Here is a 131,138-nt window from a genome sequence, read left to right as displayed (position 1 = left end):
AGCTGAGCCTCTGTGAGTCTGTTACGTCTTCCTCTGACGCTAAGCTACGGCAGCCCCGCTGCATGTACTAATGGTCTTCACTGTAGGGGAGTTACCAACGCATCGTTGGGCTTATAACCACTTGTAACTTGGCTGCGTTTGCGTGCGTCTGTAACTCACACCGCACAACGAAGGAGGAAGAGAAGGTGAACGCACTGCGGGGGAGTAAAGCGACTTGCTGCTCCTGTTGTATTTTTCGTGTTTTTTGTGGTTTCCCCCTCTTTACTTTTCTCTCTCCTTTCCCAGCTCCTGAGCCTTTTGTGTATCTGCACTTCAACTTACTGTACAGCAAAAGCTACACTGCAACACTAGCAACAGGTGAGGACCAGTAATTCAGAACAGTCGTAAGCGATTGTAATAGCTAAGTGACAACAATGATACTCAATTCAAAACCAAAAAAAAACAAAAAGATGCTGCTGCCATGGCCCAGTGTCGACGTATTCTGGCATCGGGATGCCACCAAAGAGGAAGAACCCTCTCTTGTCAGGACGCACAGCCGAAGCATGACACATGTAGCTCTTGATCCCAGCTGTGGAAACCTGAACTTCGCGGATATGACCACGGAGAGGCTCCAGAATGACCATCGACGATGAACTCAGCGCTGGGTCGTACTCAGATAACCCCCCAAAGATCAGGATGCCCTCCTGAGGGTCACAAGGCTTCACGTCGGCGTCGCCGTCTTTGATTCGGCGAATGATTCCTGTCTCCTCGTCAATAGGGAGCTGCAACGCTAGAGCGGTGGCGCAGCATCGGGCTGTAAGAACTCGCAATCTCGGAGAGTTATCCGGACTACCGCCTTCCGTCGTTATTGATGCCCACGTGTTGGATGCTAGATCCAGGACGTGGATGCCCGTATTCATTGCTGCGCTGAGAGGGTCGGAGGTCTGTCTGCCTCCTAAACTGCGACCTTGTCACCTTCTCCAATCGCTACAGCATTGTGAAACGCCAAAGGCAGCGGACTGTTACCGGTGGGCTGCAGTAACATAACGACAAACAGCAGGGTAGTGAACGCATGGAGAGAAATATATTCACTAACCGAAAGCTGTATCCATCGAGGCTTCTGTCCTGCAGTATTCACAGTGAGTAGCCAGATATCCGACAAGACTGCACCTTGATAGTTCTTCCCTCCGAGAACGAGTACGCATTGAGTATGCGGGCTTTCGGGATCACTCGGGGTCTCCCTATAGCGCACTGGGGCACTCGCATGCCATGCTCGGCCGCAAGGAGCGGGGTCTGGAGGGACATTGGGATCGGTGCCATCGCCGTTGATGGGAGAAACATCGGTGCAGTAGAGGACGTTGTTGTCGTAGCCGAGCTCGAACACATCTCCTATCAATTGTTGGTGCGATGGCTCGAAGCTGTCGATCGGCTCGTAACCATAAGCGTAGGCATTCTCGCCCAGTGTCACCACGGTGTGCCCAATACTGTGAGCAAGCTCATCGTGAACATCGTAGCTAGTCAACCATTTCGTAGTTTTCAAGTCAAATAGATCGAGGCACACACTCGTGAAGCTCTCGTTCGGCAGCTCTTTTTTGCCTCCGACTATCACCGCGCTGGTGGTAAGTACAAGGCAGGAGACGTTAGTGTCGAAGAGTTTTGCACTAAGAGAGATCGACGCACATGTGGCCATTTAGCGTCCCCGGAAAAAAAAACTTTTTTTTCATTCTCTCACCGGCTACTTTCCATTTAGTGGAGATGCATTACATTCTCGACAGCTACATTGCATTTCTGATGGATTTATTTCATTCTGTACATTCGAAATGGCTGTTACATGCCTTGTATATAGTATTTGGCGTGGCTGAACACGGAATATCTTACAGAGCCGTGGGACCTGGGGTTCTATACGGCCAGCGATGTTCCAGGAATTGTTCCGAACCAGAATCCGATTGAATCGCACCACCACAGCATCAAGGCTACTGCAGTGAATCAGCTGCGGGCTTCAACGGGGCATGTGCTTGCGTCGACTCTATCGAAAATCTGGTCGAATGCGCGATGGAAATCGGGTCGGAGCCTATCCAGCACTTTGCCGCTGGACCAGTTTCCGCAGAGGTTCTAGAAGCTGGTGTACTCCTCTGCAACGACGACAACCACTTCCCGACTCACAAACGCAAGTCGTCCAGAGCAATCCGCAACATCCAGGCGTATTACTTTAACCAGAGATACTACATCGTCCGGGACGACAATGTGCATGGATTGAAGGTGAACGCAAGTCGAACAAAGACCTATAAGAGCTCGCTCAGCGGATCCCTCAAGGATGATGAAATTGTGGAGAATGTGTAGCTTCGATACCTCTCCGCACAAGGTGACGGTGTTGGATCGACTTCCGTATGAGCACGACTGGAACTCTCCGTTGTGGTCACTGGAGGAGATCAACACCATCAGAAAAAAGTTCAAGTGTGACTGCAAAGATTTCTACCGGACGGGGTGGCTGTGTGCTCATGTACTAGCATGCCTTCACCTCATTGACAATCTTGATTTGACGGTCATGCTTCGAGGGCTCCCAGCTCGCAGGCCTCCCGGTAGACCGCGCAAGAAAAGCAAATGCCTCCAGCGAGATGGTGTGAGAACATCCCAATACTCCGTCGATGCCATGGTGAAACGACTTGTGGACAAGCCAGCAAGTGTTATCAACTGGAGCGTGCAAATCGAAAAGACAGTGGCCGAGGCGGATGGCGAGGGGTCCCAGCGGACCTATGTTGACAAGATTAGCCCCCCTTCACTCGTGGAGGAAAGCGGTTCTGGGAGATCGCGTACGAGGATCAAGATGAGGTGACTGTCCTGGAAGTTGAAGCTCTTGCAAGGACGATCAATTTCTCCTTCCAAATGGGGCACAACATTGTTTCCAGCTTATGCATATCTTCGACACAACAGCGGTAGCGTGAAGCTTCAGCAGAATAGCAAGTGGACGACATAAGGCTAGACGTAGTGAGCACTTCGGGTGCTACGAACTAGGGACCGAGTAACCCGGACATTTGTTTTACATTTTTCAATAGATGCAAGTGAATGCAATAACACCATCGAAATGAAAACTAGCCAATAATAAATGAAAAGCAGACGTTTTGCCCATAAATGGAAAGTAGCCGCTGAAAGAATGAGAACAAAAAACGCACCCAGAGTCCCCGCGACAAGCTGTAAATCTCTTGTGGCTCCAGGTTCTTCCTCTCTAGCGACCGGGACACGTGAGTTCCCCACGGGCAGTAGTCATACGACTGGCAATAAGGCAAACGTTACAACATTCGACATCAGCACTAAGCCATGTGAACCATTGCATAGCAGAACAGCCCGCACCTCAAGCCACCTCAAGTCTTGTCCGTCCAGCGCCATCCTGTGGCGACTCCTTAGATTTAGGCAGCTAAAGAGCCGCTATGAGCGAGTTCTCGGAAGGTCGGCAACTAAAGCAAGCTGTTCAACAACAACAATGCGGAGGGATCTCTTTTTAAGAGATTAATATAATCGCACGCGTAGGAAGCTGGGCAAAACTAAGGTCGGCCTAGATGCCTTATTCATGACAACGCTACAAGCTCGTTTCTCTAAGCTCAGTAAAAGACGTCGGTGCCGCTGCGCATCTGCAGCCGCAGGAGGGATACGTTATAAGGGCTATAAGGAGTTTTACAAAAACAAAAAATAGATGTGCTAAGCAGCGCGTGACCTGAGGTCTACCAAAGTTTTGTTCGAGAGGGACTGTCGGACTCGGGCCATGCTCAAGTTGGGCAGCTCAACTCGTGTTGCTTTTCTCGGAAATGTAATCGAAATGTTCGGCGACGTTCAATTTTACAAGGACGTCCCCAACAGGACAAGAACAACCCCATAATTCTCACCACCGAGGTCGCCCTTGTGGCAAGTGCTCGTCAAGACGAGACGTTGAAGCGTATACATGATGCAAATTCTCTCAGCCTAAGGGCTGAGGGTAGCTTCAGCTTGAGGATGTTTTTCGGATATTTGTGAAATCTGGACGGAAAATGTGTACATTGTTTCTAAATAAATACGTAGACTGCTACGGGAAAAGACAAACGGCAAAAGTTCTCTATTTTTTAATTGAGACATTTCGCCGTTTCTACTCGTTAAAAAAAGAGTTAGAAACGTGGTGAGCCGTACATTTTACCCGGGCAGCCTGCATCAAGAAATAGGCAAGCCGTGAAGACAGTTCGTTCACTGGGAAGTCTGTAGAGAGAAGAAAGCAGCTTTTGCATTGAGCAGCACCAAGTTGATGATCAGTTGGTGATCAGTGATCACCAACTTGATGCTGGTCAATGCGAAAGCTTCTTTTTCTTTCTACAGGCTTCCCAGTGAACGAACTGTCTTCACGGCTGATCACTGATCAGCACAAAGAGGCGATCAGTGTTGAGTATTTATCTGTGGGTCCAACAGATGTAGAGTTGCGCATGAAGTGCTGGGGTGCAATTGCTATGAAGCTAATCTAATAAGAGCAACGCAAGTATGACTTGGGCATACAGAAGGCTGAGAGACCTCGTGCGCGAAGACCCTCGAGCAGTGCTACTGTTTGCCTCTCTCCTGATCTTGAAGTTCATGTAGCCATTTCTAACGGGAGCCTCTAAATGGATAGAAACTCCCTGTCATTACACTCTGCAGACGCCCACGTGCATCAAGTTCTTCATCCCGGCAGGGCCAGAGCTAGGCCCAAAATGAGGGGGCTTCAGCCCCCTCCCTCGTCAGGGGGCTACCCCGCACAGCTCCATCGAAGTTGGTCACACTACTAAATTGACGAACGTGCTCATCCAATAAACGTCTTGCACGCGTCCTCATGGTAGTGCAATGCCTTATAGTTTCGGGGTGCTACTTAGTTGCGAGTATACTTCACTGATTTCTGAGTAATTCCACATAAATCTTACTTTTGAGTTAGGAAAGCTGCCACGTCCGTCATCGCCCCCCCAACCAAGCCAATGTCGTACAAGGTTGATCGAGCGGCTATTGTTGACGCACTCGACCACATCGGTCTACGCAGCAGGGCCAAAACACATTTAGGCAGAGGATCGGGCTCCCGAATGGCAGACCTTGGGGGGTGCCAGTGAAGCTCAGATACGGCGCCTAGGGAGGTGGAATCCTCAGGCGATGGAGAAAGGTTACCTCACCTCGCTACCGCGAGAAGCAATGCGAACGCTTGCGGGCTTGAACGAGGAAGAGGTAGTTATTTGCTGGCGCGTACTTGCGTTGATCCTCCCCAAGCTCTTCAGAAACGTATTTTTCCGTTGGTGGAGGAGTGGCAGTCGAAGATGACTTCAGGTGAATGTGAACAGTCAATCGCGGCTGGTGGTTTTCTCGAGCTGCTTCAGTATCTGCGCACCGTAATTCTGCAGGATGCTGCCATTTTGTCCGAGCAAATGCCGGGACATCCGATTTGGAACAATGAGATCTTCAAGAGCGATCATTTTGAACAATTCCAGCTGGAAATGAAGAATGTCATGAACCACGTTAGTGACCCCACCGAGCGTCAGCTTAAGAAAGCCATGCCCGCGCTGAAGTCGACGCTCGATGGTGTTCGACAGGAGATGAGAGCATCATTGAGTGGTATTCGAAATAGCTTGGACGCGGTTGGTGAAAGTGTAGCAGATGTCATGGAAGTTCTTGCCCCACTCAGGAATGGATCAGCATTTGTGGAAGTTAAGATCGTGAATGGCTTACAATCGACAACCCCCAGCGCCACCCAAGCCGCCTCCGGAGCTAGCTACACCGAGTGACCCCTCTGCGATTACCAGTTACAGACTCAGTCGAGGCATTCAATCGGTTCGTGAGTTGTGGACCGAATGGACATGCGGCCTCCCTGGTGGTTATGCAGTTGAAAAGCTGGAGTAACAGCTCGGTACCAAGTGGTGTGACCATCACGAGAGACGCTTCTTCAACCGACGACGAAAAACTATTGATCTTGTAAAGATCATCGCTAGCTGGGTTTGCAACCACGAGGCGTTCGACAAATATCAGGCAGTCGAAGAGGCGATTAAGCGTGTTGACAGCATCCGCTGTATTCGCAAAAAAAATCGCTCAATTGAGTGTCTCAAACGTCGAGTGTGGCCTAATCTGTACACGATGCTAGCAACCTCTGGACAATTCCGGAAGAAGGGCGCTGGTGGCTCTAAGCAGTAGATCTGTTTGGTGCTGTACTGGAAGCAAACCGACTTGGAGGACCTCGCACGAAAGATCCCAAAGCTGGACGAGAGCGATACTGCCAACCGGCATTTCGTGACCGGTGGAAGCCTTCGCGATTTTTTGATGGCGGTGGCTGCTTCTAGAGCTCTAATTGAAGCAGCATTGGGTGAACTCACTTCGGATGTAGCAACATTGCTGATCAGACCGCGTGGATGCAGCTCAGACCAGCAGATTGACCGCATTCGGATGATGGGGGTTGCAAACCCTACAAGCGTCGATCATTATATCCGTCCGTTGTTTTGGAGACCGTGTATAACGTCGGTGATGGCGATGAGACACCTGATAGATACGGTGAAACCCGACTATTTCCAAAAGCTTCTTGCTCTGGCGCAAGACTTGGACGACGATAAACTACATGGCGCTGTGCTCGAATACTTGTTCCGCTCGCTTTTACGCCACCATCATTCAACTCGCATATCGTAATTTAAGTACGACAATGTAAATCGGAGTAGTGTTCGGAACTTTGAGAGCATCATGATGGCGGATACAGGTACGGTAAAACTCGACCGTTCGATCGAGTCGCGCGAGCCGCCACTATTCCAGCGCTCGGGTGAGACGATTGAAGACTTCGTAGCGGTGATAGAGAGGTGGGCTGCAAACCCTGCCGAGATGGACTACTGGATCCCTGCGTCCAGCGTGTGTCCAACAATTGATGCTGTCGCGAAGTGGAAGTTTACGAGCGAACCGGTGGACTCGTCTACAATGGGGCCCACGGTGGAGCGTTTATGCTTGCTCCAGATGACGAAGGCCATTAAACACAAGTGCGACGAAACGATCCTTTGGAAATTTGCGAAGCCATTCCTAGAAAAGCGAAAGCAAGTGTGTTTCATGGTCCTTCTGTGGGACGATGATTTCGACCGGAGTGCGATAACTCAACGTTGGTCGTTCAGATTGGATCCAGTGGTGATCACGTTGGACGAGGGCAGGGCCAGCATTCCCCTGTACGTTGCGGCGGCTCAAATGGATGAAGACTCGTTTTATGGTTGAGCTTCGCATCGATCCAAACCAAGCATGATTTCTACATGTAGTCGTCGTATTACGTAGTACAATAGTAATAGTGAACCGGGTCAAGCGGCAATTTCTTAAGAACATTTTTAATGCTAAATTTTTAAGAACATTTTTAATGCTACTAATACCGGGAGGCAGGGCTCCCGAGTACGTTGTACGTCGCTCATTGCCATCGATACTTGGAAAACGGCCTCAAGCTCACTGGGACGTGCTGAACGGTGGTCTTAACCCTATTGTGGTTGGTGGTCCTAAAAACCTTGCAATATGCTTGGTTTTACAAATTTAATCCAATCAAATCACCCCTCTATTGATTTTGACCTATTATATCACTATATCACTTGCGTAAAACCAAGCATATTGCGAGGTTTTACAACAATAATTGCAATAATTATTGGTAAACCCCTGCAAAATGATATATTATGCTGCGGGGTGCGGAGCAAAACCAAGCATTTATGCATGTTTTACACTTTACTATAGGGACTTCGGTATACAAAATCCAAGTATAATATTGATCACTAAAGGGTTAAGTGGCAAAAGACTGCCTCAAATTGCTCAAAACCGGTCGCACTCCGTGAAATCGTCTGGAATAACGTCTCGAACGCGTACATATCACAGCACGGTATCCCTGGGCTTCGTATTTCGCCTGTAGCGGAGCCTTCCATGAATACCATATATAAGCCTGTGCTGGAAGCTTTGCAAGTACTCCCAAAGGACAAGAACGAACGCGAGATTTCTTGGGCTTTGTTTTCGCTATTTTCGAGCATCACTTCGACGGAGCTGAAGCAATTCAAGATCCCGGGCGAACATTTTCTCGCAAGCCCCGAGGGGGGGGGGATGCCTATGGGAAAGCTGACTTTATTATTCGCAATGGCGATAATTTTGTCAGCATAGTGGAGGCCAAGAAACCTCAAACTGTAGTCACGTTGGTGGCCCTTTCAAGCAGCCTGGAATTCCGCAGGTAGTTGTGGGGATGGAACTCCTCAATACTCAAAGCAACGGTGTCCTCGCAAATGGTATTCTGACTGATTACTGTTCTTGGACATTTATGCGGACTATGTACCCTGATGACAATGATGGCTCGCCTACGATCCTGTACGACACCGAAAATCTTGTTAAGAGCGCCAGGGATACTCCACGAAAACATAATCTTGAGCGCATTGTTGGTAAGATCGTCTCCGTTCTTTCTACGTCTCTGCTTCCTCCATCGTGAGTTGATCCGCAGACGAAGGTTGCAAACGGGTTATGGAGACAAAAGATACAATTTTTCGACTCGCGTATTTCAATCAAAAGCTGCTATCCCGATAAGTCACGAAGTCGCAAGTCTTACTCATACCAAATTCACAAGCATTTTGTTCAGTGGCGGATGAAGCTTGGTGTTCTGTTTCCCATGCTCGTCGTCGAGTTTGAAGTGCTACGAGTTTATATAAGGGTGAGTCGCTCATTCGACTGCTTAACCCCTCATTCACCAGAAACTTGCGCGAAATTAAAATCATGGCGCACGTCAGATCTTTCGTCATGTTTTTAACTTAGTGTTTGTATTAGCTCATATTAAGTGCGAATAATAGTCCCGCTTATATGCATGTATCCCAAAGTTTTGGTTCCGCACCTCCGACATATCTCCGATATGCGAAATCGAAATCGCAACAGAATCACTAGAAATTCGTCTGTACTTGTCGGAGGTGGTGACAAAATGTGTTGTGTCGCAGAGCAGATGTGCATACATAGACAATGAAAAACGCTACTAACATACCGTACAGATATGCATAGGCGACAAGGTTACGACCAGCAATGCAAAACCTGGAAGGCGAGAACAAGGCGTACGTATCTAGTTCCGCAGACGGGTTTCACTATAACTTACAGAATTATTATCAACTCGCCAGAAGTTCTGCAAAAAATGTGAGCGGGAAGCCCGCGGAAGGTGTGTACTTGGCCAGCCGGAGGAAGTCGCACCGCCAAGTGAGATGCAGCAACCGCAATCGCTATGCAACACGAACTTGCACACGTTCGACCTACTAAGAATCTATGTTGCGTACTTGCAGGTAGTTTCCGCGCTGGCCGCGAGGAGGAATCCCGCGGAGAGTGTACTCGGCCGCCGGAGGGAGTCGCACCGGCAAGTGAGATGCAGCAACCGCAATCGATGTGCATCGCGAACGTGTTCACTTCCGGCCTCCTAGCGGTCCGTTGAGTGCTCCCAGGTGGGTCTCGCAATGACCAAGAGCCGCAGGCGACTTGGTGGCGAGTAGTTGATACGGACGTGTCGGCCGGACCGCGAAGTGAGCTTGCGGCAACCGCAATCGGCATGCATCGCGAACATGGTTACCGTACTCGTTGCGAACGCGTAGGTGCGGCTGTGTCACGGGTACCGATGATTTTTACGTAAAAATGACTTTTTACTTTTTACGTATTGGCGTCGCCTATCCGTCACATCATACATAGCCCAAGAGGGTTTAATTCATCGTCCCTCCTCGCCAGGAAACCCACGGGCACCGCCCCTTCCCATTTCCAGATTTTGCTGTCGAGCGAGATGCCGGCACGATACCGTTATCCATCGTCAGACGACGACGCAGAAGAAGAAACCAAGGGAGACCTCGGGCCTGTCGCTTGCGCCCACACACGGGACGCCCTGGAGATGCAGTCACCCAGTCGGGGGTTGGCGACGACGAAGGCATCGCGACGCAGCCCGACGACCCGGCCCTGACCCAGCTCAACGCGGACGGTTAGGCACGGTGTCGAAATGACAATCAGCTACGAGCCGAAGAAGTCAGGGCATCACAGGGCCACACGACGGGTCAGTCACAACCTCCGGAGCTTACACACCAAATTGATGCCCGCCGCAAACAACTTCTGCTGCGGATAAGCACCGCCAAGGTGACACCCCGGGGCAGGACGGTTCTGCAGAAGCTTCCAAGGCGTCTGGAGCCCCTAAGACACGACCATCTACTGAGACGGACACACCTTCCTCATCTGCTGCCAGCTCCTCAGACGAGTGTAGCGAGCCAGAGAGTGATGACGTGGGCGCTGCCGATATTATTGTTGGCGGACACTTCGGCCGGGATCGAATCAGTATGTTGTGCGCTGCCAACGCAACCGTTGGCGGAGCTGACATCTTCAAGAATATCCTGGCCCACACGCGCCTCCCCTGGCTTTCAATTCTCTTACGGTTGGAGTGTCAACAGGTATAGAGCTTTTTATATCAATCATACATTATTGTGAAAACCGCTTCATTTGCCTATTTTGCTCGTAAATCGATTGATTAGCACTATGATTTAGCTCGATCGATTTGTAAATCGATCGCGCCCTGCGATGCATATGCGAGTGGATGTGCAGATTAGGCGATCGTTAGCAAGAACACTGCAAACTTTAAACGCCCGGGCCATTCGTTTTCGGTTTTGGTCTCCCACCATCCCAGTGAAGTCTTGTATCTCAGTGGGTACACGATCGTTAGGACTTCTTTGTTGACGGAAGAGGGGAGGCAAAACATGCTCCGAGGATGACTACACATTACGCGCGTTACTATTTAGGTAAACCTGTCAAAAAAGACCATGGTACGTACCTCCGTGTCGACGCACATTTCTTCAGGTTTCACAAGTAAGAGCTGGGCATGCTGCGTTGTGAGAAACTCTCCATGCGTCATGCCACGCTTGTCGAGGCTAGCATAGTAGGTGCGATGGACGACAAAAGCGTTTACTAGAGCAACATCCAACAACCCCCCAAAAAAGTCTACTCCAATGTTAGTTCCTCAGCACCAACCATAACCGAATTCGATACGTATAACTTACGATTTGTACTACTTCTTGAAAGTCATCGGCTCCTGCAGCGAAAAACGTTGCAAACGAAGTTGGTCGTGGATGTCTACTCCGCCCATGTTGATGTGGTAGCCCTTGACTAACTTGGGACAAGGAATGGTGGATGACTCATTTCCAGAGTATGAATTTCTCACTACAAGCAATACCGGATAATGTTAGTAAATGCGCTTTGTACATCGGTGGATTCGTTACGTACCAATGGACAGCTCCTGTAGGCTTGCGTCCGTAGCAAGTAAATGCACGGGTTTGGAATCCCATCAGCAGCACGCAGAAACTTCAGGAACGGTCTTGAGGCGAGCTACCTGATAGGATCCCCGAGGGAGATCAGCAGGCCTCTTTTTCCTCTTGTCCTTGAGCGCGCTGGGAAATCCAATACGCCGGGTTTATATTGTGCCAACAGTGTAAACTTTGTTTGCAAGTAGCTCCAGCGCAAGCGCTACTGAAGTATAGAACCTGTCAATAACAACAAGATAGTGGTCACGGTGGTCCTTGGGGAGGACCAGGTCCAAATTCCGAAGAACCGCGGCTGGCCCTGACTTGTCGTCTATGGTTTGAGGACCCCCCAAGTGCGCTTTTTTAGCGCAGTACACCTCCAGCCTGCGTGAAAGGTTTGCAAGTTAGAATGTATCAATTCGTTGTTTCATTGTGAACTGACTTACCGTAAGCAGTATGCCGTACGTGGACAGCAAGTGAGAAACATCTTCGTTCCCCAGTTGTGCGGCTTGTCCCGCATAAACACAGGTGTTCCATTGTACTTGGAGTGCGAAGGCAAGATGCCCTCGTCATACGAAAAACAGGAACTGGAATAAACCCACTTTTGAAGATTTCCTGAAGCGTGTCGATTACCGGCCGGATCTTCCACGCACGATCAAGCTTTGCCTGAGGATCTTCGTTGTTGGAGAAGTGCAGGTGTTGCATAAGCTCGTCAAACCTGCAACTCAATCAATACATTATAAACGCTGTGATCGGGTCATTGCAACTCAAAAATATGCGCACCTGTTCCTCGGCATCCACGCGTTGAACGTTCCAGCTGGTAATGCTCCAACCGAGGTCGTACCCCAGTGGCTGGACAAACGCCGACGGTGTGGGCACAGCATTCGAGCAACGCGTAGGCCAATGAGATGGGCATATTCATGTGGTTCGAACGGCTTCATTGCTCGGAGCCGTTCCCGAATTGCTTTCAGCGATTCGACTTCTTTTACTCGGGTGCCTCGCCACTTGCTTGCTAGTTGCTTGTCTCGGATCCTTCTAGCACGGGAAAGCAATGTTTGCTTGGCGTAGAGATTACTCTCCTTGGCTATCATGTGGAGCAACGTCTTCGGGACGAAATACCAGAAAAGCTTTATGGGCGATTCGGCTAAGTCCAATACTTCACGCGTCGGTCCCCATTCACCTTGATACAGACCAGGATATTCTCTTTGATCTTGACTGCTGTGTTCAACTGAAAACATGATAGGTCAGTAGAAGTTAGTGCCATCAACATCTTTCGTTTTCACTGTTATATAATTTCCTTCTTCCCATCCGTTGGTTTCCCACGCCTTGATCTCGTTTCGCGTCCGAGCTAACTTGAGAAGCGCGTCGTCGTCGTTGATGTCAGCACCAAGCTCGGCCATATACTCAGCAATAGCGGCATCAGTCCAATTTGCCCCAGTATCTACAAAGCGAATATTTTCCTCGTGCGACTCCTCGCCTTCATCAGAGGGCCCATCTGAATCTAAGGCATCGAAGCCATTCCGATCACCGTCACCGCAGATATTAACGTCCATTGGTGTCTCCGGCCGACGCTGTTCGTCATCTGTTCGACTCTGCGAATCCCAGTCCCGGTCTGAATCGTTCACTGCGGAAGGTAGAATGTCTTGGTCGTCGTCTGCAATCTCACTGTCACTGCTACTGGAAGTCTCAGAGCAGGGCAATGTGGGCTCCCTCTGTTCTTCCCCACTGTTCACATAGCTGTTTACCGTCGTGGGAAATCCGCCAACCGCTCTGTAGGGCTGGGTAGTTGGACCGGGAAGAGCGCTTGATGTCGTCGTTGACCTTCGGGTCTTTTTGGTTGCTCTCTTTTTGTTTTCCACAGTTGTTGCAGTTACTTTAGGCGCTGAACTGGAGGTCGCGACAACTGGCGAAACATGCCGTTTCCCCTTCATAGCTACGCGTGGATTCCGCTTCTTTTTCTTCGTACTTCGCGTTGCTGAAGCTCGCTCGTGAATACTCCGCGTAGCCTTTGGGTTTGCCGCAGGACCCGGTTCCGTGTCTGCGCTTTGCCCTCTTGAACTGTGTTGCGGCAGTGTCGTCGCATTTGCCACTGTAGTCGAGAGGATAAATAGAATCTCCACCGGTACGTCTTTGCCGTTCACCGCGGGCGCACATGCGTTCGTTTTCTTCTTGCTTGATTTCCTGGCGGTTGACGTTCGAGTAGCGACATTTGAAGTCCCTTTTTGCCCCTTCGTTGACCGTGGCCGATCGGACACCATCGGTTCGCCTTCTATGGGTAGTGATGGACGCACCACAGCTTCTGTCGCCGCGCGAACCACTTGACTTTGCGTTGCTCGCATCTCAACCGACAAGCAACACGAATCAAACCGCTTCACGCCACTCACTCGATTTTGTTCCATCTAACTGGCGCATACTGCCCCACATCCTAGCGCCGGTACTCGCTGATAAAACTTATAGTATACAAACCGCTAATGTGTCCCTTGCAGATCACCACAGACAGGAAAGTAAGCCGAAAGGGAACACGTTCGCAACGCACGACCATTGCGGTTGCCGCAAGCTCACTTCACGGCCTGGCAGGTGTGTCCGTATCAACTACTCGTCTCCAGGTCGCTTTTGGCTCCTGGCCATTACGGCCCGCACCTGCGAGCACGCAACGGACAGGTTAGTAGGCCGAAACTACGGTAACCCTGTTCGCGATGCACGACGATGGCGGTTGCCGCAAGCTCACTTCCCGGCCTGGCAGGTGTGTCCGTATCAACTACTCGTCTCCAGGTCGCTTTTGGCTCCTGGCCATTACGGCCCGCACCTGCGAGCACGCAACGGACAGGTTAGTAGGCCGAAACTACGGTAACCCTGTTCGCGATGCACGACGATGGCGGTTGCCGCAAGCTCACTTCCCGGCCTGGCAGGTGTGTCCGTATCAACTACTCGTCTCCAGGTCGCTTTTGGCTCCTGGCCATTACGGCCCGCACCTGCGAGCACGCAACGGACAGGTTAGTAGGCCGAAACTACGGTAACCCTGTTCGCGATGCACGACGATGGCGGTTGCCGCAAGCTCACTTCCCGGCCTGGCAGGTGTGTCCGTATCAACTACTCGTCTCCAGGTCGCTTTTGGCTCCTGGCCATTACGGCCCGCACCTGCGAGCACGCAACGGACAGGTTAGTAGGCCGAAACTACGGTAACCCTGTTCGCGATGCACGACGATGGCGGTTGCCGCAAGCTCACTGCACGGCCTGGCAGGCGTGTCCGTATCAACTACTCGTCTCGTCTCCAGGTCGCTTTTGGCTCCTGGCCATTACGGCCCGCACCTGCGAGCACGCAACGGACAGGTTAGTAGGCCGAAACTACGGTAACCCTGTTCGCGATGCACGACGATGGCGGTTGCCGCAAGCTCACTTCACGGCCTGGCAGGCGTGTCCGTATCAACTACTCGTCTCCAGGTCGCTTTTGGCTCCTGGCCATTACGGCCCGCACCTGCGAGCACGCAACGGACAGGTTAGTAGGCCGAAACTACGGTAACCCTGTTCGCGATGCACGACGATGGCGGTTGCCGCAAGCTCACTTCCCGGCCTGGCAGGTGTGTCCGTATCAACTACTCGTCTCGTCTCCAGGTCGCTTTTGGCTCCTGGCCATTACGGCCCGCACCTGCGAGCACGCAACGGACAGGTTAGTAGGCCGAAACTACGGTAACCCTGTTCGCGATGCACGACGATGGCGGTTGCCGCAAGCTCACTTCACGGCCTGGCAGGCGTGTCCGTATCAACTACTCGTCTCCAGGTCGCTTTTGGCTCCTGGCCATTACGGCCCGCACCTGCGAGCACGCAACGGACAGGTTAGTAGGCCGAAACTACGGTAACCCTGTTCGCGATGCACGACGATGGCGGTTGCCGCAAGCTCACTTCACGGCCTGGCAGGCGTGTCCGTATCAACTACTCGTCTCCAGGTCGCTTTTGGCTCCTGGCCATTACGGCCCGCACCTGCGAGCACGCAACGGACAGGTTAGTAGGCCGAAACTACGGTAACCCTGTTCGCGATGCACGACGATGGCGGTTGCCGCAAGCTCACTTCCCGGCCTGGCAGGTGTGTCCGTATCAACTACTCGTCTCGTCTCCAGGTCGCTTTTGGCTCCTGGCCATTACGGCCCGCACCTGCGAGCACGCAACGGACAGGTTAGTAGGCCGAAACTACGGTAACCCTGTTCGCGATGCACGACGATGGCGGTTGCCGCAAGCTCACTTCCCGGCCTGGCAGGTGTGTCCGTATCAACTACTCGTCTCCAGGTCGCTTTTGGCTCCTGGCCATTACGGCCCGCACCTGCGAGCACGCAACGGACAGGTTAGTAGGCCGAAACTACGGTAACCCTGTTCGCGATGCACGACGATGGCGGTTGCCGCAAGCTCACTTCACGGCCTGGCAGGCGTGTCCGTATCAACTACTCGTCTCCAGGTCGCTTTTGGCTCCTGGCCATTACGGCCCGCACCTGCGAGCACGCAACGGACAGGTTAGTAGGCCGAAACTACGGTAACCCTGTTCGCGATGCACGACGATGGCGGTTGCCGCAAGCTCACTTCACGGCCTGGCAGGCGTGTCCGTATCAACTACTCGTCTCCAGGTCGCTTTTGGCTCCTGGCCATTACGGCCCGCACCTGCGAGCACGCAACGGACAGGTTAGTAGGCCGAAACTACGGTAACCCTGTTCGCGATGCACGACGATGGCGGTTGCCGCAAGCTCACTTCCCGGCCTGGCAGGTGTGTCCGTATCAACTACTCGTCTCCAGGTCGCTTTTGGCTCCTGGCCATTACGGCCCGCACCTGCGAGCACGCAACGGACAGGTTAGTAGGCCGAAACTACGGTAACCCTGTTCGCGATGCACGACGATGGCGGTTGCCGCAAGCTCACTTCCCGGCCTGGCAGGTGTGTCCGTATCAACTACTCGTCTCCAGGTCGCTTTTGGCTCCTGGCCATTACGGCCCGCACCTGCGAGCACGCAACGGACAGGTTAGTAGGCCGAAACTACGGTAACCCTGTTCGCGATGCACGACGATGGCGGTTGCCGCAAGCTCACTTCACGGCCTGGCAGGCGTGTCCGTATCAACTACTCGTCTCCAGGTCGCTTTTGGCTCCTGGCCATTACGGCCCGCACCTGCGAGCACGCAACGGACAGGTTAGTAGGCCGAAACTACGGTAACCCTGTTCGCGATGCACGACGATGGCGGTTGCCGCAAGCTCACTTCCCGGCCTGGCAGGTGTGTCCGTATCAACTACTCGTCTCCAGGTCGCTTTTGGCTCCTGGCCATTACGGCCCGCACCTGCGAGCACGCAACGGACAGGTTAGTAGGCCGAAACTACGGTAACCCTGTTCGCGATGCACGACGATGGCGGTTGCCGCAAGCTCACTTCACGGCCTGGCAGGCGTGTCCGTATCAACTACTCGTCTCCAGGTCGCTTTTGGCTCCTGGCCATTACGGCCCGCACCTGCGAGCACGCAACGGACAGGTTAGTAGGCCGAAACTACGGTAACCCTGTTCGCGATGCACGACGATGGCGGTTGCCGCAAGCTCACTTCACGGCCTGGCAGGCGTGTCCGTATCAACTACTCGTCTCCAGGTCGCTTTTGGCTCCTGGCCATTACGGCCCGCACCTGCGAGCACGCAACGGACAGGTTAGTAGGCCGAAACTACGGTAACCCTGTTCGCGATGCACGACGATGGCGGTTGCCGCAAGCTCACTTCCCGGCCTGGCAGGTGTGTCCGTATCAACTACTCGTCTCCAGGTCGCTTTTGGCTCCTGGCCATTACGGCCCGCACCTGCGAGCACGCAACGGACAGGTTAGTAGGCCGAAACTACGGTAACCCTGTTCGCGATGCACGACGATGGCGGTTGCCGCAAGCTCACTTCCCGGCCTGGCAGGTGTGTCCGTATCAACTACTCGTCTCCAGGTCGCTTTTGGCTCCTGGCCATTACGGCCCGCACCTGCGAGCACGCAACGGACAGGTTAGTAGGCCGAAACTACGGTAACCCTGTTCGCGATGCACGACGATGGCGGTTGCCGCAAGCTCACTTCCCGGCCTGGCAGGTGTGTCCGTATCAACTACTCGTCTCCAGGTCGCTTTTGGCTCCTGGCCATTACGGCCCGCACCTGCGAGCACGCAACGGACAGGTTAGTAGGCCGAAACTACGGTAACCCTGTTCGCGATGCACGACGATGGCGGTTGCCGCAAGCTCACTTCCCGGCCTGGCAGGTGTGTCCGTATCAACTACTCGTCTCCAGGTCGCTTTTGGCTCCTGGCCATTACGGCCCGCACCTGCGAGCAGGTAAGTAGGCCGAAACTACGGTAACCCTGTTCGCGATGCACGACGATGGCGGTTGCCGCAAGCTCACTTCCCGGCCTGGCAGGTGTGTCCGTATCAACTACTCGTCTCCAGGTCGCTTTTGGCTCCTGGCCATTACGGCCCGCACCTGCGAGCACGCAACGGACAGGTTAGTAGGCCGAAACTACGGTAACCCTGTTCGCGATGCACGACGATGGCGGTTGCCGCAAGCTCACTTCCCGACCTGGCAGGTGTGTCCGTATCAACTACTCGTCTCCAGGTCGCTTTTGGCTCCTGGCCATTACGGCCCGCACCTGCGAGCACGCAACGGACAGGTTAGTAGGCCGAAACTACGGTAACCCTGTTCGCGATGCACGACGATGGCGGTTGCCGCAAGCTCACTTCCCGGCCTGGCAGGCGTGTCCGTATCAACTACTCGTCTCCAGGTCGCTTTTGGCTCCTGGCCATTACGGCCCGCACCTGCGAGCACGCAACGGACAGGTTAGTAGGCCGAAACTACGGTAACCCTGTTCGCGATGCACGACGATGGCGGTTGCCGCAAGCTCACTTCACGGCCTGGCAGGCGTGTCCGTATTAACTACTCGTCTCCAGGTCGCTTTTGGCTCCTGGCCATTACGGCCCGCACCTGCGAGCACGCAACGGACAGGTTAGTAGGCCGAAACTACGGTAACCCTGTTCGCGATGCACGACGATGGCGGTTGCCGCAAGCTCACTTCACGGCCTGGCAGGCGTGTCCGTATCAACTACTCGTCTCCAGGTCGCTTTTGGCTCCTGGCCATTACGGCCCGCACCTGCGATCACGCAACGGACAGGTTAGTAGGCCGAAACTACGGTAACCCTGTTCGCGATGCACGACGATGGCGGTTGCCGCAAGCTCACTTCACGGCCTGGCAGGCGTGTCCGTATTAACTACTCGTCTCCAGTTCGCTTTTGGCTCCTGGCCATTACGGCCCGCACCTGCGAGCACGCAACGGACAGGTTAGTAGGCCGAAACTACGGTAACCCTGTTCGCGATGCACGACGATGGCGGTTGCCGCAAGCTCACTTCACGGCCTGGCAGGCGTGTCCGTATCAACTACTCGTCTCCAGGTCGCTTTTGGCTCCTGGCCATTACGGCCCGCACCTGCGAGCACGCAACGGACAGGTTAGTAGGCCGAAACTACGGTAACCCTGTTCGCGATGCACGACGATGGCGGTTGCCGCAAGCTCACTTCCCGGCCTGGCAGGCGTGTCCGTATTAACTACTCGTCTCCAGGTCGCTTTTGGCTCCTGGCCATTACGGCCCGCACCTGCGAGCACGCAACGGACAGGTTAGTAGGCCGAAACTACGGTAACCCTGTTCGCGATGCACGACGATGGCGGTTGCCGCAAGCTCACTTCACGGCCTGGCAGGCGTGTCCGTATCAACTACTCGTCTCCAGGTCGCTTTTGGCTCCTGGCCATTACGGCCCGCACCTGCGATCACGCAACGGACAGGTTAGTAGGCCGAAACTACGGTAACCCTGTTCGCGATGCACGACGATGGCGGTTGCCGCAAGCTCACTTCACGGCCTGGCAGGCGTGTCCGTATTAACTACTCGTCTCCAGGTCGCTTTTGGCTCCTGGCCATTACGGCCCGCACCTGCGAGCACGCAACGGACAGGTTACTAGGCCGAAACTACGGTAACCCTGTTCGCGATGCACGACGATGGCGGTTGCCGCAAGCTCACTTCCCGGCCTGGCAGGCGTGTCCGTATCAACTACTCGTCTCCAGGTCGCTTTTGGCTCCTGGCCATTACGGCCCGCACCTGCGAGCACGCAACGGACAGGTTAGTAGGCCGAAACTACGGTAACCCTGTTCGCGATGCACGACGATGGCGGTTGCCGCAAGCTCACTTCACGGCCTGGCAGGCGTGTCCGTATTAACTACTCGTCTCCAGGTCGCTTTTGGCTCCTGGCCATTACGGCCCGCACCTGCGAGCACGCAACGGACAGGTTAGTAGGCCGAAACTACGGTAACCCTGTTCGCGATGCACGACGATGGCGGTTGCCGCAAGCTCACTTCACGGCCTGGCAGGCGTGTCCGTATCAACTACTCGTCTCCAGGTCGCTTTTGGCTCCTGGCCATTACGGCCCGCACCTGCGAGCACGCAACGGACAGGTTAGTAGGCCGAAACTACGGTAACCCTGTTCGCGATGCACGACGATGGCGGTTGCCGCAAGCTCACTTCACGGCCTGGCAGGCGTGTCCGTATCAACTACTCGTCTCCAGGTCGCTTTTGGCTCCTGGCCATTACGGCCCGCACCTGCGATCACGCAACGGACAGGTTAGTAGGCCGAAACTACGGTAACCCTGTTCGCGATGCACGACGATGGCGGTTGCCGCAAGCTCACTTCCCGGCCTGGCAGGCGTGTCCGTATCAACTACTCGTCTCCAGGTCGCTTTTGGCTCCTGGCCATTACGGCCCGCACCTGCGAGCACGCAACGGACAGGTTACTAGGCCGAAACTACGGTAACCCTGTTCGCGATGCACGACGATGGCGGTTGCCGCAAGCTCACTTCACGGCCTGGCAGGCGTGTCCGTATCAACTACTCGTCTCCAGGTCGCTTTTGGCTCCTGGCCATTACGGCCCGCACCTGCGAGCACGCAACGGACAGGTTAGTAGGCCGAAACTACGGTAACCCTGTTCGCGATGCACGACGATGGCGGTTGCCGCAAGCTCACTTCCCGGCCTGGCAGGCGTGTCCGTATCAACTACTCGTCTCCAGGTCGCTTTTGGCTCCTGGCCATTACGGCCCGCACCTGCGAGCACGCAACGGACAGGTTAGTAGGCCGAAACTACGGTAACCCTGTTCGCGATGCACGACGATGGCGGTTGCCGCAAGCTCACTTCACGGCCTGGCAGGCGTGTCCGTATCAACTACTCGTCTCCAGGTCGCTTTTGGCTCCTGGCCATTACGGCCCGCACCTGCGAGCACGCAACGGACAGGTTACTAGGCCGAAACTACGGTAACCCTGTTCGCGATGCACGACGATGGCGGTTGCCGCAAGCTCACTTCACGGCCTGGCAGGCGTGTCCGTATCAACTACTCGTCTCCAGGTCGCTTTTGGCTCCTGGCCATTACGGCCCGCACCTGCGAGCACGCAACGGACAGGTTAGTAGGCCGAAACTACGGTAACCCTGTTCGCGATGCACGACGATGGCGGTTGCCGCAAGCTCACTTCCCGGCCTGGCAGGTGTGTCCGTATCAACTACTCGTCTCCAGGTCGCTTTTGGCTCCTGGCCATTACGGCCCGCACCTGCGAGCACGCAACGGACAGGTTAGTAGGCCGAAACTACGGTAACCCTGTTCGCGATGCACGACGATGGCGGTTGCCGCAAGCTCACTTCACGGCCTGGCAGGCGTGTCCGTATTAACTACTCGTCTCCAGGTCGCTTTTGGCTCCTGGCCATTACGGCCCGCACCTGCGAGCACGCAACGGACAGGTTAGTAGGCCGAAACTACGGTAACCCTGTTCGCGATGCACGACGATGGCGGTTGCCGCAAGCTCACTTCCCGGCCTGGCAGGTGTGTCCGTATCAACTACTCGTCTCCAGGTCGCTTTTGGCTCCTGGCCATTACGGCCCGCACCTGCGAGCACGCAACGGACAGGTTAGTAGGCCGAAACTACGGTAACCCTGTTCGCGATGCACGACGATGGCGGTTGCCGCAAGCTCACTTCACGGCCTGGCAGGTGTGTCCGTATCAACTACTCGTCTCCAGGTCGCTTTTGGCTCCTGGCCATTACGGCCCGCACCTGCGAGCACGCAACGGACAGGTTAGTAGGCCGAAACTACGGTAACCCTGTTCGCGATGCACGACGATGGCGGTTGCCGCAAGCTCACTTCACGGCCTGGCAGGCGTGTCCGTATCAACTACTCGTCTCCAGGTCGCTTTTGGCTCCTGGCCATTACGGCCCGCACCTGCGATCACGCAACGGACAGGTTAGTAGGCCGAAACTACGGTAACCCTGTTCGCGATGCACGACGATGGCGGTTGCCGCAAGCTCACTTCCCGGCCTGGCAGGCGTGTCCGTATCAACTACTCGTCTCCAGGTCGCTTTTGGCTCCTGGCCATTACGGCCCGCACCTGCGAGCACGCAACGGACAGGTTAGTAGGCCGAAACTACGGTAACCCTGTTCGCGATGCACGACGATGGCGGTTGCCGCAAGCTCACTTCCCGGCCTGGCAGGTGTGTCCGTATCAACTACTCGTCTCCAGGTCGCTTTTGGCTCCTGGCCATTACGGCCCGCACCTGCGAGCACGCAACGGACAGGTTAGTAGGCCGAAACTACGGTAACCCTGTTCGCGATGCACGACGATGGCGGTTGCCGCAAGCTCACTTCCCGGCCTGGCAGGCGTGTCCGTATCAACTACTCGTCTCCAGGTCGCTTTTGGCTCCTGGCCATTACGGCCCGCACCTGCGAGCACGCAACGGACAGGTTAGTAGGCCGAAACTACGGTAACCCTGTTCGCGATGCACGACGATGGCGGTTGCCGCAAGCTCACTTCCCGGCCTGGCAGGCGTGTCCGTATCAACTACTCGTCTCCAGGTCGCTTTTGGCTCCTGGCCATTACGGCCCGCACCTGCGAGCACGCAACGGACAGGTTAGTAGGCCGAAACTACGGTAACCCTGTTCGCGATGCACGACGATGGCGGTTGCCGCAAGCTCACTTCCCGGCCTGGCAGGTGTGTCCGTATCAACGACTCGTCTCCAGGTCGGTTTTGGCTCCTGGCCATTACGGCCTGCACCTGCGAGCACGCAACGGACAGGTTAGTAGGCCGAAACTACGGTAACCCTGTTCGCGATGCACGACGATGGCGGTTGCCGCAAGCTCACTTCACGGCCTGGCAGGCGTGTCCGTATCAACTACTCGTCTCCAGGTCGCTTTTGGCTCCTGGCCATTACGGCCCGCACCTGCGAGCACGCAACGGACAGGTTAGTAGGCCGAAACTACGGTAACCCTGTTCGCGATGCACGACGATGGCGGTTGCCGCAAGCTCACTTCCCGGCCTGGCAGGTGTGTCCGTATCAACTACTCGTCTCCAGGTCGCTTTTGGCTCCTGGCCATTACGGCCCGCACCTGCGAGCACGCAACGGACAGGTTAGTAGGCCGAAACTACGGTAACCCTGTTCGCGATGCACGACGATGGCGGTTGCCGCAAGCTCACTTCCCGGCCTGGCAGGTGTGTCCGTATCAACTACTCGTCTCCAGGTCGCTTTTGGCTCCTGGCCATTACGGCCCGCACCTGCGAGCACGCAACGGACAGGTTAGTAGGCCGAAACTACGGTAACCCTGTTCGCGATGCACGACGATGGCGGTTGCCGCAAGCTCACTTCCCGGCCTGGCAGGTGTGTCCGTATCAACTACTCGTCTCCAGGTCGCTTTTGGCTCCTGGCCATTACGGCCCGCACCTGCGAGCACGCAACGGACAGGTTAGTAGGCCGAAACTACGGTAACCCTGTTCGCGATGCACGACGATGGCGGTTGCCGCAAGCTCACTTCCCGGCCTGGCAGGCGTGTCCGTATCAACTACTCGTCGCCAGGTCGCTTTTGGCTCCTGGCCATTACGGCCCGCACCTGCGAGCACGCAACGGACAGGTTAGTAGGCCGAAACTACGGTAACCCTGTTCGCGATGCACGACGATGGCGGTTGCCGCAAGCTCACTTCCCGGCCTGGCAGGCGTGTCCGTATCAACTACTCGTCTCCAGGTCGCTTTTGGCTCCTGGCCATTACGGCCCGCACCTGCGAGCACGCAACGGACAGGTTAGTAGGCCGAAACTACGGTAACCCTGTTCGCGATGCACGACGATGGCGGTTGCCGCAAGCTCACTTCACGGCCTGGCAGGCGTGTCCGTATCAACTACTCGTCTCCAGGTCGCTTTTGGCTCCTGGCCATTACGGCCCGCACCTGCGAGCACGCAACGGACAGGTTAGTAGGCCGAAACTACGGTAACCCTGTTCGCGATGCACGACGATGGCGGTTGCCGCAAGCTCACTTCCCGGCCTGGCAGGTGTGTCCGTATCAACTACTCGTCTCCAGGTCGCTTTTGGCTCCTGGCCATTACGGCCCGCACCTGCGAGCACGCAACGGACAGGTTAGTAGGCCGAAACTACGGTAACCCTGTTCGCGATGCACGACGATGGCGGTTGCCGCAAGCTCACTTCCCGGCCTGGCAGGCGTGTCCGTATCAACTACTCGTCGCCAGGTCGCTTTTGGCTCCTGGCCATTACGGCCCGCACCTGCGAGCACGCAACGGACAGGTTAGTAGGCCGAAACTACGGTAACCCTGTTCGCGATGCACGACGATGGCGGTTGCCGCAAGCTCACTTCCCGGCCTGGCAGGCGTGTCCGTATCAACTACTCGTCTCCAGGTCGCTTTTGGCTCCTGGCCATTACGGCCCGCACCTGCGAGCACGCAACGGACAGGTTAGTAGGCCGAAACTACGGTAACCCTGTTCGCGATGCACGACGATGGCGGTTGCCGCAAGCTCACTTCCCGGCCTGGCAGGTGTGTCCGTATCAACTACTCGTCTCCAGGTCGCTTTTGGCTCCTGGCCATTACGGCCCGCACCTGCGAGCACGCAACGGACAGGTTAGTAGGCCGAAACTACGGTAACCCTGTTCGCGATGCACGACGATGGCGGTTGCCGCAAGCTCACTTCCCGGCCTGGCAGGTGTGTCCGTATCAACTACTCGTCTCCAGGTCGCTTTTGGCTCCTGGCCATTACGGCCCGCACCTGCGAGCACGCAACGGACAGGTTAGTAGGCCGAAACTACGGTAACCCTGTTCGCGATGCACGACGATGGCGGTTGCCGCAAGCTCACTTCACGGCCTGGCAGGCGTGTCCGTATCAACTACTCGTCTCCAGGTCGCTTTTGGCTCCTGGCCATTACGGCCCGCACCTGCGAGCACGCAACGGACAGGTTAGTAGGCCGAAACTACGGTAACCCTGTTCGCGATGCACGACGATGGCGGTTGCCGCAAGCTCACTTCCCGGCCTGGCAGGTGTGTCCGTATCAACTACTCGTCTCCAGGTCGCTTTTGGCTCCTGGCCATTACGGCCCGCACCTGCGAGCACGCAACGGACAGGTTAGTAGGCCGAAACTACGGTAACCCTGTTCGCGATGCACGACGATGGCGGTTGCCGCAAGCTCACTTCCCGGCCTGGCAGGTGTGTCCGTATCAACTACTCGTCTCCAGGTCGCTTTTGGCTCCTGGCCATTACGGCCCGCACCTGCGAGCACGCAACGGACAGGTTAGTAGGCCGAAACTACGGTAACCCTGTTCGCGATGCACGACGATGGCGGTTGCCGCAAGCTCACTTCCCGGCCTGGCAGGCGTGTCCGTATCAACTACTCGTCTCCAGGTCGCTTTTGGCTCCTGGCCATTACGGCCCGCACCTGCGAGCACGCAACGGACAGGTTAGTAGGCCGAAACTACGGTAACCCTGTTCGCGATGCACGACGATGGCGGTTGCCGCAAGCTCACTTCCCGGCCTGGCAGGTGTGTCCGTATCAACTACTCGTCTCCAGGTCGCTTTTGGCTCCTGGCCATTACGGCCCGCACCTGCGAGCACGCAACGGACAGGTTAGTAGGCCGAAACTACGGTAACCCTGTTCGCGATGCACGACGATGGCGGTTGCCGCAAGCTCACTTCCCGGCCTGGCAGGCGTGTCCGTATCAACTACTCGTCTCCAGGTCGCTTTTGGCTCCTGGCCATTACGGCCCGCACCTGCGAGCACGCAACGGACAGGTTAGTAGGCCGAAACTACGGTAACCCTGTTCGCGATGCACGACGATGGCGGTTGCCGCAAGCTCACTTCACGGCCTGGCAGGCGTGTCCGTATCAACTACTCGTCTCCAGGTCGCTTTTGGCTCCTGGCCATTACGGCCCGCACCTGCGAGCACGCAACGGACAGGTTAGTAGGCCGAAACTACGGTAACCCTGTTCGCGATGCACGACGATGGCGGTTGCCGCAAGCTCACTTCACGGCCTGGCAGGCGTGTCCGTATCAACTACTCGTCTCCAGGTCGCTTTTGGCTCCTGGCCATTACGGCCCGCACCTGCGAGCACGCAACGGACAGGTTAGTAGGCCGAAACTACGGTAACCCTGTTCGCGATGCACGACGATGGCGGTTGCCGCAAGCTCACTTCCCGGCCTGGCAGGTGTGTCCGTATCAACTACTCGTCTCCAGGTCGCTTTTGGCTCCTGGCCATTACGGCCCGCACCTGCGAGCACGCAACGGACAGGTTAGTAGGCCGAAACTACGGTAACCCTGTTCGCGATGCACGACGATGGCGGTTGCCGCAAGCTCACTTCCCGGCCTGGCAGGTGTGTCCGTATCAACTACTCGTCTCCAGGTCGCTTTTGGCTCCTGGCCATTACGGCCCGCACCTGCGAGCACGCAACGGACAGGTTAGTAGGCCGAAACTACGGTAACCCTGTTCGCGATGCACGACGATGGCGGTTGCCGCAAGCTCACTGCACGGCCTGGCAGGCGTGTCCGTATCAACTACTCGTCTCGTCTCCAGGTCGCTTTTGGCTCCTGGCCATTACGGCCCGCACCTGCGAGCACGCAACGGACAGGTTAGTAGGCCGAAACTACGGTAACCCTGTTCGCGATGCACGACGATGGCGGTTGCCGCAAGCTCACTTCACGGCCTGGCAGGCGTGTCCGTATCAACTACTCGTCTCCAGGTCGCTTTTGGCTCCTGGCCATTACGGCCCGCACCTGCGAGCACGCAACGGACAGGTTAGTAGGCCGAAACTACGGTAACCCTGTTCGCGATGCACGACGATGGCGGTTGCCGCAAGCTCACTTCCCGGCCTGGCAGACACGTCCGTATCAACTACTCGTCTCCAGGTCGCTTTTGGCTCCTGGCCATTACGGCCCGCACCTGCGAGCACGCAACGGACAGGTTAGTAGGCCGAAACTACGGTAACCCTGTTCGCGATGCACGACGATGGCGGTTGCCGCAAGCTCACTTCCCGGCCTGGCAGGCGTGACCGTATCAACTACTCGTCTCCAGGTCGCTTTTGGCTCCTGGCCATTACGGCCTGCACCTGCGAGCACGCAACGGACAGGTTAGTAGGCCGAAACTACGGTAACCCTGTTCGCGATGCACGACGATGGCGGTTGCCGCAAGCTCACTTCACGGCCTGGCAGGCGTGTCCGTATCAACTACTCGTCTCGTCTCCAGGTCGCTTTTGGCTCCTGGCCATTACGGCCCGCACCTGCGAGCACGCAACGGACAGGTTAGTAGGCCGAAACTACGGTAACCCTGTTCGCGATGCACGACGATGGCGGTTGCCGCAAGCTCACTTCACGGCCTGGCAGGCGTGTCCGTATCAACTACTCGTCTCGTCTCCAGGTCGCTTTTGGCTCCTGGCCATTACGGCCCGCACCTGCGAGCACGCAACGGACAGGTTAGTAGGCCGAAACTACGGTAACCCTGTTCGCGATGCACGACGATGGCGGTTGCCGCAAGCTCACTTCACGGCCTGGCAGGCGTGTCCGTATCAACTACTCGTCTCCAGGTCGCTTTTGGCTCCTGGCCATTACGGCCCGCACCTGCGAGCACGCAACGGACAGGTTAGTAGGCCGAAACTACGGTAACCCTGTTCGCGATGCACGACGATGGCGGTTGCCGCAAGCTCACTTCACGGCCTGGCAGGCGTGTCCGTATCAACTACTCGTCTCCAGGTCGCTTTTGGCTCCTGGCCATTACGGCCCGCACCTGCGAGCACGCAACGGACAGGTTAGTAGGCCGAAACTACGGTAACCCTGTTCGCGATGCACGACGATGGCGGTTGCCGCAAGCTCACTTCACGGCCTGGCAGGCGTGTCCGTATCAACTACTCGTCTCCAGGTCGCTTTTGGCTCCTGGCCATTACGGCCCGCACCTGCGAGCACGCAACGGACAGGTTAGTAGGCCGAAACTACGGTAACCCTGTTCGCGATGCACGACGATGGCGGTTGCCGCAAGCTCACTTCACGGCCTGGCAGGCGTGTCCGTATCAACTACTCGTCTCGTCTCCAGGTCGCTTTTGGCTCCTGGCCATTACGGCCCGCACCTGCGAGCACGCAACGGACAGGTTAGTAGGCCGAAACTACGGTAACCCTGTTCGCGATGCACGACGATGGCGGTTGCCGCAAGCTCACTTCCCGGCCTGGCAGGCGTGTCCGTATCAACTACTCGTCTCCAGGTCGCTTTTGGCTCCTGGCCATTACGGCCCGCACCTGCGAGCACGCAACGGACAGGTTAGTAGGCCGAAACTACGGTAACCCTGTTCGCGATGCACGACGATGGCGGTTGCCGCAAGCTCACTTCACGGCCTGGCAGGCGTGTCCGTATCAACTACTCGTCTCCAGGTCGCTTTTGGCTCCTGGCCATTACGGCCCGCACCTGCGAGCACGCAACGGACAGGTTAGTAGGCCGAAACTACGGTAACCCTGTTCGCGATGCACGACGATGGCGGTTGCCGCAAGCTCACTTCACGGCCTGGCAGGCGTGTCCGTATCAACTACTCGTCTCCAGGTCGCTTTTGGCTCCTGGCCATTACGGCCCGCACCTGCGAGCACGCAACGGACAGGTTAGTAGGCCGAAACTACGGTAACCCTGTTCGCGATGCACGACGATGGCGGTTGCCGCAAGCTCACTTCACGGCCTGGCAGGCGTGTCCGTATCAACTACTCGTCTCCAGGTCGCTTTTGGCTCCTGGCCATTACGGCCCGCACCTGCGAGCACGCAACGGACAGGTTAGTAGGCCGAAACTACGGTAACCCTGTTCGCGATGCACGACGATGGCGGTTGCCGCAAGCTCACTTCACGGCCTGGCAGGCGTGTCCGTATCAACTACTCGTCTCCAGGTCGCTTTTGGCTCCTGGCCATTACGGCCCGCACCTGCGAGCACGCAACGGACAGGTTAGTAGGCCGAAACTACGGTAACCCTGTTCGCGATGCACGACGATGGCGGTTGCCGCAAGCTCACTTCACGGCCTGGCAGGCGTGTCCGTATCAACTACTCGTCTCCAGGTCGCTTTTGGCTCCTGGCCATTACGGCCCGCACCTGCGATCACGCAACGGACAGGTTAGTAGGCCGAAACTACGGTAACCCTGTTCGCGATGCACGACGATGGCGGTTGCCGCAAGCTCACTTCACGGCCTGGCAGGCGTGTCCGTATCAACTACTCGTCTCCAGGTCGCTTTTGGCTCCTGGCCATTACGGCCCGCACCTGCGAGCACGCAACGGACAGGTTAGTAGGCCGAAACTACGGTAACCCTGTTCGCGATGCACGACGATGGCGGTTGCCGCAAGCTCACTTCACGGCCTGGCAGGCGTGTCCGTATCAACTACTCGTCTCGTCTCCAGGTCGCTTTTGGCTCCTGGCCATTACGGCCCGCACCTGCGAGCACGCAACGGACAGGTTAGTAGGCCGAAACTACGGTAACCCTGTTCGCGATGCACGACGATGGCGGTTGCCGCAAGCTCACTTCCCGGCCTGGCAGGCGTGTCCGTATCAACTACTCGTCTCCAGGTCGCTTTTGGCTCCTGGCCATTACGGCCCGCACCTGCGAGCACGCAACGGACAGGTTAGTAGGCCGAAACTACGGTAACCCTGTTCGCGATGCACGACGATGGCGGTTGCCGCAAGCTCACTTCACGGCCTGGCAGGCGTGTCCGTATCAACTACTCGTCTCCAGGTCGCTTTTGGCTCCTGGCCATTACGGCCCGCACCTGCGAGCACGCAACGGACAGGTTAGTAGGCCGAAACTACGGTAACCCTGTTCGCGATGCACGACGATGGCGGTTGCCGCAAGCTCACTTCACGGCCTGGCAGGCGTGTCCGTATCAACTACTCGTCTCCAGGTCGCTTTTGGCTCCTGGCCATTACGGCCTGCACCTGCGAGCACGCAACGGACAGGTTAGTAGGCCGAAACTACGGTAACCCTGTTCGCGATGCACGACGATGGCGGTTGCCGCAAGCTCACTTCACGGCCTGGCAGGCGTGTCCGTATCAACTACTCGTCTCGTCTCCAGGTCGCTTTTGGCTCCTGGCCATTACGGCCCGCACCTGCGAGCACGCAACGGACAGGTTAGTAGGCCGAAACTACGGTAACCCTGTTCGCGATGCACGACGATGGCGGTTGCCGCAAGCTCACTTCCCGGCCTGGCAGGTGTGTCCGTATCAACTACTCGTCTCCAGGTCGCTTTTGGCTCCTGGCCATTACGGCCCGCACCTGCGAGCACGCAACGGACAGGTTAGTAGGCCGAAACTACGGTAACCCTGTTCGCGATGCACGACGATGGCGGTTGCCGCAAGCTCACTTCACGGCCTGGCAGGTGTGTCCGTATCAACTACTCGTCTCCAGGTCGCTTTTGGCTCCTGGCCATTACGGCCCGCACCTGCGAGCACGCAACGGACAGGTTAGTAGGCCGAAACTACGGTAACCCTGTTCGCGATGCACGACGATGGCGGTTGCCGCAAGCTCACTTCCCGGCCTGGCAGGTGTGTCCGTATCAACTACTCGTCTCCAGGTCGCTTTTGGCTCCTGGCCATTACGGCCCGCACCTGCGAGCACGCAACGGACAGGTTAGTAGGCCGAAACTACGGTAACCCTGTTCGCGATGCACGACGATGGCGGTTGCCGCAAGCTCACTTCACGGCCTGGCAGGCGTGTCCGTATCAACTACTCGTCTCCAGGTCGCTTTTGGCTCCTGGCCATTACGGCCCGCACCTGCGAGCACGCAACGGACAGGTTAGTAGGCCGAAACTACGGTAACCCTGTTCGCGATGCACGACGATGGCGGTTGCCGCAAGCTCACTTCCCGGCCTGGCAGGCGTGTCCGTATCAACTACTCGTCTCCAGGTCGCTTTTGGCTCCTGGCCATTACGGCCCGCACCTGCGAGCACGCAACGGACAGGTTAGTAGGCCGAAACTACGGTAACCCTGTTCGCGATGCACGACGATGGCGGTTGCCGCAAGCTCACTTCACGGCCTGGCAGGCGTGTCCGTATCAACTACTCGTCTCCAGGTCGCTTTTGGCTCCTGGCCATTACGGCCCGCACCTGCGAGCACGCAACGGACAGGTTAGTAGGCCGAAACTACGGTAACCCTGTTCGCGATGCACGACGATGGCGGTTGCCGCAAGCTCACTTCACGGCCTGGCAGGCGTGTCCGTATCAACTACTCGTCTCCAGGTCGCTTTTGGCTCCTGGCCATTACGGCCTGCACCTGCGAGCACGCAACGGACAGGTTAGTAGGCCGAAACTACGGTAACCCTGTTCGCGATGCACGACGATGGCGGTTGCCGCAAGCTCACTTCACGGCCTGGCAGGCGTGTCCGTATCAACTACTCGTCTCGTCTCCAGGTCGCTTTTGGCTCCTGGCCATTACGGCCCGCACCTGCGAGCACGCAACGGACAGGTTAGTAGGCCGAAACTACGGTAACCCTGTTCGCGATGCACGACGATGGCGGTTGCCGCAAGCTCACTTCCCGGCCTGGCAGACACGTCCGTATCAACTACTCGTCTCCAGGTCGCTTTTGGCTCCTGGCCATTACGGCCCGCACCTGCGAGCACGCAACGGACAGGTTAGTAGGCCGAAACTACGGTAACCCTGTTCGCGATGCACGACGATGGCGGTTGCCGCAAGCTCACTTCACGGCCTGGCAGGCGTGTCCGTATTAACTACTCGTCTCCAGGTCGCTTTTGGCTCCTGGCCATTACGGCCCGCACCTGCGAGCACGCAACGGACAGGTTAGTAGGCCGAAACTACGGTAACCCTGTTCGCGATGCACGACGATGGCGGTTGCCGCAAGCTCACTTCACGGCCTGGCAGGCGTGTCCGTATTAACTACTCGTCTCCAGGTCGCTTTTGGCTCCTGGCCATTACGGCCCGCACCTGCGAGCACGCAACGGACAGGTTAGTAGGCCGAAACTACGGTAACCCTGTTCGCGATGCACGACGATGGCGGTTGCCGCAAGCTCACTTCACGGCCTGGCAGGCGTGTCCGTATCAACTACTCGTCTCGTCTCCAGGTCGCTTTTGGCTCCTGGCCATTACGGCCCGCACCTGCGAGCACGCAACGGACAGGTTAGTAGGCCGAAACTACGGTAACCCTGTTCGCGATGCACGACGATGGCGGTTGCCGCAAGCTCACTTCCCGGCCTGGCAGGTGTGTCCGTATCAACTACTCGTCTCCAGGTCGCTTTTGGCTCCTGGCCATTACGGCCCGCACCTGCGAGCACGCAACGGACAGGTTAGTAGGCCGAAACTACGGTAACCCTGTTCGCGATGCACGACGATGGCGGTTGCCGCAAGCTCACTTCCCGGCCTGGCAGGTGTGTCCGTATCAACTACTCGTCTCCAGGTCGCTTTTGGCTCCTGGCCATTACGGCCCGCACCTGCGAGCACGCAACGGACAGGTTAGTAGGCCGAAACTACGGTAACCCTGTTCGCGATGCACGACGATGGCGGTTGCCGCAAGCTCACTTCCCGGCCTGGCAGGTGTGTCCGTATCAACTACTCGTCTCCAGGTCGCTTTTGGCTCCTGGCCATTACGGCCCGCACCTGCGAGCACGCAACGGACAGGTTAGTAGGCCGAAACTACGGTAACCCTGTTCGCGATGCACGACGATGGCGGTTGCCGCAAGCTCACTTCCCGGCCTGGCAGGTGTGTCCGTATCAACTACTCGTCTCCAGGTCGCTTTTGGTTCCTGGCCATTACGGCCCGCACCTGCGAGCACGCAACGGACAGGTTAGTAGGCCGAAACTACGGTAACCCTGTTCGCGATGCACGACGATGGCGGTTGCCGCAAGCTCACTTCCCGACCTGGCAGGTGTGTCCGTATCAACTACTCGTCTCCAGGTCGCTTTTGGCTCCTGGCCATTACGGCCCGCACCTGCGAGCACGCAACGGACAGGTTAGTAGGCCGAAACTACGGTAACCCTGTTCGCGATGCACGACGATGGCGGTTGCCGCAAGCTCACTTCCCGGCCTGGCAGGTGTGTCCGTATCAACTACTCGTCTCCAGGTCGCTTTTGGCTCCTGGCCATTACGGCCCGCACCTGCGAGCACGCAACGGACAGGTTAGTAGGCCGAAACTACGGTAACCCTGTTCGCGATGCACGACGATGGCGGTTGCCGCAAGCTCACTTCCCGGCCTGGCAGGTGTGTCCGTATCAACTACTCGTCTCCAGGTCGCTTTTGGCTCCTGGCCATTACGGCCCGCACCTGCGAGCACGCAACGGACAGGTTAGTAGGCCGAAACTACGGTAACCCTGTTCGCGATGCACGACGATGGCGGTTGCCGCAAGCTCACTTCACGGCCTGGCAGGCGTGTCCGTATCAACTACTCGTCTCCAGGTCGCTTTTGGCTCCTGGCCATTACGGCCCGCACCTGCGAGCACGCAACGGACAGGTTAGTAGGCCGAAACTACGGTAACCCTGTTCGCGATGCACGACGATGGCGGTTGCCGCAAGCTCACTTCACGGCCTGGCAGGCGTGTCCGTATCAACTACTCGTCTCCAGGTCGCTTTTGGCTCCTGGCCATTACGGCCCGCACCTGCGAGCACGCAACGGACAGGTTACTAGGCCGAAACTACGGTAACCCTGTTCGCGATGCACGACGATGGCGGTTGCCGCAAGCTCACTTCACGGCCTGGCAGGTGTGTCCGTATCAACTACTCGTCTCCAGGTCGCTTTTGGCTCCTGGCCATTACGGCCCGCACCTGCGAGCACGCAACGGACAGGTTAGTAGGCCGAAACTACGGTAACCCTGTTCGCGATGCACGACGATGGCGGTTGCCGCAAGCTCACTTCCCGACCTGGCAGGTGTGTCCGTATCAACTACTCGTCTCCAGGTCGCTTTTGGCTCCTGGCCATTACGGCCCGCACCTGCGAGCACGCAACGGACAGGTTAGTAGGCCGAAACTACGGTAACCCTGTTCGCGATGCACGACGATGGCGGTTGCCGCAAGCTCACTTCACGGCCTGGCAGGCGTGTCCGTATCAACTACTCGTCTCCAGGTCGCTTTTGGCTCCTGGCCATTACGGCCCGCACCTGCGAGCACGCAACGGACAGGTTAGTAGGCCGAAACTACGGTAACCCTGTTCGCGATGCACGACGATGGCGGTTGCCGCAAGCTCACTTCACGGCCTGGCAGGCGTGTCCGTATCAACTACTCGTCTCCAGGTCGCTTTTGGCTCCTGGCCATTACGGCCCGCACCTGCGAGCACGCAACGGACAGGTTAGTAGGCCGAAACTACGGTAACCCTGTTCGCGATGCACGACGATGGCGGTTGCCGCAAGCTCACTTCCCGGCCTGGCAGGTGTGTCCGTATCAACTACTCGTCTCCAGGTCGCTTTTGGCTCCTGGCCATTACGGCCCGCACCTGCGAGCACGCAACGGACAGGTTAGTAGGCCGAAACTACGGTAACCCTGTTCGCGATGCACGACGATGGCGGTTGCCGCAAGCTCACTTCCCGGCCTGGCAGGTGTGTCCGTATCAACTACTCGTCTCCAGGTCGCTTTTGGCTCCTGGCCATTACGGCCCGCACCTGCGAGCACGCAACGGACAGGTTAGTAGGCCGAAACTACGGTAACCCTGTTCGCGATGCACGACGATGGCGGTTGCCGCAAGCTCACTTCCCGGCCTGGCAGGTGTGTCCGTATCAACTACTCGTCTCCAGGTCGCTTTTGGCTCCTGGCCATTACGGCCCGCACCTGCGAGCACGCAACGGACAGGTTAGTAGGCCGAAACTACGGTAACCCTGTTCGCGATGCACGACGATGGCGGTTGCCGCAAGCTCACTTCCCGGCCTGGCAGGTGTGTCCGTATCAACTACTCGTCTCCAGGTCGCTTTTGGCTCCTGGCCATTACGGCCCGCACCTGCGAGCACGCAACGGACAGGTTAGTAGGCCGAAACTACGGTAACCCTGTTCGCGATGCACGACGATGGCGGTTGCCGCAAGCTCACTTCCCGGCCTGGCAGGTGTGTCCGTATCAACTACTCGTCTCCAGGTCGCTTTTGGCTCCTGGCCATTACGGCCCGCACCTGCGAGCACGCAACGGACAGGTTAGTAGGCCGAAACTACGGTAACCCTGTTCGCGATGCACGACGATGGCGGTTGCCGCAAGCTCACTTCCCGGCCTGGCAGGTGTGTCCGTATCAACTACTCGTCTCCAGGTCGCTTTTGGCTCCTGGCCATTACGGCCCGCACCTGCGAGCACGCAACGGACAGGTTAGTAGGCCGAAACTACGGTAACCCTGTTCGCGATGCACGACGATGGCGGTTGCCGCAAGCTCACTTCACGGCCTGGCAGGCGTGTCCGTATCAACTACTCGTCTCCAGGTCGCTTTTGGCTCCTGGCCATTACGGCCCGCACCTGCGATCACGCAACGGACAGGTTAGTAGGCCGAAACTACGGTAACCCTGTTCGCGATGCACGACGATGGCGGTTGCCGCAAGCTCACTTCACGGCCTGGCAGGCGTGTCCGTATTAACTACTCGTCTCCAGGTCGCTTTTGGCTCCTGGCCATTACGGCCCGCACCTGCGAGCACGCAACGGACAGGTTACTAGGCCGAAACTACGGTAACCCTGTTCGCGATGCACGACGATGGCGGTTGCCGCAAGCTCACTTCCCGGCCTGGCAGGCGTGTCCGTATCAACTACTCGTCTCCAGGTCGCTTTTGGCTCCTGGCCATTACGGCCCGCACCTGCGAGCACGCAACGGACAGGTTAGTAGGCCGAAACTACGGTAACCCTGTTCGCGATGCACGACGATGGCGGTTGCCGCAAGCTCACTTCACGGCCTGGCAGGCGTGTCCGTATTAACTACTCGTCTCCAGGTCGCTTTTGGCTCCTGGCCATTACGGCCCGCACCTGCGAGCACGCAACGGACAGGTTAGTAGGCCGAAACTACGGTAACCCTGTTCGCGATGCACGACGATGGCGGTTGCCGCAAGCTCACTTCACGGCCTGGCAGGCGTGTCCGTATCAACTACTCGTCTCCAGGTCGCTTTTGGCTCCTGGCCATTACGGCCCGCACCTGCGAGCACGCAACGGACAGGTTAGTAGGCCGAAACTACGGTAACCCTGTTCGCGATGCACGACGATGGCGGTTGCCGCAAGCTCACTTCCCGGCCTGGCAGGTGTGTCCGTATCAACTACTCGTCTCCAGGTCGCTTTTGGCTCCTGGCCATTACGGCCCGCACCTGCGAGCACGCAACGGACAGGTTAGTAGGCCGAAACTACGGTAACCCTGTTCGCGATGCACGACGATGGCGGTTGCCGCAAGCTCACTTCCCGGCCTGGCAGGTGTGTCCGTATCAACTACTCGTCTCCAGGTCGCTTTTGGCTCCTGGCCATTACGGCCCGCACCTGCGAGCACGCAACGGACAGGTTAGTAGGCCGAAACTACGGTAACCCTGTTCGCGATGCACGACGATGGCGGTTGCCGCAAGCTCACTTCCCGGCCTGGCAGGCGTGTCCGTATCAACTACTCGTCTCCAGGTCGCTTTTGGCTCCTGGCCATTACGGCCCGCACCTGCGATCACGCAACGGACAGGTTAGTAGGCCGAAACTACGGTAACCCTGTTCGCGATGCACGACGATGGCGGTTGCCGCAAGCTCACTTCACGGCCTGGCAGGCGTGTCCGTATCAACTACTCGTCTCCAGGTCGCTTTTGGCTCCTGGCCATTACGGCCCGCACCTGCGAGCACGCAACGGACAGGTTAGTAGGCCGAAACTACGGTAACCCTGTTCGCGATGCACGACGATGGCGGTTGCCGCAAGCTCACTTCACGGCCTGGCAGGCGTGTCCGTATCAACTACTCGTCTCCAGGTCGCTTTTGGCTCCTGGCCATTACGGCCCGCACCTGCGAGCACGCAACGGACAGGTTAGTAGGCCGAAACTACGGTAACCCTGTTCGCGATGCACGACGATGGCGGTTGCCGCAAGCTCACTTCACGGCCTGGCAGGCGTGTCCGTATCAACTACTCGTCTCCAGGTCGCTTTTGGCTCCTGGCCATTACGGCCCGCACCTGCGATCACGCAACGGACAGGTTAGTAGGCCGAAACTACGGTAACCCTGTTCGCGATGCACGACGATGGCGGTTGCCGCAAGCTCACTTCCCGGCCTGGCAGGCGTGTCCGTATCAACTACTCGTCTCCAGGTCGCTTTTGGCTCCTGGCCATTACGGCCCGCACCTGCGAGCACGCAACGGACAGGTTACTAGGCCGAAACTACGGTAACCCTGTTCGCGATGCACGACGATGGCGGTTGCCGCAAGCTCACTTCACGGCCTGGCAGGCGTGTCCGTATCAACTACTCGTCTCCAGGTCGCTTTTGGCTCCTGGCCATTACGGCCCGCACCTGCGAGCACGCAACGGACAGGTTAGTAGGCCGAAACTACGGTAACCCTGTTCGCGATGCACGACGATGGCGGTTGCCGCAAGCTCACTTCCCGGCCTGGCAGGCGTGTCCGTATCAACTACTCGTCTCCAGGTCGCTTTTGGCTCCTGGCCATTACGGCCCGCACCTGCGAGCACGCAACGGACAGGTTAGTAGGCCGAAACTACGGTAACCCTGTTCGCGATGCACGACGATGGCGGTTGCCGCAAGCTCACTTCCCGGCCTGGCAGGTGTGTCCGTATCAACTACTCGTCTCCAGGTCGCTTTTGGCTCCTGGCCATTACGGCCCGCACCTGCGAGCACGCAACGGACAGGTTAGTAGGCCGAAACTACGGTAACCCTGTTCGCGATGCACGACGATGGCGGTTGCCGCAAGCTCACTTCCCGGCCTGGCAGGTGTGTCCGTATCAACTACTCGTCTCCAGGTCGCTTTTGGCTCCTGGCCATTACGGCCCGCACCTGCGAGCACGCAACGGACAGGTTAGTAGGCCGAAACTACGGTAACCCTGTTCGCGATGCACGACGATGGCGGTTGCCGCAAGCTCACTTCCCGGCCTGGCAGGTGTGTCCGTATCAACTACTCGTCTCCAGGTCGCTTTTGGCTCCTGGCCATTACGGCCCGCACCTGCGAGCACGCAACGGACAGGTTAGTAGGCCGAAACTACGGTAACCCTGTTCGCGATGCACGACGATGGCGGTTGCCGCAAGCTCACTTCCCGGCCTGGCAGGTGTGTCCGTATCAACTACTCGTCTCCAGGTCGCTTTTGGCTCCTGGCCATTACGGCCCGCACCTGCGAGCACGCAACGGACAGGTTAGTAGGCCGAAACTACGGTAACCCTGTTCGCGATGCACGACGATGGCGGTTGCTGCAAGCGCACGAGAGGGTTGGGATGTGATGAGTAAGATTCGTGCTATAAATATTGATTCGGTTGATGTAGTTAAAGGGGAATTAGGAAACATGATGCTTTTTACGCTTGCCTTGCCCGCCTCGGTGGCGTTTCTTTCTAGCTTTCTTGTAGTTGAGTTGAGGCGACGGTTGCTTGTCGTTGAGTTGGGGCGACGGTGTTACGTGAACGGGTACTGCGATGGTTGGAGGTCGACCTTTGAACTGCTGAATCACACGATTGTGATCCGTCTCTAGAAGCTTGACAGGTATGTCCAGGGCCTTGTATTGCTCTTTGCGCCTGAAGTTTTCCTCGCACAGACGCGCCAACGTCTTTTACTGCGTGATCGTTCTGTCCAGCGCCGTTACTCCGATTTTGGCCGATAATCTCTGGTCGTCGGCGGTGATACCGAAGCTCTCCATGTAGCACTCCGATGTCAACACGCGCTGAATTTCCTCGTCCCGAACAGCCTTGCCTGGAGCGCGCTTCATGTCGAGCGCCAGAATGCCGGACGTGCATGGGCACCTGGATGTTGCCGAAGCGATCACCGGCCGCTAGCCTGGGGGACTCGTTGTAGCACATCGGACAGGCTTGACCGGGCATGACACCGCACGCTAGCTTCTCCTGCATACACAGCTCGTGTGCCTTCATCTTGGCTCCGTCCAGTCGGTGTTTGTAGTAGTCCTCTTTCTTTTTGACAACCGTCACAATGACGTCCGTGATCGAGTAGCTCACATCCTCGACGAACTGGTTCCAGGGCTCCAACAGCGCGCCTGGACTGGGTCGTTTGTTTTCGTCATCATCCTGGTGTCTGGACACGAAAAACCGTTTTTGAAAAAATAGATCAATGAACAAAAAGAGCTCGAAAAGCGAGGTCGTTACCGCCTCACCGCTGCTACTATGCTACACGTTGTGTGTTCTAGTTGTTGTAAGTAGTGTTTACCTACATATTTAGAGGCAGCAGCACTCGAAATACATAGGTGCGGATATAGTTGGTCACAATCGTTCAGATGTGGCGTCGCCTTTCAACGCGAGAATCAGTGTTAAAATCTCCATGTCTGATTGGTCGAATTGCCTTGCCACAACACTTCTGATTGGACAAAACGCCAACATCAAAGATCTGTATGGGAAAACCCTTAAATTTTATTGGCTATTAACGCTGCAAATACAAACTCGACACCTGCAAAATCCGATCAATTAAACAGGCCAATATCGCCCAATGCCGGCCGGGCATTGCCGTGACCACGCATTTGAAAAAATAGTGTGCGATACAGCAAATCAAGAGCTTCAAGTCAGGGCAACTCTGTTACATGTACTAAAACATGAGGTATGACCGGCTATATGAGCTGTTTTCTTTTCCTTACAGGATTGAGGATGTAGTAGCTACTACTGTGTGATAGCACAAGACTTATGGCTTGTCTACGTTGTAGGATATTCAGGGATGTCCACAAAGTGATTGGTAGACTGAACGCCCCTAAACCTTGTACCACATGAAAGTTTGGCTCGTATACGTTGTAGGGTGAAGTTATGGGTAGCCCCCACAGCGATTGGTAGGCCGAAAGCTCTGCTAGACATTGTATTTAGTTCGATAGCGTGTGGGTCAGTAGTTAATAGGGTGAAATTGGTGTCGCTAAGAATACCGTATCAAAGCGGCAATGCTTGATCGAGTGTCCCTCTGCAAATAGTCACAGTTGTGTGTGCGTGGGTAGGCCGTTATATTGGTGTATGTCACTAATTGTTCAGCGGTATGGTAACAGATGGCTCCCATTCATACAGAAATCAAAATAAAGATCTGCAAACCAAGTGGGCCAGCTATTTATTGAAAAAAATGCTTCTAACTGCTACAAGAGTGTAAGGTGCACACTATATGGAAGGTTATGGTGTTGCTACCCTAATTAGCGTTGTAGAAGCCAACAATTGGCTCAGATAACCAGGCAGTGCCCGATGGTTTTCTTCCATATTGGAAATCGGGCTTATCATGGAGAGCCCAATGCAAAACCAAGATAAAACAGGGTGGCCATTTGGATTGATGTCCAAGTGTTTTTTTATCGAAAAGTGTAATTTCATACCAAACCAAGATAAAGCGACAATTCTGTGCGGCCAAACGACACAGAAAAGCCATTTGGCTTGATACTTGTATGTATACTAACCGGCTAAATTACCTTACATGGTGTCCTCAATTACCGAGCCCGCTGTAACGCGTTGATACAACTAAATCATGACTCATGTATACTCGCCAACCGAACACTCATGGTTTTGTAATAGATTAAAAAAATCAGTGTCACTACATCTTGTTAATAATGCAGTTCTTAGTGTTGCACACACATCTGAAATAGGTTTCGAAGTACTCCTTGCTGTCAGAATACTTGAAAGTCAGCTCCTCTCCAGCCTTGATCTTCTTACGCGTCATTATAGCAATCCGGCGTGCTGTACCATCGTTCACGAGCATGGCTGTGCAGTTGGGAGCACAACTGTGGTTGATGAACTTCGCGATATTTCCGAACTTGTCTGGGTAGATGTAGACGGAGTCATCTGGGTTATCCGCGTTGACCACCAACTCGATCAGGTATCTCCCGTCAGGAACGCAGAGTTTATCGTACTCACTTATCAGCTCACCCACATATTCAGTGACAAAATGAGTCCGGGGTATATCTTCCAAGGTCCTCACTCCTAAGCGAGGGCAATCTGCAACCTCAAACTCCCAATCTGATGGGAGATCTGGAAAGCGAAATTTGTCCACGTGCTTATTCTTGGTGATGGACGTGTACGAAGCCAAAACTCGGGCGATCACTGGATCCTCTTGGTTTTCTTCCGTTTCCTCGGTGTCGTCAGTGTCATCTTCTTGCTTCCCTTCTGCTTCTTGGTTCCGCCGCCAGATGCAACAAAATCTCCCGTTTCGTCAGGTTTATCTTCCACAGCGACCGTTTCCACGTCTGATGTACCATCAATAACTCCAGTTGCCGTCGTTCCTGCTGCTGCTGCTGCGCTTTCAAGTGGAGGGTCAGCTGCTGCTGTAGGCTTGCCTCGAAGACGGTGATATCGTTCCAGCATTTCCTTCCTGTGGCGGTCTCTGTATGCGCGCGCCTTCTCTCTCTTACGCCTGGCGTAGTCACGTAGCACCTCCAATTGCTCCTCTCTGCTCAACTTGGCTGTCTTGATCACGCCACTGCTTTTCGTGTGTGTGCCTTGTCCGCTAGAAGGCACGAAGCGGCCATCAGGGCCGTGGCAGCGCCGGTAACGTTTCTTCTTCGGTCCCATTTCTTGTAATGACAACTTGACCTCAGGCTGTTGAAGACTATTGACTCAAAATTGTTGCATTTAGCAGGGTTAGCTTTAGCAGTGCAGTCACAATAACTTTGTTACCTTTGCTATGGCTGGGAGGCATTCTCTCGCCTCGGTCGCTCGCCTCGGTAAGGAGGGCTTTCGGGGCGATTAGCTTGGGTTCCTTGTGATTCAAGTTGAAAATGCATCTTGATCAATTGCAGTTGGCAGAACACGTCGGTGTTCTGCAGATACTTGGACTTGCACAGTACCAGAGGCGCCTTTCGGGCTCCAAGTTGTCCTTGGGCGCTCGACACCGGTGAACAGGTCGTTGATGAGATGAAGGAAGATCAAAGGGTCGTGATGCAGGTTGTTGAAGTCACGTAGGGCATCTTGTACCTTCGACGTCGGCTCGCTTTACCAGCGACTACTTGACGGCTCGGTGCCCCCAGTCGTAGCGGAACTTCCTGGCCACTCAGTGCGTACAGCGTTACGAACTTAATGGCCGGCATGCGCGCCTCCTGAAGACTTCGGGCATGAGCATGTTATGCCAAATGCACTTCAGGTCCAGTCGGATCATATATAGCATAGCGCACGAGCGCAAAAGCAACTTGAGGTTCTCATGCAGCTGCGTGCACCCAGCGTCACCAAGAGCCATTGTGATGAAGAAGCCACAAGTCGGAATGAGCGTGACGCGGTCGGACGGCCCATGAACTCGAACTCGTCCACAACAACGAGCAGAGCTCGTGCTGGTAGCAACTGGTACTTGGCCTTTCGGTTCGCATGCACAGCAGCTAGCCTATGGCGATCTTGGTCTGCCGCTCGAGCTGGTTGCTCTCGAGCACCTCCACCACTTCCTCGGACGGTTTCATGACGAATGTGCCCGAGTACTTGTGAGGGACGCCACAGCTTCTCGATCATCTTGAGCTTCTTCTCGATTCACGCAGTCCACGTGCATGTAGAGGTTCAGCTTCAGCAGATTGGCCAGGCAAAACTTGGGGTCCTTCGGCTCGATGGGGCAGATGGTAGACAGCCCCCCTCCCCCCAGTGTCGTTTCTGCATGCCCTCCGAATGGAGATCGTTGATCAGAGGCAGCACCGTCGGCATGTTCTTCACGAGCGGCTCCGTGTCCTTGTAGACCTTCCAGGCCTTGATGATCTGGTAGTCGGTCGCCCCCGCCTTCCGCTGCTTCATGACGTGCGCGTGTATCGCTCGGACGTGCTCTTCTGGAAGCTCACCCACAGCGTACTCTTCCGGTAGGTAGCCGTAGCCGTCGTATTTTCCCTCGAAGGCGGCCAGCATGACCTCGTTCTCCTCCTCGTACTCGCTGACCGCGGCCAGCACGATAGGGATCGTCATAATCGAGTACATGTCCTTCAAGGACGAGCCGTCCCCATCCGAGTCCAAACGCTTGACGGCAGTGGCCAAAGAACTAGTTGATTCATATCTGAGTGGTGTCGCTCAGCCCCTTGCCGTGGTTTTCACCAATGGTCAAGTTGAACTGCACGTGGTTCGCGATCGATCAGGTCGAGCTTGATCTCCAGCATGGGCAGGCGGTTTTGGTCTTTCGCCGACTTCGAGCCTCCTTCTCGATGATGACCGTGTTGGACTGATTCAGTCGGCGATGGACTTCCGTTGCGCCCTCGCGGATATGAGCATTCGCTGCACGATGTAGCTCTTGTGCTGGCGCTCGTGCTTGCTCACGGCCACAGGCTTGGCCTGGTGCTCCAGCAGAGGCACGTTCGAGGCACTGAGTGTGTCTTGGATCGTGTTGAGGTTGTCCTTGAGGTTCGTCACGATCTCATTTCGGTTTCCACAGCCTTGCGACACTCGTCAATTAACGAGTTAATGTCTTCGCTCTTTCTCAATGCCTCGCCTAACACACGCGTTGCTGTTCTGGATGTACCGACGCACCAACGGCTCCTCCAGCGGGTGAACGCCCTCGATCATGGCGTTGTTCGGCTCCACGGTGTACATGATCTCCCCTCGGCACTTGTGGAACATCTCCTCTTTGGCGGAGGTCTGCAGCGTCGACTGAGGCACCTCAACGTTGAGCAGCCGCAGGTACTTGATTTCGCGAGCACTGGGTCGAAGTTGACGCAAAGGAGCGCGTCTGCGGGTGACGCAGCAGTAGTGGGTACTTGAGCTTAGATTGCGCCTGCATCGACGCCATGATGGTGCTGTAGACCTTGTAGACCTCCTTGGCCTCTTCGCGCTCCATCAGCTTACGCAGCTTCTTCATCGGGTGCTCGATACGCTCCACCAGGCCACGACACCACGTGAGAGCGCCGGCCACTGACGGCAGGTTCCAGCTGATGGGGGGCTTAGACAACTGCCTGGCCGTCTTCGGGCGCCTTACACTGCTCGGGCTCGTTCGAAGGACTGCTCAACCGCTCCATTATCCAGGTCGAGCTCAAGAAGAAGAACGTGGCGCTCGTGCAGAGCTATGGACATGAAGAAGACTGGTTTGTATACGATGCTAAGGGGAAATAAAATACAGAAGGGATCCATTATTTGGTTTTTATAAGCAGAAGAAAAACGTTTTTGGTATCAAGTTTTGGAGTTATTAGGTTTAGGGTTGTTTATTTATTGACATTACTGTACTAGTAAACTTAATCAAGTACATACGGTTGGGTGATCGCTATTTTGTATCATCATTCCAACCGCTCAATATGCGTCAAGATTATATCTACTGTAATGTGTTTGTTAGGATACTAAATGTATGAATTTAATGAACTTACAAGCGTGGTCCCCAACGACGACCTCCTCAGGCAGGGGCTGCACCCGACACCCGACACCGAGATCGAGTTCTGAAGCTCAGGGAGGCCAACCTCAACTCCATCTTCGACCAGCTCCAGTCCAAGAATGAGCGCAAGATCCTCACGGCGCTCGACAGGCCCAAGAGCACCTACTGCCCCACGTTCGCTCGCCAGGTCTTCACGACGCGCTTCGAAGCCAATGACAACATGAAGTACCTGCGCACGCTCGAAGAATGGTTTACCAGTCTCAACAACAACGAGGACTTCCCGGCGCCCACGGAGCACTTCTTCCAGGTGAGCTGAATGATGTGGAACATGGGCTTGAATACTAAGCACTTGCGGCGCGTCGTGCTCTTGGGCGAGATCTGCAACTCACCCACCAACCAGGCGCGCAAGTATCTGGGCGGCGAGATCATCTTCGCGCTCATTGACCAGGACAAGGCGTGGAACAGCTCAAGAGCACCTACTTCGATTTCAAGGCTACGACCAACGCCAAGTGCCCGTCCAACCCGTGGCGCATCCAGGGCAACGCGCTTTTCGTACGGCTCGACATCTTCCTGAAGCGCTGCCACGATATCCTCGATCTCACACAGACGATCGTGCGGTTACGCAAGCTGTCCAAGATTGAGGTACGCGGCACCAGGGGCAAGAAGCTGGCGCTGCAGGGCAGGGATCCAACCGGTTGCCACTTTCCCAATCGGCACCTCGCACGCACATCAAACCGTGCGCCAACACCAGCAGCCTCGAGTACTACGACGCGTGGGGGCGCCAGGTCCGTGACCACTGTAAGCTCGTGCCGTGCGTATAGCTGTTGAAGTTGATACCTCCTCCCTCCTGCTCCTGCTCCAGCCGATTCGCTGACCGTACAGACCTGGAGGCTACCGCGACGGAGACTACCGTCCCAAGGTCGACACCAAGCTTTGGATGTGCGAGCACGGCTGCTGCTCCTTCCGCTCGAAGCTCGACTATGCAGGTACCTCAATGACAGGATGGGGGACTATTTGGTGGCTGTTGCTGACGCTGTGGCTGCAGAGCTCCAGAACTACTTCAGGTACATCGAAGTGTCGCCGTACGTGGTGCTGCAGGACAAGACCCAGCAGAGCGACTACGTCATGTGCCGCGGCATAGTCGAGGCCTCGCCCCCGCAGAGGCGGTGGAAGGATCCGCTCGCGCTCAAGCGAGCGAGCAACTTTTCCACGGACGGGTCATCCGTGAGACGTGACCCAGCATTGCCATCTCGACCACAGAACATCACGAGACCTGTGTTCACTACGCTCATTACTTACTAGCTTGTACTTTTCTGGCGCCTTCAATAAACGCAACGCGAGTTGCACGGACTTATCCATTCACCTGCTCTGCGCGCTTCAAAACTCGTTCCCAAAGTTCGTGTGTCGTGTCATTCCAGGTTCAAAAGAGGAGATTCGCGGCGAATCTAATGGCGGTGGTGGTGCGGGGGATGAATGGCGAGGGACGTCGCGGTTATTAGCGCCGTTGCAGCCAGCCTTGAACGCGCACGAACCACACCGAAAACTAAACGTCCGATCTTGCTCATGAAGGGGCATCTGAAGTTGCATCCCACGCCGTCGAGTCGACGGCCGACGTGGGCTCGGCGGGGCTTGACACGTTCAGCTTTTGCTCGGTGGGTATCCGTAATCGAATCGGTTGGCTTGATGCCGACAGCGTCGCTATCCACCCAGAGGCCTCTCAAGCATGGACACACAGATCATCGCTAAGACTCGAAACCGGGGTATCCGATGACAATGCCTGCACAGCACCTCCAACGTCCAACGCACCAAACAAGACAGCCAACGATCTAGGCGGCAATAAATATTTTGACGCGCCGCTACTCGGCCTCCGCACGGCCCGCCAATTGAGACGAGCTCGGTTCGTGACTTCTGACGTCAGTCTCCACTTGCTTCCCCTTCACCCTCCCCCCCCCACTTTCTGCCATCGAAAATGTCCTCGGAAGGCCGACCTTCCATGCTCTCTGTCTGGAAAAGGTTGTTCGGGATATCCTCCTTCTCCGTCTCCAGCATCAGCAGCTTCTCCTGGGCGTCTTCCCAGCCCGAGCTCATTCTCAGCGTCGGCACCGGCCGCTGCTCTCGCTGCCGCTCACGTCACATGTCTCGTCCAAGCAGTTAAGTCCCGTGACGCTCCTGCAGAAGACGCTGTTCCCCGTGTTGGCGAAGCTGCTGCTGAAGTTGTTGGCGCCAACAGCATGGAGTCCATGCAAGTTGCTGACGTTCACCACGACCATGCCGTTGCGCGAGATCGTGATCAGCCTTTGGAGCTCCTCGTCCACGAGCACGGACTCGCTGAGCTTCTCGCAGAGCTACGTAGGTGCGCAGCTTAGCCATCTTGTCGGCCTTGTTGATGATGAACACGCGGCGGAAGCCGCTGCGCTCCTTTTCCATCTTCTCCTGCGCGTGGATCATCTGGGCCGAGCTCTTCTTGGCCTGGCGCAGCTTGCTCTTGACCTGGTTGGCGCTCACAACGTCGCCCGCGGCCGAGTACTGCTGCTCCATCTGCGACGCGCGCACGATGCGCTCGATCTCCTGGTTCACCTGCTCGTACTTGTGCAGCAGCCGCCGGTCCAGCACCACGTCGCTCGTGTTCAGCGTCGGGGGCAGCGACGACCGCATGTGGTTATCTGTCTCGGCGCGGCAGTGGCCACCAAGTCGCGACGACGCGCTGGCTACGCGCCGGCGCTCACGGAGGACGAGGACGCGTGCAGGTTGCACTCGCTCTAGGGCCGCCGGTGCGACGTCGTGGCGTCCGTCTGCGGCTTGCTGTTGCTGCCGGGGCGCTGCAGGTGCACGGACACAGCGCTGTTGGTCGTCGCGGCGGCCGCAGCGGGCTTGGTAGTCCGCCCGCGTTGGCGCCGGAGCTACCCGTCGGCAGGGAGGCCGAGGCCTTGCTGGTGGTGGCCCTACGCCGACACCGACGCCCACGCCACCTCCGCCGCTGCCGTCTTCGCTCACGGGGACGTAGAGTGCTGCTGCGGAGATGTCTTGAGTGCCACTGGCTTGACACTTGCGGAGAAACCTACAGAGAGCGCGCGCGACTGCACCGAGCCGAGCTGGCGTGCCTACGCAGCGCGTCGACATCAAAACTAGGTTGAAATTGCAGAAGGCAGATGTGTCGATCTTCTCGTGGAAGAAGCTGCTGACCTAGAGTCGAGTCGATGTAGTGCCGCCGCCTGGTGCGCACGGCTCTACGTTCTTTTTAGTGTCACTGAGGCCTTGCTGGGCCGTGGTGTCGCTGTCCTCGATGCTGAGCATGAAGGACCCGTCGCCGCAGAACTTGTCGTTGAGCCACGCGCCGTCGTAGCACGAGCCGTCGGTGAAGGTGTAGCGGCCGTTGCCGTGGCGGACGTCGTCCAGCCAGTCGCCGTCGTACGAGCACCCGTTGGTGTACTTGCACAGCCCGCGGCCGCAGCGCACACCACCGACCCACTTGCCGTCGTAATGGGCGCGAGTCCGAGCATCGTCAAACATGCCGAAGCCGTTGCGTCGACCGTTGCGCCACTCACCGCGGTACACCGATCCGTCGCGCAGCGTAGCGACTCCGTGCCCAGAACGACGACCGGTGACCCAACTGCCCTCGTACACCTCGCCTGAAGCGTGGTGGTGACTTTCGCCTTGGCCGTGAGGGACCCCATCGCTCACTTCACCAACATATCGACACGAGCCGTTCTGACCGTCGTCGTACCCTTCAAGGCAGCTCTTTTCACGCGTGTCGAGAACGTCGTTGGCCCAAGAACCGACGAGCTGCGTGCCGTCGGAATATGTGAGTGTTCCTGCGCCGTGCTTTCGGTCGTGCACCCACTGGCCTTCGTACTTCATGGGCAGGCGACCACCGCCATGCTGAGTCTCCGGCAGGTGATACTCGTAGATCCCGAAGCCGTGGCGCTGGTCGCTTTCCCACTGACCAGCGTACACGTCTTGGCTGCTGGCATATCGCATGACACCTTGACCGCAGCGTTGGTCGTCGCACCAGTCGCCGTCGTACTCGTCTCCATTGACGTACAAACACTTCCCTTTGCCGTGACGCTGCGTCTGGTCCGTGTTCATCTCTCCGACGTACACGTCCCCATTGCTTAGGGTCTTGGTCTTGATCGGCTTTGCGGCCACTTGTCGCTGGTCTTCCTCTTCTGCCTCGCTGGGGAAGCCTGCCGGCGTTTCCCAAAAGTCCAGCGCAGTCGTCGAGTCAAGATGCTGCTGCCACGGGCCATTGTCGACGTATTCTGGCATCGGGATGCCACCGAAGAGGAAGAACCCTCTCTTGTCAGGACGCACAGCCGAAGCATGACCCATGTAGCTCTTGATCCCAGCTGTGGAAACCTGAACTTCGCGGATATGACCACGGAGAGGCTCCAGAATGACCATCGACGATGAACTCAGCGCTGGGTCGTACTCAGAGAACCCCCCAAAGATCAGGATGCCCTCCTGAGGGTCACAAGGCTTCACGTCGGCGTCGCCGTCTTTGATTCGGCGAATGATTCCTGTCTCCTCGTCAATAGGGAGCTGCAACGCTAGAGCGGTGGCGCAGCATCGGGCTGTAAGAACTCGCAATGTCGGAGAGTTATCCGGACTACCGCCTTCCGTCGTTATTGATGCCCACGTGTTGGATGCTAGATCCAGGACGTGGATGCCCGTATTCATTGCTGCGCTGAGAGGGTCCGAGTGCTGTCTGCCCCCGAAAACTACGACTTTGTCACTATCTCCAATCGCTACAGCGTTGTGGAACGCCAAAGGCAGCGGACTATTGCCAGTGGGCTGCAGTAATGCAAAGGCAAACAACAGTCAGCTAGCCGAGTGCAGTGAGCGGATGGAGAGAAGCATGTTCACAAACCGAAAGCTGTATCCAGCGAGGCTTCTGTCCTGCAGTATTCACAGTGAGTAGCCAGATATCCGACAAGACTGCACCTTGATAGTTCTTCCCTCCGAGAACGAGTACGCATTGGGTATGCGGGCTTTCGGGATCGTTCGGGGTCTCCCGATAGCGCACTGGGGCACTCGCATGCCATGCTCGACCGCAAGGAGCGGGGACTGGAGGGACATTGGGATCGATACCATCGCCGTTGATGGGAGAGATATTCGTGCAGTAGAGAACGCTGTTCTCATAGCTGATCTCGAATATATCTCCGATCAACTGTTGCTGCGAAGACTCGAAGCTGTCAATCGGCTCACCACCAAAGGTGTAAGCCTTCTCGCCAAGTGTCACCACGGTGTGGCCGATACGGTGAGTAAGCTCACCGTGGACATCATAGCTAGTCAGCCATTTCGTGGTGTTCAGGTCAAATAGATCGAGGCGTGACACAGTCGTGAAGCTCTCGCTCGGCACCTCTTCCTTGCCTCCGACTATCACCGCGCTGGAAGCAAGTTCAAGGGAGGAGAAGTTAAGTGTCGAAGAACTTTGAGCTACCAGAGAGCACTAGATCTACGCACATGTGGCCGTTTAGAGTCCCCGCACGAGCGCCAGACAAGCTGTAAATCTCGTGGGGCTCTGGATCCTTCCTCTCTAGCGACCGGGACACATGAGTTCCCCACGGGCAGTAGTCATGGGACTGGCAATTAGGCAAACATGATAACATTCGACGTCAGCGCTAAGCCACGTGAACCATTGCATTAACGGTCGTTCAACAGCTCTCCTCACCTCAAGCCACCTCAGATCTTGTCCGTCCAGCTCCATCCTGTGGCGACTTGCGCGGGTAACTTAGATTTAGGCGGCTGAAGAGCCGCTGTGAGCGAGCTCTCAGAAGGTCGGCAACTAAATCAAGCTGTGCAACAACAAATTATCGATGGAGGAATCTTCTAACACCACATAAAACTTCTACTTCGAAGTAGGTCAATTCAAGACCTCAGGGTAGCTGACAACCCTGGTCGAAGCTGGACAGCAAGCTCGACCACCACACTATTCTTGGCGTCTGCATCACCAGCATTTTGAAAAAGTTCGACAGGATTGTGTTGAGACTTGAGACTTGACCACCATGATGGTCAGCGCTCTTGTCGCGAAGCTGGGGGCCACCTCCAAAGCTCCTCGCGAGTCTGAACCCGCAGCAGCAGCACCTACGCCAAAGCCCGTGAACAGACCGCGTCCCAATGAAGCCATCTTCAACAAGCAGTTCGCGACGGCCGGGAAGCGGTTCCTCACCAAGATCAAGAAGAACCGCGCCATGCAAGTCGATCGGCGAACGCGCGGGTTTCAGCAAGGTCTGGACCAACGGACAGTCGTGACCGACCCATTCACGGGCGATCACTACCGCGTCATGCTCGTGGACTCGGATATGATGCGGCGCGAGAACCTCGCGGACGAACTGGAGCAGCGCTTCGAGATCTTCGTAGCCCCCAGCAACGAGCGAGCGTTCGCGCTGCTCGGTCTCTTCCAAGTGAACTTTGTGCTATTGCACCTGGACATTGGCAACGACCAAACTGCAGCGACCAGCCCAGCGCTCGCGTTCCTGCGTGAGATGAAGCGGAGCTGCTTTCGGGCGCCTGTGGCTGCGCTTGTTGCCCCCGATTTCAACTCTGATCACGAGGCGCAGAAGCTGTTAGCGCGCGCACTACAGACCGGTGGAGTGTGCGGATACTTTAAAGAAGGCCTTGCAACCGAAGTACTGACCGAAAGGATCACCAAACTCTTACTCTCGCTCTCTGTAGCGCAGAACGAAGTCGCGAAGTGTCGAGGACCTCAACCTCAACTCAACTCTCAGCCCGACAAGAGCAACAAGTCACAGACGTCACCTCCGAGAACACAGCAACAGCAACTGCAACAGGACAATCAAGCTGCTAGCCAGGCTCGAGTGACTCCACCAAGTTCTGCCGCTGGACCAAGACGACTGCCAACGGCAGAAGTTCCGAGCACTCGACCCAGCTCAGTCCACTTTGATCGCCCCGGAATGTTGCTCGAGCTCAGTCTCAACCAACGCAAGCAGTGCCTCCATCAGCGTGAAAGCATCGAGGTGACACTAGCGATTGCTCCACACTCCGTGCTTGGACTCGATATCGACTCGAGCCCGGAATCCCCCATAGTCCCCGCCACACCCTCAGTCACGTGTATCTCTCCACTGTCTCCGTCGTTCAACCCCGCCCGGCGCCAATCTAGTGTGAAGAAGAAGATTCCCCCGCTGCCATCACCGAAGCAGGTAAGTCAGCTCATTTACACGCGGCCGCAGGAGCTACAGACACGAATCGGCCGACATCTATACGAACGCTTGCATATCGCTGGACCACCCGGCGTGGTGCCCCAAGATCCGCTACTGAACCACTGCGTAGTGATCGATCCACGCGCTCAGGGACGAGATCTTATCGTTGGCAAGGCCTATATGCTCTACTGCGAACAGCGACTCGATGAAGCACTACTACACTGTGATCGTGCACTGCGTACCCCAAATGCAACACTTGAAAAGCTGGCGCGGCTTCTGCGAGGCGCAGTGTACGATGCTCGAGGTGAGCATTCCCGAGCTGAAACCGAGTTCATCGCTTGTATCCAGCTTGATCCAGCCATGCACGAGGCCCATTTCAACCTCAGCGTTGCTCGACTCAAGCTTGGGAAAGATTCTTTGGCACTTCAAGCGCTCACGGAGGCGCTGGCGCTTGACCCACAGAATGAAAAGTATCTGCAGAACCGCGGGCTCATGTATCGACGCATGGGCCACTTCTCGCAAGCGCAGAGTGAATACTACAAGCGCGACATCGTGGTCGGAATGGCCTCCGCTTCCCCGAATCCTCGAAACACTCACACAGCCAGTAGTCGAGGCAAGCGGGGAGCGAACTCTGCAGCTACATCATCAACCTTCTCCTCAGTTCCTCGGAGTGCTCAGCTGCCAACTCGAGGCAAATTCAGCAAGTGCGAGCTGGAGGACGGATTCTTCGCTCATCTGTTTGGCAAGCCCACGCCCGACAAATTGGCTCTGGCTTGTCCTGCGAGCGAACGCTCGGCCGAAATGCTCCACGCCATCGTCGCTCGACTGCAAACGCTGCTGTTCTTCCAGGACTTCCCACGCGAAGTGCTGACCCAAGTGGCTCAAGCTCTGGACTATGATGTCGTGGCATGCGGAAAGAGCTTCGTGCTTGGAGAGAGCCACCCTCACAACTTTTACGTACTGCTAGGAGGCAAGCTCAGTGTCCGCAGACGTGTGGGCACGACGGACTTCGCGTCGGTAGTGACAACGCACCACCTCGGACCCGGTACGGTGTTCGGCTGCGCGGGGTTCACGATATCCGCCCACGCCACACTCATCGCTGACGAATGCGCCGAGATCGGCCTCCTTTGGCCTGGGGACTACGCCGCCACAATCCGCTCCGTGACATCGCAGACCAACCAGGACGTGTTCGCCTTCCTGCAGCAACTGCGTGGATTTCGTCTCCTCACCACAGGCGACCTCGGCCACGTCGTGGGCATATCGGAGCGGAAGCGATTCCGTAAGGGCGACGTCTTGCTCGAGCAGAACGAACAGCCTCGCCACCTTATCGTCCTCTGGAAGGGGAGCTGCTCAGTCTACCAGGACTTCGACAGCCTCCCACTTAGTCGTCGAAAGCTCCGACGCACGGCCAATTTCGACGGATGGAACGAACACGACGACGGAGAAGAAGAAGAAGAGGATTTCAACTCGGAAGGAGAAGAGGACGACGACAGTGGCGAAGACGGAGAAGCAGCAGGGAAAAGGAGGTCACGTCGAAGAGCCGATCACGGCGACAACAGCGACGAAGCAGCGCAGCCGCCATTCCACCGCCTCATCGCCAAAGCCGACTGGCCGTTGGGTTTCCAGGCTCGAACTCGGGCGCGGAAATACCGTCGAGGACGTCGCGACGGGCTGCTGCTGTCTCAAACTCCGCCGGTTGTCGGCTCTCTAGGCGTGAGGTCGTCCCCCGCGATGATGTCGCTGCCCATGCGGCGTCTGAAGGACAAGCTCGCGTCGCACGAGAAGAACGCGCTGGTCCAGAAGTGCGTGGCCCCCGCCGTGTTCGGCGAGTCACGCTTCCTGGACCCGACCCACGCGCCGTCCAAGTGCTGCGTGGTGGCCGAGTCGCTCGTGGAAGTGCTGCTGTTCGACCACATGCGGCTGCAGGAGATGGATCTCAAGCCCGAGGTCGTCAGCGAGCTCGTCGACGCCGCGCCCAAGTACCTGAGCGAGAAGGAGGTCGCCCAGAAGCAGGCGGACGTGGTAGGCGTGGCTTGGCACTGCGTAGCAAGTGTGCATTGACCCCTATTAACCATATACGTTGCTCTGCTGCAGGCTACGTGGGACGAGTACAGGAACCTGCGCGTGCTGGAGCTGTCCAAGAAGCGCTGGCCCAAGGCCAAGGCAAGTTGTGCTGCTGCATTTGACCGGGTGATGGACGGACTGATCTAACGCTTTGCTGCTTGATCACCAGAGACACTTGCGGGCCTTGTCCAACGGCTGCAGCATCATGTTGGCGGACACCAGCAGCGCCAACCTCGAGGCAAAACCATCAGCATAACATGTAGCCATGTCCACCCCGTCCCGGCTCAAAGATATGCAATGTTTAAAAGTGTCACCCCTCCTGGTCATTTGGCGTGTCAATACACTTTACTGCGTTGCCAGGTGGGATGTCATGGAACATAAACGCTGATTTTGCTCCTTCCGGTCCGATTTGAGTCGACGCGACAATTATGCTGTTCGGCAGGGCGACCTGCGCTGCGGCATGGCAGCCCGCCCGACTATGGAAGAATGCAGAGCCGAATGGAGGAACCGCCGGCGTCTTCGCGCGGGCGCTGGCTGGCGCGACGCCGCGCGTCCCGGCTGGGCAGCGGGGACAGCCGGGGCGAGGCCAGTCCGCCGCTGTCCGCGCTGGCGGCGCTGCTGCTCAGTTCCCAGCCGCGCGCGAGCATGACGGACGCCGCCATCATCTCCCGCGGGACGTCCCTGGGCGACGACGACGAGCGCGCGGGGGAGCAGGAGCAGGAGCAGGCGTCGCCCAACGTGTACAAGTTCGACGTGGCGCAGTACAAGGACGGCTCCTTCCGCTTCGTGCCGGCCTGCGCGCGCGACCTCATCAAGTACACGGGCCGCCTGCTGCACCACGGCGCGCAGGCGGCGCGCAAGACCAAGATCAACACGGTGCAGTTCGACTGGCCGGCCGTGGCCTTCCAGATCCGCGTGCGCGGCACCAGCAGCGTCGCGATCCGACTCAAGGGCGACGGTGCGTGCGTCTGATTGCCAGCGTTGGATGTTGACGGCGACGGATTGATTGGTCTGGGGCGGGAGAGAGCGAGAACTTGGGTTGCTTGGTCTTGGCGTGGCTTGGCTTGGCGTGGCTTGAGTTGACGAGAAAGATCTCTTCTTGAGCTAGTCGAGCCTGCACTTGAGTCAAGTGGCCGGTTCGCGATGCCACGTTCTGAACTCATTTCGGTCCGACGCCGCGACCGGAGCCTGCTGTTTTTGGTTCCTGTAAGAGTTAACTCAAGTTTTTGTTGGCGTGGTGCAGGCAACTACTTCAACGTGTTCGTAAACGACGAGCTGCGCTGCATTCTCCGCGCGTCGCTCAATGCAACTTGTTGCGACGGTTAGTGGGTTTGTTTGGATTTGCGTAAGATTTTGTTGCGTTTTGTGACGAGAGTTTTCGTGTGGCTTGGTGCGTGCAGTGGCGACGGATCTGGACATGGAGCAGGAGTACTTGATCCGCATCTGCAAGCGGACGGAGCCGCAGATGCGAGGAGCGATGTCGACGTTCAAGGTGCGACTGACTGCGTGCTGTTGTGTCTGAATTAATCTACGCTGCGATAACTCACTCGTGACTGCTTCGCTGACCAACCAGGTTTGCACGTTCTACGGGTTCATCGTCGAAGAGAACGCCGAGATTTTACCCGTGGACCAGCCAGAGCCGCAGCCCGTGCGCAAAATGGAGTTTATTGGCGACTCGGACACTTGCGGTTTCGGCAACGAAGGCAAGGCCAGCAGCGCGAAGAACCTGTTCGGTATGAAAGGACGGATGGAGAACGTCTACAATGGCTACGCGTGTATCGCCGCGCGCATGTTTGATGCTGAAGAGCACGTGCTTGCGTGGAGCGGGTAAGTGCGTGCAATTTCGAGCTGCTTGTCTTCATAGTTTTTCGCTAATGTGTGTTCTCTTTTTTACCTGTGCAGTAAGGGCGTACATAGCAATTCTGCAGATTGGGGCCCCAACATGCCGGCTCTGTGGAAGAACACGCTGGCATCTCGGCCCGGTGACTGGGATATGTCCAGCTGGATACCTGATGTCGTGGTAATCAACCTCGGCATCAACGATCTATCGCCGCCTGCATCTGCGGAGACGGACATTATCACAGGCTACGCTTCGTTTCTGCTGGAAGTACGCTCTTGTAAGTGCTGAGCGGCCAACGACAATCTCGATCGAGAGCTGGACTAATCTCTATTATTTGCTTCAGATCGGCCGGACGCACATATATTCTGCGTCGTGTACGACGACGGCTGCATCAGCTCGGAGGACTCGGAGACCAACCGCAAGTTCGTGTCCCTGCAGCTGCAGGAGATTATTAAGGTGGCCATCTCCAAGGTCAGCAAGCACGACGACAAGATGCACTACACCTTCATCAAGGTACGTCCGTGTGGATCGATCGGTAGCACCTTGACTGCAACGCTCTGACATGCTGTGGTGGCCATTCGAACAGGTGGACGAAGGTCTCGACAAGGAAGACTACGCGTCCATGATGCACTACGCCGTGAGCGGCCACGTCAAGATCGCCAAGGTGCTCGCCGAAGAGATCGCGCTGCGCACAGGATGGAGCGTAGAGCACGAGCCAGAGACGATGCCGTACCCGCAGGCCAAGGACCAGATCCTCACGCCTCGAGACCACTCCAAGACGTCCTGTACGGTGTCCTAGTTTAGGACTCAAGTTGAAGTTGTTTGCAGTTAAGAAATAAGGCAAGACCTATTTATTGTCCGCACCAAAGTCTCGCCACTTTTGGTCCGGCAGTCACAATTGTATCCGAATCACACAGAAGAGATCAATCATGCTGGCCGCCGACAAGCTGCGCGAGCTGCGCGCGCTCATGAGCCGCACCAACGTGCGCCTGCTGCCGCTGCGCCACCACCTGGGCAAGACGGAGAAGGGAGAGGCGGCAGAGCTCTCGGGCCGCGCGCTGCAGGCCTTCCTGGTGGACACGGCGGACGCGCATCAGAGCGAGTACGTGGGGGCCGCAGACGCGCGACGCGAGTTCCTCACGGGCTTCACGGGCTCCAGCGGCACGGCGCTGGTGACGTCCGACCAGGCGCTCATGTGGACGGACGGCCGCTACTTCCTGCAGGCGGAGCAGGAGCTGAGCGAGGACTGGACGCTCATGAAGAGCGAGGAGCCCGGTGTGCCCACTATTGAGGTGGGCGGGTGTATCTTGGGACTAAAATTTGGTATCATCTTTTTCTGGTTTACTTATTTTATGGTGGTCTGCCTACACAGCAATGGGCGAAGAAGAACCTGCCGGGGGAGAGTTGTCTGGCTATTGATCCGTACCTGACGTCGGTGTTCGCGGCTCGGTACGTGGGAAGTTGAGGATTTGGTTGTTGACAACTGAGGGACTAAATTTTGGGTGGTATTAATTTTGCAGCAACTTTGCTAAGGCTCTGAAGGAGACCAAGATCGAGTTGGTGGCGCTGCATGAAACCGAGAACCTCGTGGACCTCATCTGGAAAGACCGACCGGCGGTGGCCCCCTCGCAGGTGACGTTTCTGTCGGAAGCGTACACAGGCCGCTCAGTGGTCGACAAGTTGAAGACGCTGCGTGAGGCTGTGAAGGAGAAGGGCGCCGATGCCGTTGTGCTCACTGCTCTCGACGACATCGCGTGGCTGTTCAACATTCGCGGCAACGACGTCGAGTTCAACCCTGTCGTGTGAGTTGACATTTGCAGCAGCATGAAATTCTGTGACTTTCTGACTCCAACTTCGTGTTCGTGGTTTGATGATTTACAGTACGTCGTACGCCATTGTGACGTCCGACTCAGCGACTCTGTTCCTCAACGCAGCCAACCAAGATGAGGTGGACCAGCATCTGGGCCCGAGTGGGGTCGTCTGCAAGCCGTACTCGGGAATGTTGAAGGAAGTGTCGGCTTTCGTTGCTGCGAACAAGGACCAGAAGATCCTCGTGGACCCCGCACAGTGCAATGTCGCGGTGTTCTTGGCGATCCCTGCCGCGAACCGCAAAGAGGACACCTCGGTAGTCATGGCCCAGAAGGCGATCAAGAGCTCGGTGGAGATTGAGGGCATGCGCCAGGCGCACCTTCGTGACGGAGCTGCTCTTGTCAAGTACTTCAGCTGGCTTGAGAAGGAGATGGATGCCGGCCACGAGGACCAATGGGACGAAGTGCTGGTGGCTGACAAGCAAGAGCAGTTCCGTCAGCAAGTGAAAGATTACGTGTCGCTGAGCTTCGATACCATCTCTTCCGTTGGTGCTAACGGGTCGGTTATCCACTATTCGCCAAAGCGTGGAGACTGCGCCAAGATGTCGACGTCGGCTATGTACCTGAACGACTCTGGTGCTCAGTATCTTGACGGCACAACAGATGTGACGCGTACGCTCCACTTCGGCCAGCCTACTGACTACGAGAAGGCGTGCTTCACTTACGTGCTGAAGGGCCACATCGCCCTCGCTAGCACTGTCTTCCCTGACAAGATCGAAGGTACCAAGCTCGATGCTATCACTCGTGCTCCGCTGTGGAAGGCCGGCCTGGACTATCGCCACGGAACCGGCCACGGTGTCGGCGCATTCCTCAACGTGCACGAAAAGGGTGTGGTGAGTGGTTTGCCTTGGTTACTCCAGGACTTTTATCAACACCGTGGTCGTGCTAACGCAATGATGCTTCCTATATGCAGCTGATGTCTTTCCGCTTGAACCCGAACGGATTGAAGATTCAAGACGGCATGGTTCTTAGTAACGAGCCGGGCTACTATGAAGACGGCAAGTTTGGTATTCGTATCGAGAGCGTCATGGTCGCCAAGAAGGTTTGTTAGCTCTTCTTTTTGCATTGTTGTAGAAGTAATTGTGGAAGTTCCTAATCTTCTCTGTGGATCAGGCTCCTCACATCAAGAGCCCACTCAACCGCGAGTTCTGTGAGTTTGAGACGCTCACGATGGCTCCGATCCAGCAGAAGCTCATCAACGTGAGCTTGCTCACGCCTGAGGAGATCAAGTGGCTGAACGCGTACCACAAGGAAGTGCACGACAAGTTGCAGCCGCTACTGAAGGATGACAAGGAAACGTATGCGTACCTCGTCCGTGAAACGAAGCCATTGCTGCTTCCTTGAGCCGTGTTGGTTTGTTACAATGGCCGATATCGACACACTCAAGCCAACTAAATGTACGTTCCGCGCTGCTTTACAGCAATTGTCCCTTACTCTGCTTCCTCCTGGCCGTGCCCAACATCCTCTGCTTGCCCGCCTTCGTCCACACGACTGCTTGGGGACGAACTTCGACTTGCCCGATGGTGTCGAGCTTGAATCCGAGCTCGTCGCTCTTCTCTCTCCTCCAGTCGCTCAATCTGGTGCTGCAGACGCGTCTCCATGGCCTCGTGCCGCTTCTCCTGGCGTTCCAGTCGTTCCTCCTCTCGCTTCCTACGCTCTTCAATCTGGTGTGGTGTCTCCCCCGCCAGAGCTTGTGCAACACGATCGAACCGCTCTTGGTAGACTTTCATCTCGCGCTCAATCTTCTGTCGTCGTCTCTGTAGCTCCTCCGTCGACATAAACTCATCGTCTTGATACATCTGAGCAGGCGGCGGTGGCTCATACTGAAGCACATGTTCCGCCTCCATCGTCTTGCTTGTATCATATTGCTGAGCAGTCCTAGACGGCACCATCTCCGGTACAGCAGGAGCTGGAGTCTTATCATCAAACGTCGGGTACAACGCCGTCTTGTTCTGGAATTCCTGGACGTTGGGACGCCTCGGTTGTCCTGGATTATGACGCGTAGGCAGCGGTGCAGGGGCCGGACGCTTGCTAGGCGTCAGCACTTGAGGCTCCGGGGCATCGAATGCGTCAATTAATTCGTCTTCGTACTCGTCCTCCAGCAGCTCCATCCTCACTGAAGTATAGTGCTCAACGCTTGATTCTCGCGCTTCTTTCTTCAATGAGCCACAATCCAAATCTGAGGGGCCCTCCCTGCGCATAGCCAGTCAGTCGATTCCTGTCTGGGATGAGCGTCGAAGCGTACCGAGTGGTGGTGGTCGGCGCCGGGATGGCGGGCGTAGCGACTGCCAACGCGCTGTTAGCATCGGGTCACTTCAGTGCTGAGGACGTGTGCGTGCTGGAGGCTCGGGATCGAATCGGAGGGCGAGTCTACACTCGTCCCTTCAGTGCCGAGCTGCGCGTGAAGGTGGAGGCTGGTGCGGCGTGGATCCATGGCACGGAGGGGAACCCCGTCGCTGAGTTGGCTCGGGAGTTCGGCGTCGAGCTCAAGGAGATCAGCGCGCGCAACCCGTGGCTGCATCCGAGTTCCTGTCCGGGGTTTGAGATCTACGACGGCAGTCGGAGACTGAGTGAAGAGGAAGTCGGCGAGACGTGGCAGTGGCAGGAGCTGCTGCTGAGGAAGCTGCAGAAGCTGGCACTGTCAGGCGAAGCGGAAGGCAAAGCGTTGGATGTGACGGTGAAGCAGCTGATAGATGAGGACGCGGAGCTACGGGAGATCATTACGTCCAGTGCCAATGCCTGGGAGAGGTTGAATCTGTGTCTGCATCTTGTTGAGACTTGGATGGGCAGTACGAGTGAGGAGATGCAGGTCGACGCATTCGGGGAGATCGACCTCATGGGGTAAGGCTCACTACCTTACGTAGGTAGTGTGCTCTACTGACATTCTGGCGTGTTATTCTACGTAGGGATGACCCTGGTCCCCACTGCATCGTTCCTGACGGAATGCACAGCCTCATCAAGCACTTGTCAGCTCCAGTGAAAAGTGTTATTCGCACTGGTGCATGCGTCGCCTCTATCAACTACGAAGGCTCGGAAGGTGTGGTTATTGAGTGTACTTATGGGAGAAAATTGACGTCCTATCATGTGGTGGTGACGTGCTCTTTGGGGTTGCTCAAGTCCGGAAAGCTACACTTCCACCCTGAGCTGCCGCATGCGAAGGCTGACGCCATTTCTAGGTCGCAAATGGGTCAGTGTATGAAAATTATGGTGCAGTTTCCCGAGGCTTTTTGGCCCAAGAACGCCTCCTTCATCACGCAGACCAAGAACACGTCTGGATCGAGCAAGACGGAGACGCGGCGCATTTATTTCCCTGTGATTTTCAGCTATTACGCGGCTAAAGGAGTGCCTATTCTCGAGGGAGATCTCATTGGAGACACTGCTCAACAAGTCTCAGCTGAGCTTTCCGATGATGAAATCGCACACGCGTTGTTCTTGCAGTTGCAGGAAACGTTCGGGGCTGGGATTCCAGCACCAGTGGGCCACTTTATCACGAGGTAAGGTAGACGGTTGAGTTCATGAATACTCGGGTAGTTACTTATTTTCTGAGGCTGCTGCGGTAGGTGGGACCAAGACGAGTGGGCACGAGGAGCTTACAGCAGCGTTACAGTGGACAGCACATACGAAGACCCCGACCTGTTGCGCCATCCTGTGGCTGATCGCTTGTTTTTTGCTGGCGAGGCTACAAACTACGAGTACCAGGGCGCGCTTCAAGCTGCGTATCTTTCAGGTACGCGTGCACATGGTGAAGAAGGGAAACGCACACGGGGAAGCTAACAAACTCGTAACATTTCGTAGGTCGTCAAGCTGCCGATGACATTATTTCCGAGTTATGCTGATCATCACAAAAGTTGGTTCTGATTTACCTCCACATGTATGTAGGCAAGTCAAATCGAACCCAGCAGCCATTCATGCGGCTAAACCCATTACCCAAGGCCCCGTTTCCATTACAATTGTCAACTTCCCCCGGTTCCTTCGATCTGGCTGGAAGGCCCACTCGACGTAGCCGCTTTGGCAATCGATTTTGACGTAGCCAATCATCGGATATTTCCACCTCCGACCGATGCTCACCAGCCGCACACAAAACACTAGCGCCAGCATCCACTTTCCTTCCACGCGGATTCCAGACCATTTACAACCCCGCTCATCATGCCGAAGGTCATACTCTTTGACCAATGTTTGCACTCACAGATCAAAAGTGGTGGACCGGAGGTGCTCTCCATGTCCTGGATGTACACGTCATGCCTGTCCTTGTCGGTAGCACGAGAAAGATGACCAAAACTGCACCCGTGAGCCCGAGTATCTCGAATAAAGTGGGGCCATGTAGCGTTGGGCGGAGCGAGAAAAGGTATTGTCGCGGCTAATAACTTCGCGAGACCAGCGTACCCGTCCAGTAAACCGGTAACAGTGATCCGTTCATGTGAATTCCCAAGCGTCATCGCCACGTTATTAAACTTGCCCTGAAACTCGCCGAGGAACCCAGCGAAAAACTCGTCGAATGCAACTCCTTGCACACCATTCCTTCGAGACGCGCAGAGGATCGCGCGAGCCACCATGTTCTCAAACGTGTTAATTTCGGGCTTCTCAGCGGTCGAGCGTTCCTCAGCATTAAAGCCTCTTCTTTTCAAGAAGGTTGCGGAAATATCCTTTGTCGAGTGCAATGAACCACATTGGAAGTCATAATTACCCGAATACGCTCTCCCACCCAGTACTGCGAGGTAGAGCAGCATGTCCTCTTCGATGGTGGGGAAAATACATAATGGTTTCCAGTGTGCATGGAATCTTCCCAGATCAATGACAGTCAGCATAGTTCCTCCTGATACGAACACATCAGTAAGCCGGCAACCTGTACTCTCACTATCCACCAGGTTTGCGTAGTGCACACGCATCCACTGGGTGTTGTTTACTTCTTCATTTTTCTGCTTTTTCCGCGGTGGCTCGAAGAAGTTGCCGGTTTTGGCGATTGGTTGAAACTGGACCGAAGTATTGATCGCTGCCAGCTGTGCATCTCTTCCAACCTGCTCCACCATGAATTTGTTGCTCTCCTGCGTCTTTCGGCTGACATAAGCAAAAGCTTCGTCCAGCAATTCGAACAGTTTGAAACTTCCGTGTGTACCTGCGTACTCCACCACACTGTCGATAAAGTATCGAGCAAATTTCCCACGAGAGCTCAATGCAATGTCTTGGACGAAAGGAAACTGCGCCACAACTTCATTCCAAACACGTTGGTTTTCCTCTTCAAACGGGGTAAACTGGTAGGGAGGGAAACGGGATACAAGAGTCATCCACAGGTAGTGTGCACTGCAGCTGCTGCCAGGATAATGTGGTGCGTCCACCAGGTCGATGACGTTAGCGTCAGAGCCCATAACCACCACTATTAAGCCACACACGCGGAACACATTCCGTTGAAAACCCGCAAGGTTCTTGCCTCCAGCGAGCGACATTTCGTCCAGGATGAAGAAGGGGAGACGCTGATTCGCCTTTACCATTTTATCACGAGCAGCTCGGACAGTCCATACGTCGCGCTTGTCCACATTAAGCTCTTTTGGCTCAGCGAAGCGGACCATTCCAGTGCGACTCTGATGTTCTTCCGAGCTGCAATACTCCAGCAAAGCGAGGATAAATCCATAGCTCCACAAAGACCCCTTCTGGTAACGGTCAGATGAGGGGTTTAACACGTCGCGCTCACTTCTCTTCTTTGGTTCATCTTTGTTCGTGATGTTGATAAATGTCCTCGAGATGGATGCGAAGTTCTTGTAGATCGGTTGCGAGCTGTGATCAATGGAGTGGCAGGCCAATAAAAGTACGGCCGCCGTCCTTCCGAGCAAACGCGAGCTGCGATTTCCCCATTCCAGACGAACCTTGCACGCAAATGAATGGGAGGGGCGGGCCGTTATGTTTGTAGTAGCTGTCGATCTTGTCGAGTATTGTGGAGAAATACTACAAACCGTTATGTTTGTAGTAGCTGTCGATCTTGTCGAGTATTGTGGAGAAATACTCGACAAGATCGACAGCTACTACAAACATAACGGCCCGCCCCTCCCATTCATTTGCGGTTGTCTTTGATCGTCTCGCCAACTTGTTGATAATATTCCAGTTCGGTCTGCCAGTCGCCCTTATCTTCCTCAAGTACAATGTCAATCCCCGATAACACCCGCACAATCACATGCACTGGGTCGTCTCCAGTGGCTTGAGGGTCTTTATCAGCCACAAGGTCTTCCTCGGACAATCCGACGCTCGATAGAAATGCTTGCGACTCCAAAAGCTTCAGCCCGCTGATACTTGCCCTATTCTTCTCGACATCGTGCTCCACGAGTAGCCATGTGTCGTCCTTCTTGGCCAGGAAGAGCTGCAGCTCGCTAGAATCACACGTGATCAAGCTCGATAGTATGCTCTTGATCTCAACTTTTAAGGCGTCTACGCCCTTATCCTGGTCAATTCGGACAGTGAACACGAAGCGTTCACCAACGAGTGCGCACCACAGCCTCATCTCCCGCAAGATTCTGGAATGAAGCCTTTTGTCGTGGCGGTGTCAAGAATCACATCACATCACATCACAAAGTTTTCCATCTATCCCACGCATGAAGTACCCATGATCGTGGTTTGTTGTTATCCATTTCGCTTTCTTCTTTTTTTCAAAAACACGGATAATATTTTACCGATGATGCGCTTCAGGTCCTCGTCCGTCGGAGTACAAGTCAGCCCCACGAGGCAGTCCTCGTCAATCAGAACTCTCGGTTGTCTGTCACCCATTTGATACTCCAGTCGGACGAATGTCCACGAGCCGTCGTTGGTCACAATGCCATTCACCACCCGGTCCTCCCCGCACGCATGGAGTAGCTCCATCGCCATGACCGTCTGTGCCAACCCCGTTTCCATTTCCTCTTCTTGCTCGCACGAGGATTCCGACGAGTTCGACGAGTGGTCCGATAGCGCCAACGAGCGCTCTGAATTGGACGAGCTCGATGGCCGCTCCTCGGAGTCACCATTATCGATCGAGAACGCTTCCTCGTGCTTCTCCTCTTCGGTACTATCAGCATCCGAGCGTCTTGTCTGGTCCACTCTCTCTTCTGAATCATCGTCACTGTCGTGCTCAAGCGCGCTCTGGTACGCTCTCCGAGCCCCCATTAAGCAGACAAAATGGGTCTTGCTGGCGAAGAGAAAATCGAGGTCGCCGCCCATTCTGAGCCTCCCATCGGGGTTTTCAATGTGGTGCTTCCCATAGATAGTCACGCCGGTGTCCACTGTCGAGGTAATGCCCACAAACAAGGCGAACAACACACAGTCCATCTCCGCGTTCGTCGTCAGCTCTCGTACTGCCTTGGACGCCTCCTCCAACTTCACTTTGACGCGCTCGAAGCACGCATCCGGAACGCTGTGATACTTTCCAACCGCGTACAGGCTGTCGACGTTGCTCCAGCGAATCCGCTTGAGCGCGACACAGTCATCCCGAGTAGGCTTCAACTCGCGAATCAAACTGTCCCAGTGAGTGTGGACTCGCTTGAGGCGCAACTTTTCCGGTAGTGCGTCTCGAGGTCTGACCCCGGGCACCACAACCAGAGCGTGGATGCTGTCTCGGCGCGGGTCAATACCGAAGACTTGCCCCACCGTCTTGCTCGAGTCAATCTCGGTGGCCTGCAGTAGCGACTTCACACTGGGCGTCACGTCTCCGAGCTCGAGCGGTCAACACATCGTCGCTGCCCTGCGATAACCAGGAACCGTTTGATTTGGCCAGAAACAACTTGACCGAGTCTTGGTCCTGCAGACGCGGCTCCTGGCTTCGAAGCAGCACCTTCAGCTGGCTCACTGTGGCGCTGTAGTCGACCTCGACTTGAATAGCACTACCCGGAAATCCCACGACCATGAACGCGATCACTGGGGGAGTCACCACCAGCAACGGGACGGTATGTCTCGGGCGACACAACGGGAACAGCTCCTTTATAGGCTTGTGAGGGTCGATCTCCTGTGTGACGAAGCTCTCGACCAGTGAAGCATCTCGGTTGCCCAGCGATAGCATTTCCCGCGACATTTTGGTCATCCACCCGTCGCCGTCCTTAGCTGGGAAGAGCTTCAGGCGCTGAGCATCCAATTCGTCCATGCAAGGCGACATTTCCGCCTTGAGCACATTCTTCACGTCAGCAGCAACCGCATCTGGGTCGACCTTCGCAGCGTCGATGGTGTAGGGAGGGAAGGCCAGCGCAATGCCAAGATTCATCTTTGTTGGCTCAAAAGAAAATAAGTGTTTTTGCGACGAGAAAGTTTTGATTGATGCCTTCGCATTTTACCGCTAATCATCACGCAGCACCAGACAAAAGTTTGCCCACAACGCGTTTTAAGTCGGTGTCAGTCGGGATATCCGTTGAACTTTTGACTAGGAAGTCCGTCTCGAGACTCACGACGGTTTGGCTAGCGCTGTTAGCTGGGTATTCCAGCTCGACGAAGGTCCACGAGTAGTAGTCTGTCAGAATCCCTTTCACGAATTTCCCAGTGCTCTGCGTGTTCATGATCTCAATCGCCACCAACGTCTGCGCCAGTTCCGTCTTGCGAAGAGTATCGCTTGAGACTGCTTGATCCATCCCCACCATCATCACGCACAATACGTTCTTTGCTTCATCGTAAACCAGGAAATCAGCAGAGCCACACGCATTCACTCTGCCATCATTTCCGGTTAGACAATAATCTCCACACACTTTCAAGTTTGTCGCCTCCGTTCTGATCATACTGAACAGCAATGAAGACAGCAGCCATTTCGTTTCTGAGCCATTCTTCTTCGCTGGGAGCGCACGGACAGCCTCAACCAGAGAGTCTTTCATCAACGCCAGCGAACTAGCGGAGATAGTGCGAATCGGGAGGCTACGTTTACCATTCTGCAGCACATACGAACTTGCGATATCTGCCCAGGTCACATCACGCAAAGAGATCGGCGAGTTATAGCTGCAGCTCTTCTTCTTCTGGCGCTTGTTCAGACCAGCATTGAGCTTGTCCCAACCTTCTTGGACTTTGCGCTTAGCTATGGCCGGCGGCAGCACATCACGAATACGAACACCCGGTAAGACGATGAGCACGTGAGCCACGCCGCAGCGCGGCACCGAGTGGAAAATTTCCCGAATGGGGCGGCATTGGTAGGTTCTAGGACAGAAAGAGTCAAGTAGCCCCCGGACATGCTTCGTTGCTTCTCCGAGTACTAGCGCCTTCACGTCCTCACCTTCAAGATCCAGCCATATACCACGGAAATGAGCCACAACCACCTCGAAATTATCCTTGCCTTCCAGACGCGCGTGTTGCTTTAAGGCGACCTCCAGGCCGTTCATGTGGGCTTCATTCTCAACGAATACGCGGAACGGGTCTCCAGGTGTGCCAGCAATCATACACATCAGCTCTGTCACGGGCAAAAAAACAGAACTTGAAGCGAGTCACGTGGAGAAATCACAGGAAAACGTTCGTCAACCCAATCCATACTATCCAGCTCCGAATCGTACGTCATCATTTCCTGCACTAGTGCAGCATCACCCCTTGTCAATGCTGCAACTTCTGGAGATGCATTCGCTAGCCACGTGTTGTCCTTCCTGGCCAAGTACAAGTGCAGCTGATCCGCCTAATTAACTACTGCGAAATCGTCTTGGTTTTCAAGCTTCATGCGGGCTTTCAAGTCCCAAATCGAGGCAAAGGCGTCGATATCCACGTGCAAGACGAAGCTGGGCACACAACGCCCGAGGACTACGTAGCTGATGCGTCTTGTGCGAAGAACCGCTAGCACATGGACCGACTCTGCTGGTGGATCAATAGGAAAGCTGGTCCGGATTATACAAGTTGCTGCGTCCATTTCACAGTCCACTTCGCGATAAACCAGCTCCGGGCTTGCGTCCTCAACTGATGCCGCACATAACGACTCAGGTTTCAGGCGATATAGGTGCATCTTTGATTCCATCGTTGGCTCAAGACCTAGCGTCTGCGCAATGCTGCACTTCAAGTCCATCAGCATCTTGCCTTCACCCAAATCCACAGCCATAGTCATCAGACGCGGGTTGCCGCAGTTGTCTATTATCACGCAGTTTAGCTTCATCACTTTCCCGAGTTTTGCTGAGTAATGACACGCCTTAAAACAAAAAACCAAATGTGACGGTTCTTGACATGAACCAAACTCCAGCATAGTTTAGCCTGGTCAGTTCCGCCGTCTATGGCGATCGTGGCTGCGACTTCGACTACGACTGTAGCTGCGACTGCGGCGTCTCCGACTTCGACTGCTCCTCGATCGATCCGCCGATCGACTCCGACTACGTCGTCGATAGCCCCGCGATCGCTCTCTTTCTCTACGAGAAGTGTCGCGTCTTCTGTGATCCCTCTCTCTTGAGAGACAGCGAGAGAGCGCCTCCGGGCTGCGACTTCGCGCTCGTTGAGTCTTGGTCTTCGCGTCGTCCCAGCGACTTCTTCGTTCAGAGCCTTCCACTGCTGCCGATGACGTAGAGGCTTCCTTAACCTCCTGAGAAGTACCGGTATTCTCCGCAGCAGGCGTCGAAGCTGCAGCCTCTGCCTCTGCACTCGCAAAAGACGACGGTTCCTGGGGCGAGACCTCCATCTCGGCCTCTCCCTTCGTGTCCACAGCCTTGGGCTCCCCCTCCTGCTCCTCCTCGAGCGGATGGTCGTCCACCGCGAACGGATTCGTCTCCGTCAGCGGCTCGAGCCACTCGATCTTGGGCTGCTTGTAGAGCTCCATGATGGCTACACTGACCGCGTAGAGCTGCGCCTGGTCCACGTCGAAGAGCTGGTACCAGGGCGGGCGCTCGGGCAGCGCGACGCGCTGGAACCTGCTGGCCAGGAAGATGGCGGCGCACGCGATGACCTGCGCGCTGTAGCGCACGCACAGGTCCGCGCGCAGGCTGTCGTTGATGTAGCCCCAGGCCTGCTGCGCCAGCTGTGGGCTGCCGTCCAGCACCTTGACGTAGTAGAGCACGAACTTGTGCGGGTGCTGCGCCACGTTGTAGACGCTGAAGCCCAGGTCGATGAGCACCTGGCGCTCCACCATGATGAGCCACATGCGCCACTGCGCGAACGTGGCGCCCTCCAGGTCCACGAGCTGCTGCGCGACGGTGGTGCGCCGCCACTTGCGGCGCCGCAGCATGGCGTAGAACACGGACAGCACGTCGCGGATGCGCTTGGGCTTCTCCTCCACCTTGGCGGCCAGGAAGAGGCAGCTCACGGCCACGCGGAAGGCGTCAAACTGGCGCAGCGACTTGCGGTAGTAGAAGCGCTGCAGCAGCGTCTGCGCCGTGGCCAGCGCCACCTGCGGCAGCCGCAGCAGCACGCCCGCCTCCTGGATCAGCTCGCAGCCGAACGCGCGGTGCAGGCGCTCGGTCTCGGCGCTCACGCCGTCCGCGCGCGAGGGCGAGCGCGCCAGCACGGACGCCGGCAGCACCACGCGCACGGGCACAGCTCGCGTCATGAGGATGATACAATTGTGACGGTAGGACGGGGTTATTGTGGTATTGTGGGGAAATGTTACGTTAGATTTGAAGTTTTTGGTAGTTTTTGATGGTGGCGTGGCTGGTGCAGCCCCGAAGGAATGAGGTGGAGGTGACGTTCGATGTGGGGGACGACCCGGCGTGGAGGGACTTCCAGGCCAAGGCGTACGGTGTTGCGGCGTTAAGGAAGTCGGTGGTGGGCGGAATTGGGTCGGAAGAAGAGAGGTTGGTGCAGTCGGGTGGGGGTTCTACTTCTGCATTGGAGACCAAGAGGAGGAGATATCTGTCGCTGGTAGAAGCGTACTACGCCGCGGCAATTGACGGAGTGTTGCCGATGGATGAACCGTTGAGAGACTTGTGGGGGCGATTCGAGAGGTAAGATATTGCAATTGGGTATTGGGACCGAGACCTGGTCTGCTAATGAAGGAGAATTTCAACTTTCAGTTGCAGTGCGACGTTCACGAGGCATTTCGTGGTGTATCAACACTTTCGACGACAAGGATGGACACCCAAGCCCGGACTCAATTACGGGGCGCCGTTCGTGCTCTATCGTGGCTCGGCTGCGGAATTCCACTCGGAGTACGTCGTGTACGTGCAAGACAGCGACGAAGCCTCGTCGTGGAACACCATCCAGTCGCTCACGAGGATCGCAGCGGACGTCAAGAAGACCGTGCTGCTGTGTACTGTGACTATCGAGCAAGCTACATCGACCATAGCAGCCGACCAGCCGGTTACTGACCTTACCTTCGGCTCCTACAGCTTCCACGACGTCCAGTACACGGTGGAAGCCGTGGCGATCCGCTTTTGGGACGCGGCAGTCGCCGACAGCCCGGAGTCTTACGCCTTCCAGCCCCAACCAGTACTACCGAAGAGAGCCAAGGCAGCCAGGAAGAAGAACAGGACCAAACGACCTAAACGCCAGCTTGAAGGCACCGGAAATTCCACGTAACGGGGCTCAAGTCTGTTAAAAAATTCTTTGTTTGCATCTCCGAGTGTTAGTCGAACTCGTGTGTCATCTATTACCCCAGCACCACCTTCTCCAACACAAGCCCAACCGTGGAGCCCAGCACGAGCCCAGAGTTCAGGAAGAAGCTCGTGAAGGGGCCAATGAGGTGCTGCTCGTCCGAGTGCACGCTCTCGCTCACGAAGATGATGGTCAGCGTGCCCAAGTACCCATTCCCGAAGCCGAGCACCAGCACGCTGAGCACGGACCAAATGTCGCTCTGCAGCCACCAGCCCTTGACGATGCCGATAATGACCGGCACCAACACGAAACGCGCCATGATCGGGATCCACACGTTGCCGGGCGTGAGGCCGAAGCGGTGGTTCACGACGAATCGGCCGACGCAGTCGCTGACCGAGAAGAGCGTGAGCAGGATGAGCGACCACCAGCCGCTCTCCTGCAGCGACGGGAAGTTGTAGGTCTTGATCTCCGTCACGAGCGGCGGCCAGACCGAGAGACTGGCGAGGAAGACGGCCAAGATGAGCGCCTCCAGGTGCCACACCTTCCTCAGCACGCTCCACTTGGTGGGGGCGGGTCCAACGATGCTACATGGATCGCTACCAGACTGCCGCTTCTCCGTCGTCAGCAGCGGGGAACGCTCCGTCAGCTCCACGCTGCTGTCGGCCTTGCGCAGCAGATACTTCCTGGTGATCCAGAGCGCCATGACCTTGTAGAAGGCGCCGATGCAAAGCCCGATGGTGAGCGCGCCCGTGTAGAAGTAGATGAGCGACGAGGCCAGCAGCTGATCAGCCGGGAACACGAGCTTGGTCAGGTCTCTGTAGAGGCTGCCGATGAGTGTGCTGAGCCCCACGCCGAGCTGGAAGCTCTCCTGCACGCGCTGCGGGTACTGCGAGACCAGCGCGATGGTGGAGCTGTCGATGAAGGCGGTAGCGATGGAGGCCACGGCGGTGCCGCCCAGCACCGCGACAGCATTAGCGTGCTCGGACGTGAGCAGGAAGTAGGACGTGGGCACGAAGGCCAGCACCAGCAGCTGCCCCAGGAAGCCGCCCACGATGCGCCCCGTGTACCAGGGCTTGCCCCCGAAGAGCAGCACGATGACGCCGAGGAAGGCCAGGTTCGTGTACATGAAGGTGGACGTGAGCGCGAACTCGATGTTGAAGTCCGGGAAGAGCAGGTGCCAGTAGTCCACGGGCTGCGTGAGCGCCGAGAAGGGGAAGAGGTAGCCCACGCCCACGAGCGCGAATAGCCAGCAGGCCAGCGTCTCCTCGCGCGCCTCCTGCGCGGCGCTCTGCCTGCCGCCCTCGCGCTGGTCCTCGAGCGGCACCTCGGCGTCGTACGACAGCGACGCGCGGCGGATGCCCGGCGTGCGCGGCAGCGGCGACAGCATCTCAGCGGTCTTGGCGGGTGCGGCGTATCTGGCGGGATGGCGAATGGAGATGAGATGGACGTCACTCACTGAGACCTCAGTCTGCACACGTCGCAGATCTCTCGCTTAAGTTACAGTGTTGGAACCATTTCTCCCCGTTTAAGTTGTCAAGCGATCAGCAGACATGCTGCGCGAGCGCAACACCTTCGTGCTCAAGGCGCGCAGCGGCCGCGACGAGCGCCAACACGCGCTGACGCTGAACGTGAACGCGCGCTCGCAGGATCTGGGCCACTTCAACGGCAAGAATGGGGCGGGAGGGGCCAAAGCGGTGCAGGTGGGACCCATATTGGCCCTGGAAGCTCAATGTAGAGACTTAAAGATGTGTTGCCATTCATTGCCCATTGCTAGCGACTTCTGGAGGTGCTGGACGACGACGTGGCCTTCCAGGCGCTGGTGAGGGACATGGACGACCTGCGTCAGCTGGACGCGCTCGTGAAGACCAAGGCCAAGGAAGGCTCGCACACGCTCGAGCTGCCAGACATGACGGTGCAGTGGCAGGTGGTCGAGGAGCCAGGCCTACCCAGCGTGCTGCAGCGTGTCAAGACTGAAGCTGCGGCTACCAAACAAGGAGGTCCGGCGCAGATCGAGGGCGGGAGGTATCGCCCTCTGCCCGTGCGGAAACTCGTGGTGGCCGTGTGGTTGTACCCGCCGCATGTCGAGATCCCTCCGACCGGGAAGCGGATCCCCATCGGCGACACGGACAAGCAGGACTTCTTCGTAGGCGCAGACGAAGACGATAGTGTCGAGGAGGTCGACGAGTAGAGTAGGTAAGAACTGCATGTAATGTTGTGCTGAAAGCCAGCCGACTGATGACAGCGCGGGCTCACTTGCTGCGTCGTGAACGCGCATTTCTTGTCGTCGGCCTACTCCCGAACTGGACCCTCGAACTGAATGTTGAAGACGAATGAATGGGGTGCAGGTGAGAGGCTTGCACAGCAACTGGGTGCGCCGTGAACTGTACCGGGAGTGTTAAACATGCATATCAGGACGAGGCAGCGAGTCCTTGAAGCGACTGGGCTGACCAGCATCCAGCCGCTCTTCATCATTCTTTCTTCCGCCTGATCACAGTCAACCATGGGGTGCGCTTCGAGTGCCGAACGTCAGGGCGCGTGGCGCGATACCACGTTCCAGTCCTTGAGTACGAGACCCATTTTGGCATGCATCGTGCGTTGACTATTAGTATCGGTGCTGACTGCTATCCGTTTGACAACTTTAGGAGAATTGCAGGGCGTGCTGAGGTTAGTTGAGGCTGCTATCACTGTTGTAGAGACTCATGCACTGTACTAAGTCGGCTCGTCGCTGTTGTTCTGATAGATGGAGCGGACTTCGATCGACGAACCTCATCATTGGCGTAAGTAAAGATACATGCTTCAATATTTTCTGATCATGGTGATGGTTCTAAGCTCTTGCGGTGATCATTGCAGGTTGACTTCACTCACTCGAATATGGTACTTATGGTTGTTGTAGCTAAGTAAGAGGGCGGACCGACAGCTAAACGCCTGGTCGTTGTTTAGTGGAATGGCAAGCAGTCATTCGGCCAGCGCTGTCTCCATTTTATCGACCCAGAAGGCCTGATCCTCAATCCGTACCAGGCAGGAGTTTGCCAATTCACTCTTGCAATTGGTCAGCCGAGCTAACTTGTGGTTTCTGTGCAGGTTGTTATCAACATCATTGGTCGAACTTTACTATCTCGCAAGAGTAAGAGGGCCATCCACGTATTTGGCTTCGGAGACGCTCGCACGGCCGATCGCTGCGTCTTCACGTTCCTACCCGACGGAAGTCCTTGCCGAGGAGTGGGTCACGTCTTGAAGCAGTACAAAGAGATTGCTCCAGGGCTTGTGCTCGGGGGGCCAACGAACTTTGCTCCCGTCATCTACCAAGCAATTCGTCAAGTCAAAGCGACCGGAACTTGCAGCATCCTCGTTATCATTGCAGGTGGGACAATTGAGTGAGAATTGCTGCTGCTCATTGGTTTAACCAATCTTGCTGCCATGTACGCCGTAGACGGGCAAGTCACAGACGAGAAGGAAACGTCTCAAGCCATTGCCGAAGCCTCCAAATACGCTCTATGTAAGTGCCATTCACCTCATAATTATCCACTGTGCACGGACTTATATCTACGGTTTGCTAGCTATCATAGTGGCGTTGGTGACGGGCCGTAGGAAGAGATGGAGCCTTACCCTACTACGTTGCCAAAGCGGAGGTTTGACAACTTCCGTTTTGTGAACCTCAACAACCTGATGAGTGCGAATCCGGAACAACCAGCTCTGGGGTTTGCGACTGCGGCGTTGGCGCACATTCCAGGTACTACTTCGAAGTACTTTGTGTGTTTTGTGATGTTTGCTGCTGCACAATGCTAATGAGATGTCTATTGAACAGACCAACTGGCAGAAATACGTCGACTGGGTCTTCTCCAGCCCACTGTCTCGTAAAGTCCCGGCGATTCCGGCGGTCATCAGTAACACGAAGATTATTACGAAGTGCGAAACTAGTTGTCGAAAAAATGCGCAGCTAACTATAACTATTGTTCGGCCACAAGGCCAGTAACTCAATACACCTCAACGTTATTAAAAAAAAAAGATAACTATATACTCTAACACGTTTATGCCTTGACACCTTCACTGGCAGGTTGGTAGAGAAAATACGGCAGCATTCGGCTCCACCTACGGCTCAATTCGATATCTCGCGACGTAGAGAGGAAAATGGCACAACACTCCTTGTTTCGTGGTCACCGCGGGTTTGAATCCGCAATCCAGTAGTACCCTATCCTTCCTTCTCGATGGCAGTAGTGTGATGTAGCACACATGTCTACAAATGGTTGAATGAGCCTCCACAGATTGTCGGTATCACATTTTTGCGTCTACAAATGGTTGAATGAGCCTCCACAGATTGTCGGTATCACATTTTTGCGTCTGGTCATTCAGGAAGCAAATTCGCTCACTCTCGTCTGGGAACTTTCACCTGGCAACAGCGCCACTGATATCACACAGACTGTCCGCCGGTATCCAGTAGTTTTTTTACGGGTCTCGAGCCCATTCCTCCATTTTCCTCACGCACGCTTCGACGCTATCGCCTGCGCACGTGACCTTCCTCACTCACGCGCCACCAATCGAAACAGTCCCACGACTCGCATCCTCCTCGCAGTTTGCACTCTTGCACCCGTAGTACTCAATGCTAATCGATCGCTTACACCGCACCATCGTGTGAAAATACCCCTCCAGAGCAGCATCTTCGAGGAGATCGTCCTTCATCTCTCGCGCAATGCTGGCGAGGTCATCGAAGAATTCTGGTTTCATCACAATGACTAGGTGCCGAAGCGCAAGGACCGAAGTCACCCCAGCTCTCCAGCGAAAAGGATCGACGTAGCAAGTAACATCCGCAGTGTCCGTCACACCCCGCATTCGGAGGCATTTAACCTGCTGGTTTGAAATGCAACCAAAAGGAGTTATAAGCGCTCTCGCATGCTCAGATGCTTGGACCTCTACCAAGGCTGACGGTACCCGCAACCTTGCATCAACGCGCAAGAACTCACGAAGGCTCCCGCCTGAAACAAAATACCGAGACCTAATTTCCTCCTCCGTCAGCTTCTCAAGTTTACAGGCCAGATCTTCCAGGTCAGCTCTCTTCCAGTATGGCAGTAGGCAGAGCGTAATGCAATCAGCAGACTCGCCGTTCACATCAATTTGCCCCGACGTTGCCAGCAACGTGAAGCGATTCCCCCAATCGAAACGATCGAAGCCATGAACACGAGAAGCTTCATCTTGATTCACACCATCCAAGCAGGGCCAAAATACGCCCTTGGTACGCGAGCCCAGTTCATCGTAGAAGAAGTTGTACAGCTCTCCGTTGTCATCATTCCATTCGTAGTACTCACCCTCATAGAACAAGCGCGTGATGGCCTCCGCATCGTCAGCAGCTCGAAACCACAGAACAGGTTGGTTGGTCGTAACAGCGACGTAAATGCAGAGCAAGGCTAACATACAGCTCTTGCCAACGCCTGCGCTCCCCATTAACACGAACTGGTTCCTCACTTTACCTGAGTCAAAGTTCGCTTTGAAAATCTTGAAATTCTCCAGTACACATAAAATCTCCCTCCGCACGAAAAATTTGTCCCAGTAAAGCCAACGACGTCATTGATTTCTTTGATGTCCTTCACTTGTCCACAGTCGCGATCATTCCACTCCAACAGCCGCAAGAAGTCTTATATTCTCGGTAAGGACCCGCGCTTCGAGCATTGCTTCAGAAGCTTATCGAAAGTGCTCAGCTTGGTGGGTTGTGTCTGCTCCTCATCACTATCAGCGTCTCTCTTTCTCTTCGTGGGCTCGGGAACATTTACGAGTACGTGTATCTGCTTCGACAGGGGGTCTGGCAAATTACTTGTCTTCATCAGCTCTGCAATCGTGCGAGTTACCTTCAATGGGTCCTGGCTGATCAAGGTCTGGATACGTGGATGGATCTCTCCTTTATTCAGCTCCTCAGCAGCTTCATCGCCGTTTGGTAGCCAAAGAGTCTTCCCTGTGACGTCGGCTTTCATGGCCCACCACAGCCTCAGTTCTGCTGCATCGCACTGAATTGTCTGCGGATTCTCCGAGTGAATCACATCCTTCAGTTCACTCACCTGCCCGACAGCTTCACCATAGCTATGTTGTTGGGGGCAGGGAAAGAAAGGTTAAACATCAAGACCTATCCATCATACTGAGGGCATCAAGAATCTGACAACATGAGCAAAACAAAACTATAGCACGTCGATTTCTGCCATTTGATGGATGCACCGGAGCACGGCGATACCGTTCCAGAACTTGAATACCACGCCAAATTCCTCGAAGCCAAAGACCTGTCATGCCTTACAGGCGACTACGCGTGGCCTCCATCTTCTCGTTCTCCCTCATCTGTAACACGCGTCGTAGAATCTTGCCCGACAAACTCTTCGGAATGTTGTCAACAAACTCCACCTCGCGCACCCGCTTGTATCCCGTCACCTTCGTCGCTACGAACTCCATGAGCTCCTCCGCACTTAGAGAGCTGCCTTCTTCCAGCACCACGTAGACCTTCGGGATGTCTTCGCCTGTTGCGGGGTCGTGGCCGCGCACACACCCGGAGTCAGCCACCTGAGGGTGCGAGTTCACAACATCCTCCACCTCAGCTGAGGCCACCTGGTGGCCCTTGTACTTGATAAGCTCTTTGAGTCGGTCCACGATGAACACGAACCCGTCGTCGTCAATGTACCCGATGTCGCCCGTGCGGAGAAAACTGTCCTCAGTGAAAGTCTCGCGAGTCGCCTCCGGGTTGTTGAAGTATCCTTTCATCAGCGTTGGCCCGCGGAACAGCAGCTCACCATGCTGGTTCGGTCCCAAATCGACGCCCGTGTCCAGGCACTGGATCTTGAGCTCCACATTGGGGTACAGCGTTCCTGAAGAACCTTCACGATGGCAATTGATGGAAGAGTGCGTCCCGACACCGGCAAACTCCGTCATTCCGTAGCTTTGAAGAACCTGCACGTTCAGTCGCTTCAGCACAGCTTGCTCCAGCTCCTTGCCCAGTGGCGCTCCTCCAGAACTGGCTTGGGTAGTCGAAGAGAGGTCGTACTTGTCGACCAGTGGGTGCTTGGCGAGGAACTTGATCAGCGGCGGGGCGAGGTGCAGCCGTTTGAACTTGTACTTCTCGGCTGTCTGCAACAACGTAGTCGGCTGGAATCCGGGCAGCACCACCATCGACATGCCCATGTACAGGCTGATGTGGAAGATCAGCGTGGCCATGATGTGGAAGAACGGCAGCATCCCCAGGAGATAGTCCATCTTCTCCACTGTGTACGCGGGGATCATCCCGGCTGCAAACATCGCTCGTGCCGTCAACTCCACCCCCTTCGGACGGCCCGTCGTGCCACTTGAAAACGGTAGCGTCACCACTTGATCGGGGTCGATAGGAGGGATATCCGGGAACGGCAGGTCCTTCGCAATTAGATTCCTGGATAAAAAAATTAGGTCTTCCGTTAGACTGCAGTCATCAGGCTATGCTAGAGCAATAAAATGCACTCGTACTCAATCGTTCGCAGTGAAGACGAAGAGTCCTCACCCCCGAGGGTGTAAATCTGCTGGCTCGAGATCCCGTGCATTGTCGCGGCTTTTGTGGCCACCGCGGCGAATTTCTTGTGCGAGATCACTGCAACAGCCTGCAATAATCATGAAAAGGTCAGCGATCTACAGTAGACGACCACACTACAAGTCATAAGTCACCTGTGCTGCTTCAATCTGATCTGCCAATTATTGGGCCGTGAACTGCGGCGAGGACGGCGAGCAAATGGCCCCGAGTCGGTTCAGCGCCAGGAAGACCACGGGGTACTCGATGCAGTTCATCGAGTGCACCACCACAACCTGCACCAAACATAAAACCCACAAAAACACAAGCAATTTGAGCACTTTTGCAGCTGGCAATTGGGTCCTTTTAGAGTAGACGCACGTCTCCCTTCCTGACGCCGTCGGCCGCGAGACCGGCGCACAGCTTCTTGGCCAGCTGCAGCAGCTGCGCGTACGAGATCGTGCGCTCCGTGACGCCGCAGACGAAGGCCGGCTTGTCCCAATAGTGCGCGCGTGCTGCTCCACGACGCTCCAGATCGCGGCGTCGGCCGGGATCGGCAGCGTCGGGTGGCGAGACGTGAAGATCATGGGGCTCTTGGGTCTTCTTGGTCAGGTTCCAGCCAGCTGATTGGCTGAAACCGGGGTCAGCCACTTCAACTTGGTATCAAACAACGTCGACTCAACATGGCACGCAGTAAACGATCTTGGTTTACATTCGCATCTCCAGCACTGAAGTAAGTCCCTGAGCACAGCCACTGCTCCTGCAATGGTACATGTACTTCCAGCTTGCTAGCATGGCAATGTTTTGTCAATTGCCAACTCATTTTCTGTTTGCTGTTGCTACTGCACTATGCCCACTACCAATTTCTACGCTGGTGTGTTGCTTCTTCATCTCCTTGAGGGCCTTGCCAACAGCACTCATCAGAGCGTAGTCTCCCGGAGCTGTGTAGAATCGGAGCTGGAGCTGCGCCACCTCCTTCTCCATCGTCCTCTGCTCGCACTCGGCCTTCGCTTGACTCAACTCACGGGCGAGGTCCTTTGCTTCGATTGTCATGGCCTCCACTCGGCGCCGCAAATGATCGTTCGTACGCCTCGTAGCGAAACAATCCTGCTGCAGCTTGGCGCAATCCTCTTCCAGACCACGCTTCTCCTTCTCTATCTGCGCGACCCACAGGTTCTTCTTCTGCAGGTCCTTGGACAGCGCGTCGAACGGCCGAGAGCTGAGCGCCGCGACGGTATCATTCAGCTTCAGGTTCTCACTCCGCAGGAGATCCATCTCCTGCTGTAGATCCTCCATTTGCGCGCTCTGGTCACTGTACACATGGAGCTTCTCCGCTTGAACGGCCAACTGTTGCTGCGCCTCGAACAACTGCGCACTCATTTCTTCTAGACGGGAGGTGCTCTCGCGATACAGTGCGGCTTTAGCGCGGGCTTTCTCCTCAAGGTGCTGGTAGCGCGCCTCCAACACCTTCACCTGCTGCTGCAAAGCATCAACGAACATCCGCAGCGACGCTTGGTCCGTTTCGCCCGCTCCGTTGTTGCCATCCTCTTCGCGCGCAGGCTCCTGTGCTTGAGGTGGCTTGCTGTTAGCCTGACACTCGTCGAGCTCAGTCCGAAGCAGCTCGTTCTCCTTCTGCAGCCGCTCCAAATCAACCTCCAGATCCCGCAAGTGCGTCTTGAGCGCCTGCACCAATGGATGTCGAGCTAGATCGGCTGAGTTGGTTCGTGGCAGGTTCTCGGCTTGAGATTGTGTATCATCCTTTCCAACCTCAGCTCTGTCGTGCGTGGTCTGGTTTGGCGCCGCTGCGGGTACTGCCTTCACAGCCTTTTGCTTTGCAGGCTGCTTCTGCCGCGCTCGCTGCGCCTCACTCGATAACCTGCGGGTTCTCTTGGAGCCGGGACCCTCAAACTTCACATTACCAAGAAGGACACGTCAGTGCAATTGGGACGATGACCAACTGTGTCGGCTACAGTACTCGTCGGACCTGCATGAGTCGGCGCTGAAGAGCCCTCGTCTCCCGGCGCAGCGCGTGGTTCTCGTCGACGAGCTGCTTGGTGAACACGTGATTGTTGGGCAGCGTCGGCACGTTCTTGACCACGGTGCGCGATCTACGAACGCGCAAAGCAACAACAGCAAGCGCTCAGCATTCACGGGATTCAGCAGTCGAACAGCGAGCGAAGACGAACCTGCGGAGCGTCTCCTCCACCTCCGCGACGCGCTCCCGGAGCCGCGCGTTGTCCCGCTCGAGCCGCTCGGCGCGCTGCTGCCATCCCAGCGCGGCGGTGGCCAGCGCCTCCTGCGCCACGACCACGACGGCGTCGTTGCCGTCCACGCGCGGCGCCGGTCGCGGAGACAGCACGCGTCTGCTGCTGCTGCCGCCGGGCATCGCGCACGCGCACGTCAGCTCCAGCTCGCAGGCACGGCGCAAATCGGCGCGCTCCAGCCTCCGCCTCGATCTCGAAACGACGCACGGGTGGAAAACATCTTAGTCGGCAGGCAACGAGGGGGCAACAAAGGGCAACTGCAACCGATGTGAGGTGCCGGCGTGGTTGAAGTTGCGATCTTTTTCTCAGGAGAGCGGGTTCAATATGGAAGTTTGTATGTGGCGGTTTCAGCCTCGATCGGACGATTTTCGGTCTCGATGGGGCTTGTTAAAGCGCAGGCCGGCCTTGAGTCAAGCGTGACAGCTTGGCTCCGCTCGCTGCAGTGCAGTCTGCACTGGGCGGCACCCGACGCTGCATATCTCCAGGCCGTAGGCGGCAGTGCTCGGGGGCTCTCGCTGCGGGCCGGCCATTGCGAACGCCAAGAGAATGAGGCGCCGGCCGGAAGTCGCCAGTGCCGCTGCAACCCACACACTCCTCACTTGAAGTGACCTGGCCCACAAAACACCCGCACCGCCGATGATGCTAGCACGTGCGCGATCAGACCACAGCTATGATTTGGCCCAGCGTCGACGTCGGAGTGTACACACCAGCTAAGGCAAAGGCAAAGCAACCTCGCATTTTGATGGTGCTGGCCCTGGGCCGGCCGGCCAAGCCAGCGATGACTTGGTGGTGACGGCCGTGTTCGAGTGCTCCGGCCCAGCTGCAGGCGTTTCTTGAAGAATGCCATGTCACGCCTCTCCTCTCCTCCTCGTGTCGGAAAAGGCCCTCGTAGCGGGCCACTCAATTGCCTTCGCCGCCGAGGCCATGTAGCGGCGGCCTTCCCACGCTGATCGACCGATGGCCAAACAGCTGAGCGAGGCCGGGAGCGGAGAAAGCACACATCTCCTGCCGCATCTGCGGACTGGGCCATCTCCAAACCCATTTCGACCTGCGAAGGCGACCAGCGGAAGCGTACTCGCCAGAGGATACTATAGCAAGAAAGCCACAAACCAAGGCAACAAGGATGTGGAGCTGCCAAGTCCGATGCCGGCAGTTAGCACCAAAAGTTTAAAAAATGTGTATTCTCTCTCGCGGGGAAAACAATCGCCACCAGAACCGATGCACAATAACGCAGGACACCGTGCTCTTGCGGACGAAGAGAATAATATCCGTCGCAGTCGTGCCTACTTGCAGGCTGCAAGTTGCTCTGCCGAGGAAAGCCAAAGCGGGCTCTGGACATCACTTCATTTAGCGCCCATTTTCCGCTGGCGTGCTCATTTGCGAAAAATTGCGACAAATTCGCCCATAACTCGCATACAAAGACCAAGAGGCTGCCGCAGTTACCTCTCTTTTTGGGTGCTTGCCCAATTCAGCCCCACCCCTTGTGTGAATTTTAACCAGTGGGGGGCCGGCCCGGGCCAGTGGCCCTCTACATAATTATGCAAGGAAAAGCCAGGCCCGCCGCCCGCTCTCTGGAAGCCAAGTCAAGAAAAGCGAGCCGGCGGCGGCTTTGAGCCGCGCACTATCGATTTGTCCCAGAGCGTCGCTATCGGTTTCCTGCTGTGCCTGTGTGTGTGATTCTGTCGAGGCACCCGCAGCAACCCACCGCATTCGCCCGCTCGTACCGCCGCAGAGCCACCCGCAGTCGCCAACTCGCGCCGTTCCCCTCACCGCTCCAGTCCCCGCCATGATGAACTCGCAGAGCCACTCGAACATGCACGTCGCGGCGCTGCAGCCGTCGCTGTCCCCGCAGTCCGTGACGCGCCGCGCCACCGTCGCCAACGACGGCGAGCTGTACCGCCACCGCGCGTCGGGCGCCACCATCGAGCGCGCGCCCAGCGCCGGCAGCGGCAAGGTGGACGTGCAGATCCTCAAGAAGCTCTCGGCCTCGGTCTCGCACTTCGAGGGCCCGCGCAAGAACCTGTCCTTCGTCGTGTCCGTGGAGACGCTGATCCCGGGCCGCCGCGCCTTCTCGGACGAGCGCGAGTCGTGCCAGCTGGTAGCGCGCTCCTTCGACGACTTCCGCCGCTTCCGGCGCTCGCTGCTCGCGCGCGTGGGCAGCCTGCACGACCCGTCGCTGCTGCTCTCGGGCCGCAGCGGCAAGTGCCGGTGCGAGGGCGACAACGGCTGCCCCTTCGACGTCACGCGCAGCTTCCTGGAGCGGCTCAAGTTCACGCGCATGCCGTTCCTGAGCCTCGGCGAGAGCGAGGCCGACCTGACCAAGCGCCAGCAGGAGATGGACAACTTCCTCCACATCATCTTCGCCATCCTGCACCGCATGCAGCCCGGCTCGTGGCACCCGGAGTGCCGCTTCCTGCAGGACGTCATGGCCTTCCTCGAGGTCGAGGAGTCCTTCTCGCAGCAGATGGAGCTGCTGCTGCGCGCCAAGAACCGCCACATGAACCTGGACGGCTGGAAGGCGCACACCCTGGAGACGTTTGGCTCGGGTATCGGCGTCTAAAGCGCCTGCGCCCCCAGCCAGCCGAGCCGGTCGCTCCTGTGGCTTCTGGATCCGCGGATCACGAACGAAGGGGTTCGCCGCCTTCAGACCCACAGAGGAGGGGACGCCCATATTGAGCCCCCCCCCCCGCCGCTTTATTTATTCGACGACGTGAAGTATTAGTGTTTGGGCCCTGCACGGCCGAGACAAAACAACTTGGGCCTCGATGATCGAGTGCTACATTTATTAACACGAAAGCCCCCATTTCCCCACATCAACTCCGTCTAATACCTTGGTTTACTTGGCAGGAGTCGGCGGGAACGTGACTTGGCGCAGCAGCTCCATGGGTCCGCCGTGCGACTCGAAGAAGACGCGCTGCTCCTCGGTGCGCACGAAGAAGGAGCCGATGAAGCCGATTGAGTTGACCTCGATGCCGTTGAAGCTCTGCGCCTTCCTCGGGATCAGGAAGAGGAACGACGACGTGAGCAGCAGGTTGTAGGCCACGGGCAATGCGGGTGTCGCTGGCGCAGTGCGGCTCGGATACTCCGTCGTGTTCATCTGCTCGAGCACCTTGTCGTAGATGGCGACGACATGCGCCGCAGCCTTCTCACTGTCAGCATCGGCAGCGATGTCGATGCGGTGCAGGAAGTGGCAGAACGGGAGCTCCGGCAGCTGGACGGTCTCGGTGGTCGGGTAGTCGCGCAGCTTCTGGTCGATGAAGTGCAGCAGCGGCGGCTGGCCAACGTTCAAACACAGTCACACACACGCAGGATGAGTTACCTGCACAGTTGCCAGCGTGAGAACAATGAGTGATCGTCCGATCTTACCATGTCCAGGCCCGTGATCACCTTCATGCTGGGGTAAGTCATGAGCTGCATGTGCTTGTGCGGCTGGCTGACAAGAGGATGCACAGCGGAACAACAAGCCCATCAACATCTCACCACGACCATCTCCACCACATCTTCTCATTGCTAATCAAACCTGGCGCCGCTCTCGAAGCCGCAGTTGAAGAAGGCGAAGGCCTCGAGGCCCTGCATGGCCGTCCACATGGCGCGGAAGTCGGCGGCGTCCAGCGGCTGCTCCTGCGGTGCGAACTCGATCGTGGGCAGCACGATGTGCTCGTCCACCACGTTGAACTTGTTGAGCACGAGGTTGTGCGTGCCGTGCAGCTGCGTGACGAATAGCTCCTGCTCCAGGTGCTCCTTGGCGAACGGGTCGCGGAAGGCCTTGGGCTGCTGCTGCTCGTCCTTGGGCTCCTTCGCCGGCCGCGGCTTGGCGTGCGCGGCGTCCGCGGCCCACAGGATGTAGCGGACGCCGTGCTTCGACGCCGGCAGCAGCTCGTAGCCCGCCGTGATCTTCTTGAGCGCCTGCGACTGCGTCGCGCGCTGGGTCACGTCCAGCATGCTCTTGCGCAGCATCTTGATGTCTTCAATCCGGAACTCACGGTACTGCGATCCGTGTCAAAAACTGAGATATGCGTGCACCACACAAAGTATCCATTTTTCAAACCAGCCAATCACACGTCGCAGCATGATTTCGTCCAATGACCGTCGTTATTGCCGCTGACTGGCCTGGAACAGCACCATTTCCAGCCCAAGTCAAGTGACTGACTGACAATGGCGGCGACGGGAGTGCCCAAGCGCAAGCGGCAGCAGCAGAAGGCGGAGCAGGATGAGGCGGCCACCAAGAAGCAGCGCGTGATGGAGGCCACCATTACCGCCATCGACGTCATGAACCAGCTGCTGGCGCCGGGCGGAGACGTGGGCTACGACGTCTCGGACGCCGAGTGGGAGAAGCTGGTGCAGCTCACGCAGCAGAGCGCGCAGTTCGACAAGCTCTACTCGTTCCCGGGGGACGAGCCGGGCTGGGTCACCACCAAGAGCAAGAAGAAGAAGACGCACCTCAAGATCGTGGCCGTGGATTGCGAGATGTGCGTCACGCAGCAGGCGGACTCGGGCGAGCGCAAGACCAACGCGCTGTGCCGCGTCTCCGCCGTGGACGGCGAGAACATGCTGCGCAACATCCTGTCGGACTTCATCGTGCACCAGCCCGAGGACGGCTTCCACATGGTGGACCCCAAGACGGACATTCACGGCATCACGCCGCAGCAGATCGCCAGCTGCCAGATCACCATGGCGCAGGCCCAGAAGAAGATGCTCAAGTACATCAACCGCGACACGATCGTCGTGGGCCACTCGGTGAACGGCGATCTGGCCAGCATGCGCATCAACCACCGGCGCGTGATCGACACGGCGCTCATCTTCCGGCGCAAGGACGGGAGCCCCAACCGCGCCACGCCCGGACTCAAGGACCTCACCAAGTTCCTGCTGGGCTTCGACATGCCCCAGGGACACGACAGTACCGTCGACGCCCAGGCGTCCATGATGGCGGCCAAGTACGCCGCAAGACACGACACGGGCAGGATCATCCCTTCGGCGCTAGAGCTCCACGGACCCCGTGAGGACAGCCGCGCCGAGAGGATAAAGGTGCTGGACGAGTACACAGGCCCAGTGCAGCTCGTTGCCACGGCTTTCAAGGCTGAAGAACCGTCCAAACCGTCTAAGAAGCCCGCACCTGTGAAGATCCCCGTGAACGAAGCGTCCTACATCGATGTGGCCGCTATCAAGGAGAGCGCCAGCACCGAAGCGGGCAAGAAGAAGGGCATGTCGGAGGCGATGATCGCGCGATCCTGCCGCTTGCGCGTGCATCGCATCCCGAAGGGCACTTCAAGCAAGGACATCGAAAACTTCTTCATCAAGAACACCTGTATCGTGCCCGCCGCCGTGGAGAAGATCGCGTGGCTGCCGAACCAGAACCGCGGCTCATGTAACGTTACCTTCTCGACGAATGCCCACGCAGCTTTAGCATTCGAGAGCGCTCCTACGTCGAAGAATACCAAGGTCTCGACGGACTCCATCGGCCGCGCCCAGAAAACGATCACCGTCGTGAGCTACCTGGGAAAGACATACAAGAACGTGGCTCTCGGCGTACTTTAGACTTAGCCTCAAGCAAGCAACGACAACTCACGGCTCGAGCCTCTCTTTGCCGAGGCCCGAGCTAAGCTTATTTACGCTGCTATCTTTGCGTGATAAATAGAGATGCATGTCTTCACGTTTCCGCTGTTGCTGGCTTGCTGCTAATGGGGGAATCTAACGCTTCAGACGCAGAAGCTGCTGTCGCTAGAAGCAGCTTCTTCTTGGTTGCTGCCGCCCGCTTAAAGAACTTGGCGTCCTTCTCGGCCGCATATCGGCGCTGCTCGTCGATGAACTGCTGCTCTTGGTGCAGTTTGAGGATTTCTCTCCGCTCCTTTTCAATCAGCCAGTTCTGAAGCTTTGTTTGCTTCTCGATAGCTTTTCGTGACATCTCCAGCTCCTTCTCGACGGTCATCGCAGGTGCCGCTTGCACGTCGTTTTTCCAGCACTCCCCATTCCCATTGGTGTCGATACTTGATGATCGGCCTCGAACACGGTACGTCATATCCATGGGAGCGACAGGTTTTGTTGCTACTGGCCCGGGTGACGTGAACGAGCCGAAGGATCGAAGCTTCAGCGCTGCAAGTTCCCAAAGTTGTTAGTTAGATTCGTGAAATGTTGCAGAGAAGTTGCTGTTACGTACGAGGTCGAGGCTTCATCATGTTGCCTCCTCCAAACGCCCTCCCACCTGTTGGTAGTGGGGAGCGAGAGGCTGACAACGGTGGATGGGTAGGGCCACCCTGGAATCCTTGAAAGAGCCGCGCATGGATGACTTTGAGCTCTTCCTCTTCGATCTCAAAGCGGAAAAAGCGATCCGAGGCGTCTTTCAGTTGTCGCACTGTGTTCTCTAAATGCTGCACGGCGACTTTGTTAGACCGATAGGTTGCCAACATTCATGAAAAGAAGACACAAAGTACCTGTTTTGCCTGTAGAATCTGCGGGTCGACAGCAGCACTTGAAACCATTGCACTCGCACCAGGAGATTGTTGCAGTCGCAGCTTCTCTAATTCTTTTTGCAGTTTCTCATTTTGGTGTTTGAGCTCGGTATTTTCATGAACCAGTCGAACAACTCTCGCTTTCAGTCCGGCTGACGCCTGGTTACCGTCTTCTTCATGGGTTTCGTTGTTGTTGTCACCCTCGGCGTCACCATCATCTCCATTCGCGCCGTTCGGAAGTCTGAGTAGACGAACAACTTCACGCAACTGCTCGAGTTCCTCCTGAAGCTTTTCAACGTATGCAGGGTCGATCTCACGCTGCTCATTGACGCGCACCATTACCATGACCTTCTTGGCTCGATCCGCGAATTTAAGAGTGGAGATCGATTCTTCAACGCAGTCAATCGATGGCGAGAGCGTAGCGATGATTTTGGTCTTGGTGTTGCCGCCCAGACTGTCTTGGAGCAGCCTTGTCAGCTTCGAGTCACGATACGGCACGTGGGTTGGGCCACCCGTTGACTTGCTCGATAGAGCAGCTATGCAACGCCCAAGTGTATGCAAACTCAGGTTAATATTTGTCATCTCCGAGATGTGGTGGTCTTGCATTTCGGTCCCCATATTCCACTTCTCAGAGCCTGCCAGGTCCACAAGATTGAACTTGGATTTGAGAACTGTGCCATCCTTCCGCCTTTGCTCCAGCAGCAGCTGGAAGACGCTGTGACTGCGACTACTCACTTGGTTCATGTGAGTAGATCTCACAGCTCGATTCTGTTCGCCACACTGCAGCAACTGCAGGCAGTCGCTTACGCTCCTCACCGCGTACTCTGACAATCCTTCGACGAAGATGTCGTTCTTCCGGTCTTCGTGGATCTCTAGTGGCGCGTTCATCTGCGTATCTCGCAGCAGGTCGAAAATCTGCTCGTTGTAAATCTGGACGAAGGAGCAGAACACTGTTGCTTGGGCGTCTGCCTCCATCTGCACCGTGGCAGCAAAAATCTCCTTGATAGCACGCGGAATAATACCCGCCTGGCTGTTCTGGAGTCCTGGGCGGTATCGTGAGAGATCGGTCTCGGCACCGAACATTGTAAACGACTTGCCACTTCCTGTCTGGCCGTACGCGAAGAGTGTAGAGTTGAATCCCTGGAGGAAAGACTGGGTGCACTCGCGTACGCGGTCGTACACTTGCTCCTGCGAGAAGGTGTGGTCGAAGACTGCATCGTATGTGCACTTGATCGTGGATTCGGACGTACGCACTTCAATACTCTGTCAGTAAAAAAAAAACTCACATTGTTAGTCGTTCTAGACCGGATCGATACTTTACATGAAGTATAGGACAAACCTGGTGGTCGGTCGCGCGGATGGAGTGCGTCCCAGCACACCGCTCTTGCGAATTCTCGCGCTCAATCAGCGGACGAATACGGATGAACACCTGGATGTTCTCCGACGTCCCGCCTCGTCGAGCTGCAGGAGGCGCAGTAACCTCAGGCTTGGACTCGGGTGACGTTGTCTCCGGCATCGGATTCTTCTCTACCGCTGCAGTCACCACTTTAAGTTCTGCCCCCGCTTTCGGTCCTACAGGCATGACACGCTTCTTGGAAGCTGATCGGCCTAGTGTAGCCGATCCTCCTCTTGCAGGCACGGGCACGGACTCGCCGCTGATGAGTTGACAGAAGTGCGGCACGCGCGGGTCGGACCACGACTGGCCGCAGCGGCACGAGGTCGGCAGAAGCGTCTGAATGGTTCCTGCGTCTCAATCCTTCCCGCCCACGCTAGCGATGCAATGAAATAAAGGGCAAGGTCTGCTAATTATACTCGACGGGCCAGCCATCAACAGCTCGCACACATATATTGATAAAAGTGTAGCTCTGGTTGAAGCTTGTTTTGGGTTAGTTGCCTTTATGTAGTCCACACTGTCTCGTATTTTGGGTCTCCTCGATCCCGCCATGGCTTGACTGGTCCACACCTGAAGTGACCTTGGGACGGACCATGGACGCCGAGGGCTTCTCCCTGGACGCCGCGCTGTCGCTCGTGCGGTGGCAGCGCTCGCGCCGCGGCTACGACGGCGACGCGGAGCTGCTGCGCGCCGGCCTGGCGCTGCTGGCGCCGCCACCGCCGGGCGCGCAGTCGGCGCTGCAGCGCGCCGAGCGCGCCTTCAACCTGCCGTGGCAGCGCATCGCGGCCGAGGTGCTGCAGTTCGCCGTGTTCGTCGTGACGAAGGCCAAGCGCGACGCGGAGCTGCGCCCGGAGCAGCCGCGCCAGGCGCTGCGCCTGCTGCAGCTGGCGCTCAACGCGCTGGCCGTGGAGGGCGACGCGCAGCTCACGACGCTGCCGCTGAGCTCGTGCAACCTGCTGCTGGGCGCGCTGGTCGAGGCGCTGGAGACGCGCCAGCAGGACGACGCGCTGCAGACGCTGCGCGACGTCAAGGCCGTCTTCCTGTACCTGTTTGGGCTGCCCAGTGAGCGCGCCGCGGCCGCGACGCCCAGCTTCCAGATGTACCGCCCGCCCACGAACGTGTACGCGGACTTCTTGAAGCGCGCGCTGACGGCGGCCTTCCGCGCGCTGCAGCAGCTGCAGGAGAGGGATGTGGACGAAGAGGAGGAGGAGATTAAGCAGCAGCAGGAGCTGTACGTGGACGTGGTGCACGCGGCGCTGTCCGTGTTCCAGGAGCTGCAGAAGACGCAGACGAACAAGAAGAAAGTCTTCCTGGCCATTGCCAAGACGTCATTGAGGGACATTGTGGCCTATCGCCACGCGCTCGTGAAGCTGCAGACACAGGGGGTTCCGGGCGTGGAAGCGGCCACGCAGCTACTGGATCGCGTCGTGGAGGACGCGCTCTTTGATGCCGAGCACATCCGCCAGTATGATGGCGCCATGGTGCACGCGGCGATGTGGAAGAAGGACGGTGATGACGCTAATGCAGTTCAGGAGGAGGAGGACGACAAGAAGTCCAAGAAGCGACGCAAGGCTGGAGGAGCCAAGGCCGCGTCGGGCCTCGTATCCTACCAGAAGAACCTGTTCGACGAGCTGCAGAGTTTGCTGTCGGACAAGGAGGTGGACGCAGATCTTAAGGCGTCGGTCGGTGGCTTCTTTGAGGTTCTGGTGCGAGGCTTCGCAGTGCGCATCCGCGCTGCTGCGAACACCAAGATCGAGGATACCAAGACGGACCTGAAGACGAGCAGGAAGCGCGCAGCTATCGTGATTGCGACGACGTCCACGACGTACTCGCCGTTCAAGTTCTGGTCCGAGCTGTGCGCCGTGGCCTTCTCAGCTTTCCAGCAGGAGGCGGACAAGAACGATTTCCTGCCAGTGCTGGTGACGCTGTACAACGCGCTGTTCCGAGCTCTGTGTGAGTGCGATGTGTACCGTGTGACGGAGGATACCGAGGATCGTGGGCAGTTTTTGACTATGGAGAAGGTTCTGTCGGCTTTTCTCGAGGTGCTTGACGTCGAGCATGGTGATGAGGTATCTAGCGACGCTGATCGAGCATCGGAGGAGTGTGAGGTGGTGACCAGCGCTGTGCGATGCTCTCCTAATCTTGTTAACTGCTGTATTGTACCCATTCTCGAGCTGCTGGGACTCCAGGCTGTTCGAAACTACCCAATGAAGGGTGAGGACGGGAGCAAGGGTGGTGCTCTTGCAGCTGCAAGTTCTGCAGTTGTGGAGCTTATTCATGCGTACGATTCTATGCGTTTGTTGGACGCTTTCCTGAAGGCTTCATTTACGATTGAGCGAGCTCATGAAGGACTGTACAAGTTGTTTGCGCTGCCTTCGTGCGAGACCACTCTACGTAAGGCGTTTATGGCTCTGCCTCCCGGTCAAATGGATGTCTTGTGGAAACTTCTTGTGGAGCAGGTCGCCTCCTTCTCTTCAAGCGAGGATACTGTCGACAATGCGCGTGGAGTGGCAGTTGCGCGCTTGCTGTTCCAGACTTTCGTCCAGGAAATTCACGTGGTACCTCAGAACCGCTCGAAGGTTTTGGGGCTCGTATCTTACACGCACGAGAAGCTACTGTCGTCGTTTGCAGATGAACTGGACCAAGTCACTGGCTCATTCACGTCCTACCAGCGCGAGCTGTTCTGCATTTTTGGAGAGTTGCTGATGTTTGATTCAGTGTTGAGCTCCACCATTCGGGAGCAAACGTTTGATCAGTTGTTTAAGAAGCTCGAAGGGGATCGATTCGGTACTGTGATGAAGCAGTTATTAGCAACTTCCAGCCCGAAGAAGAAAAAGAAGAACGGCAAGGCCAAGTCTACCGATAGCGTTGCGAACAATTTGAGCACGAGCCATGGTCTGGGCGCTGCTGGAATCGTTAAACTTTGCGTGTACTGGCTGCGTAACATGGGGGCTTCGAGCCCCGAGGCAGATGACGCTATCAAGGTTTCTCGCGAAGGAAGGGAACAGGCGACTCGTTTGGTTATCGAGTACGTGATCAACTGGAAATGCTGGGAGGCTGTTAGCTTCCACCTTCCCGAACTGATGGCAAACGCAAGTGACGAGGAGTGCGACCGCTTCCTCCGCGAGATTCTGAGCGCTTTCCTGTGTGAAACCGTTTCTGGGGAGCTGGATGGTTCGGCTAGGAGAATTATTTGCGATGCAGAATTTTATGAGATTCCAAGTCTTCGCAAGGTTGCGCCCACCTCGTTCAATACCCTGGGACAACAGTTTGTTGATGAAGCACAGCGTGACTCGCTGACGAACCCGACGACGCCCATGCAGTTCTTCAGCTTTTTGTCTGAGATTCCTCGCAGTTATCTCAAACCGGAAGAGAGCGGAGACTTGCTGTCCACGGCGTTGTCTCTGTATAAGGCAATCACTGAGAGTAAGACAGAAATTCGCCGGACTGTGTTGGCCTGGATTCAACAACATTTCAAGGCCATCGGTGTTGAAGTCAACAAGTCGGGCGATGCTCGGTTGAAGGAGCAGATGCTCAATGGAGCGCGCTTTATCACATCTCAAATTGCGGTTGACAACGCTCTCAGCGTCTCACTGGTGTCTGAAGTGCTGGGCTACTATTTGGAAATTGGTGACGGCGCGTTTGCCGGCGAATTACTCAGCAGCGTTCTCGGCACTAAGAGTGCAAAGAAAAACTCGTCGTCCAAAAAGCTTCAGCGGGCTGTGATTGTGGTGGAAGCTTTGGCTATGTGTCGTGGTGCTTCATCTGAAGTCTCGAAGGAGGAGAAGGAATTCGTTGAGAGTGTTGTGGATGTTACCACGCGTGACAACGTCTGCGAGAATTCGGATGGACCGTTGCCGTTTGAAGTGCTTACTGCTCTCCTCAAGTACCAGTCTATTCTGCAGAAGCAGGCGTACCAGCAGAAGAAGACCATCACTGAGGGTCGCGTGCTGGAATTGCTCGTGAAGCACGTTGGAGCTGCTTTGGCGAAGTCTATGAAACTGGTTTCTGCTACCAGCGAGTCCACTAATGATTCCAAGCTGCAGGACGCTGCCTGGTCCTTCTACGCGAATTTCTGTTTGGAGTACGCTTCTTTCCGTTCGTTTGTGAATCCTCTGGAGACGTTTGGATGCTTGCTGGCTGTGGCAATTTCGCTTGTTTCGCGCGACCAAAGCAAGGCGGAGCAGGCCTTACAAGCAGTGATCGGCAACGCAAACAAGGACGAGTTCCGTCTTCTGCTTACAACGATTGTGCAGGAGCTTGTAGCAAATGAATGCCAACGAAAGCAGGGCGCGCTGCGTGCTCTGTGCTTGCTGTTGGGCGGAGACCGTAAGCTCAACGCAGCTCGTCGGCAACTTCTAAATGAACGCAAGGAGTCGATCGTCGAAGCGCTGCTCCAGAACTTCGCTGTTCAATCTCCGCAGGTCGGGGTGGTGTCATCGGATTCCAACGACGACGCTGTTGCCTTGCGCGTATGGAACTTGAAGGCATTCACGTTGGTGTTCTGCAAGGCCGAGCTTTTCACGTGGAAAACTCACGAGCTCCAGCACGTTTTTACGGGTTTCCAACCGATCGTCGCTGCGGTATCGTGCTGGCAGGCTGGCACGAACCCGTTCAACGCCCAAGACCTGCACGAAGTGTGGACTCTTTCGTACACGCTGCTGTTGCGTATCGTGCGGAATCACTTCGCGTCGCTGGTGAACGGAATCCCGCATCTCGTCCAAGCAGCCAACGCGCTTCTGCAGCTTCTGGTGCTGACCTCTGCTAGCTCCGAGTACTCGCAGTACTGCTCCGAGTGGAGCTCTAACCTGGCGCGTCTGTACGGGTACATGAAGGAGCACGATGTCCAGCTCCGCAAGCACGTCGTGTACATGCTGATGGCATTCCTCGTCGGTGTCACGCGCGACAAGTTGGCGGTTCGTTTCCAGCAAAAGCTGCGGCCCGGTGTGTTCGCGCTGCTGGACGTGTGCTCGCCTTATGAGAAGGAACAACTCTTCGGAGCGCTGGACTCAACCGGCAAATCGCTGCTTAAGACTTTAGACACGAACTACAAGCTCACGCATCGCTACGTGGGCAAGGTCTAGACTACCTGACTGGTAAGCGCGTAGTAGCTGGGGAGATATTTGTAAGACTAAACGATGCTGCTTTCTTTGACTGAGCTACACCAGGTCCCAGCGACTTTCCCCCGTTTCTTGATTGTAGTAGTACGTGCTGCCGCTGGCTGGGTCGACGCAGGGAATCCACGGCGACTCGGACGGCGTATGCCTTCTTGGGTCTGCGAATTGCGTGATTGACGGGGAGTTTCTGCGAGACATTGGGTCCATGGTCATGCTGGAGTTGTTGGCAGCGTTGACACGGCGGCGTAAGCCGTGTAAGGAGACTGTGGAGGTGGATGAAGCCGTCGACGGGCGATCGCTGTAGTAGTCGCGTGCAGACAGTCGATCCATGGTGTCTTCGTAGTCGCTCCAGGCAGACTCGCTGGTATTGCTGCCAGCCCGATACAACATCGCGCGTGACCTGGCTATGGGGGACGTCGATAGCGTGGATCCGATTGAAGATGTAGGTGATGCTGGAGGACTAGAAGTATACCCAGAGTGCACCGACCGTCGAGGACTTCCAGCTCGACCTCCAGCTGCAGCAGCCGCCGCTGCCACCGTTTTGAACACTGGCTGCAACACCTCGTCGTCGCTCTCGCTGTCGCTGCTGATTAGCGAAGACACGTCGCCGTCGTTATTGTTCGAGTGTTCCGTTCGATCTGGGGATCCGGGGCTCTGCAGTTGAAGCTCGCGGCGCTGGCCACCACGAGCTGCCATGGCGTCTGCCAGCGCTGTTGCTGCAGATGAAGTCGTGGGTTTTCGAGTTTGGTTGGCCTTCTTCTCTAGAGACGCGTACATCGGCGGGAGCTGCTAGTGAACACCACGCCGAAATAAGGTGAGCCAGCGATGACAAGCGATAGAGGACTGGGCATTGAACGAACCTTCTTGGGTGCTTGTGGGGGCCGCGTGAGGTCTTCGACTGTCGTTGGGGGTACACGATCAAGCAAGAACTCGGCCCTGGGTGAGGTTGCTGGTGTCTTGTCCGCCTGTGGAGACAAACGGAGATTATTATCCAGCCACCTACACTGCAAACAGATCAAGGGGTTACGTACGTGTTGCAGGAACAGCTTGAGTGTCACGAAGAGCAGACTGCCGATGTGTGCTATGGCCAAGAAGAATGGAGCTCGTAGCATTGTCCAATGCACAGTGCCTCCTTCCGGGTTGATGGCCGACTCGCGCAGTCGGGCATTGAGTCTCGCCCCCATCGCCCCCGACAGCGCGACGAAGCTGGTGGTGTACAACGACATGTTGGCGCGTATTCTCGCAGCGAAGCAGTGGCCGTGCGTCACACTCGCAGCCCCCACGAGACAGCAGCACTGGCACGAACAGAGCGACAGCTGCACCAGCGCAGCGAACGACACTCCCAGAGCCGCCATAATGGGCAGGTACACGTACGACGTCGTGAGGGAACTCGACAGGTAGGAGCCGTAGAGCGCGAGCGTGAGCTGTTCGTCGGTCAAATGGTGGTCCACGATGCCCCCGATGATGAAGAAGGTGCTGAAGGCGCAGAGGATGAAGGCCAACTGGTACACGGCGCAGATCTGCCGTCGAGTGAGCTCAAGCAGCAGCGCGAAGCCCAAAGCTGCGAGTACCAGCACCGCTCCCAGCAGGTCATCGATGATGTGCACTCGCCGATGGCCCTCGGGCGAGTCGAACGCGCTCATGCCAGTTGATCGATCACGTTAAAGCGCCTTTTCTATTGGTTCCAGCGTTCGACTTGCTCAACTTGGTTGTCTAAGCATCTACGTTGCTAGACCCGTGACCTCCTTCCTCCTGCACTCGTCCAGCGTGGTGGCACATCTATTAAAATAGTATGAAGGGCGATAAGATCGAGCCGCCCAGCATCGAGGATGTGAATATTGAGCGGAGTTTGACCAAAGATAGCCACGGCCGTCAGCATTCTGTCGTGGATGACGAAGAGAATGAACGCAACAAGGTGTTCGATCGATCGAGCAATGGGAATTGATGTCCGAGTTGAGGTGCAAAGTTGAAGTGGACAATGGCGTCGAAAGGTCGATGTGCGACCCTCGGTCGATAGCGGATTCATTGGAATCCAGATCCAAATCTTGAGCTAGCGAGTCTGCAATGAAGGTGAAAACGCTGGTGGCCGCGCTGTTAGCGGCGCTAACGGCGCTGGGTGACGAAGTCACGGCTGTGGCGGGGAGCGATTTGGTCACCCCGATCATCTGCGCCAGCTCCGCGGCGACGGAATTCCTCGGATTTCAGTGCGCTTCAAGCTCAAGGTCAAGCACCAGCTCGAGTTCTAACAAGACCTCGACGACGACTTCGGCAACTGTATCGCGCACTGCGACGTATGACCTGCACGCGTTGGCTATTGGCGACTGGGGAGTCGACCTCGGTCTCGGATCGTGCTGCAACGTCTACCGCAAGACCGGAACGGGTAACAACGAGTACTACAAGGATCAGCAGGCGCAGGCGAACGTGGCCTATCTACTGTCGCTTTCGGCCAAGAAACTGCAGCCGAAAGCAATCCTCAGCCACGGGTACAGACATCGATCGACATTGTGTATGAGTTCTTGTGTGTCGAATACTGACATTTTCTTTTTGTTGTTGTTGCAGCGACAACTTTTACTGGAATGGTTTGGGATCCGACGACGTGAACTACCGCTTCCTAAACTCCTTTGAGGCCATGTACTCGGACCCCGCGCTGCTGGACATTAAATGGCTCAACGTTGCTGGCAACCACGACCTGGGCGGGTCCATGTTCATCTGCGGCAAGCGCGACAACGAGTTCGTCGAGTGCTCGGGGACCACCGACATGCTCAAACAGCTGGACGAGAAGTTCACGAGGCAGAGCAAGTACGTGAGCCCCAACAGCGACCGCTGGCAGATGCCCGATCGCTACTACGTGGAGCGGTTGGAAGACCCCGACTCGGGGGTGACGGTCGACGTCTTCAACATCGACACGAACGCTGCTGCGGTCCACGGCGGACAGCAGATCTGCTGCCAGTGCTACGGCTACAAGATGAAGTACGGCTACTCCGGGAGCTGCTCGGACGTGGCGCGTGGCGACAAGCTGTGTGCTGGAGCGGATACGGAAATGTTTGATGCGTGTATGGCGCAGATCGAGGCGTGGCAAGCCGACTCACTGAAGCAATTGGCGAGAGATGCTGCTGCCTCTACTGCGACCTGGAAGATGGTGAATACTCACTACTCACCGCACTTCCACATGACCCCGACTGTGATGGAGGAGATAAATGATATTCTGGAGAAGGGGGGCATCCACTTGTTCATCAACGGCCACACCCACGCCGAAAGCCACGAGTTTGGGTCGTTCAACACTCACTTCGTGACGAACGGCGCTGGAGGCGGTATCCAGAGCGAAAGCATTGGCGAGCCCCCTCCGTACGCTTCGGATATCAAACCAATCTGGCGTGGACACAATGCGCCGTACGGGATTTTCGAGCTTTCGTTCGCGGCGGACCAGATGAAGATCCAATTTGTGACTTTTGACGACAACTGGGTCTTTGCATCTAACAAAGCCGACACGGTCAAGGGTGGGTCGAAGCTCGATCACTGCTGGCTCATTCCCAAGGACGGATCGCTGGGCCAGAAGTGCTAAGGATGTAGGGACTCGCAAGAGTTTGAACCTTATCGAATACATGATGTATTTTTTTGTTGGTAAGTACAAATCTGTACTAGTACAAAATCTAGGTACTCAAAATTAGGTTTTCGTGTACATATACATTTTTGTGACAACTAAAATTTGCATTTTATTCCTATTCAGAGTACTTTCCGCGAGCTAAGGATGGAATTCCAGGAGTGCTTCTCGCTGCTGGCTACGCGACCTGCGCACGCCCACGAGCACTGTGAGGATGAGCAGCACGCTGAGCACGAGCCACACGACGTGAGTGTCTCCGAGGAGGATGGAAAACCCGACTCAGAGGAGGCCAAGGAGCCGGAGGACCTGGCGCTGCTGAGTGCCCGAGAGCTGGTGCAGACCTTCCACCGCCTGCAGGAGACGCGCGTCCAGATCTACACCGAGTTCCGACAGTGCGTTGCTGTCGATAGAATTATATTCTAACTAAGAGGGAAACTTACTGTAAACTAAACATGGGCAAAATGCAGGGGGTTCCAAGTGCACCAGAAGACGGAGCAGTTCACGAGCTTCTGTGAGTACAACAAGAGCTCCTGTTTTTTTATTTTTTTTCAAGTAATGATGCAAGTTTAGAACTGCATCTAACTTTTTTTTAATGATGTAGGTTCTGGAATCACCGAGCGCTTCTCGGCTGTGAGTGAGAAGATCAACCGCGTGGAGAAGTTGCTGCGTGACGAGAAGCAGCAAGTGGCGATCGCGCAGCTTCTGCGCAAGGTGCAGCTGGAAGAGAAGGAGAAACTGCTACTGGTATATGAACTTTCATTAGTTAGAACTAGAGGTATTCTCGTTAACGCACCTGACCTGTTGTTGGGACTGTTGTGATTTTAGACGTCGGCGGTGCTGATTGAGAAGATGCGTCTGAGCGACGCGACCAAGCAGCCAGAACCCGACGAGTCCACGATTGCGTTCTTGGAGCGATCGGTACAGACGCTGACGGCCAAACACACCGACTGTGTGGTCCGTATCAACGAGATTCTGGAGGATCTGCGTGCTGAGGGCGCTGACCTCGAGGACGTCTAAACGACCAACAATTTGCAGAGTTTTTGAAATGGAGTGGGTTGTTCAGTGTTTAGTGCTGCAAAGGTCTGCTTCTTGTGGCTAAATTGTGTGCTTTCGAGGTCGCGTGATGGTGCTGAGTCGTCCGCGCAGCTCTGCCTCGTTCTGCTGCAGCGCTCGGTACGCTTCCTGTTCGTCGACGTATTCAGGAGGAGGCTCGCGGATGAGACAGCGCTCTTCACTTTCGTAGGCGGCGAACGCGGCTGGATCTTGTCGGCGCATGAACTCTAGGCGCGTCTTCTTGGCGTCGAGGTGAAGTTGCATCGTGGAGTTCTGACGGCGGTTGGCGCGGTGGAACTCTTCCGCTTGCGCTTCCTGGTGTTTCTGGCGCAGAATCTGCTCGAAGAAGGCGTCTTCCTGCTCGGTGTTTTGCTGCCGCGAGCGCGTGAACACTTCTTGCTGGGCGAGCTTGGTACACACGGAGATGTTGTAGGCGTGCTCGATGTTCTGGCGGATGTAGAGCGCGTCCGCGTAGATCGGGCGCACACCTTCAGCATGCAGCGCGCGCTCGACGTTTTGCCACATCTCGCCGAGCTTGAAGGTCGGGTACTCCTTGGCAATCTCCAGCATGACCTGGTCTTGCGGCGTGAGGCTTTCAGTCTCGCAGGCGAACGACACATTGGCAAGGACGGAGTAGATTTTGGCCTTGAGGTTCACTTCTGGATGGAGCTGATGGTTCTCCAACTGCAGGATGGAACGCGTCGCCTGCTTCTCCGACGCCAGTCCCTGTCCAGCCTTCAGAGCGTCTTTCAGTCGTGCGAACGCTGGTGATTCAGGTCTGGTAGGAGGCGACGGTGATGCCTCTGGCGTGACGATGAAGGGGCTCGTGCAGGTCGTGACAGACTGGAAGGCGCTGTGCCGCACATTGGTCGATGCCACCAGGCCGTTAGTCGACTGTGCAGATGAATTGGCCTTGTTATCGTCAACCTCCTGGTTAGCGCGCTTCTCAGCAGCCTCTTCGTCCGCGTAGATGCGGAGCAGCACTTCGTTCGCGCTGGCATTGTTGTTCTCTCCAGGCTGATCACAGCGCCACATTTGGTAGGACGGGATCGCTGCAGGATTCACGCATATTTCAGCTAGTGCTGCAAGCGTCTGGTGCTTCAACGCTTTAGGTGCTGAGCCCAGGATCGAAAGCAGTTTCGGTACGCCATCTTCGTTGATAAAGGCCGTCTCACTTTCCAGGTCTCCAATGACACACGAACGGACAGCGTCGATGATACCGACGAGGATGTTTTCCTCCAGGACCGAGTGAGACGGATCGAATTCGAGGTGCTGGACGAGTGCATGGACGCCATTGGCAAGACGGAAGCGCTTGCGATTCGATCCGTCATCGTTGCGGCACATACTGGCGCACGACAAGATGGCATTCCGACGAATTGCAAACGTGTGACGCGATGGGGGAGCCTCGAATACGTCCATCGCAGTCTCGATAGCACCGAGGTTACCCAATTCAGCTTGGAAGAACGGTTGTAGTGGGGCAATCTGGAGCATCAAAAGCCAGGCGGAGGCTAGTACGTCCTCACTTCCGATGTTGAGCTGGAGAAACTCCAGCAGCTTGACGTGGCCATTGATCTCGTAGAAGTGATCGACCACGAAAGGCGCCACGTGGTTGAGCACACTGAGCGCCGTCCATTGCAGTAGTTGCAGTTGCGGAGTGGAATACTTGTGAGCCGACGCGCGTGATGGCGCATTCTGATCTTGCTGCGGGTTGACACCGCCGTTATTGGCAGTCGCGTACGAGAGCCACACCTCCATGAATCTGAACTGCACCAGCTCGCTGAGATCCGCTTGATGGTCGCAGGAGATCTCCGCAAGCAAGAACCACAGCATCTGCTTGAACTCGAAGTCTTCGTCGCTGTTCGTAGCGTAATACTGGTTGCTGGCCGTGATAGCTGAAGCTGTTCCGGACGATTTATCCTGCTGCGTACGCCCCGGAGAGAGTCCTGAGGCCTTGGCATGAGAGAGCTCCGCTGACGTGGCATACGAGAACAGACACGCGGTCAAGCCTGTCGAGGAGAAGAAGTCCAAGGAACGTCGTCGTTTGGCCAGTAACTGCAAGATCATCAGGCACTCGTTACGCATCTCCTTGTCTTGCTGCCGATACCCGTGAGCGAGGAGAAGTTCCAACACATGCAGAAGCGCTTGGAATGTGAACTCGTTGCCCAGGAAGAAGGTGGCATTTCTCAGTCGGAAAACCTCCAGCAACTCCTTCCTCGACGCACACTTCGTGACGGAAGATATTTTCTCGTGACTGAGCTCCAATACGTTCCACAAGATCTCGAGACACAGCGGCAAGAGCTCGTCCTGCGGGTTCGTGATGTTGTCGAGGATAAAGACGACGTAGTGGAGCGCGCCACTCACGACGAGCACCTCTGCGCAACGCTGGTATCCCGACAGCTCGTATTGTAAATCGATGAGCGGGAATAGCAACACCGACAGCCTCATCTGAATCGGTAGAGCAGTCCCAATCACTTGTACCAGCTCCTCCTCCACGCTGCGTCCAGTCTCGTTTGGTTGTTGGTCTTCTTGATCAAGCATGGAGGCGGACCCAGGTCTGCTGGAAGCGTCTTCGGGGGTATCATCTCGGTTCTGCTGACTGGAGGAATCCATGCTAGCGTTCCCCATGCTATTGGACCCTCGGTGAACTGCGCTTGGGGCTGAGGCTGGCTTGGAAGATCGAGCTGATACTTGACCGTTGGAGATCTCCTCGTTCACACCTTCGTTCGGCTCAAGACTGGCATCTCCATCACGTTTGTGGCCGTACGGAGGAGCTGATGCAGGCTTTTTCGCGTGATGCGGAACGTCAATATCTTGTGGAGTTACTTCAACACCCGTGCCTTCGACTTGTACAGCCTCATTCGTTGCCAGTTCCCCCTCCTCTTCTTGATTTGGCGTCGCAGCTTGCTCCTCTGTATTTTCAAGTTCTTCTGCCGCGTCCGGCTCATTCTCTGTTGGCTGCATCTCTTGCTCTTCATCGTCAGGAAACAGATCATGCATGACCGCCACGATCGCGTCCACTGTCCCTGTCTCCTCCATGAGGTTCTGGCTAAAGATCCGAGGCGTCACTCGCAAGTCATCCGATTTCCCTTCGGCATTATTGTTCCTTGTTTTCGGCGCAACTCGCGGCAAACCTGGTTTCATTCAGCAAAACCAAATCCAACTAAGTACCCACTATCAAAGCCAGCCACCGATTTGAGAGCCATGGTCTTACATGCTCCAGTTGCAAACACCCGCAACGCCTCAGCAGCCGCAACTTGGACCTCGATGTCGTGAAAGGACAGGAGCTCTCCGAGTGTAGGGAGGATCTCGTGGAGTAAACTGGGGTTCGTGATCTCCTCGTTCGACTTTTGCCGAATGAAAGGCTGCCGACAGTGAAGCATATCAGCACGGCACCACTAGCTCCTATTTAGTGCAGAAGTATCTTACCTTGCAGCATCTCATGACCGCCAGCACAAGTTGCTCGGCGAACTGTGGAACTCCGTCCAGCACTTTGTTGGCCAGCAACTTGAGCATTTCACTCACAAGCGGCAACTCCGCCACCTTCCACCTGATCCAACAAAGCCACAGCGTCAACGTGTTACACCACATTGGTTCAGCCAGCACTAAGCGTCGTCCTGCGCACCCGAGCTCGTTCTCGTAGAGGATGTTTTTCGTGAGAGCCAAGTGCCGTGCATGGTTACTTTGTGTCTGCGGGTCTGCTGCTGAGGCGAAGAGCTTCTGGAAGCTCTCCCATGATGAATCCCCCGAGGACGTCGCTGTGCGCTGCGATGCAGACGCCGGGGTCAAGTAGCGACGCGACATCAATTGGGATATTCGGGATATGCGTCGCTTCAAGATCCACAAAAATTAGTGACCCGGTTCCTGAAATGTCTGCTTCAAAAAGGTAAAATAAAGCGAAATGGCATACACCTACTGTAGTAGACAACATTCAAGCGAACAAGATGCCGCTCTTTCTGGAGTTGCCGCCCAAGCGCGCTCCAGAGACCCCGGGGGAGTACCGCCTCCGGCTTCTGGCCAAACATTTGACCACTGTAGAGCAATTCCGAGAAGAGCTGCTCGACCGTCGAAACAATCCTGCGCCCAATACGCTACCCAGGGAAATCCCAGAGCCTTTGTATCCTGGAGAAAAATTGCAGAGCTACACACAGAAGTTTGAGCAGTGGCTCGCACAGCGGGGGCGGCGTTTGTCTGCGATGGACGGAGATCCAAGCCAAGAACGGGGCTTCTGGTTCTCATTTGCCTACTTAAGAGTGGGAGAATGTGGAGCGCAGCCGATGGTGTACGACAGGAAGAGGCAAAGTCCAAGTGAAAGTACGTTCCAAGAGAGCAAACGACCGCGGCGTGACGTGTCCGGTGATGGCGTGGCAATTCCACGAACTCGAGATGAATTGTTGGCGCGACGCGTTCTCACTCCAGAGGAATATCTACACGAAGTGATGGATCGTGGTCGGACCCGCACAGCCACGAGCCGCAGCAGAAGCTACGGGAAATTCCTGTGCTACTATGTCCAGGTGAAACGATGCATACCGATGAAGAAGAATTTCGTGTTTGGCTTTCCCAGCGTCGCGAAACGATGGCGTCACTTCGCGCGCACCCGAGTACAGAACGCGCTTATCGATTTCAGTTCGCTTTGAGCAAAGCGACAAGGAACTCGGGTACGGGGAAGACCAGAGCTGGAGGTATTGCTGATGCCAAGGATGAAAATGGTAGACAGACTGCCGAGCCCAAGACTTTGGATGAAGCATCTCCATTCCCACCTAGCTATACTGTCGGAGTCAAAAGCAGCTTTCTTTCTCAGAGGGGAGGTACTGCAATGCTTCCAGACGATGAAGGGGAGCACCGTGGCACTGACACAACAGTTAGTACTTCAGCGTCCCCGACGGAGTGCGAAGCCGAATTACGGGAAATGGTGGTAGAAAGTGGTGAGCAAGTATCGAGAGCTACTTCATCACCAGAAACCCTTCCGAGCTGGGCAGCATCACTTATCGATGAAACTTGAAGCCCACGAGAAGCTCAAGTGTACCGCAACGCTGCTCCCACTTCAAACGCCGTGAAGCGTGGGTTATCGCATGATGATAAGAAAGATCGTCCTTTGGAGTTAAGTGCGAAGGCTAGCGATGATGCGAAGGTACTTCCGATTTCGTTGGGGCCGATTGACACGGAGGTGGATCCGTTCGGGAGGAAGCGGAGCTATGCGTTTACTCCAAGCTACCTGGATTATCTACCTGAGAGCAAGCGACCGCGGCATGATGTCAACGGTGAAGTCGTGGCTATCCAACAAGCGAGCGTTGTGAGGCGAGAAACTCCAACCAGCAAGTCGTTAGGTCCCTTCAAGAGCATGGAGACACTAGCTGTTGAGGTGAACACGGGCTCAACGACCAAGACGAGTGAACTACGTGCTACTACGTATTCTGGGGGAGACGTGGCACGAAACTTTCTGTCGTCGCTGTCTAGCCCTGAACTGATTCAATCTACAGCAGTTCCAAGAGTTAGGCGTGAACAGCGTGTTTTCACTCCAAGTGGAGGCCAACATAATGCTCTGAACGGTAACCAGAGTAGCAAGACGCGTGGATCCCAGCAGCAGTTGAAGGAAATACCAGTGCCGCTTCATCCTGGGAAGATATCGGCCGCTGCCTCCGAACAGAAATATCGTGGCTGTCGATCCAAGCCCAATGAATCCATGACGCCACCGCGCCCTCATCTTACTAAACAGCATGGGTTCCGTGGTCAAGACTGTCAGGAAAAGGCTACGTTAAGCTGGGGTAATGTCGAATTGAGGTCAACGCTAGTGAATAGCGATCCCCTGCCTCGTGGAAGTCATACTCAAGCTACAGAACCGAAAGGATCATCGCCAGTACCCCCACCTTTGGCTAGCACAAGAAGGGGCACCGTTGCAGTCGGAGCGCGTCAGCTATCACAGAGTGGAGATCAAATGAAGCGTGCGCGAGACGCTGAAAGACAATCTAAGCAAGCTGAAACTGGCACCTGTACGCCACTGAGCGAGACGAAGTGCTCGACGAAGATACGACCAAGCGCGAAAAACTCAATACGAGCATTCCAGTCTGCAGCAGTACAAACAGAGGATTTTCCTGCGTCTGGGGGTCAGACTACACCTCTATCGAGAGCTGCGATGGACCATTATCCAACACCTACCAAGGCTGACACACCGCCGCAGCCCATAACAGACAATGGCGAGGGAACTGCGAAAGCTGCACCCTCACCGGAAGCTATTCCAAGCTGGGCAGTATCGCTTATCGATCGTGTACAGGAACTTGAAACTCAAGTGACGAAGCTCCAAAGAGAAGTTGAACTTTGCCGCAGCGCTGCTTGTACTCCACGCGGTGTGAATCGTGAGTTGTCGCGCGATGGGAAAGGAAATCGCCCATTGGATTCGTGTCCGACGGCTGGCGATGATGTGGATTCACCGTCACCATTAGCAGTGCCGTCTCGAATTCTTGATTCTGCGCCCACTGCTCCATCCGAAAGTGACGACATCACACTGATCAATGGCGAAAGCCGGAGCAAGTTCAAGTCTGAAACGAAATCTTCGCGTCCTACTGCCCCTGATTCTGGTTTTGAGAAGCGGCAGCTGATCGAAGACTACATCCACTTGAACGACTTGATCGTGACAAATGAGACGGCAATCAACGATGCTCGTGAATACGTGAAGATGATCAAGGAGGTTGACGAAATGCAGACCGCGGAAAACCAAAGGCAGATCATGGAGCTTGTCGTCGAGATCAACAAGAAAAAGGAGCAACGTTCCGCTGCGTTGGCTGCCTTGATTACCCGCAGCTGGACTGGTGAAGAGGAATCACAGATGTTACTCTTGGTAATAGATTCAGCAGCACTAGGATCAAAGAGCAGAGTGACACACCAAGAATTGACGGCAGTATTAACGAAGATGATGAAGAAGAGCAAGGAGATGGACGACTTGGAGAAGCAGTTGCGTGACCAAGCTCAGCTGGTGAAGACTCTACCTCCTTCTGTGACGGAGGCTGGCAAAGCTCTACGAAGCAAGAAGATCCGAGAACTGTCATGCAGACTGTCCGAGGAGGAAAACGCGAAAGAAGAACTTGAGAACGACTGCCAACAAATGTTGAGGTGCTTCTTGCAGAACGATGCGGACGTCCGAGCGCTAGTGAAAAGACCAATGGTGTGAAGCACGAGAAATCAGTGGTCTTCTCTCTTTTTTCCTCGTTTTTCGAAGCAGTAAAGAAAAATGCATTGTTGTTGTTGAAGTGAATCAAAACTCGAGTGTTGCACGAATGTCGTCAGACGCCTGAGAAAAGATACCGTTAGAAATCTTCATGAAGCATGAGCGGTCGACCAGCGTTTGACTACGCTTCACCCCGCGGAGATCACCCCGATCTGTTAGCGAAGCGCGTGACGACGGTGCAAGACTTGCGGCGAGAAGTGCTGGATCGATGGAACAACAAGTCGCCCACTGCAGCCCCAGCAGCTTTCCGAGAGATCCCGGTGCCATTGCGATTCGGTGAGACTGTGCAGGAATACACGAAGGAGTTCGAGATGTGGCTACTGCGGAGGAACGAGACGTTCGAGACGCTGCGGTTCGACCCGAGTCGAGAGCGAGGATTCTGGTTCTCGTTTGCGTACAAACGGGCTGGCACGTGCACCACCGTGGCACTGGGGGACAAGGTGGTTCCGAGGACGAGCGACATGGACGAGTTGATATCGCACTATGGTCCTCAACCTGAAAATGCCGACAAGCGGGTGCGGCGCTCGAACTCTGATAGTGAACCAGATCGAGGACACCATGCGACAGAGGCTACGAGCACCATCGATCTTTCTGTCGACGAGGAGGCAGAGCAGCATAATTCGCCTGGCTCAGAGGCGCGAGCGCGTGACCAAGGCTCGGCGTATGCATCTTCACAGTATGGTGGGAACGTGGCGGTTTTGCGGGCCCACCGCGATGGCACAGTGACCTCAGACCGGTCTGAGAGCAGTACAAGCTCACCTCCCGATCCTGTGCCAACAATTTCATTACCGCAGAATGCAAAAGAGGATGCAGCTCAAGCCTGCGCTATAATTCCTGACGAAGACGTTCAACACGTACAACGCCCAGATCCTGAATCTCAATCGCCACTTGCAAGACCCAGAAAGCGTTCGTTGGAGAGCGCAAAAGAGTGCGTTTTTGTAGCTGACGCCGCAGTTCATCGCGATCTGGAGCTTGCTCTTCATTCCCAGGTAAGCGACGACGACAAACTGCAGCTGGCGCTGATTTACGATAAATTGGATCAACAGATTGCGTCGACAGGCAAGATTGATGAGCTGCAAGCTGGAGGAGATCACATTTCGGAGACCGCCAGATCATCCACACAGCTTCGAAGCAAGCGCACTGCTGTCCTTGCTGCTTTGATCGTCTCCGACTGGGCCAGACGCCAAGAAAGCCTAGTCGCGGTCTTGGAGGACAAGTATGCCAGCGCGGAAAGCGCGAAGCCCGCGAACTTGGCAGCTCTTTTGTCGGAAATTGGAGAAATAGCCAAGCAGTTGAAAACGCTCGAGGACCAGCGAGACACCCAGGTCCAGTTAGTGAGCTCATTGCCACCTGCAGCCACGGCGGCAGGGCGAGCTCTGCGGCTCAAGAAGTTGCGGAAGCTGTCAGCTGTGGTGTCCGAGAAGCGAGTAGCTCAAGAGCGTTTGCAATGTGAGTTTGAGGACGCGCTGAAACGCTTGATGCAGTCGGATGGCAAAGCGCGGAAGTTGGTCAAGGACGCGTTGGGAACGTGCTCAGCAGCGTAAGAAGGAGGTAATGAGTGCATGGTACAGTACATGTGGTGTGCAGTTCGTGTTCGTGATTGTCTATCGCTATATGTATTCATACGTGGTATCCGATAGTGGAAACAAGTCTCATTTTTGTGAACAGCTTGTACAACTTTATTTTAGATCTGTACATTTTAGACCGGTGTTTTTAGAGTGACTAAAATATAATGCTAGCTTTTGTAAGATGTAACCGGTACAGAACCTACAAATATATTTCAAGATACAGTTTCAAAATGCAGCTATTCAGAAATGCAGATGTAAGGCGACTGAGCGGTATCTCTTTTCTTTTATCTCCTCCCTTTCTTTTTCTCGTATCGACTATCCAGATAGCAGCCCCCGCGGCGACTGAGCGGTATCTCTTTTCTTTTATCCCCTTCCCCGTCTTCTTTCCCTTTTTCTTATCGGCTCTCACCCAAACCAGGCCCACTTCTCTCCCCTATCTCCTATGAGCACACTAGCCAATCTTCCCATCATCTGTTTGTACCACTAGTAAAAGCGCAATCTGTCACAAAGCCGTTTGCATGGCCAAAACGGCCATGCGCGATACCTCAGCTCCAAGAAGCCCATGGTGTCGCTCTCCACCGCGATCACCGGAGCATCGGGACCTGCTGGCCAAGCGCCTGACGACGGTCGAGAAACTACGGCGAGAAATGCTGGACAAGTGGGACAACAAGGCGCCGGCGCGGACTTCGAAGGAGATCCCGATTCCACTGCATCCAGGCGAAACCTACGCGCACTACAAGCACGAGTTCGACCTGTGGCTGCGCAAGAAGAAGAACGAAAGCCTCGAATCCATCCGGCGGAAGGATCCGAACTACGAACGCACATTGTGGTTCTGCTACGCCCTCCAGCGAGCAGGGACCACCAACCGCGAGACGGCAGCGATCCAGTCGGGATCGGCGAAGCGGCCTCAGTCTGAAGCGCACTCGTACTATGGGCCGCCACCTTCTGACAGCAAAAGGCAGCGGACCGAACGACCGGATTCGGCTTCACAACAGCCAACGACCAGGAGCTCGGAAAATGCACCGAGTGGCAGAGCGGAATTCGACATGTTGGCGCCTAAGGACAAATCGGCGGAAGCCAAGACGCCGGAGGTCAAGGCGCCGCAAGCTGTGAAGCCAAGTGGTTCGGTGGAGAATGACAACGCGCCAAAGGATGAGACGCTAGGGAACAAGCTGCTGGAGGACAAGTCGCCGACAGCTGTGAAGCTGAGTGCAGAGTCGTCTTCGAATCAAAACGAGGGCCCCCCCAAAGGTGAGACCGACTGATGCAACACCTTCTGCTCCGGCCCCAAGACCGTTGAGTCTTGTAGGCTACCTTCCGGCACCCCGCGAAGAATACCTGGCTCAACGAATTCTCACCCCCGAGGAGTATTTGGTTGAAATTGCAGCGCTCGAGCACAAGCGCACACCTGGAGTGCTAGACGACCGCTTGACCAAGATACCAGTCCCTCTGCTGCCGGGGAAAACTGTCGCTGGATATGAGCAAGCTTTTTGCAGCTGGCTGGCCAAGCGCAGTGAATCACTGGAATTGCTGCGCTCGAGCCCCATTAAAGAGCGTGGGCTGCGCTGCCAATTCGCTCTGGAGAGAGCGTTTAAGGCAACTTCCACGTCGCGATCCAGATAGAAGTATCGTGTATCCGAGCCGAAGAAGTTTTGTGGCACCTCGAGGGTTGTGAGAAGTATGCACGGTGATGTTGACGGAGAGAAAATGGATACTAGCGGTGGGTTATCGGGAAATACGAGCAATGGTCATCAGGAAGCGGGTAAGCCCAACACAGGAGCTAATTCCTGTGGAAGTCAACCAAATTCAGACCTGTCAACTTTGCCAGAAACGCTTCCAGCGTGGGCGGTACAGCTGGTTCAGCGTGTGCAGACACTCGAGGCAGAAATGAGCGAGCTGCGGCAAGAAGTGAAGTCCTATCGTGCTGCTGCTGACGCTCAAAGTGCCTCTTCGAGTGGTAACCAGTCACTTACCAACTCGAGTACGAGCGCTGGAGAACCGGTCGCAAAAAGCATTACATCTGGAGTGATGACAGCTTCCAATGGAATTTCTTCTCAAGCGTCTACTACCCTAAGCAAAGATATTGCCGAAGACTCGATTATTTGCAGCAGTACTAGTGCCCCAGCGAATGGCGTCAAATATCCAGCTGAAACATCAAGCAACGCCTGTACACCGAAAGCTACGAAGCTACCTGCGATCAGCTTCAAGCTGAACAAGTTCACAACCACCCAGAGAGATGCGAAAGCTGGGCTAATGAACATGTTGCACACTTCAAGTGCGGATATCCATCGCGTTGGTTCCCTAAAGTCGGGTACTTCGACAGAAGGATGCAGTGAAGATTCGAAAGCTGAAGAAAGCGTACGACCAGCTCAACGACCAGATTATGCTGAATAAGACGGCTATCAACGACGCTGTTGCCTACGTGAAGACCATCAAAGACGCGGATGAGGCTATGGCGATGGAGCATCAGGACCAGATCATGGAGCTCGTTGTTTCGGTGAACGAAGAGAAAGAGAAACGTCCTGCTGCGCTGGCTGACTTGATTGTCCATGAATGGGCTGGGCGCAACGAGAATCTTCGCTCTCTCCTCCAACAAGGCGCATCAGCAGCCCAGACGAGTGAGGCAAAGCACGAGAGGTTGTCGGCTCTCTCCTCCCGGTTCGTCGAAGCAACGGCAAAGCTGGACGAATTGGAGACTGACCTGAGCTACCATCTCCAAGCTGTCTGCACGATACCACCCACGGTCATCGGGATTTCCAGAGCTCTCCAATTCAGCGGGCTGCAGAAGTTGACAGCGAAGTTGGAGAAGCAGCAGGCCGTGGTGAAAAAGCTCGAGGACGAACGTGAAAAACTGCTGACGTGCTTCGTGCAAGGCGATGACGAGGTTCGACGGGTGGTGACGGACTTGCTGGATCAAAAGCGTGAAGGACGACCACAGTGGTTGCAGTAGATTGCAGCAGTACTACAGTAACTAAAATATACTTTATTTAACATTTTAACTCAAATATTGTGAAAGAAAGAGAACTTTTCGTCTTCACATCACTTTGCGCGACTCGCCTAAAATGGCGTCACCTGCTCCTCCCCTGGACGCCGCGCTGCCCTCGCGGCGGCCCCAGCGCTCGCAGACACCGACGTCATCTCCTCCAGTCACTACGATGCCCAGCGCTGCCCATACACCAAACGCCTGGGCTCGAGGCTTGCTCTCCACGCGCGTGCTGACGGTGGAGGACTTCCGCCACGAGCGACTCATTCGCTCCAGGCTCAACCCGCCCCCACCGCCGCCTTCCAGAGCCATCCCCGTGCCTCTGTACCCTGGAGAGTCTGTGGAGCAATACAACCACAGGTTCGAGCAGTGGCTGGCTCAGCGGAATGAAAGTTTGGACGTATTGCGCGACCAGCCGAAGCGAGAGCGGCAGTTCCGACTCGCGTTCGCCTTCCTCCGAGATAACCGAAGGCCTTTAGCAGTGGAGACCAAGAGGCCACACGCGCCAAAGAGGAAGAGTATTGATGAGGAGTACGACGAGTTCTACAGGCGTTCCGCCTCGCAAGAGATTAAGCGTTCACGGCGCGACAGAAGTGAGTCTCGTGGAAGGTCTCCTCCGGCTTGTCACGCTGACGAGAGAAGCTCGCACAGAGACACAAGACCTGCAAGCCGTGGCCGTCAGGAAGCGAGATCATATTCACGCTCGAGCTCTAGGCCTCGAGACAGAGACAGATACGATGACCCCCTGGGCTCCTGTCAGATGCCGCCACGCTCATCTTCCCACCGATCAGCCTCCCCGGCATCGCATGCTTCCAACGAAGTGTTCCGAGAAAGGCACCCAGGCGAGATATTGGCGTATCGAATTATCTCTGTGGACAGTTATCTGCGCGAGATGAAGCTGCCGAAGAACGTTCGCCATCAGCGCGGGCCAGACGGAAGGTTAGCCAAGATTCCGGTGCCTTTGTTCCCAGGAGAAACAATTGTCGAGTTCGACCGCGAGTTCGACCGGTGGCTGCAGCAGCACCGGTCATCGCTGCTGATGCTACGCTTCAAGCCGATGAAAGAACGGATATATCGCTTCCAGTTTGCCCAGCAAAGAGTCATGCGGAGAAGCTCTTCGTACAGTGCAGAGCGATCTCAATCACCGACACGCTCCAAGTCTCTACCGAAACGCAAGGAGAACATTCGTGAGGCGCACGAGCAGTCTTGCGAATTACACTGTGATAGTGGTCAACCTTCGTTGCAGCGTCGTGGAGACCCAAACACTTCCTCCCCTACAAACCTACCACAACAAACCACAGAAAATGGTGCGAGTACGACTGACGTTGTCACCACTTCAAATTCCGCTTCACTTACCCTCACCAGCACAAGAAATAATGACGACCAAGACGAGACCATGGAAAGTGAGAGCAAGCACCCTGGCACCGCAATTGACACCTCAAGCCTGAGCTCCAGAACTCAAGTGGACAAGCGTGAAGATGAACTAACATCTCCAGTACACGAGATCGTGCGAACTGATACCGCTGCTGGCACAAACTCAAGAGCTCAAGCGAGCAAAGATCAAGACGAATCGATGCCTCCCGCAAGTGATAGTGAGCATACTAATACCGCTTTCGACTGCTACCCAAGCCTTCAGGTGATAATGCATCAAGCCGAACCTTCGTCTCTAGCAAGTGCAAGTGATAATACTACCACTAACGACGCTCACTCAAGACATCAAGTAAACCGGAATGAAGACGAGTTTACGTCTTTAGCGAACTCTCCAGAGTTGACTCACCAAGAACCGACACACCCACCGCCACCACTATCCCGGGAACGGGATATCGCTGCTGAAAACTCAAATTTACGCATATCTGGCCATGAGTCAGATATGCCGATATATCCGGACGAAATACCGCGATGGATATCGCATCTACTGAGCCGCGTGAAGGAACTCGAGACCCAAGTGACTTACCTCCAACAAAAGTCTGACTCTACCAAGTGTTGTCAAAGCTGCAAGTCGGCCAATCCAGCCATCAAGACTGAGCGCCCCGACTCATCTCCGCAAAATGCTAAAAGCAGTGCCATGGAACGTTCGCAAGAAGATATGCTGGCTGATAGCGTCTTTGGAGAAATGCAAGGAAAAGGTTCTCAAGTCAAGAACGCCAATGGTCAAGAGATGAGCGACAATGTGAAGGAGAAAAATTCCTCCAGCAACGTACCACCGCTCGACCCAATCTCTAACCGCGAAGTTTGTGCTGACGGAGAAAAAACCCACATCGCGAAAGCACCCCAAACTACCGAGGACATTCATCGCAATGCCACCCAGATACTTTCTCGCGTTGCTGAATCACGAACAATGCAAGACTCAAAGAAGCGCCGTCTGACGGAAACGTACGACCACCTCAACAGTCAGATCACGATGAACGAGACTGCAATCGAGGATGCCCTTGACTATATCAAGGCCATTAAAGATGTTGATGAAGCTACAGCGACGGAGCAGCACAACCAAATTATGGAGCTCGTCGTCTCAATCAACAAGGAGAAAGAGAAGCGTGCATCTGCACTTGCGGACTTGATCTGCTACGGCTGGAAAGGAAGAGAAGACGCGTTGCTTTCTACTATACAAGAGGAACCGTCTGAAGCGCATGCAAGGGGAGCTGGCCACGAAAAGTTATCAACCATTTCGTCGCAGATTGAAGAGAAAGACAGCGTGCTGAAGAATTTGGAGACGCATCTGAAAGAGCAGCTTCAGTGGGTGGCTGAGATGCCGCCAGATCTCTCTGAAGCAGACAAATTTATGCGGTTCAAAGCACTACGGAAACTATCCAAGAGGTTGGCGAAGGAGCAGACGACGAAAGAGCAACTCGAGGAGGAGCGCGAAAAAGTTATGAACAGTTTCTTGCAGAGTGACGCCGAGATCCGAAAGTTGATCAAGGAAGGGTTGCTGAAAGGCAGGAAACCCCAATTTTGAATATGATTGCTATGATTATTCCTGACTCCCGCAATCCATCCCGTCGGAGAATAGCAAATCTCAATAATTGTTCTGGTGCTCGAGTCGGAACCAGTCGCGATGGCGCCTCCTCCTGCGTACGCGTCGGCTGCGCCTCGACGTCGGCCTTCTCCTCGGGTGCCTGTGCCCTCGATGGACACCGCCTCCTTCCGGCGCTACCTGTTGACGAAGCGCGTGCTGTCGCTCGAGGAATTCCGCCAAGAAATGCGCAATAAATGGAGCAGCAGCTCTCCCGCAGCGCCGGCGTCCAAGGCGATCCCTGTGCCTCTTTACCCCGGGGAGACACTCCAGCAGTACACGTTCAAGTTCAAGAAATGGCTGACGGACAAGGGCGAGGATTTGGCGGTAATGCGCAACGATCCGAATCGAGAACGCTCGTTCTGGCACTCGTTCGCCCACCATCGAGTGGGGATGCTGTCGACGCTGACGCCGCCGCCAGGAACGCACCCGAAAGGCCAGAAGCGCAGCGTTGAGGACGATTATGATGATTCATATCATCGATCGGCTTCGATCGAGCGGAAACGAGTCCGGCGGGAGAAGGCTGTCGAGAGTGAGAGGGGGTACAACTCGAGGTGCTCCGTGGAAGTTGCGACTGAGAGACCGGTGTACTTTGTTTCTAGCAGAGGCGGTGGCGTCGTTGATGATGCGGAAACGTTGCTACTGCCTCGGCGTCAATCTGTGGCAAGACACACCGATAGTTCTACTGAATTCCGGAGCTCTTCACGGGAGCGAGACTCTCCATACGAGACGATGTCGGATCACCATCGACCGCCGTCCTTGTCGTCGCAGTCGTCTCGTGAAGAAGTCCCGCGCTCATCTCGCACAAGAAGGCGGACGGAGATATTGGCGCGGCGTGTTCTATCCGCGAGGGATTACCTTCGTGAAATCCAGGAGCGAAAGCAAACTCCGCGTCCTGGGCCTCGCCGCCCCGAAGAGAGGCTGACCAAGGTACCAGTGCCTCTATTTCCTGGTGAAACGATGCACGATTACGACCAGGCGTTCAAGCTTTGGCTCGCTCAACGCCACACCTCCCTGGCATCGCTGCGTACTCAGCCTCTGAAAGAGCGCGTGTACCGTCACCAATATGCGCGGCAAAAAGTTATGTGGCAAAGTACGAAGCTCGCCCGTCCTCCTCCAGGGACGTCCTTATCACACGCTCTATCGCAAGAAAGAGGCGTCCCTGATGCAACAAGAGCAAATAGTGCTAACTCATTGGACGCCGATGGACCTCCGCCGGCTGGGGCTTCACCGCCGATGCCAACATCACTTGAGAAACCCGCTGCATCGAGCCTCAATGGCAAACACATTGCGCACCATCCGTCGTGTAGTCTCTCTCAAATTGGCACGCATGGCATTTCATCGAACGAAAGTGGTGAGCCTATGCAGGCATTGAATACCCAGACCAGAAAACCAGCAAGTGTCTCTAAGTCTATTGCAAGTGGAGCAAAGCAACTTGCCGGTGTCGATGAAGAGAAGCGTTGTGTAAACGTTACGGGTACTGAAGGCGATATCGAGCGTCCAAAACACGGGCCCACCAGTGCACTTTACCCTAAATCTCTTCCACCCTGGGCTCAAGTGTTAATTGACCGCGTACAAGAGCTTGAGAATAAAGTTACCCGGTTACAAGAAGAAGTGGACCGGTGTCACGCACGAAACGGAGATTGTAGCAGTCAGCGAGGTGCAGATCAAAAGCACAAGAATGAATGCTGCGAAGAAGACGCGCTATCTCCCCAGTATACTGCGGTTGATGCGGACGAGAAAATTAAAGACACTGGTGGCCTAGCGAAAGATGTCGACACTAAAGATACCACGAGCAACGCAGCATTTGCGGCGCCACCCCAGTCCGGTGGTGATGTATGGGACAACACAAAGCAAGAATCTGCTGGAGTCCAACAACGCACTCGATCCAATGCAGATATTTACCGAGAGGCGACCGTAAAACTTGCTCGCGCCGTTCAATCCCGCGTAGCTGAGGACGCGGAGCAGCGGCGTCTGACTGAGGAGTACGATCGCTTGAACGAACTGATCATGATGAACGAGACTGCCATTGACGATGCGCTCGCCTACGTGAAGGCTATTAAAGAGGTCGACGAAGCCGGTGCCCAGGAGCATCAGAGTCAAATTATGGAGCTTGTTGTCTCGATCAACCAGGAGAAAGAGAGGCGTTCGTTTGCCTTAGCTGCGATGATCACCTACAGTTGGTCGGGGAGGGAAGACGAATTGGTCTCGTTGCTGGATGTTGAGATATCGCAAGCTCATTCAGACGAGGCGAAGCACGAAAAGTGCGCTGCGATTTCTTCTCAGATTGAAGAAAAAGACAGCGAACTTGAGACTCTGGAGATGCAGATGAATGACCAACTGCAATCGGTGAATGCTCTGGCAGCTTCTGCGCCTGAAACAAGCAAGAATTCGCAATTCAAAGCTCTGGAAGAGTTATCCGGAAAGCTGTCGGAGCTTCAAACAGCAAAAGAGTTGCTGGAAGGAGAACGACGAGAAACGCTGATGTGTTTCTTGCGTGGCGATGACGAGATACGAAAGCTGGCGAAGACCTCAGTGAGGGGAACTAGGCGTATAAACGCCTAATGAAGGCGTTTGAAGTGTAGGTCTACAGTAGAATTCGTCAAGTACATGTAGCCAGCAAAGGTTAGAATCAAAGAAGGTGTACTGTATGTATCGATTGCAACTAAAGGAGAATTTCTTTCGTACTCCATCGTCAGTGTGATGCATTCGTTACTTCATCGACCGTCAGAGCGAGAGACGCTACTTTCGAGGTCAGCACATCAGAACACAGCATTTGATTTGGAACTTGAGGACTGCAATCTACTGTATCGGGGCGCTTACGCACCGAGGTGAGTCCGCCTCTCTTGACCATAATTCCCGTTCGACGCGGCTTTCCACACTAGACAGCATTGCCGACGTGAAAGCGTTGAATCTTGTATCTTGCTGTTCGTATGTATGCATCGATTTCACATCGCACATGTTTCCGTGGGCCCAATCCAAAGATTTCCCAACCGCGTCATGCGCTTGGTTTTCTAATCCATGAGCCCGGTGGTCCAGTTAGCCAGACCACGCAAGTCTCCATCGATTCGCTCCAGGTCGGCGACTACTACCGACCGTCAAGCGACGAAGTCACGGCATACGCCTACTCGACCTCACCCGTGCCGTACCGTCGGTCGCCGTGCCCCGGACTCAACGCGCTCGCCAACCACGGCCACATCCCGCGCAGTGGCAAGAACATCACCCACAAAACTCTGGGCGCGGCGCTCATGTCCGTCTTCAACTTCGACAGTAACCTGACCCAGACGCTGCTGAACCAGGTGCCGACCACGTTCTCGCTCGACATCATCTCACGCCACAACGTGCTGGAGCACGATGCGTCTCTAGTGCACAGCGATGAGTATTTTGGTGGTGACCCGATCAACATCTGCTCGAGGATTTGATGAACCGCTCGCTTGACGGCAAGACCCTCGGTGTGACGGAGGTGGGTGAGACCCGTAAGGACCGACTGTCTGAGTGCCGGGCCAACAACCCGGAGTGCGTCTTCGGCACCAACCAGACCACGTTCTCGTACCTCGAGGCTGCTGTGTTTATCGTCGGGTGCGGCGGTAACGTGAACGAGACCGTGACGCTGGACGCGGCGCACTCGTTCCTCGTGGACGAGCGTATTCCTGATGACTACAGCAAGTCGGTTGAGCCTATTAGTCTGACCTTCATGCGGTCTGTCATGGCCAAACTTCTAGCGTTTGCTTAAACCCCCGAGAATACAGCAATTGAGAACATGAGTTGAAATGCATCTTCTCGAAAGAGGGAGGGGAGAATATCCAATCGGCGAAGTTAATGGATGAGCAGCTAACCTCGGTTTAAACAGGAGCCAGCGATGAAAGCGTGCTGTCGAATGTAGACTACTACCCAGGGAAGAGATGAGGAGGCTCCAGCTTGCAAGAAAAGAGGTTGATACAATTACCGTACGCTGCATTCTTGTTTTCAAACTCTTCGTGTAAAGTAGTTTTTCGTTGCTTCGAGGTCATCCAGTATTGCTTTATCATCCGCTGCAGAATGGTATTTGTCTGGGGGAAAACTTCCACAGAAATAAGAGTTGGTAGACTTCCAGTGGAAGATCATCTTGTACTCTTCCGTTGTCTCTTTACTTCAGGGGCCACCTCTTCACCGCACCCGCGCCTTGACGGATATGATAGACTTTCCCATTTCCTCAAACTTCAATCCATACAATTTCGAACCGCGTCACCGCAGGTCTTCTAATCCGTCAGCCCGGTGGTTCAGGCAAACCATTTCCCAATTTCTTTCGCGTCGAACAGATCTGCTCCACCCCACTCCAATTCCCAGTCGTCTCCATGGAGTTGATCGCCTTCCTTGCAATGGTCGTCGCCTCCGTTGCTGCCACGTCCGTTGACATCGACCAGAGCTCGCGTCCTCTCCAGGTGGGCGACTACTTTCGCCCTCCCAGCGACAATGTCACGGCATTCGCCGACTCGACCTCACCCGTGACGTTCCGCCGCTCTCCATGCCCTGGCCTCAACGCGCTCGCCAACCACGGCCACATCCCTCGCAGCGGCAAGAACATCACCCACGAGAACTTGGGCGCGGCCCTCATGTCCGTCTTCAACACCGACACTAACTTCACCCAGACGCTGCTGAACCAGGTGCCGAATACGTTCTCGCTCGACCTCCTCTCGCGTCACAATGTGGTGGAGCACGACGCGTCTCTGATGCACGACGACGCGTTCTTCGGCGTCGACCCCATGAACGTCAACAAGACCCTGGTTAATGACCTGTTCAACCGCTCGCTCGACGGCAAAACCCTCGGCGTGACGGAGCTGGGTGAGACTCGTAGTGATCGACTGGCTGCATGCAGAGCTAACAACCCGCAGTGCGTCTTCGGCGCCAACCAGACCGCGATCGCGTACCTCGAAGCCGCTGTGTTCATCATCGGCTTCGGTGGCAACGTGAACGAGTCCGTGACGCTGGAAGCTGCGCGCTCCTTCGTCTGGCACGAACGCATCCCCGAGAACTACACCAAGTCGGCTGTGCCGGTCAGCCTGGACTTCATGCGGACTATTGTGGCCAAGCTCATGGCGCACGCGTAAACCTCTAAAAGACTCCAAATTCAGGCACAGTAGCCCAACCAACACAACCAAACACGAAATCAAATGAAGTTTTCTCCATTATCAACCACCAATTCCCTTCTTATCTCGTAGCCTCCACTAGTTTTTCCTTGGTCAGCAAATAAATACGGGGGCTGGATCTCAGCAGACACATGAACACGTCGTCGCGTTGGCGCTCGAGGAAACTCTTCGTAGTTTTCTCCACTGCGTACTTTGGAATTCCAATCCCACTACTGGATAGCTTGCCAGCGTTCAGCCCGGCCACCCCGATCAGCCCTCCCAGCTTCGCCAGCACTTTGTTCTTCTCTTCCAGTAGACTCGCGATCTCCGCGCACTCTTCGTGGAAAGCTTTCTCAGCGTAAGGCTTGCTCTTGACCGCCATATTCTCCAACAAGAGTCGGAACTCGTTGCGCTTAGCGCTCCACCGCTGGGCGATAATCGACGCGACCACTTCATCCCGCTTCCCCTTCTCGACGTCGATGTAGATACGTAACTCGTCGAGTTGAGAGCGTAACTCCGTAGTACTGGCTTCGTCGACTCCCGAGATTTCCTTCAGGTAGGCGGCAGAATCCTCGAGAGCTCTCTCGTTTGTGATGATCTGGTCGTTCAGGTGGTTGTACTTCTCAGTCAGACTGAGCTTCACTGGGTCCTTCGGCAATATCGAACAGGAAGTAGGCCCACTAGTTGAAGCCTCCACTTTAGTTTTGCTAACAATCGTGGAGGCACCTTTCGTCGCAGATTCTTTCTTCACCTTCGGACTGGATACAGTTCCAACATGGTTCAAAGCAGAAGTAGGGGACTTTGCTTTAGCCACTTCTGAGTTCAAGCCAGTAGAATTATCACGCAGCTTCACCTGCTTTCGCAGGTTCGTCACTTCATCATTCATGTGACTCATACGATTCATCATCTTCCGGGTCCATTTGCGAACGCACTCGCGACAGCAGCATCCATCCGTCAGTATGTTACCTCCGTGTTTGATACTCTGCTCATCACTTGCTCCAGTTTGAGTCGACGAATCCGTCTTGGCTATCCGAGCTGCCAACTCAGCGAATGACTTAGGGTCAGTACAGACGCGCTTATTAGCCTCGCCCAGTGGAGACATGTCCTCCCTCCCCCCTTCAGGATTCCGTTTCCGTTTAGATATGCCATTATTTGTGGCAACTTCTTCGCTATGGTGGCTCTCGTGGTGACGATCTGCCGATGAAGCGCGAATTGCCAAAGGCGCTTCCTTAGCTTGATGCTTGTCTTTCTTGGATTGAGCTGGCGCTTCTGACTCTTTACTCCTATGAGAAGAAGCCTTCTGCAAGTATTCATCAAGTGATGCCTTGGCCGGCGTAGCTTTGTTTGGTCTTGAGAGATCGAGCGTCTTGCTCGCCTTTTTGATCCTGTGGGACTGCGAAGACGATGACTTTCCGTCACACTCCCGCTGGTTTAGGTGAATATTGAGGCTGCGCTCGCTGGCGAACTTCTTGTGGCACTTGTGGCAGATTTCCCAATCCATTTTCGCTCCTGAAGGCTGCTCTGCATCGCAAGGAATAAGTCGAGTCAGATGAAGTCGAAGGCTTTGAGCGCTGGTAAACGTCGTGTTGCACTTGGGGCACGTCTTGTTGCCGGGGTCGTGTTGCTTGGGCTCCGAGTTGTCGCACGGATTCAGTCGACTCAGATGCAGTCGGAGGTTCTGCGAGCTTGAGAACGTTGCCTGGCACTTGGGACACTTGAGGAATTGCCTCGGGGACTTGGCCTTCTTCTTGGCGGTGACCTTCTTCTGCAGCTTTGGCGAGTCACAGGGGGTGACTTTTGCCCAGTGATAGCGGAGACCCGCAGCAGTGGTAAAGTTCTTGCCGCACTTCTTGCAGTGGTTCGCGCCGTTCAGCTGCCGCATTTCTTCCTTGTATCTGCGCTCGCCCTTGCGGTCGCACAAGAAAACTTTGTTGAGATGTTTGTGGAGCGCAACTCGAGTGGTCAGCACTTTGCCACACCTGGGGCAGGTTCGGTCTTTCTCCTTCTCCTGCTCAAAAGGCGAAGTGCCCTTGATCGTCGCCGCAGGAAGTAATAGCGCCTCCTCCATCGCGGGCGGTTATGAAGTGAGACCGTGCGTGCGAACCAGTCGAAGGCGGTTGGTGCGGATAAAATTTGGACTGGGCCAAATGTGTGGTCTGTTTTTTTCTCGCTCACAAATCGTACCACCCGAATCCCGTGAGAAGCTCAACACAGTTGGCAGGATAAATCCAGTCACCATCTGCTGTTACACATACAGTACTTTGACTATGGACAAGTTCCTTCGGCGCCAGCAGCGAAGGTGCTCCTGCAATAGTTAGACCCGCCGGGTCCCAACTCTTATTAGTCCGTTACAAAAGGATACGTTTACATGTAGTAGCTTGAAGTAAGCCCCTGGCGCGTTTTTTAGGAAATGCGCCATCTCTCTCTTCGACCGTACTCTCCGTACGTGCAGTGCCCACATCGACTGCCTCGAAGGCTATGGGCAAGCAATGGACCCTAGTGTTGTGCAGTACAGTATTTTGTGGTGTTCCTCTGACGATCAGAACCAAATGGGTCTTATCTTTGAAGTAGTATTATACCATCTTTGAAGTGTACGCAAATAGCACATGGGAAAATGGACCCTACTTCACGAACGTTTCCTTCGCCAGCAAATAGATTCGCCGACTCGATCGCAGCAAGCGCATGAAGAGCTCGTCACGCTCGCGCTCTAGAAGCGCCTTTGCAGCCAGCTCGGCATATATCTTGGAATTGTCCCGCACTTTCAACTCGGAAATCGCTTGATCTTTCTCTGCCGATTGATCCGCGATTATCGCGCACTCCTCGTGAAACACTTTCTCGGCATCAGGTTTACTTTTCACCGTCATCTTCTCCAGCAAAAGACGGAATTCGATCCGTCGAGCGCTCCATCGATGGGCTATGATGGCTGCCACTGCCTTGTCGCGCTTACCTTTTGCAACGTTAAGATACTTGCGGAGTTCATCAATCTGGTCGCGAATCTCCAAGTTGCTCAATTCATCGCCATCACAAGTCTTGTCGAGGTATGCCATCGAGTCTTCCAGCGCTCTTTCATTGATGATAATTTGGCCGTTCACGTGATTGTAGTTCTCCAACAGGGATATTTTTCCAGGATCTTGATCGGAAGTAGTATCCACAGAAATGTCCATAACGTTAGATGTTTCTTGCTTGGTCTTGGCATCTCCTATTGCAAGCTGAATCATGCTGGCACCGGTGGTGGTAGCATCAAGACTACCCTCAACAAGATTAGGCCTCGTGTCAGACGCACCAGTCTTAGCGATACCCCGTAGATTTTCCACTTCATCTGCCAGGTTTTCTAAGCGCAAAGCCATCTTACGAGCCCACTTTCGGACGCACGGGCGACAACAGCATCCATCAGTTAAGATATCGCCTCCATGGTTGCAGTTTGTTTCGCGTAACAACTCCGTCGCCTTTGATGCAGCAGCTTTGTTAGCTATAGGATCGTCGATCAACTTTTCATTTCCAGCCGTAGAGGGGCCGTTTTCCGCGAGCCGTGCCACCAACTTGGCAAAGGTTCCAGCATCGGTGCAAACCCGCTTCCTCGACTTCTCCACAGGAGACAACCCCTCACCGCCGTGGTCCACATTCCTCTTTCGGTTTCCAGCCTCTGAGGTACTCGTAACACCAACTGCAGTGGAGCTCAGAGGTACATCCTTCTTGCCACATTCCGCACCATTCGCTTCAGTAGAGGGCGACGAGCATGAAGACGAATCCGTCACGCTGGTGGCGTCGCCATGGCTGACGTTGCTGGAATAGCTGAATGGCTCCACGGACGCAACATGGATTGCCACGTTCATTCGGGTGGCGTTGCTGCGTTCCTCGCCCTGCTTCGCGATCCTGAACTCCACAGCTCCGGCTGACTGTGCCTTGGTGAGTTGACTTGCTACAGGACACCGGCTCATGTGGACGTGAAGACCGTGCTTGGTGGCGAAACGTCTCTGGCATCCCGGACAGCCGTGCAGCTTCTCCCCCGCCGGGTGAGTCTGCGCCTTCTTCTCACCCCCCGCTGTCCCCGGCGAGGGCTTCTCGGCGTCGCATGGAGCCACTCGGTTGAGATGCAGACGCAGAGACTGTTTGCTGCAGAAGGTTTTGTTGCACTTGGGGCACGTCTTGCCGCCCTGCCACGTCCTTGTGCCGTCACACGCGTACACTCGGCTCCGATGTGCGAGAAGACTCCGCGCCGACGTAAATGCCTCGTTGCACTTGCCGCACTTGAACGCTCGCTCTTCGCTGCGCGTCGCGGCGGGCGCTTCCGGAGCGTCGCACGGAGTGGCCTTCAGCAGGTGCAGGCTGAGACCGGCGGGCGTGGCGAACTTCCAGCCGCACTTGTGGCAGGTCTTGGTGCTGTCCACGTTCTCCTGATCGCACGGATACACGCGGTTCAGGTGGACGCGGAGCGCCAGGCGGCTCTGCAGCACTTTGCCGCACTTGGGGCACGTCTTGTCCTCCGCGTGGACCTTGAACGGCCTCTTCTTGTGCGTCGCAGGCGGCGGTGCATGCGTCATGGAGGTGACGGGCGGATCTTTCGGGGCTGATGGCGCTTGCGGCGGTGGAGATGGCGTTTCCTCCATTGTTGCGCGCTGGCGGTTAAAGTCGAAGTGAGACGCCAGTGGTCGTTGGGAAAAACTGGAAAAAGGGGCCTTTTCTGTACGATCACTCCTCGCGTCATGCAAGAGAGCGCAGGTAAGTGCAACTCAACTTGAGTTTAGGTTACTTGCACCGTGTGTACGTGTAGTGCCGTATCGCTTGGAAGGTGCGTGCGTGCATGCATGTAAGAGGATTGAAGGAGGCAGTATGCATGGCAGTTTCGACGCCTGCTCAGACCCAGCAGACCAAAGCTTTTACGTATCCAACGCCGTACATGTTTAGTTCAATTTAGCTTGTTGCATTTGTTCAATTTGTTCAGTTTGTTCAAAAAAGTTTCTGGTCCCCGCCTCCTGCTCGTGCCGCTTTCACTCCGCAGTACAGGACATCATGGCGAGCGTCGAGCAACAGTATCGCCACTTGATCCCACGTTACTGCTACGCCTTGCTCGACAGCTCCTTCGCCACGAACTCTTGGATCTGGCAACTCGTCCTCAGCAGTCGCGTGAAAATCTTCTGACGCTCAGTCTCCAGTGCCACCTTCGAAGCTCGTTCCAGCCCGATCTTGCTTGACAGATCCTGTGCCTCTCGCTGTCCGAGGTCGCTGTAGCTCTCCTCCAACGATCTGACGGACTCGAGCTGTTTCTGCAGCCTCGATAGCTCTTTCTCCTTGTCGGCCAGTTGAGCGGCAATGCCTGCGCATTTTGCGTGCAAGTCCTCTTGTTCATTGGACGCATCTGACGCTCCCATGCTCTCCACCTCACGAGCGAACTCCTCCTTCTTCTGAGCGTACCCACAAACAATTACCGCAGCAACTGCGGCGTCCCTCTTCTCCTTCTCCAACTTAATCGACTCACGCAGTTTGTGAAGTCGACTTTGCAGCTCCGTATCAGTTGTTTTTTCCTCCATGTCAGCAGTCGACTCCATCTCAGTTTCCACCTTCTTTTCATCCTTCTGCTTCGACAAAACTTGGTCGTTAACTTGATTATACGCATCGATCAACAGGGCCAACCCAGGTGGCATCTTCAATTCATACTCCTGCACAGGCTCCGCGCTCGGCTCATCCAAATCCCCCACCGTTGACGGGTCCTCTTGGTTGGTATCACTATCGGTGGGGGTGATTTCAACACTTCGCGACTCAATATCCGTCATCGTTATGTCAGCAGCCGAATTGCGACCCATTCCGGAACGACCTTCTCCTTCGGTATCATCTTCGACGTCGTCCGTCAGATCAATGAAATTGGACTTACGTGACGACTCGTCTCTGGGCCGCTCCGTACCGGCATCAATCTCGTAAGGTGAAGAACTTTTGGCATCAAATACGCTCGCTGTTGGCAGATCAAGACGCGCAATGATACCTTCCAGCTGCGTCACCCGCCTGTTGAGATCGGCCCAGTCGCGACCACAGTGCTTGCAGTGCTCGTGCGGAGTCGCACTCTTCTCGTCTTCATAGCGTCGGACTTGGCGGACATCATAGAATCTCGAAGGTCTGGGCGTTGAAGCCGAGCGCTGGGAACTTCCCTGGGGTGTGAAGCTTCTGGCTGAACTGCGCGACAACTGGTCGTTCTCCGGTTGATATCTCGAACGAATCGAGGACTTCGAGCGCAGGCATCGTTGCTTATTTGCTTCAGTCTCTCTCCCAGCTTACGCCACGGTTTGTCCGAAGCCCGTTTGCACGCGCCAATTGGCGTACCCGCAGCGACAGCTGCGCTCTCGGCAGACATCTTCTCGGAGTGACGCCAGCGTCACGTTCCTCTGAGCCAACCAGAACTCGAACTTCTGCTGGTAGTCGCCCACATTTTCGTTGCGCTCTAGAGGAACCGGAATGGGCATCTTCGTGCCCTTCGTTTTATTAGCCTTGGACCACGACGAGTGAGGGTCCTGCAGCAGTCGGTGGTAAGTCTCAATGGACATGACCTTCTCTGTCAACAGTCTGCGGCGACGCTGCTCCGGCGTTTCAATCGTGTAGTTGGCCCGGGGCGACCGAGACCGAGAACGGCTGCGACGTGAAGCCATTTCTCGTCGTGGCGGCGGCGATGGAGATCTGCTGGATCGGTAACGGGACCAAGGCGGAGGCGACTGGGAGCGCGCGGGGTATCGGGATGAAGAGCGGCGATAGCGGTTGGGGGACGAGGAAGTCCATCGCGCAGGCGGGTCCGGTCTCCAGTCGCGGCCTCTCGAGTTGAACTCGTCTCGCCGGGCGTCGTAACTGCGATGAGGATCGGCCATCGGAATCCGACGGACGTATCTTCGAGCTCTGTGGTGCCGACAATTTGTTTTGTGTTTTGGCATTTGAGACCTTGACTAAGTGCGATCTGTAAAATGGTCAACGCTGGCGATTGATTGATGAGCGTACTTTTGACTTAAGCACAGCGACAACTAAATTGGCACTACGGGCTTCCTACAGTGGCGGTCTGTCCACTGCCGGTCTGGTTGACTTCGCGTTTGAGGCCCATGACGTTCTCTTCCAGCTGGTCCATGCGCTCCGTCAGCGTCTTGGCCCAGTTGCGCATGCACTTGGTGCAGCAGCAGCCATCCGGGTTCATGACGTCCCCGTCGTGCTCGTCCGAGTCATCCGCTGGGTTCGAATCGGAGAGCTCTTGCTGGGTCAAGTCGGCTGGCGTCGTGTCAGGCTCAGATACTGCGGCGTCGGTGGCGGAAGAGTCGACTTCTACAACATTGGGGTTTGGCTTGGACTCGGTGGTTCGCTTGGGGGCCTCACTTGTGCTGCTTGAAGAAGCCTGAGCCGGCACCGCTGTTGCTGGTGGTTGCGGTACTGTCGATGGCGGGGTGGACGAAGACACTGGCTTTGCAGCCGTAACTGGTGCTGTAGATTCAGGTACCTGCACATTTGACGAACTCGATCGCGGCAATGCGCGCGCCGGTAGTCCCGCCCTTCCAAATGAATACAGGGTTTCCATCCTTTGCAGTGGTGCTGGCGCTTTCTCAGGGGCCTCTCCACTTGGTCTGCGCAGTAGAGCTGCTGGACGCTGTGGTTGCGTTGCCGAACCTGAACGGTCCATCATTTCCCCAGTCTTCGCAGTATTTTGTGAAGCCGGCTTGATCACCTTCGGCGCTGGCGTTGTCAAAGAACGTGAAGCTGCAACATTCGTCACAGTCGCCCCCGCCTTCGGTAGTGCAGCAGGGCTCGGTTTCGATTGGGGCGTCGAAGCTGCAACCGTTCGTAGTGTTGTTGTTGCTGCTGCTGACGATGCTGACGACTGCACTGGCTTTGGCTGGAGGGCGGACGCCTTTGATCCTGGAGTTGTCGCCGAGGATGTCGTCGACGGTTTTGACTGGAGTGTAGGGGCCGAAGAAGCAGCGGCCGTCGCCGTCGACCGCTTTGATTGTTTCCACTGGAGTGTAGGGGTTGGAGACGTCCGGGATGTTGCTGGCGTTGTCGACGATGCCACCACTGGTTTTGACTGGAGGGTGGGGCCCGCAATTGTCCGTGATGTTGCTGTCGTCGCTGAGGTCGCCGCCGCAGATTTCGCCACGAGTGTCTGCTTCGTCTGGAGTGGAGTACTCAAGTTCTGGGACCCTCGTGGTTGCGATGGTGCAGCAGCCACTGGCGCTGCTTGCGGCGGATTCGAACGTCGCAGAGACCCAGTAGAAGCAGGTACTCCCGCTGTTGCTTTTGAGGTTGAAACTTGCGTTGTTGGAGCCTCAGTCGACTGTGAGGCAGTTTGGTGTGAAGACGCTGGAAGAGGCGTATTCCTTCCCTGTGACGTGTTGGGCATGGAGCGATTGAACGGTAACTCTGGGGCTGCTTGAGTCCGGGTCCCGCCTTCCACATCCACCCGTGCTCGCTTGTTGTCACGAACTTCGTGCGATGCCTGAAGCAGCTCATTGCGACTGGTATCTTCCGCGTGCCTCTTCGCGTTCAGTAGCAATCTCTCTCGTGCCGGCTTCAAGACACACAACGAAATCTTCGCTCGAGTTTCAAAACTTTGTCGGGGGTACTGAGCACCTTGAGCTCGGGCGGCTTGGTTCTGCGTAGTTGCTGGGTCTGGAGACCTGTTGGCCCTAAGATAAGCAAACGCCATCCGAAATCTGCGCTCTCTGGCCGGATTGTTGCGCAGCGAATCCTTTGTTTCGTTGTAGTCCTTTAGCCACGTCCAGAAGCGATGGTCGTACAAACCCATCGATTCTCCCGGATGGAGAGGGACCGGAATTGCTGGAAGGCCGTTTCCTTCAGCAACGTTGGGCGCAGGGGGATTCCTCGCAACTTCCTTCTGGAAGACATCCAACGAGAGAATTCGCCTCTCCAGCAGTTGCCTGCGAGTCTTGTTGTCCAAGAATCGAGGGCTCTCTGGTGGAGCGAGCGATGGTGGTGGTGACATCGATCTACCCCGCTGCTCGGGTGAGTACGACCGCCGTCCTGGATAGGATCGATCAGTTGACACTGAACTCCGCGCATATTCTCGTTGCTGCGGCTTCGCTTCAGTATACGAAGCTGTCATTGGCGGTCGACTCCTCTCCGAGCTCCTTCGAATGATTCGAGACGGTGACCTTGACCTTGACCTAGAACGAGATCGAGAACGCGAACGCATATGCGCAGGAGATCGGGATCTGGGCCTTGAGCGAGGTGGCTCTCCCACATCCGACGTCCCCGCCCGCGTGTACGCAAACGAGTGCCACAACGATCGCTCTCGTGCCGGATTATCACGCAGCGATGCCAGCGACACGTTGCGCATTTCGAGCCACCGCTCGAACTTTTGGGTGTACTGCGCCATCGACTCTCCGGGCCATAGAATAACCGGAATCCGGACCATCGTCTCATGCGGACGCTTGAGATCGTCTTCGCGGATGAATCCGTGTCGAAGCTTGTACATCTCGTCTCGGAATGCATCCACTGAGATCACGCGTCTGGCGAGCAGCTCTCTGCGGAGATTGTCTGTGTTCGACCCCCGGCGTAAAGTGAACGACTGTTGAGGCGAGGGTGACCGGCGCACTTGGGGTGGCGACCTGTCAACTGGTGGAGGCGATGCAGCCCTGTACCGGGGCGACCTGGATGGCGAGCTTCTCCAGCGCTGCACATCACCGGCAGGTTGCTGCTGCACTCCACGAGGCGACGGGTCCCGAGTGTATTGACGCTGAGTGGGTGCAGCGCTCTGCGGGGGTTGATGCCAATTGCCATGTGCTTGGGGTCGTTCCCGGGAGTAGCTTCGATCACGATACTGCCTCTCCCCTACTTGTCTGGCCACATAAGGGCGTCCGTTGTCCGTCGGTGCACGATTGTCGTAGCTCGAGTGTACTCTGGGGTCCTCGCGATACACCCGCTGCTGCTGCTGCGGAGGCACCACACCAATGCGTCTCGGCAGTTGCAAGGACGGAGATCGGGATCGAGAGCGTGACCGAGAGCGCGAGGGAGCACGGGGCCCCCGCTGTTGTAGTTGCTGCTGTTGCTGTTGTGGCTGCCTTGACTCGCCTGGCCTCGCCACCCGCGTCTGCGCGAACTGCATGCGGCAGTTGCGCTCGGCCACGGGGTCCTCGCGCATGGACGCCAGCGACAGTCGGCGCGACGCCAGCCAGCGGCCGAACTCGCGCTCGTACTGCGCCAGACTCTCGCCCGGCCAGAGCGGCACGGGGATCTCCCGCGGCTGGCGGCTCCTCGACTCGCGCAGCTCCTGCCAGTACGCGTCCACGGACAGCACGCGCGTGGCCAGCAGCTCTCGGTGCGTCATGGGCACGTCCCTCGGCGACACCCGCCGGCCGTCCATACTTGGTTTACGCTATGTATTGAGCTCCTGCTCCTGGATTCTCTTTGATTTGTCTGAGACCAGTTTTTTTCTAGGTTTTCAGGGTATAGAAAAGAGAAGAGAAAAAAGTGTACGGCGAACGATTTTGTCCATCAAATAATTGTCCTTGATTGATTGCAGCATTTTCCTTATACCTTTTACAACGTTTTTGTAAGTGAAGAAAGCTTAATTTGATGCAATCATTCCAAGGTATTAGGAGTCATCAAAAATTATTCGTTTCAGCGTGTGCATTCGCTGATACGCAAATCGTCCGAGTCTCCCGAAAGTGCATGGCGACCGAGGAGGCGGTCTCGAATCCGAGCGCCGCGGCGGCGCCCAAGCCCATGCAGGAGCTCTTCCCCGTGCGCCACGTGCTGGGCATGCTGCAGCGCAACGAGCGCCTGGGCGACAAGCCCCCGCCGCCGCCCATCGCGCCGGCCCAGCAGCCCAAAGAACTCCAGGAGAACGTGGATTCCAACAAGACCCCCGACACCCGCGAGGAGGTTGTGGCCGGGTCCCCTCCCTCGCAGCAGGACGAGGCCAGCCAGGAGTCCTCCGACCCCGGCAAGGGGGAGGCGCCTGGCACGCTGCTGCTCTGCTTCAAGTGCGGCAAGGGCTTCGTGTCCGCCACGAGTCTCCGAACGCACCTGGCCACCGAGTACCCCTGCAACCAAGGACTCACCATCTCGCTGCCCCAGGGGGAGGGCAAAATGGAGTCCAAGACGTGCTTCAAGTGCGGCAAGACCTTCGCGAGCTGGCAGGGGCTAAGGGGCCACCTCAACCGGATCAAGCCCTGCGACCAGGAGAAATCGGCACCCACGACGATTCGGCGACGCCCTGCTGCGTCCAGGACGTGCACCAAGTGCGGCAAGACGTTCTCGAGTGCACAGAGCCTGAGGATCCATATGAACAGAGTCAAGCCGTGCGACCAAGACAAACTCAGCGTGTCGACCCCGACGACGCCACCGGCCAGTACGCCACCGAGTACACCGCTCATGATTAACGAGGAGGAGCTCAAAAAGGAAGCGGAAAGAAAGGCGAGGGCGAGGTACCAGGCGCGTAAAGCCTATCTGAAGAAACGTGGACGACTTGGTGAACTGGGCGATCCCCCCACCCTGTTTTACATATCGAGAAGAAACGGACACGGAGCGGGGAATGAAAATGGTTCGAAACCTGATCTGAAGAGAACTGCCCCGGAGGAATCCTCACAAGAGAGTGACAAGGTGGAGGGCTCAAGTGATGAAAACAAACGGCCACGTGTGGAGGAGACAGAGTCCCAGGAGAATGTTTCCACCGACTCACCTTCTGACGTATCTGGATTGATTCAGCCCAATATCTCCACTCCTTCACAGTCAGAGCCCGGAAAGACAACCCAGCCTGGTGTTCCAATGCTTGCACAGCCAGTGATTCATCCGGCACCGCTGCCTAATCCTCCTCGGCCAGCGCATTCAGTGTTCGGTAAGACGTCGCAGCCCACTACCCCTACGTCTGCCAAGTCAGTGATCCGCAAGACGGCACCCCCTAGTGATGGAAGTTTCGTGCATCGTTCAAGCAAAGGGCACGGTGGTGATCTCCTTGCGGGAGGATGCAGTTGCCCCCCGTGTGTTCGAAGGTGGGCAAGGAAGCTAATGAACCGCATGCAGCAGCTTGAGGACGAAGTGCTGACGTTGCGTCAAAGAAAAGCTGTCGGGGTTGAGAATGGATCTGGTCACGAGACCAGTGCTGACATACCCACGGCTGGATTACGGACTAACGAATCGACGCAACGTCAATCTGCGGCAATACTCCTCTCTTCGCCTGCGAATACTGGTGCTTCCTCAAACAGCAATATTGGTGTCGCCGGTGTGCCCCAGGCGAAACCAGCAGAAATTTTCAGAGCACTTGCCAACTCGAGCAGCGCGTCAACGTATTCGCAGCGAACAGAGAGTGTGGCGAGGCAGGACTCGAATGTGTTAGCTGAGGCAGCTCAATCCTTACAAAATGGTGGTCGTGCCGAGCAATCGCAGCAGCACGCAAACCCGGCTGCATCTTTCCTGTTGGGACTGGGCTCTGACAAGAGAAGTCTCGTGGATGCCTACAGCCACATGAACGACCAGATCTTGCTGAACGAAAGAACGGTCGAAGACTCCACCGGACACGTCCAGATCCTAATGAGTATTGATCAAGGCGCTGCGATGGATTTCCGTAAGCAGATCGCTGAGCTTCGCATGTCTATTAGTGCTGAGAAGAGCAAACGTGACATCACGGTTGCGACTCTGATTGCCCACGAATGGAAGCCTCGAGTCGACGAGTTCAAAGAGCTGCTGGAACGCTCCGAAGCGCAAGATTCACCTACTGAAGAGCAATCGCTTCACGCCAAATGGTCCGACATCGCGAATCAAGTGTCCTTGAAAGACAAAGCTATCTCTGACTTGGAGAAGCGAGTGGACTCTCTCGGAGAATCTGGCGGAAGCAGTCGCTCCCGATACGCGGAGATGGGCGAGCTGTCCAGCAAAATGGCGGCCGAGTACGCTGCCAAGATGTCCCTCGAGAGTGAGCGTGAAAGCGTATATCTTGGTCTCGTGAATTCCAGCACTCGCATTCGCGCACTAGTGAGGAAGGCGTTGGTGTGATACCCGAAATGCATTTTTCGTCCAGAAGTTGAGTAAGGACTTTTCCGTCCGTAGTACTACTACTACTAACATTTCATCCATGGTAACGAAGCCACAGCGTACTATTCGAAAGCAAACCCTGCCGTAGTTTATTGGTGGTAACGTGATTCCAGTGCAAGTCAAACAATGATGTTGGTGTCCACCATACTTCAAGTACATGTAGTAGTAATTAAAGATTGATGTACCTAACCTTCTGCACTGATAAAGCTCGCGTTTGATGCCGAAGAGAGGACAAGACATTATTGTTGCGAACCCAGGGTCGTTTATAGCTAAACAATGACTTTTACATCCCCTTATCGCTTTTGATGGTAACGTATCATTCCCACAGTAATTGCTCCGTTCTGATGAGCTTAGGATCCACGCAACAGGTTCTTGCTCGCTTTGCCCCAATAAATAAATAAATGACGCTAGTGGTGGTGTGCGGCAAGAAGATAGTGCGCATGCCGAGAGTTTCTGACCTTCCTGTCGCGCGCGTGGCCTGAATGGCCGAGTCGCTCCTTCCTCCGAGCGGCGTTGTGCTGGATTTGCAGCAGGTTTCTGCTGGTTGTCTTGATAATATGTCGCCACACACTCTACGAGAAGTACTTCTGCTTGATGTACGGATAGTAGACAATGATAGCCACGAGAAACACAGACATTCGATCAAGAATGCCACACGTCCGACTCCCCTCTGGAAAATAAAACGCCGACGTAGTCACCTTGGCCATCTGCCGAACGTGAGCCATCCACAGTCGACACCATTGCCCCAACGCGATGGCACAAAACAGCACGATCACTTCTGCAGCATTAAAATCCGATCCTCCCGAGCCCAGGCGCACAGCCATAATCATAATTGCACCACATGCCAGCGAGATGGCCAGCGCTTCCACGTCCTTTGTGGTGGCTTCCGATTTCAAAAGAGGATGTCGACACCACTTGAAAACCTGTGGCCAGTTGAGCTGCAACTCCTTGGCGAGACTGTCCCCCACGTCAGCTGACAACACCACGAGCACGAAAAGCGCGAGCTGGTTCCTAAACGACTGGTTCATCGTCTGGTCGATCAAGTCCGCGAAGGCGATGAGCGGCGACACGATACACACGAGGCCGAGGACGTCACACAGGACGAGCAACAGGCTCTGCATGACGACCTTGCTCGTCACGACCCGGAACACGATGATGATGATAGCGCCGGCCAAGATGATAAACAGCGGGTCCACCTGCGCGTCCGAGGCGATGACGTCCACCTGGAGCTTCAAGTACGCGTTCATGCTGGCCACCAGCACGCACGCCTGGTACACGATGAGCACGACGGCGTCCGCTCCGGAGGGGGCGAGCGAGCTGCAGAAAATAGACACGAAGGCGGCCTCCACGGACGCCCCAACCATCATGCGCCAGCCCGAGGCCGGGTTGCTGCCGTCGAACACGGAGCTCTCTACTGCGTAGGCCAGCGCCACGCTCACGACGGCGCCCAGTGTGGCCAGCAAGAAGGCGGCGACGTACCATCGCCCGCAGCATATCCTGTCGGCCAGCGGCGCGATGGCGAAGCTCTTGGCGCGCATGGCCTCGTTCAGCAGGCTCTCCCTGGGGTCCTCTCTCCGGAGGGGCTGGTCCTCCAGCGC

The 131,138-nt window shown here is 55.9% G+C and overlaps 47 protein-coding genes across 47 annotated transcripts in view; 24 read left to right on the top strand and 23 right to left on the bottom strand.

Annotated features, from left to right (window-relative positions):
* Positions 1-6,810: 6,810 nt before the first annotated feature.
* Positions 6,811-7,188, top strand: PHYSODRAFT_534763 (hypothetical protein; the record flags this gene model as incomplete). Its single annotated transcript, XM_009541196.1, has 1 exon — positions 6,811-7,188. The coding sequence occupies one exon, from the start codon at positions 6,811-6,813 to the stop codon at positions 7,186-7,188; it is 378 nt and encodes a 125-aa protein (XP_009539491.1).
* A 4,822-nt stretch (positions 7,189-12,010) lies between these two features.
* On the bottom strand, positions 12,011-12,397 carry PHYSODRAFT_422528 (hypothetical protein; the record flags this gene model as incomplete). Its single annotated transcript, XM_009541195.1, has 1 exon — positions 12,011-12,397. A coding segment is annotated over one exon (387 nt), but the record flags the coding sequence as incomplete, so codon positions are not given.
* A 75-nt stretch (positions 12,398-12,472) lies between these two features.
* PHYSODRAFT_307982 (hypothetical protein) lies at positions 12,473-13,567 on the bottom strand (the record flags this gene model as incomplete). Its single annotated transcript, XM_009541194.1, has 1 exon — positions 12,473-13,567. One exon carries the CDS (start codon positions 13,565-13,567, stop codon positions 12,473-12,475), a length of 1,095 nt encoding a protein of 364 aa, XP_009539489.1.
* A 367-nt stretch (positions 13,568-13,934) lies between these two features.
* Positions 13,935-37,842, top strand: PHYSODRAFT_307981 (hypothetical protein; the record flags this gene model as incomplete). Its single annotated transcript, XM_009541193.1, has 143 exons — positions 13,935-13,971; positions 14,001-14,137; positions 14,167-14,221; positions 14,333-14,558; positions 14,641-14,806; positions 14,841-14,895; positions 15,007-15,061; positions 15,144-15,480; positions 15,510-15,564; positions 15,676-15,730; positions 15,813-15,896; positions 15,959-15,978; positions 16,008-16,144; positions 16,174-16,228; positions 16,340-16,476; positions 16,506-16,560; positions 16,672-16,726; positions 16,809-16,892; positions 16,955-16,974; positions 17,004-17,140; positions 17,170-17,224; positions 17,336-17,472; positions 17,502-17,545; positions 17,608-17,627; positions 17,657-17,793; positions 17,823-17,877; positions 17,989-18,043; positions 18,126-18,209; positions 18,292-18,375; positions 18,458-18,541; positions 18,624-18,793; positions 18,819-18,873; positions 18,956-19,039; positions 19,151-19,225; positions 19,268-19,371; positions 19,483-19,537; positions 19,620-19,703; positions 19,786-20,055; positions 20,118-20,201; positions 20,284-20,367; positions 20,450-20,619; positions 20,645-20,781; positions 20,811-20,865; positions 20,977-21,031; positions 21,094-21,113; positions 21,143-21,279; positions 21,309-21,363; positions 21,475-21,529; positions 21,612-21,777; positions 21,807-21,861; positions 21,973-22,027; positions 22,110-22,275; positions 22,368-22,607; positions 22,637-22,691; positions 22,803-22,939; positions 22,969-23,023; positions 23,135-23,189; positions 23,272-23,355; positions 23,438-23,603; positions 23,633-23,687; positions 23,799-23,853; positions 23,936-24,019; positions 24,082-24,101; positions 24,131-24,267; positions 24,297-24,351; positions 24,463-24,517; positions 24,580-24,599; positions 24,629-24,765; positions 24,795-24,849; positions 24,961-25,097; positions 25,127-25,181; positions 25,293-25,347; positions 25,430-25,513; positions 25,596-25,761; positions 25,791-25,845; positions 25,957-26,182; positions 26,265-26,348; positions 26,431-26,514; positions 26,626-26,680; positions 26,763-27,022; positions 27,105-27,188; positions 27,271-27,354; positions 27,437-27,691; positions 27,774-27,857; positions 27,940-28,023; positions 28,106-28,189; positions 28,272-28,355; positions 28,438-28,521; positions 28,604-28,687; positions 28,770-29,024; positions 29,107-29,190; positions 29,273-29,356; positions 29,439-29,775; positions 29,805-29,859; positions 29,971-30,107; positions 30,137-30,191; positions 30,303-30,357; positions 30,440-30,523; positions 30,606-30,689; positions 30,772-31,026; positions 31,089-31,192; positions 31,304-31,358; positions 31,470-31,524; positions 31,607-31,777; positions 31,807-31,861; positions 31,973-32,109; positions 32,139-32,193; positions 32,305-32,441; positions 32,471-32,525; positions 32,637-32,773; positions 32,803-32,857; positions 32,969-33,023; positions 33,106-33,275; positions 33,301-33,437; positions 33,467-33,521; positions 33,633-33,687; positions 33,770-33,853; positions 33,916-33,935; positions 33,965-34,101; positions 34,131-34,185; positions 34,297-34,433; positions 34,463-34,517; positions 34,629-34,765; positions 34,795-34,849; positions 34,961-35,015; positions 35,127-35,201; positions 35,244-35,347; positions 35,459-35,513; positions 35,596-35,679; positions 35,742-35,761; positions 35,791-35,927; positions 35,957-36,011; positions 36,123-36,177; positions 36,260-36,343; positions 36,426-36,509; positions 36,592-36,861; positions 36,924-37,007; positions 37,090-37,173; positions 37,236-37,255; positions 37,285-37,421; positions 37,451-37,505; positions 37,617-37,753; positions 37,783-37,842. 143 exons carry the CDS (start codon positions 13,935-13,937, stop codon positions 37,840-37,842), a joined length of 13,869 nt encoding a protein of 4,622 aa, XP_009539488.1.
* Positions 37,843-38,030: 188 nt separating this feature from the next.
* PHYSODRAFT_307980 (hypothetical protein) lies at positions 38,031-39,485 on the bottom strand (the record flags this gene model as incomplete). Its single annotated transcript, XM_009541192.1, has 3 exons — positions 38,031-38,813; positions 39,275-39,296; positions 39,334-39,485. 3 exons carry the CDS (start codon positions 39,483-39,485, stop codon positions 38,031-38,033), a joined length of 957 nt encoding a protein of 318 aa, XP_009539487.1.
* A 709-nt stretch (positions 39,486-40,194) lies between these two features.
* PHYSODRAFT_534825 (hypothetical protein) lies at positions 40,195-40,584 on the bottom strand (the record flags this gene model as incomplete). The annotated part of the gene is made up of 1 exon (XM_009541191.1): positions 40,195-40,584. A coding segment is annotated over one exon (390 nt), but the record flags the coding sequence as incomplete, so codon positions are not given.
* A 1,381-nt stretch (positions 40,585-41,965) lies between these two features.
* Positions 41,966-43,570, bottom strand: PHYSODRAFT_248572 (hypothetical protein; the record flags this gene model as incomplete). Its single annotated transcript, XM_009541190.1, has 6 exons — positions 41,966-42,061; positions 42,270-42,603; positions 42,802-42,971; positions 43,086-43,284; positions 43,313-43,466; positions 43,531-43,570. The coding sequence occupies 6 exons, from the start codon at positions 43,568-43,570 to the stop codon at positions 41,966-41,968; spliced, it is 993 nt and encodes a 330-aa protein (XP_009539485.1).
* A 1,084-nt stretch (positions 43,571-44,654) lies between these two features.
* Positions 44,655-45,219, top strand: PHYSODRAFT_534834 (hypothetical protein; the record flags this gene model as incomplete). Its single annotated transcript, XM_009541189.1, has 3 exons — positions 44,655-44,702; positions 44,808-44,903; positions 44,965-45,219. Coding segments are annotated over 3 exons (399 nt in total), but the record flags the coding sequence as incomplete, so codon positions are not given.
* Positions 45,220-47,100: 1,881 nt separating this feature from the next.
* Positions 47,101-49,624, bottom strand: PHYSODRAFT_534667 (hypothetical protein; the record flags this gene model as incomplete). The annotated part of the gene is made up of 4 exons (XM_009541188.1): positions 47,101-48,708; positions 48,785-49,304; positions 49,381-49,499; positions 49,589-49,624. 4 exons carry the CDS (start codon positions 49,622-49,624, stop codon positions 47,101-47,103), a joined length of 2,283 nt encoding a protein of 760 aa, XP_009539483.1.
* A 301-nt stretch (positions 49,625-49,925) lies between these two features.
* PHYSODRAFT_534832 (hypothetical protein) lies at positions 49,926-53,288 on the top strand (the record flags this gene model as incomplete). The annotated part of the gene is made up of 5 exons (XM_009541187.1): positions 49,926-50,963; positions 51,045-51,632; positions 51,756-52,569; positions 52,648-53,099; positions 53,172-53,288. The coding sequence occupies 5 exons, from the start codon at positions 49,926-49,928 to the stop codon at positions 53,286-53,288; spliced, it is 3,009 nt and encodes a 1,002-aa protein (XP_009539482.1).
* Positions 53,289-53,639: 351 nt separating this feature from the next.
* Positions 53,640-54,113, top strand: PHYSODRAFT_534773 (hypothetical protein; the record flags this gene model as incomplete). Its single annotated transcript, XM_009541186.1, has 1 exon — positions 53,640-54,113. The coding sequence occupies one exon, from the start codon at positions 53,640-53,642 to the stop codon at positions 54,111-54,113; it is 474 nt and encodes a 157-aa protein (XP_009539481.1).
* A 592-nt stretch (positions 54,114-54,705) lies between these two features.
* Positions 54,706-55,780, top strand: PHYSODRAFT_534748 (hypothetical protein; the record flags this gene model as incomplete). The annotated part of the gene is made up of 4 exons (XM_009541185.1): positions 54,706-54,968; positions 55,044-55,258; positions 55,325-55,494; positions 55,568-55,780. Coding segments are annotated over 4 exons (861 nt in total), but the record flags the coding sequence as incomplete, so codon positions are not given.
* Positions 55,781-55,910: 130 nt separating this feature from the next.
* Positions 55,911-58,193, top strand: PHYSODRAFT_534742 (hypothetical protein; the record flags this gene model as incomplete). The annotated part of the gene is made up of 6 exons (XM_009541184.1): positions 55,911-56,273; positions 56,354-56,430; positions 56,502-56,783; positions 56,863-57,682; positions 57,763-57,891; positions 57,963-58,193. The coding sequence occupies 6 exons, from the start codon at positions 55,911-55,913 to the stop codon at positions 58,191-58,193; spliced, it is 1,902 nt and encodes a 633-aa protein (XP_009539479.1).
* An 86-nt stretch (positions 58,194-58,279) lies between these two features.
* PHYSODRAFT_342699 (hypothetical protein) lies at positions 58,280-58,960 on the bottom strand (the record flags this gene model as incomplete). Its single annotated transcript, XM_009541183.1, has 1 exon — positions 58,280-58,960. One exon carries the CDS (start codon positions 58,958-58,960, stop codon positions 58,280-58,282), a length of 681 nt encoding a protein of 226 aa, XP_009539478.1.
* Positions 58,961-59,076: 116 nt separating this feature from the next.
* PHYSODRAFT_534797 (hypothetical protein) lies at positions 59,077-60,347 on the top strand (the record flags this gene model as incomplete). Its single annotated transcript, XM_009541182.1, has 2 exons — positions 59,077-59,690; positions 59,756-60,347. 2 exons carry the CDS (start codon positions 59,077-59,079, stop codon positions 60,345-60,347), a joined length of 1,206 nt encoding a protein of 401 aa, XP_009539477.1.
* A 587-nt stretch (positions 60,348-60,934) lies between these two features.
* PHYSODRAFT_307972 (hypothetical protein) lies at positions 60,935-62,873 on the bottom strand (the record flags this gene model as incomplete). The annotated part of the gene is made up of 2 exons (XM_009541181.1): positions 60,935-62,754; positions 62,795-62,873. 2 exons carry the CDS (start codon positions 62,871-62,873, stop codon positions 60,935-60,937), a joined length of 1,899 nt encoding a protein of 632 aa, XP_009539476.1.
* Positions 62,874-62,892: 19 nt separating this feature from the next.
* PHYSODRAFT_534717 (hypothetical protein) lies at positions 62,893-63,336 on the bottom strand (the record flags this gene model as incomplete). Its single annotated transcript, XM_009541180.1, has 1 exon — positions 62,893-63,336. The coding sequence occupies one exon, from the start codon at positions 63,334-63,336 to the stop codon at positions 62,893-62,895; it is 444 nt and encodes a 147-aa protein (XP_009539475.1).
* Positions 63,337-67,008: 3,672 nt separating this feature from the next.
* Positions 67,009-68,286, bottom strand: PHYSODRAFT_320213 (hypothetical protein; the record flags this gene model as incomplete). Its single annotated transcript, XM_009541179.1, has 1 exon — positions 67,009-68,286. One exon carries the CDS (start codon positions 68,284-68,286, stop codon positions 67,009-67,011), a length of 1,278 nt encoding a protein of 425 aa, XP_009539474.1.
* Positions 68,287-68,375: 89 nt separating this feature from the next.
* Positions 68,376-69,254, top strand: PHYSODRAFT_534684 (hypothetical protein; the record flags this gene model as incomplete). Its single annotated transcript, XM_009541178.1, has 2 exons — positions 68,376-68,680; positions 68,750-69,254. The coding sequence occupies 2 exons, from the start codon at positions 68,376-68,378 to the stop codon at positions 69,252-69,254; spliced, it is 810 nt and encodes a 269-aa protein (XP_009539473.1).
* A 12-nt stretch (positions 69,255-69,266) lies between these two features.
* Positions 69,267-70,644, bottom strand: PHYSODRAFT_551505 (hypothetical protein). The gene has a single exon (XM_009541177.1). The coding sequence runs from the start codon at positions 70,393-70,395 to the stop codon at positions 69,325-69,327; it is 1,071 nt and encodes a 356-aa protein (XP_009539472.1). The 5' UTR covers positions 70,396-70,644; the 3' UTR covers positions 69,267-69,324.
* Positions 70,645-71,769: 1,125 nt separating this feature from the next.
* PHYSODRAFT_320210 (hypothetical protein) lies at positions 71,770-73,127 on the top strand (the record flags this gene model as incomplete). Its single annotated transcript, XM_009541176.1, has 8 exons — positions 71,770-71,833; positions 71,876-71,933; positions 72,010-72,046; positions 72,120-72,143; positions 72,210-72,287; positions 72,351-72,630; positions 72,862-72,999; positions 73,075-73,127. The coding sequence occupies 8 exons, from the start codon at positions 71,770-71,772 to the stop codon at positions 73,125-73,127; spliced, it is 732 nt and encodes a 243-aa protein (XP_009539471.1).
* Positions 73,128-75,019: 1,892 nt separating this feature from the next.
* Positions 75,020-75,316, bottom strand: PHYSODRAFT_412891 (hypothetical protein; the record flags this gene model as incomplete). Its single annotated transcript, XM_009541175.1, has 1 exon — positions 75,020-75,316. A coding segment is annotated over one exon (297 nt), but the record flags the coding sequence as incomplete, so codon positions are not given.
* A 223-nt stretch (positions 75,317-75,539) lies between these two features.
* PHYSODRAFT_320208 (hypothetical protein) lies at positions 75,540-77,357 on the bottom strand (the record flags this gene model as incomplete). The annotated part of the gene is made up of 6 exons (XM_009541174.1): positions 75,540-76,659; positions 76,734-76,864; positions 76,907-76,910; positions 76,972-77,066; positions 77,152-77,262; positions 77,295-77,357. The coding sequence occupies 6 exons, from the start codon at positions 77,355-77,357 to the stop codon at positions 75,540-75,542; spliced, it is 1,524 nt and encodes a 507-aa protein (XP_009539469.1).
* Positions 77,358-77,589: 232 nt separating this feature from the next.
* PHYSODRAFT_534686 (hypothetical protein) lies at positions 77,590-79,156 on the bottom strand (the record flags this gene model as incomplete). Its single annotated transcript, XM_009541173.1, has 4 exons — positions 77,590-78,281; positions 78,366-78,504; positions 78,746-78,878; positions 78,957-79,156. 4 exons carry the CDS (start codon positions 79,154-79,156, stop codon positions 77,590-77,592), a joined length of 1,164 nt encoding a protein of 387 aa, XP_009539468.1.
* A 1,664-nt stretch (positions 79,157-80,820) lies between these two features.
* Positions 80,821-81,594, top strand: PHYSODRAFT_534861 (hypothetical protein; the record flags this gene model as incomplete). Its single annotated transcript, XM_009541172.1, has 1 exon — positions 80,821-81,594. One exon carries the CDS (start codon positions 80,821-80,823, stop codon positions 81,592-81,594), a length of 774 nt encoding a protein of 257 aa, XP_009539467.1.
* A 276-nt stretch (positions 81,595-81,870) lies between these two features.
* On the bottom strand, positions 81,871-82,991 carry PHYSODRAFT_307965 (hypothetical protein; the record flags this gene model as incomplete). The annotated part of the gene is made up of 3 exons (XM_009541171.1): positions 81,871-82,308; positions 82,401-82,467; positions 82,555-82,991. 3 exons carry the CDS (start codon positions 82,989-82,991, stop codon positions 81,871-81,873), a joined length of 942 nt encoding a protein of 313 aa, XP_009539466.1.
* Positions 82,992-83,303: 312 nt separating this feature from the next.
* On the top strand, positions 83,304-84,569 carry PHYSODRAFT_534662 (hypothetical protein; the record flags this gene model as incomplete). Its single annotated transcript, XM_009541170.1, has 2 exons — positions 83,304-84,030; positions 84,118-84,569. The coding sequence occupies 2 exons, from the start codon at positions 83,304-83,306 to the stop codon at positions 84,567-84,569; spliced, it is 1,179 nt and encodes a 392-aa protein (XP_009539465.1).
* Positions 84,570-84,681: 112 nt separating this feature from the next.
* On the bottom strand, positions 84,682-86,996 carry PHYSODRAFT_248580 (hypothetical protein; the record flags this gene model as incomplete). The annotated part of the gene is made up of 4 exons (XM_009541169.1): positions 84,682-85,031; positions 85,189-85,410; positions 85,681-86,743; positions 86,820-86,996. 4 exons carry the CDS (start codon positions 86,994-86,996, stop codon positions 84,682-84,684), a joined length of 1,812 nt encoding a protein of 603 aa, XP_009539464.1.
* A 470-nt stretch (positions 86,997-87,466) lies between these two features.
* Positions 87,467-91,957, top strand: PHYSODRAFT_534685 (hypothetical protein; the record flags this gene model as incomplete). The annotated part of the gene is made up of 3 exons (XM_009541168.1): positions 87,467-88,354; positions 88,415-89,065; positions 89,144-91,957. 3 exons carry the CDS (start codon positions 87,467-87,469, stop codon positions 91,955-91,957), a joined length of 4,353 nt encoding a protein of 1,450 aa, XP_009539463.1.
* A 75-nt stretch (positions 91,958-92,032) lies between these two features.
* PHYSODRAFT_320202 (hypothetical protein) lies at positions 92,033-93,633 on the bottom strand (the record flags this gene model as incomplete). Its single annotated transcript, XM_009541167.1, has 3 exons — positions 92,033-92,746; positions 92,851-92,919; positions 93,022-93,633. The coding sequence occupies 3 exons, from the start codon at positions 93,631-93,633 to the stop codon at positions 92,033-92,035; spliced, it is 1,395 nt and encodes a 464-aa protein (XP_009539462.1).
* Positions 93,634-94,054: 421 nt separating this feature from the next.
* On the top strand, positions 94,055-95,552 carry PHYSODRAFT_534714 (hypothetical protein; the record flags this gene model as incomplete). The annotated part of the gene is made up of 2 exons (XM_009541212.1): positions 94,055-94,473; positions 94,550-95,552. 2 exons carry the CDS (start codon positions 94,055-94,057, stop codon positions 95,550-95,552), a joined length of 1,422 nt encoding a protein of 473 aa, XP_009539507.1.
* A 186-nt stretch (positions 95,553-95,738) lies between these two features.
* Positions 95,739-96,608, top strand: PHYSODRAFT_320201 (hypothetical protein; the record flags this gene model as incomplete). The annotated part of the gene is made up of 4 exons (XM_009541166.1): positions 95,739-95,983; positions 96,059-96,102; positions 96,193-96,335; positions 96,417-96,608. The coding sequence occupies 4 exons, from the start codon at positions 95,739-95,741 to the stop codon at positions 96,606-96,608; spliced, it is 624 nt and encodes a 207-aa protein (XP_009539461.1).
* Positions 96,609-96,686: 78 nt separating this feature from the next.
* On the bottom strand, positions 96,687-100,445 carry PHYSODRAFT_534757 (hypothetical protein; the record flags this gene model as incomplete). The annotated part of the gene is made up of 5 exons (XM_009541165.1): positions 96,687-98,614; positions 99,242-99,775; positions 99,856-100,006; positions 100,071-100,191; positions 100,267-100,445. The coding sequence occupies 5 exons, from the start codon at positions 100,443-100,445 to the stop codon at positions 96,687-96,689; spliced, it is 2,913 nt and encodes a 970-aa protein (XP_009539460.1).
* Positions 100,446-100,615: 170 nt separating this feature from the next.
* Positions 100,616-100,918, top strand: PHYSODRAFT_429404 (hypothetical protein; the record flags this gene model as incomplete). The annotated part of the gene is made up of 1 exon (XM_009541164.1): positions 100,616-100,918. A coding segment is annotated over one exon (303 nt), but the record flags the coding sequence as incomplete, so codon positions are not given.
* Positions 100,919-102,774: 1,856 nt separating this feature from the next.
* PHYSODRAFT_342680 (hypothetical protein) lies at positions 102,775-103,806 on the top strand (the record flags this gene model as incomplete). The annotated part of the gene is made up of 1 exon (XM_009541163.1): positions 102,775-103,806. The coding sequence occupies one exon, from the start codon at positions 102,775-102,777 to the stop codon at positions 103,804-103,806; it is 1,032 nt and encodes a 343-aa protein (XP_009539458.1).
* A 155-nt stretch (positions 103,807-103,961) lies between these two features.
* PHYSODRAFT_307956 (hypothetical protein) lies at positions 103,962-105,407 on the top strand (the record flags this gene model as incomplete). The annotated part of the gene is made up of 1 exon (XM_009541162.1): positions 103,962-105,407. The coding sequence occupies one exon, from the start codon at positions 103,962-103,964 to the stop codon at positions 105,405-105,407; it is 1,446 nt and encodes a 481-aa protein (XP_009539457.1).
* A 542-nt stretch (positions 105,408-105,949) lies between these two features.
* On the top strand, positions 105,950-106,696 carry PHYSODRAFT_248577 (hypothetical protein; the record flags this gene model as incomplete). Its single annotated transcript, XM_009541161.1, has 1 exon — positions 105,950-106,696. The coding sequence occupies one exon, from the start codon at positions 105,950-105,952 to the stop codon at positions 106,694-106,696; it is 747 nt and encodes a 248-aa protein (XP_009539456.1).
* A 1,058-nt stretch (positions 106,697-107,754) lies between these two features.
* Positions 107,755-111,367, top strand: PHYSODRAFT_534833 (hypothetical protein; the record flags this gene model as incomplete). The annotated part of the gene is made up of 4 exons (XM_009541160.1): positions 107,755-108,089; positions 108,595-108,945; positions 109,249-109,643; positions 110,661-111,367. Coding segments are annotated over 4 exons (1,788 nt in total), but the record flags the coding sequence as incomplete, so codon positions are not given.
* A 294-nt stretch (positions 111,368-111,661) lies between these two features.
* On the top strand, positions 111,662-113,770 carry PHYSODRAFT_445612 (hypothetical protein; the record flags this gene model as incomplete). The annotated part of the gene is made up of 3 exons (XM_009541159.1): positions 111,662-111,949; positions 112,835-113,252; positions 113,376-113,770. Coding segments are annotated over 3 exons (1,101 nt in total), but the record flags the coding sequence as incomplete, so codon positions are not given.
* Positions 113,771-114,445: 675 nt separating this feature from the next.
* PHYSODRAFT_248582 (chloroperoxidase) lies at positions 114,446-115,157 on the top strand (the record flags this gene model as incomplete). The annotated part of the gene is made up of 3 exons (XM_009541158.1): positions 114,446-114,501; positions 114,528-114,789; positions 114,840-115,157. 3 exons carry the CDS (start codon positions 114,446-114,448, stop codon positions 115,155-115,157), a joined length of 636 nt encoding a protein of 211 aa, XP_009539453.1.
* Positions 115,158-115,782: 625 nt separating this feature from the next.
* On the top strand, positions 115,783-116,511 carry PHYSODRAFT_320199 (chloroperoxidase; the record flags this gene model as incomplete). The annotated part of the gene is made up of 1 exon (XM_009541157.1): positions 115,783-116,511. One exon carries the CDS (start codon positions 115,783-115,785, stop codon positions 116,509-116,511), a length of 729 nt encoding a protein of 242 aa, XP_009539452.1.
* Positions 116,512-116,571: 60 nt separating this feature from the next.
* PHYSODRAFT_348650 (hypothetical protein) lies at positions 116,572-118,597 on the bottom strand (the record flags this gene model as incomplete). The annotated part of the gene is made up of 1 exon (XM_009541156.1): positions 116,572-118,597. One exon carries the CDS (start codon positions 118,595-118,597, stop codon positions 116,612-116,614), a length of 1,986 nt encoding a protein of 661 aa, XP_009539451.1. The 3' UTR covers positions 116,572-116,611.
* Positions 118,598-120,021: 1,424 nt separating this feature from the next.
* PHYSODRAFT_248550 (hypothetical protein) lies at positions 120,022-121,136 on the bottom strand (the record flags this gene model as incomplete). The annotated part of the gene is made up of 2 exons (XM_009541155.1): positions 120,022-120,068; positions 120,137-121,136. 2 exons carry the CDS (start codon positions 121,134-121,136, stop codon positions 120,022-120,024), a joined length of 1,047 nt encoding a protein of 348 aa, XP_009539450.1.
* A 450-nt stretch (positions 121,137-121,586) lies between these two features.
* PHYSODRAFT_248555 (hypothetical protein) lies at positions 121,587-122,300 on the bottom strand (the record flags this gene model as incomplete). The annotated part of the gene is made up of 1 exon (XM_009541154.1): positions 121,587-122,300. One exon carries the CDS (start codon positions 122,298-122,300, stop codon positions 121,587-121,589), a length of 714 nt encoding a protein of 237 aa, XP_009539449.1.
* A 3,291-nt stretch (positions 122,301-125,591) lies between these two features.
* On the bottom strand, positions 125,592-126,871 carry PHYSODRAFT_248584 (hypothetical protein; the record flags this gene model as incomplete). Its single annotated transcript, XM_009541153.1, has 4 exons — positions 125,592-125,672; positions 125,750-125,887; positions 125,921-126,032; positions 126,507-126,871. The coding sequence occupies 4 exons, from the start codon at positions 126,869-126,871 to the stop codon at positions 125,592-125,594; spliced, it is 696 nt and encodes a 231-aa protein (XP_009539448.1).
* Positions 126,872-127,269: 398 nt separating this feature from the next.
* PHYSODRAFT_534729 (hypothetical protein) lies at positions 127,270-129,501 on the top strand (the record flags this gene model as incomplete). The annotated part of the gene is made up of 3 exons (XM_009541152.1): positions 127,270-128,271; positions 128,401-128,580; positions 128,851-129,501. The coding sequence occupies 3 exons, from the start codon at positions 127,270-127,272 to the stop codon at positions 129,499-129,501; spliced, it is 1,833 nt and encodes a 610-aa protein (XP_009539447.1).
* Positions 129,502-130,112: 611 nt separating this feature from the next.
* Positions 130,113-131,138, bottom strand: part of PHYSODRAFT_534693 (hypothetical protein) — a gene marked incomplete at both ends in the record, with an annotated part of 1,425 nt that continues 399 nt past the window's right edge. Inside the window, one exon of the mRNA XM_009541151.1 lies at positions 130,113-131,138. This exon is cut by the window's right edge and continues 85 nt beyond it. Coding sequence (XP_009539446.1) covers positions 130,113-131,138 — 1,026 coding nt within the window.

Source organism: Phytophthora sojae, assembly GCF_000149755.1.
Source record: "Phytophthora sojae unplaced genomic scaffold PHYSOscaffold_19, whole genome shotgun sequence".
NCBI lineage: Eukaryota > Oomycota > Peronosporomycetes > Peronosporales > Peronosporaceae > Phytophthora > Phytophthora sojae.
Note: the sequence above shows the minus strand (reverse complement) of the source record. Positions and strands in the feature narration are given on the sequence as shown.

Bases quoted from the DNA above. Each gene is read 5' to 3' on its own strand.
- PHYSODRAFT_551505 (XM_009541177.1), bottom strand. From the start codon at position 70,395: ATGTACACGAACCTGGCCTTCCTCGGCGTCATCGTGCTGCTCTTCGGG.